At 53.5% G+C, this 130,813-nt stretch overlaps 3 protein-coding genes across 4 annotated transcripts; 2 read left to right on the forward strand and 1 right to left on the reverse strand.

Moving 5' to 3' along the window:
• Positions 1-22,684: 22,684 nt before the first annotated feature.
• WHRN (whirlin) lies at positions 22,685-78,207 on the forward strand. Its single transcript, XM_054284023.1, has 13 exons — positions 22,685-23,314; positions 38,957-39,172; positions 51,240-51,365; positions 59,498-59,700; positions 60,947-60,983; positions 62,428-62,640; positions 63,632-63,838; positions 66,493-66,525; positions 70,499-70,570; positions 71,581-72,154; positions 75,053-75,231; positions 75,858-75,980; positions 77,543-78,207. Exons 1-13 carry the CDS (start codon positions 22,715-22,717, stop codon positions 77,723-77,725), a joined length of 2,766 nt encoding a protein of 921 aa, XP_054139998.1. The 5' UTR covers positions 22,685-22,714; the 3' UTR covers positions 77,726-78,207.
• A 745-nt stretch (positions 78,208-78,952) lies between these two features.
• Positions 78,953-93,644, forward strand: AKNA (AT-hook transcription factor). The gene is made up of 24 exons (XM_054284507.1): positions 78,953-79,012; positions 85,124-85,382; positions 85,491-85,644; positions 85,699-86,422; positions 86,815-86,889; positions 87,347-87,518; positions 87,832-87,968; positions 88,448-88,507; positions 88,596-88,696; positions 88,815-88,885; positions 88,967-88,989; positions 89,071-89,198; positions 89,285-89,458; positions 89,636-89,837; positions 89,930-90,036; positions 90,421-90,635; positions 90,795-90,981; positions 91,201-91,374; positions 91,569-91,672; positions 91,812-91,961; positions 92,043-92,144; positions 92,621-92,731; positions 92,962-93,112; positions 93,368-93,644. Exons 2-24 carry the CDS (start codon positions 85,220-85,222, stop codon positions 93,642-93,644), a joined length of 3,762 nt encoding a protein of 1,253 aa, XP_054140482.1. The 5' UTR covers positions 78,953-79,012; positions 85,124-85,219.
• A 2,238-nt stretch (positions 93,645-95,882) lies between these two features.
• Positions 95,883-120,600, reverse strand: STXBP1 (syntaxin binding protein 1). Of its 2 annotated transcripts, XM_054284024.1 has the most exons (20): positions 120,445-120,600; positions 109,440-109,489; positions 109,209-109,290; positions 108,460-108,536; positions 107,581-107,659; positions 107,400-107,503; positions 106,239-106,387; positions 105,306-105,390; positions 105,028-105,158; positions 104,039-104,146; positions 103,863-103,923; positions 103,182-103,247; positions 102,970-103,050; positions 102,739-102,877; positions 102,480-102,589; positions 102,268-102,369; positions 100,833-100,918; positions 99,561-99,715; positions 98,629-98,752; positions 97,514-97,602 (listed from the first exon to the last, which is right to left on the reverse strand). In XM_054284024.1, the coding sequence occupies exons 1-19, from the start codon at positions 120,479-120,481 to the stop codon at positions 98,643-98,645; spliced, it is 1,812 nt and encodes a 603-aa protein (XP_054139999.1). In that variant the 5' UTR covers positions 120,482-120,600; the 3' UTR covers positions 97,514-97,602; positions 98,629-98,642. The 2 variants fall into 2 exon arrangements, with proteins under 2 accessions (XP_054140000.1, XP_054139999.1); XM_054284025.1 differs by lacking the exon at positions 98,629-98,752 and having other exon boundaries at positions 95,883-97,602; positions 120,445-120,598.
• Between the last annotated feature and the right edge of the window lie 10,213 nt (positions 120,601-130,813).

Here is a 130,813-nt window from a genome sequence, read left to right on the forward strand (position 1 = left end):
TGTCTGCTCTTTCAAAGAGGTTTTGTGTTTGCCCCTGGGAACTGAGCTGATCTCTCTCTTCTGAGGTTTAAGTCATTCACAGAAATGCACTGAGGTGATGCAGCTGCTGGATGTTGATAAAACATCATTGGTTGATTATTAAAATATGGTCGGTGAATGATTATTAACCAGCATTCATATTTTGGATGAATTTTTCATTTATGAAAAGAGTATTAAAATCAAAGTACAGCATCACAGTAGAATTTACATAGAAAAATCAATTAAACCCTGAAATGCACAAATTGGTGCCACTTATCTGTACCTGACCTGTGCCAAGAATTTGGCCCAAATATCCCAAAATGAGAAAGAAAGCTCCATTTATCATCCGGAGCTGCTCTGTGATCAAGGACGATTTAAAGCCTGGAGTAACCCGATTGCAGTGATGGAATTACACCAGAATGGACTTACATTGATATTGTAAGGATTGATTTTTTTAAAAGCAGTTTAAGAAGCCATATTTCTGTGTCAGCCCCTGTTCTCCTCCTTCAGGATAAGAGAGCTGCTTTGGGGTGATGCTTGGCTGTGCCAGTGCCTTACATCACCCACCAGGCTCAGTTTCACATAAATCAGGATATTTTGTAAGAGCCAGCGTGGGAGCTCTGTTTATATGTTTTCTGTTGGGATGAAGTGTCAGCAGAGCTTATTAATTCCTTGTCCACCAAAGGAAATCTCCATTCCTGTTTCCCTGACATCTCCTGGCCTCCATCCTTAATCAGAGGTCAGGTGGCCTTTGCAAAGGACGTGGCTGGGAAGATAAATGGCCACGAGACTGAGTGTTCCCCATGGGGCATCTGTGTCCAATCCACTGGGATTCCTCCATCAGGGAACATCCTGGGAGGGCCCTCATGAACCCTGGTCTGGACCAGGATTTTTGGATGTGACAGCAAAGCAAAGCAGCTCCTGAAGGAACTACAGCAATAAACAGCATCTCCTGTTGTCACTGACATATTTTATTAAAATCCTTTCGCCGGGATTTTTCTCCTGAGAAGCTGAGAAGTCTCAGAAAAGAAATGTAAACAATAATTATCTGATTGCTGTGGAATGTGATTTGGAGGTTGCTTACCAACAGGTGCATCTTTGATTGGTTCCATGTGAATTGTTTTTAATTAATGACCAATCCCAGTCCAGCTGTGTCAGATTCTCTGGTCAGTCATGGGTTTTTATTATTATTCTTTGTTTTAGCCTTCTGATGACTCCTTTTCCGTTCTTTATATAGTTTTTGTATATAATTTCTTTTAATATAATATATGTCATAAAATAATAAATCAGCCTTCTGAAACATGGAGTCAAGATTCTCATCTCTTCCCTTGTCCTGGGGACCCTCAAACACCACCACATCCTGTAATGGGCAGCACCAAAGTTTTGCCTGCTCAAGGCAACTTCCAGTTCTTCACTAGAGCATTATCCCCACTCCACAAGGAAGAAATACACAGAAAATCTTGGTTTTTCCCCACCATAAAAGATCTTTTGGCTTCTCAGTTCCACTTTCTCTGCCCCAAATCCCTGAGAAATGTCATTGTGCACCGTGGTGCAGTCACACTGACTCGCAGTGATGGATGAGACAATCCCTGTGTACGGAGATTGTTTGGTGCTCGCAGCTCTTTGAGTAAATGACACAGCACAGCACAAGCTTCATTATCAATATTGCCTGGAAATATCAAAAACATTGCAGGCCGCAGTTTAATTTGGATGCTTATCATAAGCTCGGGAGAAATGGAAATGTGTGACAATAACAAAACACTGCAGCAGTGATGCCAAGCAGCCTCGAGCAGCTGATGAATTTCTAGGCCACGAGGGATGGAGCTGCGGGTGCTGGGGGATCCTTCTCCAGCACTTGTTCAAACAAAAGTGATGCCTGGAAGTGACAGTGTCTGGAGCTCCAGCAAATATCCCTGCAGCCTCTGGGGCCTGAGGAGATGTAGAACAAGAGTTGCTGGTGTCATGGGACTGTTCACATCACTCAGCTGCAGGGCTCCTGCCTGCTAAATGAAGCAGATTTTTCTCCATAAAGGCAGTGGAGCGATAGAGTCTTCACTGCACAAGTTCAACCAAATGCTTGGAATTACCCCAGGAAGGTGAACTTCCCTCTCTCCCAGCTCAGAAAGTTTGGAGACTGAAGCCAGACAACAAATAGCTCCTCCAGGAAGGCTTTTCAGAGGTACATAAGCACCTAGGCATGCAGATAGCTACCTAGTGGAACTAATTTGTTTACAACATTCACGGAAAAATCTTAATAACCAATGTCTATATTTAGCCTTAATGCCTTCGAAAATCCAAGCTCTACATCCCTGTGCTCACTGTCCCCATCCACTGCTGCAGGACTATGGGAAAAAACCAAAAATAAACCCACAGCCAGCACGACCTGGTTCTGATTTTTTCAAAACCAACCCAAAAGCTGCTGCCCAGTTTGGACTCTTAATTACCCAGCTCATTGCAAAATCAAGTCCACTCAGTTTACCTGAATTACCCCCTGCTTCTCCCACTGCTCTCCCCTCCCCAGATCAAACCCCTGCTCCATCCTGCTTGATTTCCATTGTGATTTGCCAGACAGCTCTCAGCTGCAGGGAAAAATAAAATCAATCTATTTTTCCACTCCCTCATCCAGCAGCTTCACGCTCTGCCCAGCATCGAGCCTCACGCTGCCAGGATGAGCTCCCCAGCAAGTGGCCACCACCAAAGCAGCCCAGGGCCATTTGGTCACTGAATTTCAGAGCTGCTGGAGCAGGGGCTGCAATGATCTGCCTGACTGTGCCACGGGCTCAGGAACAGAGTTTGGGCTCTGTGTAATGGGATTGCACTTCAGTGGTTTCAGGATATTAATAGCGGGATTAACCTGAAACAGCTGCAGTAAAAAATTGATTATCAAGAACAATAAATCATCTCACACATGCAAGTAGCCTGGGGGTTTTTTGCATTGCAAAGCCATGAGTTTCTCTACAGGACTGTAAATCCCCAAGAACAGAGCAATACCTAGGAAAAAATCCAAGCAAAATATGATTATACTATTTTGGGAATGCAGAAGGCAAAGGAGGAGAAGACTGCTGGATTTTACAGCTCTAAGATACAGACAAAAGTAATGTGACTTCTTTTTCTGCCCCTCCCCACCTCTACCTGCTGACCAGTTCTTTCCAGAAGACTTTGGGAATGACTTTGCAGGGCCTGGAGCCAGGACAAGATGTGGCTGCTCTGGGCATGAAGGACATGGGAAGGAGTGTGGTACTTCAGCATCCAGCAGCTGAGTGATGGCCTGCTCCCCCTGCATCCCAGAGCCCTGAGCTCCCTGGATTTGCTCCTGCAGTTTTCCATACACAACCCCTGGAATGCAGAAGGACCACTGCCAAAGGCTCAGCCCACAGGAACAAGGATCCAACAAAGCTGCAATGTTTGAAGGACATTGAAGTACCAGATACCCAAATCCACCCCAAAATCCACAGCTGGAACGTGAACTGTCATTTCCATGCAGGCACAAGTGAATAACTCCTGCACGTGGGCTGAGTCATCAGCTCCCAGCTCCTGATCCAGACAGGAAACATTGAGTGAGCCCCAGGAAGGGCCCTGCTCACACCAAGGAGCTGAATTATTCCTTGCATTGGGGCAGAATCCTTGTATATACACACACAGAATATTCCTTTCCTCCTCTCCCCCTCATTTAGAGAGCACATGGAATTCAGGGCTGACACTCAGGATGGATTGCACTGAGCTGAAAGAGACACCAGATACACATTTATTTGCAAAAAACCCAAACTTCCCTGTTTAAATCCCTTGGCCATGACTGATGGTTGGTATTTAAACAAGAACATCGCATTTTCTGAAGCACTTTATCCACTTTAATTAAAAACTTGTATTTCTAGAGCAGGACAGGTGTGCTGTACACCAGCAGGAAGCTACAGTCCCCACTTTGGGTTGCAGGTGGCTTTTTGCAGTAACCAGCACATAATCACTGCTAAACTGGAATAAGCACCATCGATTGCTGTCTCTAATAGAGGATATGGTTTTAAAGAGCTCACAACACCAGGCTGCTCAAGCTTATTGTATTTATTGATCCAGACTGTGAGGACTGTAATCACGTGTGAAGCACCAGGTTATTCATCAGCTGTTGGCTATTCAAAAGGAGCACCCAAAACTGTTCAAATGGCATCAAAGAAGAGCAAACGCTGCTGTGGGAGGGCTTTGTCACCATCCCGTGACTGCAGAGGGCAGTGGTGGGGATGCTCCAGGCAGAGCTGGCTCCTGACCTCTCCTGGGCAAAAGGCAGAGCAGGAAAAGCCAATCCCCACACCTCCCACAAAACATCTCACCCCCAGGAGCAAGAGGGGAGGCAGCCCCTGGCTTCAGGTGCCTGCACATCAAAACAAAAATAGCAGCCAGCAAGTTGGGCAGCCTCTCATCTAAATCAGAGGTCAGGATTTTATTCTTCAAAGCTGAACCTGGCTGCTGGCAAACAGCTCATTTTCATGCCCTTTTTAATTTGCCTCTTTTCATCCAGTGACTGCTGCTGCCCAGGCTCTGGAACTGGAATGTGACAACACAACTGATCAATGATCACTCCTCACCCTTTTTTTTTTTTGCCATATCACATGGCATACACCACCCCACAGCCTGGGCACAGCATCACAGCTCCTCAGGGCATGAGATCCCTGCTGGGAGCAGCAGAAAGGAGTTGTTGTTCCAGAGAGGGTGACAGGGATCAGAGGGCAGCATCCTCACTGTCTTGGTTTGAACAGACAGGTGTCTGCTAAGGAAGGCAGGACCCTCCCTTGAAATGGAAAATGTAAACCCCTCCCTCTGAATTATCATCATTTTGAAATTAAGGGGCTGTCAGGTAAAGATATGGGAGCAGGAATAACAGTTATTTACTAGGAAAATTAAAAATACAAATGCAATAGTACAAAAAAAAAGAAAACAAACCACTGCCAGAGTGAGAATAGGAGCTGCCCCCCTGTGTGCCAGGGTGGTGTCCCAGCCCCATCCCATGGGGGCTCAGCCCTCCTGCAGTGCCAGCTGTGGCTCTGCTGCAGCAGGGATCCTGCACAAGGGGGGAGTTTTCCTCTGCAGCTCCAGGGCTGCTGCAGATGGGCCTGGGCTCCCTCTGGCCGTGCAGGGCAGCAGAAAGCTGCTCCTCTGGCAATGCAGGGGGCAAAGGCTGCTGTGCTGTGCCAGGCTCAGATTGGATCCAGGCAGGAATGCTTGGCTCCTGCCCTGGGCACAGCATCTCCCCATGGGATGCTGGAATGGGATCAGCCCTGCAGGGACACTCAGTGGCCATGGAGAGCAGAGATCTCCTGGAGGGAGGGTTGGCTGTGGGAGAGAGAAAGAAACAACTGCCCCATGGCCAGCAGAGAACTGCCCCAGCTCTGACAGATGGGGATAGAACACACAGCCCCATTTCCCACCTGAGGCATTCACCAAGTAGAGCACAGCACCTGTGTGAGAAGGAGAAGAGCTCTAGGTTGGTCAGGAATCATTTCCAGACATCCAGAACTCTCATTTCCAGATAGGTCTCCAGGAAACCAGTCAGCAACCCAAGGCACAAACCCACATATGACACAGCACAGCCTGAGCCAAGGGCTGAGCTGAAATTCATCTCCTGAGCCCTCCAGGGAGAGCCAGGAGTGACACGCTGGGTGGGGCTGCCCAGGGCAACCAGAGCCAGATGGAACACATGGATGGAGATCCTTCAGAACTCCTAAATTACCCTGGCCAAAGGGTAGGATGTGCAGATGAGGTGTGTTCCCTGGCTGTGGTACTGTCCTCCCTGTGTTCCTTGCAGTCAGTAGTGTCAGTGGCTGCTGCCATCTCTTCTTTCTCCAGATCACCTCTGTTCTCTTCATCTCTGTGTTCCCCGACCTCACTCAAACTTTCCCACCACAGCCTCATGACAGATGCTTTTCCCAAGGAGCACTTACATGATTTAATGCCTTTCTGGTGCCCAATCAAACATTCCACTTAAAGAAGTCCTAAATTAGCCTTGAGTGTTCCTTGTCAGATCATTAGCCACGTTGGCTTTCATGCTATTTTCCACTTAAATCTGGGCTTTAAGCGTTTTCTCTCTCCAAGCTGTTCTAAAGAATCCCGTGCTATTTATCAAATAAAAGGTCTCAGTTGCTGTTCTGGTGTCACAACACCCCAGTGTTGGGGATTTTTGCAGTGTCCTGATGTGACACTTAGACTTGAGCTCCTGTCTGCTCTGTGTTGCTGTTTATAGCAACAGCAAGCACTCAGCCTATTAAAATTTGGGGTTTTCTGTGCCTTCAGGAGAAGGAGGTGACCAGAGTCTGGTGCTTGGGGAATGAGGATCTTTGGGTAGCAGGTTGATATTTAAATGTGCATCACTACAGACAGTCCTGGTTTTGGAGGTTGTGCTCCAAATCAGGGAAATTATTTGGTTCTTAGAAAGCCAAAGGAAGATCAGTGGTGTTGCCAAAAAAAAAAAAGTCTTTTACAATTTGCTGCAGGCTGCATAGTCACCCATGAGAGAACAAGCCTTGCTTTTTCTAGCATTTCTTGTTAAAATCCCTTCCAAGTCCCCTGCCTAAAGGGTAATTCAGAATTCCCAAGGTTAACAATGCTAGCAGCCTCCTGGCCTATGGCTCTGCATTTTTATACACATCCCAAATGCATCTCATTTACCACTTAAATGCTCTGGGTTGTACCAGGGGGAGAAAAGCTTCCAAGATCAAACACTGAGCAGTGTCTCCTAATAAACTCTGCTAAAATGCTGTGGAACAGGGCTCATCCTGCAGGGAGAGCAGCTCAGGAGCTTCAGCCTCAGCCCCAGCACTGACCACTCACAGACACAAATTAATTCCAACAATAATTAATGTGCCAACACTCAGCAAATGTCCTGTCACCAGAAACTTGTTTGAAACTAAAAATCTCCATTTTCTTGGGAAGGAAAGGCTCATTCTGAGCCAGCAAAGCTGTGAGCAGTGCAAGGAGACAGAAGGAGGGGTGGGAAGCTGAGGTGGCATTGGGGACTCTACACTTTGTTGTCCCCAATAGCCCAGAGGGAGCTGCAGATGGGACTCACCCAGCCTGAGGTTCCTCTGCAGCTCTGAGAGCCTCTCTGTGCTATGGGAGCAAAGGGAAAAAGGGGGAAAAAAAGGGGAAAAGGGAAAAAGGGGAAAGGGGAAAAAGAACCATTTCCATCAAGCAGTAGAGCAGGGGTCACCCAGCTGCATCTTCCCCCATAAAAATCCTGCAAAGGAACACAAGAAGGAACTTGGATAAGGAAAAATTGAAACCCTGGGAGTGTTTATTGGTAGCAGGAGAAAGGGGACTGGAGGCTGTGAGAGGGGAAGGCTCCTGGCAGAGCTCAGGGAGGAGAATTTGGCTGCACCAGCCTTGGGTTGTGTGGATTGGAAGAGCTGGAGGTTTGCAGGGAGCAATAATAGAGTAATAACTTCACAAAGCAGTGGGGAAACGCTGGGATCTGCGACAGGCACACTGCTGGGAGGTCAGGGATGAGAGGTTGACACAGCCCCTGTGGGCTGGGGTGTGAACACAGATCCTGCTGGAGCCCCAAAACAGCAGCCTGGCTGCCTTCCCAGCCCACCCTGCTTGTGTCCAGGGAGGAGGAGGAGGGTGGCAGGAGCTGTCTGTCTCTCCTGCCTGGCAGCTGGCAGCTCTCCTCCTCCTTTATCATCCTGCCCTGCTCATTGCCAAGGTTTTATGCAAAGCAGAAAAGCCTCATTAAGTGATGCTGAGAGCACTCCCCTCTTGGTGTTAGATGTGACACCCATCTAAGTGAGCAAAATGTTCTGGCTGGGTTAATGCTTTGTGCAGGTACAAAATGACTGGGGAAGGTGCAGAGTGGGATGAAATTCGGCCTGGGGAGGAAGGAGAACTGACTGAGCTTGCAAAGTGTGTCAGTCTCAAAGCTGGGAAACAAGCCCAGACATCCTCATTGTAAGTCTGATATTCAGCTGCACATGCCAAATGCCTTCTGACTTCCCTGACAGAGCTCCAGGGAGCAAATCCAGAAGGACAGTGACATCTCCTCTGGTTTAGCAGCGTTTTCTGCAGTGCATGGACAAGCAGAGCTTGGTCTCATGCTCTAAGCCCCATCCATGCAGCCTTTGGAGGGATTCCTTGGGGTCTGGTCCTCAGGGGTTCAGGAAGCATTTTGGACTATGCCCTCTGACACAGGGTGGGATTGTTTGGGCTGCCCTGTGCAGGGCCGGGAGTTAGGCTTTGATGATCTTTGTGGGTCCCTTCCAGCTCAGGATACCCTAAGATTTTCAATCAGGCAGCTCTGATGCAGCCAAAGGTGCTGCTGCAATTTCTACTGGGTGAGTTTGTCCTCATGGCTGGAACTCCCTCTGTCCATCACTTTCAGGAGCATCTGACCCAAAAAGTGTCAGCTCAGAGCAAATCCCTGTGGCAGATGTTGTGCTGTGTTCAGAGATAGGGTGGGTGTAGGAGCATCGGGGGGTGGGACGGTGGGGATGGACAGAGACGAGAGATCTCTGGAGCCAGGTCTGGAACTTGGGGTTTATTGCAAAGGGCCTGGGTGCAGGGCCCTGCTGGGAGCTGCCAAACACAGCTCAGAGCAGGCTGAGAGAAGAAAGGGGGAGAGAGGATGAGAGGGTGAGAGAGTAAAAGAGTAGGAGAGCGAGGTTCCCACTACAATACAGTAAATCTTCTTCTGTGTTGAATATTCTGATTCTCACTAACCAATCTAGTACAAGATACAAAACCTATAGCATTTACATACAGCCTATAAAAATCATTACATTACCATCCTGTGTTACATTTTAAACCCTAAAAACTCCTCTTTGGGCCCCTTCTGCCAAGCTGTAGGGTCTGCTCTGACCCTTGGGCCTGTCTGCAAGCAGAGGGTGTTGTTCCATCAAAAGGGGATCACCTTCAGCCGGCCACACCATTGTTTTCCAGTTGTTCAGTAACTGAGGGATCTCAAAGCTTGCTTTCATTTCAATCTCACTTATAGTTTCCATATTCTCAAAATCTTTTGCCAGGCAATCATATTTATAAGGCTTTCCTGTTTCATCTTCCCCAACAGGTGGGAACTGGAGCACCCCCAGCCATGAGCTGGGTACTCAGAGAGCCTGAATAGATTGGGGTACCTCTGGAAGGGATCCAAGAGACCAGGGTGCCACAGGGCTTTGATTTGATTGTTTTTCTCTGGAAAGGGCTGTGCTGATGGTGTGGAGGGAGCAGAGGGCTGGGACAGTACCTGTGCACCTCCAGGGAGTCCTCCCTACCTGGGCAGGTGCAGGGAGCACCAGCACCTTGCACTGCTGGCAGCCCCTGTGGCGGGGGGAATGGCAAATTCTGACTCTTATGGATAATAGGAAATGTGATACTGAGATGGAGAATCCCAAATTAGAGCACTCTGGGCATTGCCAGTGGTGCTTTTGGGGTTGCTGGGATAGCAGGGGTGGTAACACCTGTGCACAAAGAGCTCTGGGTTCTGCTGCTGAAAGGCAGGAACTTAGAGCTGCTGGGGGAAGATTCTCCTCAACTGGTGCCTGAGTGAATCCCAAACACCTCAGAGCACCTGCTGCCCCCAAAATGGGGCAGACAAGGATTTTATCTCCCTTGTTTTGGTAATTCCTTAATTATGGAGGTCTCCAAAGGTTACAGAGGTGGTACCTGTGCTGTTGAGTCTTGCACTGGGAGCAAGAGTTCATTTGCTTCTCCTCTGCTTAAGCCATGTAAAAATTGTCTCCATCTGTCTGCTGGAAAGCAGAGTAGAGGATGTGTAATTGCAGAATTTGTCAGATAAACCAGTGTTTAAAGTATCCCTCCTCCCTGCATCCCATTCCATCTCCCCTCCCTGTCTCTTGTCTCATTCAGGATATTATTAACTCTCTCTCTCTGCAGCCATGGCTCTGCTCACAGCACAGCATTAAACCAAGCAGAGCAACAGCTGCTTGAGATGCAGCAAAATTCATCTCTGCTCTCTTAGCTGGAGGCCTTGGCCCACACCAGGGAGAAGGTAAGAAGCAATTCATCCAGGAAAGCTGGGAAATTCAATCTGTTGTAGCAGGGAGGGAGGTTTAGGCCCCATGAGGACCCTTCTGCTCCCACAGTCCCTGCTGGCATTGCTGCTTTCCAGCAGGGACACAGTGACAGGGAGATGTTGATTTGGAGTCTTCATTCAGCTGCCCAGGTGAGCAGCTACTCAAACCCTACTCTGAATTCAGTTATCTTAATATGGTTTAGGTTGAATGAAGATATTTTTATTCCAGGCTAAATGAGGTGTTTTTAATGTCAGCTACTAAATTATCTCATGTAATCTGCTCACTGCCTCCTGCTGAAGCAATGAGTGTCTGTGCTTGGGAGAGGCAGAGTAATTTCCCTGCAAATGTCTTCAGAGCAGCACGACTGTGACCTTACACTCTGAGACATGTGACAGAGGTGCTGTGGAGCTGCCAGGAGCAGAAATCCCTTCCCCAGCCCAGGGGGGATCCAAGAGGAGGCAAAATAGCTCAGGAGAGGGCTGAGATTTGTTGCTGGTTCCACCTCTGTAGAGAAATCTTTTCCTCACTCACCATTTAGATTTTATTTATTTATTTATTTATTTATTTATTTATTTACCAGCTTTTTTTAATGGGAATCTCGTTGACAGTACTTAGGGGCAGAAAGTGGATGATGGGGTAGGCAGCTCTAGCTCAGGATGTACAATCACAGACTGGTTTGGGTTGGAAGGGACCTTAAAACCATCTTGTTCCACCTCCTAGAGACCAGCTTGCTCCAAGGCCCATCCATCCAGCCTAGATCTGGGTTCAGGCTGGTAATTCAGGAATTGACTGATGGCAACAGGAGGAAGGATGTGCTGCACCACAGCAGCCTGAGGCTCAGCCCCTCTTCTCCACTTCCCAGCTGGCAGCTCTTCCCTCTTCTCCAACAGCAATTCCCTGACTCATTCCATGTGTGTGTGGATGTGTGTGGAGCAGTGGTTCCTGCAAACCCTTCATCTGCCAAAACCATGGCCACTTATTTTGTGTCTTCAGCTATAGCTGTGCTGAGAAGGCCCCAACGAAGGAGGAAAGATGAGGAGGACTCCATTGATATCAGAAAGGTAATTAATTACTTTATTATATATATTATTCTATACATCTAAAACCTGAATCAAGCACTCAGCCCTGCACACACTGCACAGAATCTCACCCAACAGTCCTGACACACACTTGGCCCTGACAGGCCAAGGAAACAAAACATCCTCACTTTGGATAAACAATCTCCATATTGCATTCTACTTTTGCACAAACACAGGCACAGCAAATGATAAGAATTGTGTTTTCTTTCTCTGAGGTTCAGAGAATGTGAAACCCAGAAATATTTTTGGGAAGAATTGTGCCTTGATTTTCTCTGGCAAGAGAAATGTGGCTACATTCAGCACCTTCCCTAACCTTTCAGGGAGTGTGTGAGATCAGGGCCTGGGCTCTGGTGTCTCTGTGCCACCCCTGTGTAGCAGACATCTTTTCATGAAAATCCTTTCCTTAGGATTTTTTCTCCTGAGAAGCTGAGGGGCCTCAGGAACAAAATGTAAACATTGATTATCTGCTGCTGTAGAATGCAACAGGTGCATCTGTGATTGGTCTCATGTGGTTGTTTCTAATTAATGGCCAGTCACAGTCAGCTGGTTTGGACAGAGTCTGAGCCACAAACCTTTGTTATCATTCTTTCTTTTTCTATTCTTAGCCAGCCTTCTGAGATGAACCTTTCTGTCTATTCTTTTAGTATAGTTTTAATATAATATATATCATAAAATAATAAATCAAACCTTCTGAAACATGGAGTCAGATCCTTGTCTCTTCCCTCATCCTCAGACCCCTGTGAACACCATCACACCCCTGTGGCAGAGCTGGAGTGTCCCCAGGTGCCCAAGTGACCACTGTGCAGTGCTCAGGGTGGATCTGTGGATTATCACGTCACAGCCCTGCAGTGGCTTTGCTGCCTCAGAGTTAAGTCCCTGAGGGACAGAGCCCTTCTTCCTCCCTCCAGGAGGGAGGTTGTGCTTCCAGAGAGAGAAACCTGCCTGCAAACATGCTGGGCATGTTTACCCTCTGGAAGTGGCTCTGGAAGCAGCTCGGGCTGAGCCAAGCAGGGAACTCCAGCACCTGGAGAGAGATTCTGAGTGGGGTTATACAAAGGGTGTTTAACATTCACAGCAGTGCTGGCTGCAGGGTGAGCTGCTCCTCCTGCATGGCTGGGAGCTCAGGGAGGGCCACAAAGGCAGCTCCTGGGGAAGGAATAACATCATTCCCTACAGTAATCCCTTCCCCAGTCCAGGGGGGATCCAAGAGGAGGCAAAATAGCTCAGGAGAGGGCTGGGACTTGTTGCTGGTTCTGCCTCTGTAGAGAAATCATTTCCTCACTCACCATTTAGATTTTATTTATTTACCAGCTTTTTTTTTAATGGGAATCTCGTTGATGGTACTTAGGGGCAGAAAGTGGATGGTGGGGTGGGCAGCTCTAGCTCAGGTTGTACAATCACAGACTTGGAAGGGACCTTAAAAACCATCTCATTCCACCCCCTAGCTCCTCCTGCATGGCTGGGAGCTCAGGGAGGGCCACAAAGGCAGCTCCTGGGGAAGGAATAACATCATTCCGTACAGTAATCCGGCTGGCTTTACCTTCTGCATCCAAAGTGGTGAGATCAGGTGCCATCTAGTGTAAACCCTTCCTCTTAAAGCACATCTGACTCCATCCACTTCTTTCGTTATTTCTTCCTTTCACTGCTTTCATAAGCAAGCTCTGAAACCCTCAGCTGCTGGAACAAAAGCAATTCAGCCTTTTCCCAGGAGATTCTGCAGCAAAAAGCTCACCAAGTCCTCCTGGTGCTGTCTGCAGTGCTGAAGGGAAGGCAGGAGGGAGATCTACAGCAACACAAATTCCACAGCCCTGGGGAAACCAAGCTGGGATGGGATGGGATACAGGGTTCAGTCTGTGCTGGAGGACGGAAAAGCTGCTCTGTGTCCCTGGACAGGTCTCCTCCTTCTGTGGCATCTACAAAATGGTTCTGGAAATGGTTTGCTGCAGAGAAGAGTGAATGGGCCTGATGTTCCCTCCCCCTGGACAGGGTGTGTTTGTGACCATTTCCATGTGCCCTGCCCTGGGTTTCAAGGCATGAGAGCAGATTCCACAGTCCTCCCACCCCTGCTGCTCTCTGTGCTGACTGTTCCTGCGTATTCGCTGATCAGGGTCCCTGTGGAAGGAGTTCCAGCCCTTCCAACTCCCCCAACCCCACCAGCAGGTCACTGGGCACCGAGGGCAGGAGGCTGAAACCCCCCTTGGAGAGCTGCTATAAATCCAGCACAGATCAGTGCAGGATGTGTCTGTAAATATTTATTCTTTTCACTCCTGCCAGTTGACTCAAGAACCATCGACTTTTCATGCTGCCAAGGTGTTTTGTGTTAACTGGAGTGTGCCTGCTCATCCAGGGATGCACCTCCTCGTGCAATGGTGACTGGAAAATACTCAGTGTAACCCCAGTCTGAGGTGTAAAATCATGGCGAGAATTAGGGCAGCATGAACTGATGCCTTGAATGTTCCCACCAGGGGATTCCTCTTTCCCAAGGACCCGGGTTAGTTTAAACAAACAAACAAACCAACAAACGAACAAACAAACCAACAAACAAAACAAAAAAAAAAGGAAAACCTGTTCTTGATATTAAAATCTATTCTGAATGCCTTGAGTTCTCCTAAAGTGACAAATGGCCAAGAGAAAACAGATCAAACAACCCTCTCAGAGATGTCATCACACCCAGGAGGCAGGGGCTCAGCCCGGCTGTGAGAGCTTTGCTCGGAGCAAATCCCGGGATCTGGAGCTCCAGGGCACGGCAGTCCTGCCTCGGGGGAGGAGAATGAATATTTCAAAATGTAATCAGAGTCATTGGGGAAATGTGACAGGATTTAAACGATGACATAACACGCTTGTCTTGTCTTTGCTGCCGGTGCTAATGAGCAGGAATTGAGAGCATTAGCGATCCATCCAGGGGCATTAGCGCCTGTGGGGCACGGATCGCAGCCCTAATTAGTCTCATCCGCGGCTGCCAGCGCAGCCACTTTGCCTGCCCGCTGCTCTGCAGTTACTCAGGCTTTACCACAAAACTGCCCATCACCTACACCTGGTTGGAGCTGGGTTTTATCACCTTTGTCTCCCTAAGAGACGCCAGAGTGCTTTTTCCTGCCTTCTGGCAAGACTCAGAACTGTGATGACATCTCTGAGAGGGTTTTTTGATCTGTTTTCTCTTGGCCATTTGACACTTTAGGAGAACTTAAAGGCATCCAGAACAGATTTTCCTTTTTTTTTTTTTGTTTGTTTGTTTATTAAAACTAATATTTGTTCTCCCAAAAGCCTCATCTCTGCAAGAAAACCAACAAACAAATAAATAAACAAACAAATAAAAACCTGCCGAAAAAGGACACAGGATTTAAGTTTGTCCTGCCTATTTTTCCTATCTCTCCAAGCTCCCAATTCCTCACTGTGAGAATTTCAGTGGAACCTCACAGATCCCTATCAGGAGGTCTAGGCTGGGCACAGTGTGATGGGTGCAGGGAGGGAATGGTGCCAACCTCTTGGGCAGGAGATTGGGCCTCTGGCATCTCCCTGGTAGTAGGAAATGAATTTTGAAGAATCAAATGGCCGATATGATGGATTAGATGTCTTTGCCCCACTACATTTAATCGATGGCAGCGGGTATTTATGGCATTATATACTACAAATCTATAATGATTAGTACCTCATTAACTTTTTCTTTTCATTGTCTTCCTGCAGGGTTGTAATAAGGGAGCCCAGAGCTCTGCATCCCTCTCCAGCCTGGCAGGGATGGGTTTGCAGCCTGGAGGAGATGAGAGCAAAGCGTTGCAAGAGTGTGGCCCTGCAGCCCCATTATCCTCTGAGTGAGTGGAGGAATCTCGGTGTAAATCATCCCCACCAGAAGAGATGCTCATTGTTCCAGGCCTCCAGGATCTCAGTCCTGTGTTCCTGTGGCAATGGCTGAATAGGGAGCAAACCTCCCAGCAGTGGGAGTGGGGATTGAGGATGAGTTTCCCGGTGCTCTGGCAGCATTCCAGGGCTGTCACAGCAGGAGTGAGCTGCTCCCTGGGGAATTTTTGGTGTTGCACTTTCCCTGGGGCACAGATGGATGCACAGGGAAAGGAACAGTCTCAGTGAGGATCTGTAAGGAGCACCCCCTTTCTGCCCTGGTGTCTGTCCCCCCAAATCTGTGCAATCAGACCTTGCAGCTGAGTTCTCCTGCTGGCAGGGCTGAGTTGTGCTCCTGATGCAAACTGCAGGGATAGTTTGTACCACTGCAGTCACTTCCACCACTGCAGAAATGCTTGGGAAGCTGGCCCATAAATCCTGCCAGACTGACAGGCTTCCACAACCAGACTGATAAATGTATTTGAATTAGGTAAACGTTTTCAAATGAGATAAATACCTTCCAATTAGATTAGCTCTGTGTGAGTTTGGCAATTCCCAGTGTGAGTGAAGCCCCTGATTTTCCCACCTGCTGGGAGGCTGAACTTGTGCAAATGAGCTCTGCAGTGCTCAGGTCTGATGTGAAATTTTTGGATGTATTAACAGAGCTCTTAAGAAAGGGACTGTACTTCTCCCAAATTCATTTGGCACTCCCCAGCCAGCCTCTGACATGAGAAGGATGTGGAGCTGCTGAAGTGAGTCCAGAGAGGACTGTGAAGGTGCTCTGGAGATGGAGAGAGCTGGAGTCACTCAGCCTGGACAAGAGAAAGCTCCAGGGAGAGCTCAGAGCCCCTGCCAGGGCCTGAAGGGGCTCCAGGAGAGCTGGAGAGGGACTGGGGACAAGGGATGGAGGGACAGGACACAGGGAATGGTTCCCAGTGCCAGAGGGCAGGGCTGGATGGGATATTGGGAATTGGGAATTGTTCCCTGTGAGGGTGGGCAGGCCCTGGCACAGGGTGCCCAGAGCAGCTGTGGCTGCCCCTGGATCCCTGGCAGTGCCCAAGACCAGGCTGGACAGGGCTGGGAGCACCTGGGACAGTGGGAGGTGTCCCAAGATGATCTTTAAGGTCAACCCAAACCATTCCATGGTTCTATCAGTGAAGCATCCCTGCCTGAGTGTGAGTGCTGCACTCCAAGAGCAGCCAAGGCCTCCAGCAGGGTGAAGTCCCTGCCTCAAGGGTGGAGACTGGGCTGGGCAGTGATGGACCCAGCAGGAGGAGAATTCAGGGTTGGAGGCATCAACTTTCACCTTGTGACCCCCTGAGCACAAAATCAACCCCAAATCATGCAGGAAGGCCCCACTGAGGACAAAGAGTCTGTGCTCCCCCTCCATGCTGCAACTTCCCAGCCAGTCCTCTGCCATCAGCTCATCTGTGGGAATGTTGGACTTGTCTGACAATTCCTACAGAGTGAATAAACCCAGTCCCGTGCAGAAAATTATTCACAGCTCCAGGGCTGCCTCCTTATGCAGATGCTCCCCATGGCAGGGCTCCCTGTGGTGAAGTTAGAGATGAGAATTTGACTCCATGTTTCTCAGAAGGCTGATATATATTATATTATATTATATTATATTATATTATATTATATTATATTATATTATACTATATTATTATATCATATCATATCGCTACACTAAAACTATACTGAAGAAAGAAAAAGGATAGAGACAGAAGATTAGAAAAGAATGACTAATAAAACCCCATGACTGATCAGAGTCCTGACACAACTGGACTGGGATTGGTCATTAATTAAAACAATTCACATGCTGGGTAAACAATTCTCCAAATCACATTTCAAAGCAGCAAAACAGGGAGAAGCTGAAGCTTCCCAGGAGAAGAAATCCTGGTGAAGGGATTTTTCATTAAATATCACAGTGACAGCTCCCCAGTCCTAAAATGGCCTCAGGATGGTGGAATCACAGATTGGGTTGGTTTGGAAGGGACCTTAAAGCTCCTCCAGCTTCAAGGGCAGGGGCACCTGCCACCAACCAGGGTCACTAAACTGCCCTGTCCCACCCAAGGACAGGCAGCCCTCAGGAACAGCCTTAAACCCCAAACTGGACAGCCCAGGTGCCCAAAGCAGAGTGGCACTGACCCGATCCTGTGCCAGTGGCAGCTCTGCCTGTCCCTGACACCCAGGCCCACGTCGTGACTGAGCCATGATTTGTGCTGGGCATTAAAAGGAAAAAAAAGCAGCTGATGACGCAAGTGGCTTTTTCTTTCAGGCATTTCAAGCAGGACTGGAGAGTGCATAAGTGCAAGAAATTGCTGGAGAGGGGAGGAGGATTGCAGCTCTTAAATCATCTGCCTCTGCCATGCAGGGTTACACTCACTGGTGTTGGCACTGTGGAGAGATCACTGCAGGCAAATCAGGGGGGAGCTTCTGTTCCTTGAACAGGCTTTTTCATCAGAAAATGGAGCAAATGTAGCTTTGTTTGAATGTGAATTGCTTTGACTTAGGGTTTTACTAAGTATTACAGCATTCCTTGAAATGAAAATATGGCTGGGGATACAGGTGAGACTATTGCTGTCTGTTTGATTTGATTCAGTTTTTAATCCACACTATCTAAATGACTGATAAACTCTAACCCTGTGCTGTCCACCCCATGGAAACATTAGGGTTTGGTGCTAAAATTCTCATCTTTGATGTTCTCTTGCACAGTGGAAACCACCAAATTCCCACTCAAATGAAGCTGTTTGGGGCTGGCTTTGCATAGGTACAGTCTGTGTGGCATTGAGCTTTAGGAGATTTGTAGATATGCAGATACAGAAGGATTTAAGGAGTATCAGGGTTTCCTACCCCCTCTGCCTGCTTGGACCCAGCTGGGATGTGTCAAACTGAACTTGGGCTGATGAAGCACAGCAACCTCCATTCATTGGGAGCACCCCTGTTGTGAGTGGTTTATGCTCATAATGCAGAGCTCAAAAAATCTCCCTTGAAATGATGATTTCTCGCAGCTCCTACAGCTTTCCTTCAAATCCAACTTCTGCCTGTTCTATCTGGAGCTGAGATGGAGCTGAGCCTGCTCCCTGCACCATGGGGAACTTGTGAGCCTGCACTGGGCTGGATTCAGCTTTGCTGCAGGAGGAATGAACGGTGCTGGAAGCCAAGGCACCCAGGAATTCTGCTGGAAAACCCTCTGGATGCTTCTCCCTCTGCACTGGGAGCACTCAGCTGCAGCTCTCAGCTGATTCCTGCACATGTCCAAGCTGTGCAAAGCAGCCTGGCCAGGGACAGAGGATTGGGAGCCAATCTGCTAAACAGGGATTTAGCCAAGAGGCAGCCCCGAGTGCCAGCCCTCTCCTAATACTCTCTTAAGCAGCACAGGCAGCTGCTGCTTCCTCCCTGGCCCTCCTCACAGTTCACCTCAGTCCTCCAACTGCAGCAAGGCATTTCCAAGCAGAATTAGGTTTTGTTGGCTTCTTGCTACAGTGCCTTTTAATTAGGAGCACAGCTGCTCTGGAAACACGGAGCTCACTTTTCAAAGAGTGACTCTGGAAAGTGATTACAGCGGATTAAAGCGGAAAGGTTAGGCAATTTATTCAGGTGGCACTTAGCAAACGCGTCGGATTATTTGGTGCTGCAAGGATGATTTAAAAACTCACAAGAATAACATCTTTTTGGGCTCCTGCTGGCCTTGAGGGACTCTGCTGGCAAGGCAGGTGGTGGAGGTGAAAGCTGGGAGTGAGCAGTGCCCGGCTGCTCTGGAGCTCTCCATTGTGCTGAGGTCCCTTTGCTGGTGTCTGTCGGGTCCCTGCAGTTATCAAAGGCTCAGTTCAGCCAGGAGCTCTCCCAGGAATTACTGTGGACTCTCAGTGTCCATGATTCTTGCCTCCAGAGGATGTTTGTAGGTGATGCTGTCTGTACCTGGCATTGATCCTCTGCCCTGAGCACTTGCTGCCAGCTCCCCCCTGGCAGAGCGCCCTTTCCAAATCATCACAGAGTCACTGAGGTTGGAAAAGACCTCCAAGATCATCAAGTCCAACCTTTGACGGATCCCCATTTCGTTACCAGCCCAGAGCACTGGGAGCCACATCCAGGCCTTCCTTGGACACCTCTAGGGATGGGGCTTCACCATCAAAGGTTTGGGTTAGGAGGTCCATAAAGATCACCCTGTCCTACCAACCTGCCAGGAGCTGGGACACCTTCCACCATCCCTGGTTCCTCCAAGCCCTGTCCAAGCTGATCTTAAACACTTGCAGGGATAGGACAGCCACAGCCAGGGCCTCCCCACCTTCAAAGGGAACAATTTCTTCCCAGGCAGTCCTGAAGGAGCACTTTGATGTGGTGAGACTCTGCCCCTTGGAACCCTGCACAGGAATTGCACACTGATGGGGGCATTCATTCAGCAGCATCAGATCGGCTGAGGAAGGTTGGGGAGGTTTTGCTCAGGTGTGGAAACACTCCAGAGCCCAAGACCTGCATGAACCCTCTGGCTCTGCATTTGGGAATGATTCTGCTTCTGGAAAGCTGCTCTTGTGCTGCTCCCTCTCAACTGCCTGGCTCTAGTGTTCACAGCAGTGGAAAGGATAAACCCCCAGAAATCCATCAAAGTCACTTCAAAGCTCAGGCTCCATAAGAACACCTCAATTCTTTTCTCTCCAAAGGGAAAGCAGTGGGTGCCCCTGTCTGGAGTGTATGGAAATGATCCAACTTGCCAATGTGTGAACAATCTAAACATAAAACTTCTTTGAGGAGAAAATAAACCAGGGGTGGTCACATCCAAAGGGAGGGCTCAGAGTTGTCCTGTGGCAGCAGCAAGTGGATGGGGCACCCCAAGGATGAGCAGTGGCTGCTGCCAGGGCTGTAGTGACAGCAAGAAAACAGAATTATTCCCAAATAGCTGCTCTGTCACCCTGATTTTTTAAGATTTTCTAAGCCTTCTGATGTTTACATTCTTGTAACAAACTTTCTCACACACTTTCTGCAAATAACTCATTGTTTTGCATTCTTTTATGGAAGAGGAAAAATTTGATGGACTGTTGGTTTGTCCAGTGTCATTGGAGAGGTGGCACTGTCACCCTCCAATGCACTGTCACTTTTGGAAATCTATAAATGTTGGAGTCAGAAAATAAACTTCCCTTTTTCCACCTTGAGAACAGCAGTGTGTACTGGTGTTGTTTTGAGTGCTATAGTGACAACTGCTCTGTGTTTCTGCTGAGTAGCACTGGATTGGAGTAGTGCCGGTATAGCCATGATATTTTCTGAAAAATCCCTTTGCTAAGGATTTTTTCTCCTGAGAAGCTGAGAAGCCTCAGGAACAAAATGTAAACAATGGTTATCTGCTGCTGTGGAATGCAACAGGTGCATCTGGGATTGGTCTCATGTGGTTGTTTCTAATTAATGGCCAATCACACTCAGCTGGCTCAGACTCTCTGGTCAGTTGCAAGATTTATTACCATTCAATTTCTTTATATTCCTTGTTAGCCTTCTGATGAAATCCTTTCTTCTATTCTTTTAGTATAGTTTTAATGTAATATATATCATAAAATAATAAATCAAGCCTTCTGAAACATGGAGTCAGATCCTCATCTCTTCCCTCATCCTCAGACCCCTGTGAACACCATCACAGGCTGGCACTGGGAAAGTGACTTTGTGACGTTCTGGAGTAGAGGTCAAAAGCTCAGGGAGCGAGTGGCACCACAGGGCAGCCCTGGCCATGGAACAACCCTGGTGCCTCTGCTGTGGGCACTGCCAGGCTCTGCTGCAGAGGGAAGGGATGGATGTGCTGCTCCAGGCTGGAGCAGGGGCAGCTCTCACTGCTCCTGCTCGTGTTCACACATTGGGAGCCTTCGTGTAGGATTAAAAGAGGCTGGAGGAGCTCAGCCACTGCTCTGGTGGGAGCAGCAGTGCTTTAAATAGAGTCTGAGCGGGACTCAGCACTCCCATCGTGTCTGGGTGCAATTCAAAGACTTGCAGTACCTTGGTTGCCCTTCTCTCACTTTGTTTGGCTGATGTAGGCGTATTTTTGTTTTTACTCGCTTCTCTGTCCTATATTGTCCCTTTTCTTTCCAGTAATGTTGACTGCTCCATCTGCTTATTTATCAGCCCCAGTTTGAACACGAATTTCAATTAGCAATCTGCTTTGTTTAGTTTTGTTTTAAACAAGGCATTGAGAGCTCCAACAAAGCTTTAATACATAAAGCTACTTGTAATGCAGCTGTTTAAGCTCTTCCATCATATCCATGAACAAAATGAGTTCTACTGCTATCAAGATTCATCTGATGAATTAGGTTTAATCCTCCTCTACTGTAGCAGATGGAAGGCACTTCAACAAAGACAGAAAGATTTCAAATGACTGAGATGGAAAATGGTCTTTGCTCAGGTGTTCCAGAGCCATAAAAGAAACTCAAACCTCACATAGTAAGAAATAATTCATCCAGCAAGCAGAAAAGCAGTCCCTGGATTTCTGCACTCATTCCTCCTGATCCTGATGCTTCTCTTTTGGGTCTGAGGTCACAAGTTATGGGTGTTGAGGCAGGGCTACCTGTGCAGGAGCATCCTAGATGGGAATGTGATTCTCTGGATCCCACCTATGCAGGTTTGCAATACCGTGTGCCTGAGGCCCTGCCAGCTTCTTAAGCATCAGATCTGGACCACCAAGATCCCTCACAGGAAGGGCTTCTCTGTCCTGGTTGTGTTTGCTAAATGAGGAATTATTTGCTGGGAGTTTGAGGTGGAATCCAAACCAAACATAACAGAGTGGTTTGGGTTGGAAGGGACCTTACAGATCATCCCATTCCATCCCACCCTTGCCATGGCAGGGACACCTTCCACTATTCCAGGTGGCTCCCAGCCCTGCCCAGCCTGGCCTTGGGCACTGCCAGGGATCCAGGGGCAGCCACAGCTGCTCTGGGCACCCTGTGCCAGGGCCTGCCCACCCTCACTCAATTCTTAAGAACAATTTCTTTTTAAGATCCAATCTAAATTTCTCCTTTTAAAAAACTGCTCCCCCAATCATAGATTCCTTCAACACCCTGTCAGTAGCAAATGTGTCTGAATTCCGTTTAGGTGTGATTAAAACAAAGCCTGTGCTGAGCTGAACGGGTGCATTCCCAGCACCACAACTCAGCAGTTACCGTGCCCAGCACTCCGAGGTAACAACAATCCCACACCTGGCACGCCGGGCAATGGAAAAACATCCCCGCGGCTCAGGTAACGGCTCCGTGCGCCGGGCCAGCCTGTTCTCGGCTGTAAACCGATCCCTGCCCGGTGTCCTCTGCCGCGTGTCCTCCACCCCGAGCGCGCTCGCCATGCTAGGATGGAGGGAAGCTGCGGGAGCTCCGGGATGGACGCGATCCATCCCGGGAGGGCTGAGGACGGGTGCCAGGACTTTCACAGCTCCCACCTGCGCTGAGCCGCGGGCAGGGCAGAGCAGAGCTCGGCGCGTTGATGAGCGCTGATGAGCGAGCGCGATAATTGCGGGTCCCGCGGGGGCGGGCGCTGGGGCGGGGCGGGGCGGGGCGGGGGGGGTCCGGTCCCGCCGCCGGGGCCGCTCTGTATAACCGGTCTCCCGGCAACGGCGGCCGCGTCACTTCCTGGGGAGCCGCGGGCGAGCGCACGGACAGGTGGAGCGGCGGGGCCGGCCGGTGTCGGTGCTGCCCGGGGGGTGCGCTGCCGCCCCGCCCGGTTCTGCTGCTGCCCGCTTCGGGTGCGCTCCTGCCCGGCGCGCCCCGCTCCGGCCGCTCCATCCCCCGGTGTGCTTTTGGTGCCGCGGCGATGAGCGCGGAGCTGGACGGCGTGTCCGTGCACTCCTCCTCCTCCTCGTCGGGCTCGCTGGGCTCGGCGCCGGGGCCGGCTCCGCGGCCGCTCTCGGCGAACGTGCGGCGGCTGCACCAGGCGCTCACGGCGCTGCTGAGCGAGGCGGAGCGGGAGCGCTTCATCCTCTGCCTCAACGCCTACCACGGCCGCCGCAACGTCTGCGACCTGGTGCGCTCCCTGCGCGCCCTCCTCGACGGGCCCCGCCGGCGGCAGCTGCTGCCGCTGCTGCGCCTCGTCCTGCCGCGCTCCGACCAGCTCCTCTTCGATCAGTACACGGCCGAGGGGCCGTACCTGCCGCCGCCCGGCCGCCCCCCGCCGCCCCCCGCCCCGCCGCCGGTGCTCCCGGGCGAGCTGCGCCAGGTGACGCTGCGCCGGAGCAAAGCCCACGAGGGTCTGGGCTTCAGCATCCGCGGCGGCGCCGAGCACGGCGTGGGCATCTATGTGTCGCTGGTGGAACCCGGCTCTCTGGCCGAGCGGGAGGGGCTGCGAGTCGGCGATCAGATCCTAGGGGTCAACGGCAAGTCCCTGGACAGGGTGACCCACGCCGAGGCGGTCAAGGTAAGGCGGATCGCAGCGGGTCCGGTGGTGTTTTCTCTCCATCCCGTCTTGTCCCGAGCTCCGCTGCGCGTCCCGTCCCGCTCTGCCTCTCCGGTGCCTGTCGGTGTCCCCCCGCTCGTCCCTTCCCTCCCTGGGTCTTATCCCCGTCCATCCGCATACCTCCCCGGCTCCATCCCCATCAGCCGGTGTGTCCGGAGCCCCCGGTGCCGCTCCCCGGGACGCGGCGCTCGGAACCCGCAGCCCTCGGCGGAGCGGAGCCGCTCCGGGTTTGCATCGCGCCGGCGACATCGTGCGGGGCCAGCCGCGCTCGGAAAGTTTGCGGTGGCGATAGCGGTGTCACCCACGGCAGGGATCGGGCACGGCAGGCTCGTCCTGCGCTTTTGTCGCGCCCCTGAAATGCAGCGGTGCCTGCTCGTGGCTCGCCTGCAGCCTGGGATGCTCGGGGAAGCTGGAAATCTGCGTGAGACGGGTTTTAAGGGACGTAGTCCAGCCGCTCTAGCGGGTTTCTGCTCGCAATGATGGGGAAACTGAGGCACGGAGAAGCAGAACAGACCCCCCCGCCCAAAGACTTCTCGAGGCAGGAGCAGATCCCTGATTCCCCTTTGAATGTTCCAGGGGGAGAAGGAGAATGGTTACACAACTGAACTGAGGGCTCCCGCTCTCCCAGCACGGCTCCACATGTCCCGGAGACCTGTTGTAGCCCGTAACAGCATGGGGGATATCGATAAAAGCTTTAATGTGGGGGGAGAACGCCATAAACTGGGATTTTCGCCTGAAACGCGGGGTTCTGAGGCAAATCCAGGTCTGAGTGTCCCAAACCGTTCCCAGAGCTGAGCTCGTGGCTGGTGGGCTCCGCTCGGAATGTTCCCGACGCACAAACCTATCGAGCTGCAGAATCGACTTTTAGAGCTGCAATTTGTAGGCAGCGTATGGAGAGCTGGGATCTGGCGTGACAAGGCTGTTCTCCAGCTGTTTGTGCTTTAATTTTTCCATAATAAGCTAAAGTGGTTCTGTTGGGAGCCTGTTCCATGTGGAGCCTTCCTCTGACAGCACATTAATCTTGCTCAGCTTTGAACACTTCTTCCCTGCCGACCTGTGTGTTCCCTACCCCGGCTTTAAATCAGTGCCCTGGGCAAGGGCACGACTTCCAGGCTGGAAATGACTCCCTGGTAATCCTGACAGCGCAGGAAAGGTTTGTAGGAATTACTTTCCTCTTGTTCCTAATGATAGAACAACAGCAGGGTGAGGTTTCAGCTGTTAGTCTGCAATTTTGTGGCTTGGAGATTGCAACCCCCATGTATTTTGGTTATGGCATTGGGATGGAGAGGAACCAGGTGTCAGGAATGCTCTGCTCCATGACTTCATCTCCAATTCATCCCACTCTGCTGGGTAATTCACATCACTTTCTGTTTGTTCTCTAATATAATGTAATTGATGCCTTTTAGACATTATTAATTTTGAGTGAAACTAAGTGCTTCCTGCACAGAAATAATTCCTGGAGGACGTGGCTTGCCAAGAGCTATATTTTGTTAATATGATCCTGATAGGAAAAAGCAGCTCAGAAATTGTCTCCGTGTGAACTGAACTTCTTTCAACAACAAATTCATCACTTTCCCTGTGCTGACACGTTCCTGAGCTCCTGGGTTCTTTCCACATCTGGGAAGGGTTTTTATGACCCACATCTAGGTGGTGGAAACATTTTGCTTGGGAAGAGTGGCAGAGTGATTTACAGTACAGCTCTAATAAATCCTTGGGCGACTCTAAAATTAACCAAGTGTTAATTTGCCCTCAGACGCTGCATTTGGGAAGGGGGAAATGAGGAGATCGCCTTCAGCGATGCTCAAGGGCAGCATTTGAAGGTTGTGGGTACAAATGGGTAGGTACAAATTAGAAGGTTTGAGGTACTCAGCCCGATGTTTTGGGTGTCATGCAGAGTGGCAGAGCTGCAGGGACAAGAGGTGGTGATGAGTGGATTTGTTTTGTGCTCTGCTTCCCCTTGAAACCTGGGATCTGGGGTTCAGGTGGGTGCACTGACAGCTCTGCAAAGGCTCTCCTCAGGCAGAGCCAACCTCGCTGTGTCCTGGCTCTCGGTCTGCCCTGCAGTGGGGCAGTGTTGGATGGCCAAAATCAGCTCCACTGCTCAGAGCTTGGTACTCACAACCCCAGGATTGGGGATTTGACCCCTTTCTTGGCTGTCCACTTAAGAGTTGGACTCGGTGATCCTTGTGATGCCTTCCAACTCAGAGTATTCTGTGACAAACCAGAGCTGGCTTGGTCCTGGCATTCATGCACACGCTGCAACGGAGACAGAGAAAGCTGAGGAGAGAGACTTGGTTACCACAAGCCCCTGGCTGTGTGGCTGATCTCTCAGACACTCTGCGCTCCAGAGGAGGGGCTGTGTGAGCTCCCTGGGGCAGACCGTGTCTGATCGGAGCTCAGCTTGGTCCCTGCGATGCTCCAGCTCCTCTTTCCCCCTGTCCTGCAGCCAGCAGCTGTCTGGGCAGGGAGCCCTGCTGTCCATCACAGGCACGGCGTGCTGGGCTGACAGGAGTTGTCAGAGCTCATTCTTGGGCCCGGGGCAGGCTCGGGAAGGCTCCGGGCTGAGCGTGACAAACTCCACGAGCCGCGGATGCTCGGGGTGCCCGGCTGGGACTGTGCCAGCTGCTCGGGCAGAGCAGGGAATAAATGCAATGTCTGCATTCGTTTGTGCAGCCTCGGATGAGCCTTCCCACGGCAGCCACTTTTGTATACAATAAACTGCATTTTGGAGAGCCCCTGGAGTCCCGCATCCCTCATTCAGGCTCTTAGAGCTGTCGAGGCGGTCACAACCCAAAGCAGAGCCCACAAGCACTCTCAGATGGCAACTCTTTATTATCGAACATGGCTGACCTTTTATACAGTTTCTAATTGTTTATACTTCTTCTACCTTAACTATTGGCCACAATAAATCAACATAACACCATTGGTGAAAAGTTGCAGTGACTTCAACTAACTTTCTAAAAATACTTTGTCCTGTGGCAGCATTCACAGGGGTCCCAGGAAGAGGGAAGAGGTGAGGATCTGGCTTCATGTTTCAGAAGGCTTGATTCATTATTTTATGATATATATTTCATTAAAAAGATACTAAAAGAATAGAAGAAAGGATTTCATCAGAAGGCTAGCTAAGAATAGAAAAAGAATACAATGATAACAAAGGCTTGTGTCTTGGACAGAGAGTCCGAACTAGCTGACTGTGATTGGCCATTAATTAGAAACAACCACATGAGACCAATCACAGATGCACCTGTTGCATTCCACAGCAGCAGATAATCATTGTTTACATTTTGTTCCTGAGGCCTCTGAGCTTCTCAGGAGGAAAAATCCTAAGGAAAGGATTTTTCATAAAACATGTCTGCAACATCACCCAGCTGCAAAGTTCTCTTCTTATCTTTCTTCAATTCTTCACTTCTCTTGGACTCCTTGGTCACAGCCTTGGAGTGAGCTCCTTATCAGCTTCTTCTTGCTTCTCAGCTCCTTCTCCCTCCTTTAGCTAACATGCCTGCTGTTAGCCCCTTCCACAGGGTAGCAGCAATTTCTGTTCACTCCTGGAATTTTCAGGCATCGCTCAGTGATGCACCCGAAGTGAATCGAGATGAGAGCGGCCACAACACCTGGCTAAGTGACCCGTGTGATGTCCCAGCCCAGAACTCACTGCTGGCCTGTCACCACTGACTGCTGTTTGCAGATGTTTCCAGGGTCAGTGAGATAAAAAGTGGCATTCTGCCTTCAACCACAAGATTACCTCAGCACTCAAATCAATTCCCTTAATGACCAGCTCCTTAACCTTTACGTGAGCACGGGAGTTTTATGCCTTGTCTGCTCTGAGCTCGGCTGTGCCATCCAAATCCAAATTAAATGACTCCATTACAATTACAGCTCCATCATTGCAGCATTCATGAGTGCACTTTAGCAAAAGATCACCAGCATTTGAATTATGGGGTAAGTGGAGAAGTTATTGTTGTCTGCCATTTTTTTAGAGCTGGCTTGGTTTTTATCAGCCTTGCTCTTTAGGATATTATGTCTACACACTATATATATATTTATTTTACTATTTATGGTGTATATGCTGCTGTATTTGAGCATATACTGCTATATTTTAGCAGTACTGCTGAAAGTTTGTATTGATAAGCTGTCATATTTTATCCAGAGAACTTGATAAAATCAAGGTGTTTGTGGCTTTAGACCATCAAAATTTTACCCAGGGAGGTGTTTCCTCAGTGCTCTGGGGTTGGCATTAAATTCTCACTCTTTTCTCTCCCACCCTTTACATTTCTTGCTTTGCTGTAGGTTTTTTATGTCCTTTGAATAAAAAGACATTTAGAGAGGGAGGGGACAAGACGAAGTGGAAAAATTCCTGATTTAGGATTTGGCTTAATGAGCTACACCAGCCCCAAAGAGCTGCACTGGTCCCACCACTGGCCCAGCTATTCCTGGCAGATGTGGATCAGCTTGAGCAAAATCCCCAAAACTTCACTAATTTGGATGTGCTGGGCTGGGGGAGTTTGGTTCTTTGGTGTTGGTGTAAATCTGTGATGACTTTGCCAAAGTCACTGGGCTGGAATTGAGTTTATTCTGGAGGAACTGGAGTAGTTCAAGTGCCCTGGCTTGGGTTTTTTATTTGTGAGAGAGGCTGGAGGGACTGGGGAAGGCTTGGGATGAGGCTGACAAGGCACAGGGCTCTGGGATGTGGCAGTGCCAGCCTGTCCTGGTCCCTGTGAGGGAAGGGGATTGCATCAGGGGGTACCACCCCACACCCCAGCCTGGCATAGGGGGGATCTCATCCCCAGCCTCCACCATCTCTGCTCCAGCACAGCTCTTCACTCCCTCCATCCCTTCCATCTCCTGCTCTGATGGAAGTGCCAAGTGGGCATTTAAAAATAATTAAGAGATTAAAATTCCTTCTATGTCCCATTACTGGCAAACAAGGTGATCTCTTCAGAATTTTCAGTATTTCATAAGAAAGGACCCCAGTGTGGGATTGCCGAAAGACCTCTGAGAAATGACAGCAGAGATGTGCAGCCCCGAGCCTCAAACATATTTAGAGCCATTTTTCTTTCCAGCCAGCTTCCAATGAAGCAAATTTCATGCTGCTGTTTCTTGTGATGCCAAATTAATTGATCACCATGATCTGACACTGCTGATTTAATCACCCCAGCACTGGGGGCACAGCTCAGAGCAGTGAGTGCAGCTTGGTTTGGTTGGGTTTGACCCTTCCAAGTGCTTGGAGCTGTGGCTGATCAGCCAGAGCAGGGCTGGGATGGCTGAGGGGTGCAGGCAATGCATTGATCCCTGATTCTGTGAAGATTTCAGCCCTGTTCCTTTGATTCTGTGAAGATTTCAGCCTTTGATCCCTGATTCTGTGAAGATTTCAGCCCTGTTCCTTTGATTCTGTGAAGATTTCAGCCTTTGATCCCTGATTCTGTGAGGATTTCAGCCCTGTTCCTTTAACTGCTGCGTGCTTATCGAGGCTCTGTGTTTTTAGAAGGCACTAAAGAAAGAGGTTTGAAACTTCTCCCTTTCCCCAGGGATCTGGGGGAACTGGAGTATGGAAAAGGAGGATGTGACTAGCATCCACCCCAATAATTAGAGTGGTAATCCCTTCCTGCATCTGCTTAGAAACAAAAAACCCCAAAAAAGCACTCACAGCTTGAAAGGCAGGTGCTGTATGATGCCAGGAGCTCCTGCTGTGCCCTTCTGTCCTGCAAACACTTTCCATATCAGCTCCTGTGCTCAGCTGGACTCAGAGGGAGAGGGTGGGAAGTGTACAGGCACCAGGATTTCCCTCTGGGAAAAAGGAGGAGGGAAAATGGTCACTCTGGAGCTTGGAGGCATCTGCATTTAAAATGACTTTTAAAGCTCCTTGAGGGGGAGGGCTGATGGCAGTGGAAGGAAGGGCTGCTCTGGTTCCAGGGCAGATCTGGAGCTGTGGTTTGAGCCCTGGAGCTCACCTGGAGCTCCAGATGAATTCCTGGTGTGACTTGGGCTGGGGTGAAGCTGCACACCCAGCCAGGGCTGTGGGAACGTGGGTTTGGCTGCTCCACCTGGCTGAGGAGTTGGTTGTATTTACTGCTCTGCCCCTGGTTTCCCTCAGTGGACAAGTTCCTTAGTCATCTGTTTCCCTTCATTTCACCAGCAAATCACAATCAGCCCTAATGAAATCAAATGATTTTATAGTGATGCAAAAGATTGGAATGAGGGCCTTAATCTCTCCTCTCCTCATAATGCAGGGATGATAGGACTTGGCACCAGCACTGGCTTGTTCATCAGGGTTAGCATTGTCAGGGCATCCTGGAGTTCTTGCAGCATCTCTGTTATGTAGTGGGCTCCTTGTAAATAAACAGTTTTGGCTCAGCAGAGAAATTGATAACATAACCTGGAGGATAAAAGCTTATTTCCTTCTAGTGGCCGTTGGAAGAAAACAAAAGCGTCAGAACCGGTGAATTAAAATATCCTTTACCCACCTCCCCTGTCCTCAGGGATGAGGATGGATTTTCTTGACACTTTCCTCAATGCCATGGAGAATTATTCAGCTCTAAATATCCTCACTTAGAGTGACAAAGCACCTGCTGTGTGATTTACCTTGGGTTCTTTGGACTGCATGCTCCGAGTTCTCCCTGCCAGGAGCACCAGGTGCTAGGTGAGGACAGGTGAAGCTGAGCCCTGGAGGAGCTCTGGTCCTGCAGGTGCCCCAGGGATTGCCTTGGAGCCCCTGGGGCTGGGAGAGGCTGGAGGGGGCTCTGCTCTGTGCAGGCTGTGCCTGGATGCCCTCAGTGCTTCATGCAGTGTTGGGGAAGATGAAACAGGAAAGCCTTAGAAATATGATTGCCTGGCAAAAGATTTTGAGAATATGGAAACTATAAGCGAGATTGAAATGAAAGCAAGCTTGAGATACCTCAGTTACTGAACAACTGGAAAACAATGGTGTGGCCAGCTGAAGGTGATCCCCTTTTGATGGAACAACACCCTCTGCTTGCAGACAGGCCCAAGGGTCAGAGCGACCCTACAGCTTGGCAGAAGGGGCCCAAAGAGGAGATTTTAGGGTTTAAAATGTAACACAGGATGGTAATGTAATGATTCTTATAGGCTGTATGGAAATGCTGTAGGTTTTGTATCCTGTACTAGATTGGTTAGTGAGAATTAGAATATTCAACACAGAAGAAGATTTATTGTATTAGAACGGGAACCTCACTCTTACCCCTTTTACTCTCTCATCCTCTCTCCCCCTCTCTTCTCTCATTCCTGCTCTGAGCTGTGTTTGGCCGCTCCCAGCAGGGCCCTGCACCCAGGCCCTTTGCAATAAACCCCAAGTTCCAGACCTGGCTCCAGAGATCTCTCATCTCCGTCCGTCCCCACCGTCCTACCCTCGATGCTCCTACAATCCAGCATCTTCCTCACTTCCCCACATTGATTCTTCCAAAGTTTTCCACCCAGCCATTAACCCTGTTTAGACAGTATGGCCTTGTCTGATGGCAGTGTCATTTTTAGCCAATATGGTGCCTCACATCACTCCTTCCAGGAGTGGAGCAGAGAGAGGAGACCCGAGGAAGCAGGAGGCAGTGCTTCAATCTGCATCTCCCTTATGCCTTCCCCCTGCCCTGAAAGCACCCAAACAGCTTTGGGTTTGCTTTGTTTCCACAATTATGTGGAACTTTCTGCTGTTTTTAGAACCGTCCTGGGCTTGCCTGAGGGCTGCACTGGGCAGGGAGCAGCATGGAGGGGTGGGAGGTTGCAGAGTGGGGATGGGGATCTGTCAGCCCTTGGAGGGCTTGGGGAGAAGGTGCTGGAGCTTAGATTTCACTTGACCTTTGCCGTGAAAGGGACATGGGCTTCCCGATGCCTTGGGGCTAAATGTGTGCAATCACCATAATTATACATCGATTTGCATTGATTTGCATAAGTGCCTCTACTTGAAAGCCCAACTGCTGTCCTTTGCCTTGGGAGAGGGGTAGAGGTTGGACTGTGCCTCCTGCAGCTCCTGTTTGTCCTCCTGCAGGGAGGCTGTGTCACCCCTTTGGCATCCCCGGTGTCATCCCTGTGTCACCCCTGTGTCCCCTGGACCCTGGCACCGTTGCTGTCCCTCTATCTGTGCTTCCCTCAGCCTCCTCCTGTGTCCTGCTCTCCTCTCCTGCCTCTGGGTCACCTTCTCCTCATTCCACTTCTCCCTGTTCCTCCCAGCTCAGAGCATCCCAGGCTCTCTGTTCCTCTGCTCACATCCAGCTCCCTGTGCTTTGTCAGGCAACACAGGGCTGGGATAGACTTAAAATCATGGAATCCCAGACTGGTTTGGGTTGGAGGGACCTTAAAGCTCATCCAGATCCATGGGCAAACACACTTTCCACTATCCCAGGTGCTCCAAGCCCTGCCCAGCCTGGCCTTGGGCATTCCAGGGATCCAGGGGCAGCCACAGCTGCTCTGGGCAGCTTGTTCCAAAACCTCTCTCTGCACTCTGGGGAAGGGACAGTCTCTCCTTGCTTCACCTGGCAAATTTGGCCTTACCCAGGTGTGCAGGGGGAGCTGCAATAGCCTTTTATCCATCCTGCCTGCAGCTGATCCCTGGAGCAAACATTTTGGGAGCCGAAAATCCTGTGCTCACTGTCCTGTCTCAGCAGAGGAGCCTTTTAGGTGATGTGGCTCAATCATATAAAAGCTCCTGCTCCCCTCCCCAGCAGCCACAGGGAGCTGCTTCATTCCCCGTGACAGCAGCATTGTTTTGCCCAGTCCATCTGATCCCACAAGCTTAAAAACCCTCCCTGAGTGCAGCAGGAACGCCCTGGAATGGAGCAGGAAACAGCGGCTGCACAAACTTCTGCCGTCTCTCCTGCACGGAGCCGGAACGCGCTGTAAAAGCTCCCCCTGCCTCCCTCCTGTGGAACTGATGCCTTGTGCAGGCTGCCCTAGAACAGAGAATGGACAGAGCTAAAGAATAAAGCAGGGATTTATTCAAAGGCCTCCATGGATCCACCTTGGGCAGCACCAGAGCCCAGCCAGGGCTGCACCCAAGGTGAACCAAAATGGTCCCCAAATGCACGACCAGGCACAGGGTCTGTCACTGGGATCAGTTCTGCTCCATTTGCACCTTGCAGTTCATTGTCCCATTCCAGCTTTAGCCCAGGCAGTCCCACCCTGCTTGTTTTTCTCTCTCCAGCCCACGGTGTTTGTGCTCTTGGGCTGAGATTTGGGTCATTTGTCCTTGGTGCCCAGCTGGAGCAGGAATTGTTTTGTCTCCCTGCTCTGTGCACAGAGCTCACCATGCCCTGATATGAACCCAGACCCACACTAAAGCAGCACAGAATGTGAAAAATAGAAAAGCTAAACCTGAGGCATCAGTATCTCAGCATTTCTTTCCTTTTGCAGCTTTATTTCTAAACCTGTGCCTTACTTTTTGGGGTGTCATGCTGTCAAATTCCTGGTAATAACCTCCACACTGACCTTTGGAGCTCACCAGCAGAGCAGTGCCCATTATCCCATAGCCATTATTCCATAGCTGTGGTATTTTCAGGGTCCCCCATGGCAGGAAGGAAATTATGAATCTGACTCCATGTTCTTAGAAGGCTAATTTATTATGTTATTATATTATATTAAAGTATGCTATACTAAAACTATACTAAAGAATAGAGAAAGGAAACAGACAGAAAGCTTAACAAGATACTAATGAAAAACTCATGACTCTCCAGAGCTCTGACACAGCCTGACTATGAATGGTCATTAAGTTAAAACAATTCACATGTTGGATAAACAACCTCCAAACCACATTCCAAAGCAGCAAAACACAGGAGAAACAATCAGATAATCAGATAATTAGGTTTTCATTTTTCTCTGAGGCTTCTCAGCTTCCCAGGAGAAGAAATCCTGGCAAAGGGATTTTTCCAGAAAATATGACAGTGTCACATAGCCATTCTTTCGTGCCCATTATCCCATAGCCATTATCTCATGCCAAACCATTTCCAGGAGGCTGTTCCTGCTGGAGGAAAAGCAGCTGGAGGCTGTGCTGAGGGGGAGGATGGCTCATGGTTAATGCTCCCAGCATCCAACTGGGATCTTCCCACTCCAGGCTGCTCCTTTACTGGGGAAGGTGAAGGGAGGGGGCTGTCCCTGCCCCAGGCTGCCAGGAGCATCCTGGTGATTCATTGCTGTTCCTTTCTGGCAGCTGTGCTCCTTTTGGGGGGATTTTTGGAGGTGTTTTTACCTCTCAGGGCTGTTGGGAAGTGGGGAATAAGAGGGGAAATGGTGGAGATGGGAGTGGAAAGCGCTCATTGATATGAGACCTGCAGGGTCTGGAGCCAACTCTATAAAACCTCTTGATATAAAACCACCTGAAGGGTGGCAGCTGCCCCTCTGGATCCCAAAAAAGAACATGATGTACTGGGAGCTGTTTGGGGTTTATGGGGTTTTTTGAAGGTAATTGTGGCCCACATGAGATGTGTGTTTCCTATTTTGATCGGTTTAAATGATCTCCTTCCCTGTCAGAGGGCTTGATAATTAAATGGAGTGTTGTTAGGGGATCACTAGCCTCGTGCAATCAATCTGCCCCTCTCTCTGGCACTTGCTGCTTCTGCTGACATTTCTGGGCAGTCGGTGACTGTTTCCCTGCTGAAGGTTTTGGCATTAATTCCCAGATTCACATCAGTGATTTCTGTAAGCTGGGCTGCTGGCAGGTGAGCTTGCACACTGTGCTGCCAGCCCTAAACCTCCCACCCCGTGGTCCTTAAACACATCAGAGATGGGGCAAAACCACATCTTATCTGAGGCTGCAAATCCCTGCAGTGGCTTGAGAAAGGAGATGGAGATGCAGCCTGCACTGTCTGATTCTGCACAGAGCATTGAGGAGGTGGAATTTCTTAAATCTTATTGTTATTTCTTATTTCTTATCACCTTCTGGGTGAGGTTCAGTGTGCTCCTCATGTCCCAAAAACCTCACAGGATGTGGCTCTGGGGGTGTCTCTGCAGTCAGTGCACACAGGACAATTTGTGTGTCTGGGAGGAAAAAGTTTTCCCTTGTAGAATTCCCCCCCAGAGCCTGTCCCTTGTGATGTCCCCCTGGGCTCGGCACTGCTGGGGCCACCTCAAATCCTCTGTCCTGTTCTGGGCCCTTCAGAGGAAGAACTGGAGCAATTCCAGGGAAGAGAACGGAGCTGGGGAAGGGGCTGGAGCCCCAGGAGAGGCTGAGGGAGCTGGGAAGGGGCTCAGCCTGGAGCAAAGGAGGCTCAGGGGGGCCCTTGTGGCTCTGCACAGCTCCTGACAGGAGGGGACAGCCAGGGAACAGGGACAGGAGCAGAGGGAACGGCCTCAGGAGAGGCTCAGGTTGGACATCAGCAGGAATTTCCCCATGGAAAACGTTGTTAAACATCAAATGGGGCTGCCCAGGGAGCTTTGGAGTGCCCATCCCTGGAGGTGTTCAGGGAAGGACTGGACATGGCACAGGGATCCCCTTCCCTCCCTTCCCCAGAGAATCCATCCTGGCAGGGAGGAGGAGGAGCAGAGGAAACCTTGGGATTTGCACCATACAGGAGAGACTGGGGCACAAGAGCAGGGACTGGGCACGGGATAGGGGACTGAGCACAGGAGGAGGGCACAGGAAAAGGGACAGGGCATAGGAGAAAGCACAAGGCACAGGAGAAAGGATCAGGCACAGGAGAAAGGACGGAGCACAGGAGGAGCATCAGGCACAGGAGAAGGGACCAGGCCCAGGCTGGTTCCACCCTGGAGTGTCACAGCTGCCCCAGGGACAGGGCAAGGCTGGCTGCTGAAGCCTGGCAGAGCCATTTAGCCCGAGCCAAATGTCACCCCCTGGCAGGGCAGGCACAGCAGCAGAGCTGCTCTCTGGGGGCACAGGGAAATTAGCAGGGATGAGAGGCCAGAGATTTACACAGGGATTGTTATGTCCCCCTGCAGCTGCCTTGACAGGGCCACCAGGAGCAGGGATCTGGGCTCTGGGAGATGTTTTATGCATGAAGGTGACAGCAGAGAGCCCGAGGGGAGGGGAGCAGCTGCACAGAGCCAGGGCTCCATCCAAGGGGGGGCACGGAGTGAACAGAGCTGGGAGAGCCAGCAGGACACTGCTGGTGACAGTGTCTGCCAGAGAGGCAGCGCTGCAGCAGGCTGGGGACACTCTGCAGAGTCCTTTGTACACTTACTGCGGTCCTCCCCTCAGTAAATGTATAAAGGGATCCCTTGTCCTGGTAGCTCTGTGTAGGTGAGAAGGGTCCCTGCCACCCCCAGCTCACTGATTTCTGTGGAGTTCAGCCCACCTTGAGCCTGGCTTTGGCTCAGGAAGCTGCTCTGTGCCCTGAAGCTTGGCACAGCCATGGTGCCCATGGGAGAGGGGAACCCTGGAATGGGCAGAGGGCTCAGGACCTGCTCCAACATCCCAGAGAGACCTGGGCAGGATGGAGCATGGGGAGCAGCCCAGCTGGGCTCTGAGTGCCCAGGGAAGGAGGAGAACCCTGCAGGGATGTGTTTGAGGGCCTGGGGAGCTGCAGGAGCAGGGGCTGGGGGGCAGTGTCGCAGACATATTTTCATTAAAAATCCTTTCTTAGGATTTTTCTTCCTGAGAAGCTGAGAGGCCTCAGGAACAAAATGTAAACATTGATTATCTGCTGCTGTGGAATGCAACAGGTGCATCTGGGATTGGTCTCATGTGGCTGTTTCTAATTAATGGCCAATCACAGTCAGCTGGCTCAGACTCTCTGTCTGAGACACAAACCTTTATTATTCATTCCATTCTATTCTTAGCTTAGCCAGCCTTCTGAGATGAAACTTTTCTTTCTATTATTTTTAGTATAGTTCTAATGTAATATATATCATAAAATAATAAATCAAGCCTTCTGTAACATGGAGTCAACATTCTCATCTCTTCCCTCACCTGAAAACCCCTGTGAACACCGTCACAGAGCAGCCAGGGGGTTGAATGCTCTGTGGGTCCCCACTGGTTTGGCAGTCCTTGTGGCACACGGTGACCTTGGAGCATGTGACAGGTCTGCAGCCAGGTTTGCTGTGTGGGATGGAGATGCTGAGCTGGGCTCTGAGCTGGATTCTCTGTGCTCTGGCAGGGAGGAGCAGCAGTGCTGCCAGCTCAGGGCTGGGATGCAGCCAGCCCACTAATCCTGACTATTTACCCTTTCCTGAGGAGCTGCTGCTTTTAGTCCTTCCCAGGCACAAGCTTTGCTCAGCAGCTTCTCTGCTCTGTGGGGACAGCAGAGCTTGCAGGGCAGCTCATCAAAATGATCTATAAATGGGAAAAAAACCCCAAACACCTCATTTCTGAGAGCAGATCTGCAGTGCTGGTGTCCCTGAGGCCTCTGGAGGGATCAGCACTTACAGCTGTCCCCAGGGAGAACTCCTCTGTGCTAATTGAAGTTTCTGTGTCAGCTCCTCGCAGTGGAAGCTGGAGGGGCAGAGCAGCTAATCACCTCCCGTGGCCCCCAAGGCCATCTCTGTGCACGCTGGTTTAAGTGTGAGGATGTACTGAGTAATTATTCCTTCATTAATTGACTGCTTGTGCTGGGGCAGGCAGCTGGTAACTCAGTGGCTGAAATTCTGGGAGTGCTGTCCATGTTCCCTGCAGGCACCAGGAGATTTTCCAGGCTGGAGCTGTGGGGGCAGAGCTGGGGCTGAGCTGAGCCTTTGCCCATCCTGGTTTTGTCTGCTGCCAGCACAATCACTGAGAAGGCTCCAGGGAGACCTTGGAGCACTTTGCAGTGTCTAACGGGGCTCCTGCATTAGGGGAAGGTGAAGTGAGGGGGCTGGAGAGGACTTGGGACAAGGGTGAGTGCTGCTGTGCCCCAGCACTGCCCCCTGTCCTGCTCTGACTCCTCGCCAGAGCTGTTACATGATAGAGACTACGTACCATAAAGGAAAGATGAAATAATAATGAAAAATAAGCTATAAACAGCAAAGATCAGCCCTTGTACCTTTTGCATCATGGTCTAGCAAGAAAAACCAAGCAAAATGAATTTAAGTTTGCCATCCCAAAACCCAAGCGAGCTACTTACGAGCAGCTATTATTGAGTGAACCTGTCTCTGTGGCAAAAGAGTCCCAGGTTCAGCCCATCCTGGCCGTGGCTCTGCCCACCTCACCTCCCCTCCCCACTCTGCTCTTTCCTGGCTGATGGAAAAGCTTTTCTCCGTGTTTTCTCAGCAGCAGCTTTGCCTTCACTGTGTTACAGTGAGGAAAGAACAAAAAAAATCCCAGCTTTTTATGCAGGAGAAACATCCTGATGAAGGGATTTTTTAGAAGATATTATGGTGACACATTAACCCTTGTCCTTGGCTTGACACAGCTGGACTGGGATTGGTCATTCATTAAAAACAATTCACATGGAACCAAAGAACTTCTATTTATTAGGATATATTTTTTAGAAGATATCATAGTGACACATGTCCCAGACATTAATAACTGGGATTGGTCATTAATTAAAAACAATTCACATGGAATCAATCAAAGATGCATCTGTTGGGAAGCAACCAGACCACAATCCAAGCAATCAAATAATTATTGTTTACATTTCTTTTCTGAGGCTTCTCAGCTTAAAAATCCTGGGGAAGGGATTTGTCAGAAAATATGATGGTGACGCATTAACCCCTTGTCCTTGGCTTGACAAAGCTGGACTGGGATTGGCCATTAATTAAAAACAATTCACATGGAACCAATCAAAGATGCACCTGTTGGTAAGCAACCTCCAGACCACCATTCCAGAAACCCCAAAATCTACTTTTCCACCCCGTGATAACTTCACTATTATTCTACCTAAACTGTTGCAAGCAATCAAATAATTATTGTTTACATTTCTTTTCTGAGGCTTCTCAGGAGAGAAATCCTGGGGAAGGGATTTTTTTGAAGATATCATGGTGACACATTAACCCCTTGTCCTTGGCTTGACACAGCTGGACTGGGATTGGTCATTAATTAAAAACAATTCACATGAACCAGTCAAACATTCACCTGTTGGTAAGCAAACTCCAGACCACAATCCAAGCAATCAAATAATAATAAAATAATAACCTCCAGACCACAATCCAAGCAATCAGATAATTATTGTTTACATTTGTTTTCTGAGGCTTCTCAGGAGAAACATCCTGGTGAAGGGATTTTTTAGAAAATATCATGATGACACATTAACCCCTTGTCCTTGGCTTGACACAGCTGGACTGGGATTGGTCATTAATTAAGAACAATTCACATGGAACCAATCAAAGATGCACCTGTTGGTAAGCAACCAGACCACAATCCAAGCAATCAAATAATAATAAAATAATAACCTCCAGACCACAATCCAAGCAATCAAATAATTATTGTTTACATTTCTTTTCTGAGGCTTCTCAGGAGAGAAGTCCTGGGGAAAGGGTTTGTCAAAAATATCATAGTGACACTTTAGCTCCTTGTCCTTGGCTTGACACAGCTGGACTGGGATTGGCCATTGATTAAAAACAATTCACATGAAACCAAAGATGCACCTGTTGGCAAGCAACCTCCAGACCACAATCCAAGCAATCAGATAATTATTGTTTACATTTTCTCTTCTGAGGAGAGAAGTCCTGGGGAAGGGATTTGTCAGAAAACATGATGGTGACACACTGACGCGTTGTCCTTGGCTTGCCTTGCAGGTGCTGAAGGGCTGCAAGAAGCTGAACCTGTCGGTGCACTCGGTGGGGCGCATCCCCGGGGGCTATGTCACCAACCACATCTACACGTGGGTGGACCCGCAGGGCCGCAGCGTGTCGCCCCCCTCGGGGCTGCCCCACCACCAGCACAGCTCCCTGCGCAGGGACAGCGAGAAGAGGAGCCACCTGCAGCTGCTGCAGGAGGGGGATGAGAAGAAGGTGAGCAAAGGGGGGTCACACACAGCCCTGGGGGGCTCCTCCCATGCAGGTGCCAGCTCTCTTTGTCCCCCTGTATTGTAAATCAAAGGTGACTCTGGTGAAGGGGTCTCGGGATCTTTTCAGTTCTCTGTGACCCTGAGATTGTTAAAAGTCTCTTTTCCCAGTCTGGCACTTGAAGAATGAGTTGGAACTCTTCAGTTCTCCATCTCAAGGTTGTTTATTGTTCCTTATCTATAAAACTCTTTCTCCTGACCTGCCCAGGTCCATCCAGCAGGACAGTTCCAGGCACTCTGCCTGCCCCCAGGGCAGTGTCATGTCTTTATACTAAAAACTACGTGTACAATGTTTACAATCACTTTCCAATACCGATCACCTATGTTAGACAGTGAGCTTCTATTCTAAACCAATCCAAAAGTGCCACCATCACAGCAGGAGATGGAGGCCAAGAAGAAGAAGGAGAAAGGCTGGACACACCCAGTTCCCTCCATCTTGCCTCCTGAACCCCCATACCAGAAACCCCAAAATCTACTTTTCCATTCTGTGATAACTTCACTAATATTCTCCTTAAACTGTTGTGGCTTGCTGATCTTCATACAAGGTTGCTAATTTGCTCCACGGGTCATAATCAAACCCACAGGTGTTTTGGGCTCTGTGCCAGGGTCTCTGAGCCCCCTGGCAGGGGTCTGGGCTGCTCAGGACAGCCAGAGGGATGTCCTGGGTTCCCACAAAGGGGAGAGAGAATGATGCATCTGACTCCATGGATATCAGAAGGCTAATTAATCGCTTTATTATACTGTACTATGTACATTGTATCTAAACTGAATCTGCCCTGCACTCACTCTTGCTCACAGCTGGTCACCCTGCTCTCATCATCTCTGATTCTCTCCTCACTGTCCCGTGACAGTCCCACACACACCTGGCCCTGACAGGCCAAGGGAACCAAACATCCTCACTGTGGGTAAACAATCTCCATATTGCATTCTACTTTAGCACAACACAGGCACTGAAAGCGAGATAAGAATTGTGTTTTCCTTCTTCTCTCCTTGTCTCACAGCTTCTTTCTGTTCAGAGTCATGTGAATACCACACCCCTGGGGTTGTCACCTGTGTCATTCTGCACTGGGCTGGCTCTCCTGTGTCACAGAATCACAGAATAATGAGGTTGGAAGAGACCTCCAGGATCATCGAGTCCAACCTATGCCCTAACACCTCAACCAGACTATAGGACCAAGAGCCATGGCCAGTCATTTTTAAACACATCTGTGATGATGTTCACAGGGGTTCTTGGATGAGGGAAGAGACGAGCATCTGACTCCATGTTTCAGAAGGCTGATTTATTATTTTAGCGTATATATTACATTAAAACTATACTAAAAGAATAGAAGAAAGGATTTCATCAGAAGGCTAGCTAAGAATAGAAAAAGAATACAATGATAACAAAGGCTTGTGTCTTGGACAGAGAGTCCGAACTAGCTGACTGTGATTGGCCATTAATTAGAAACAACCACATGAGACCAATCCCAGATGCACCTGTTGCATTCCACAGCAGCAGATAACCATTGTTTACATTTTGTTCCTGAGGTCTCTCAGCTTCTCAGGAGGAAAAATCCTAAGGAAAGGATTTTTCATAAAAGATGTCTGTGACAGGGAATGGCTTCTGTAGTGACACCAGGGCAGTGTGGCCAGTGCTGAGCTCTGACAGAAGGAAACCATCAGCACATGGAATTTCCAGCCCTGCTCCCTGGCTGGGAGCTGCCCTCCTTTAGCAGCCCTTGGTGTAAGGGAAGCCAGCACAGGCTGCAATATTTGATCTCAGGGATTTGATGTCCCCTCTCCCTCACACTTCCCAGGGCCAGCCAGGCCTGCAGAGCTGTCACTGCAGAGTCACAGTGCTCAGGTGCCCATGGAGGGAGGGACAGACGGAGGGACAGGGAACCACATCCTATAAGCAGTATGTGCTGTTTCCACCGCATGGAATATGTTTCCAATAATGTTCCCTCATTGCCCTCCATGGAATATCAGGAGTCAGCACTGCCTTCCCAGAGACACAGAATTGCTTGAAGCCTTGGTTATTTCCATCCTTTTATCCTGATATCACTCTCTCTGTGCCCAAAATGTCCTCAGCTCCTGCAAAGGTCTGTGAGCTTCCCATCTCAGCCAGAGGGAGAGAAATATCTAATCCAGGGTGAGGCAGTTTGCTGATGAAATATTCATGTGGGCCACAAGGGAGAAGGGCCTATTATTTTTATTTTAAGGAGAGGAGGAAAGCAGGCTCTGCTGGCTCTGTCCCCACCCCTGCCACCCAGTGTCACCTTGGCAGAGCAGCAGCAGCTCTGGGCAGCTCTGGGGAGTTGTTTCTGTGCACATCCCTCCTTCAGTCCTGGCTGGCTGTGGGTGTGAAAGGCTCAGACACCTGGAGCTGAGGGTCCCCTGCCTGTGGGGTACCAGTTGTGGTTTCTCTGAGGCAGGATTGAAAGCACTTGAGACAGGAATTCATGTTGGGACTCAGGTGTTTATTATTTCTTATCAGTAAAACAGTGTCACTGCTGTGAGTTTGCAATAGTGCAGAGCTCTGGGATCTAGAGATCCTTGTTTTCCATGGCTATGCTGTGTGGGACAGGTGCTGGATTACATAAATTTAGCACTTTCCTGTTGTAATTGGTGAATTCATGTCTCATCAGAGTCCTGTGCCCACAAGGGGAGTCACCAGTGGTCAGGAAGTGTGAAAGGAAGGGTTTGCAATAGTGAAATGCTGCTGGAGCCAGGCCAGACAGAGCAGCAGGTGACACGCCCAGCCCACCCCAGGATGTGACAAAGCTGGGACCTGCTTCCCATGCTCACCCTCTGCTCCAGAGCACTTGGATTTTTATTGTCTGCCCAGGCTTAGAGTCCTCTGGATTTGTCACAGCAGCAGCAAGAGCCATTTGTGCTGTGAATTGTCATTGATGGACTTGTGGGATTGACAGCTTATTTCATTAAAAGCACTTTGGAAAGCCTCAGACAGTGAAAACTCAGAGGTGCTGCTGAGCTGGAGGAAGATGAAGTGTGCAGAGCACTCTGGCAGTGCTGGGAGTTCTCTGAGAAGCACCATTCCATCAGCTGAATTGGTGCCTTAATGTGCTTATTGCCAGGGGAGCTGCTTATTCCTGCAAGCTTTTGGTGCAGCAGAAGAAAGAAAACATAATAAAGGGAGTGAGAACATCTCCTCAGCTTCAGGCACTTCTGGAGCCAAAAGTAGCAGTAATTATTATTAAAAAAAAATAAAATACCAGTGCTAATAATGCGTGGTTTGAATGTTTGAGACACTGCTGGTGCCTAGTTGAGCATGAAGGATAAGAGATGCAGGAGAGGGAAGGAAGGATTTCTCTCTATTAGTCTGTAATGATATTTGCAGTGGGAATGAGCCAGCTCCCCATGTCTCTCACTGTTTGCTTGCTCTGACCTTGCTGGGGTTTGGTTTTGTTTACAGCTTGAGGGATATCCAGGCTGGTGGGGGGGCTGGTTGATTTGTGTGAGACTGGAATGTGGGATGGGAGCTGTGACAGTGTTCACAGGGGTCCCAGGATGAGGGAAGAGATGAGGATCTGACTCCATGTTTCAGAAGGCTTGATTTATTATTTTATGATATATATTACATTAAAACTATGCTAAAAAAAATAGAAGAAAAGGTTTCATCAGAAGGCTAGCTAAGAATAGAAAAAGAAAGAATGATAACAGAGGTTTGTGGCTCAGACTCTGTCCAAACCAGCTGACTGTGATTGGCCATTAATTAGAAACAACCACATGAGACCAATCACAGATGCACCTGTTGCATTCCACAGCAGCAGATAACCATTGTTTACATTTTGTTCCTGAGGCCTCCCAGCTTCTCAGGAGGAAAAATCCTAAGGAAAGGATTTTTCATAAAAGATGTCTGCAACAGAGAGCCACTGGTGCAGAGTGTCCTGGGAATTAAAGGCAGGAAATAGTTTGGGTTGGAAAGTGCCTTTCAATCCCATCTAATCCAGCCCCTGCAGTGAGAAGGGGCATCTTCAGCTTCATCAGATTGTCCTGAGCTACATCCAGCCTGCCCTTCCATGTTTCCAGGAGTCTTCCTCTGCCTCAGGCATTCTGTAGCACTGTCCCAGCAGATTTACCAAAAAATGTCCTTTGTGTCACACCCCAGCCCAGCCTGAGGGCAACACTTCCACCTCTTGATTATTTCAGGCACTTGTGATGCCTTGTGCAGTCCGCCCTAGAGCAGAGACTGGACAGAGCTAAAGAATAAAGCAGGGATTTATTCACAGGCCTCTATGGATCCACCTTGGGCAGCACAAGAGCCCAGCCAGGGCTGCACCCAAGATGAACCAAAATGGTCCCAAAATGCACGGCCGGGCACAGGGTCTGTCACTGTGATCAGTTCTGCTCCATTTGCACCTTGCAGTTCATTGTCCCATTCCAGCTTTAGCCCAGGCAGTCCCACCCTGCTTGTTTTTCTCTCTCCAGCCCACGGTGTTTGTGCTCTTGGGCTGAGATTTGGATCATTTGTCCTTGGTGCCCAGCTGGAGCAGGAATTGTTTTGTCTCCCTGCTCTGTGCACAGAGCTCACCATTCCCTGATGTGAAGCCCAGACCCACCCACTAAAGCAGCACAGAATGTGAAAAATAGAAAAGCTGAAAGCTGAGGCATCACTTTAAGCAGAAGCAGCACCCAAATTTGATGTTGGTGTTTACCAAGCCCTGCCCAGTGGGGAGGCAGTGCTGGGCTTGGCAGGAGATGGAGCTGGGATGGGCACAGGACCTGGTTTGGTCCCTGCCCCTGTGCTCTGGGTCATCCCCAGCCCTGGGAGCTGCTCCCTGTCCCCAGGGCTGGACATTGGGTGACAGCCCAAGTCCTGCTGTGGCCTTAGGGTGTTGTCATTATAGTGCAGGAGTTCTATTGTCTTTACATTGCAAGAGTTCCATATTGCTAAGAGTTTTGTACCTCCTTGATGTTTCTTGTAAGCATTTCCTCTGGGCATGGCCTCTTCCTCATCCTCACAGCAGCCAACTGACTCCAGTTCCCCTCAACCAACCAATCCACTCTTTTATAACACTCTTCTTATTGGCTACAGCTGTGGCCTGTTAACATCAGGCCTGCTCCTAATCCTTAATAATTGGCTCAGCTGCAACTCTTAAGGGGGTAAGATTGCTTTCTATACTTCCTTTATTTACTTATGGTCTATCCCCCTACACTAGGGACGTGCCCTGGGCACAGGGTGATACTGGCACAGCTCTGGTGGCCCTGGCACCCCTGAGTGCCCCCAGGACTCAGTTGAAGGCTGTGAGGCAGCCCTGCCTCCCCACCCTCACTGTGTACAGGATGTCCAGACACAAACTGTGGGGTTTCCTTGGGAAGCAGGAGGATGATGAGCCCTGCCAGCCTCCCCAGGCGTTGTTTGTGTTGTGTGGCAGCAGCAATGGCCTGGAAATTGCTGCCAGCATGGCTGGAACCTCCTCAGCCACCCAGCTGCGTGTCAGCCCTACTGGGCCAGGCTGATTCCTGTCTGAAAGGCCTTTTTCTAATGGCAAATTGGAATCTGTCAACAGGTAATTCCATAAAGCCAGACAGCAGCAATCCTGTGCAGAATCAGCTCAGAGCAAGTCCCTCACTGATGATGGCATTTTTATTTTTTTTCCCCCCCTTCATTTCCTGCTACAGGAGATGGCAGATGTTTCAGCCTTGAAACAGAAATTAAAAATGTGACCTTGGACTTCCTAATGGTTCTGTGTGATGCACACAGGAGGTGCCTGGGGCTGTGGATGGCACAGGGAAGGAGGTGGGCACTGGGCAGTGATGTGCTGTGCAATGCCTGGCAGAGGGTGGGGATGGCCTTGCCTTAGTGTCACTGTGCCTCCAGGACCTAAAGGGGCTCCAGGAGAGCTGGAGAGGGACTGGGGACAAGGGATGGAATGACAGGGCACAGGGAATGGCTTTAAGCTGAAGAATGAGAGAATTAGATGGGATATTGGGGAGAAATCCTTCCCTGTGAGGGTGTGAGCCCCTGGCACAGGGTGCCCAGAGCAGCTGTGGCTGCCCCTGGATCCCTGGCAGTGCCCAAGGCCAGGCTGGGCAGGGCTGGGAGCAGCCTGGGACAGTGGGAGGTGTCCCTGCCATGGCAGGGGTGGCACTGGATGGGATTTAAGGTCCCTTCCAACTCAAACCATTATTTTATCTGGGATGTCCTCAGTTTCCCCCACAGAACAGCTGCCTGTGTTTGCTGCCTGGTTTAGGATGGTATCAGCACAGCCTGGATTTAGGAGCTCAGGGGGATTCCAGCTCTCCCTGAGGGAGCTTCAGCCAGGGGGTTGAGTGGAAGCATAAAGTGGAAATGGCCAAGATGCCCTCTCTGGGCCAAGCCTTGGCACTGGAGTGTTAATGACACAGGTGCCAGCCCTGGGGAAGAGCCTGAGCAGAGGGGCTTGGCCCAGAGAGTGCTGTGTTGAGATTCCCAGAGGGATCCTGGATCACCACTGGGAACAACTGGGAACATCAGCCTGGTCTCAGGTTGAGCTCCCTCCTTGGGCACAGCTGGGCTCATGCTTCAGTGTTATGACCGTGTTCACAGGGGTTCTTGGATGAGGGAAGAGATGAGGATCTGACTCCATGTTTTGAAGGGTGATTTATTATTTTATGACATATGTTACATTAAAACTATACTAAAAGAATAGAAGAAAAGGTTTCATCAGAAGACTAGCCAAGCTAAGAATAGGAAAGAATGATAACAAAGGTTTGTGTCTGAGCCAGCTGACTGTGATTGGCCATTAATTCCAAACATCCACACAAGACCAATCACAGATGCACCTGTTGCATTCCACAGCAGCAGATAACCATTGTTTACATTTTGTTCCTGAGGCCTTTCAGCTTCTCAGGAGGAAAAATCCTAAGGAAAGGATTTTTCATAAAAGATGTCTGTGACAGTGTCACCCCAGAGCTGTGTGTGGGCTGTGGGGCCAGGCTGGCAGGAGGGTGACAATGGGACAGCCAGCATGGCAGGGCCACCCTCCTGTCACCACCCCAACTGTGCCATCACTGCACACCCTTGGGAAGGAGAGTGCAAATTGTCCCCTGAGGTCCCCAAGCCCTTGGCAAGGAGTGGCTCAGCCTTTGCTTCATCCTGGCAATCAGCCTGTTCCTGCATTGCTCCTTTGATCCCTTAGGATTTTAGCTTTTATATTTTCCATACATTTGTAGCCCTGCAGTTCTTTAGTATATAACTCCAAACTCCACACCCAGTGTGAGCTGCTGCTTCCCCATTTTGGGCAGACACAACAATTCCTCTCCAGGCCTGACAATCAAGGACACCTCACTGCCTCAGGCCCCAGAGATGGACACAAAAGTGAGTTTTGCGGGAGCAAATTTGGGGTAAATGACTTCATTAGCTGAAGCTGTAATTGGCAGATTAACCCCCAATATGCAAATAGCCCAAAATTATAAAAGTGTGAAACCTGTGACCCATCATCCATTTTGGGTGTAGGCCCTGGGGGATTTGTCTCCCCTAAATGTACCTGAAGGCTCTTCAATAAATAGAAATGCTTTTTATTGCCTTAATTCTGTCTGGCCTCTGGTTTTAGGTAGCCCCAAAGGCCTCACCTTCCCTCCCCAGGCTGAGCCCAGCACTCTCTCCCTTCCCCAGCCATTCCCAGAATCTGCAGTGAGTCCCTGAGCTGGCTGCTCCCTGCTCTGCCACGCTGTTCCTGGCAGCTCCTGCTGCAGCTATTAGCTGATTAAGAGATGCAATTAAGCCCTGAGCAGCCCAACTTTCTGGGCTGCCAGCAGGTTTGCACACACAGCTCAGGTTTGCTGGTTTTTGTGGCTCCAGGATTTCTGTATCCATGCCTTCTCTGCCTCTGGAAGGGCAGGTTTACTCACACAGCTCGAGTTTGCTGATTTTGTGGCTCTAGGATTTCTGTTTCCATGCCCTTCCCTGCCTCTAGAAGCACAGGTTTGCACACACAGCTTGGGTTTGTTGCTTTTTGTGGCTCCAGGATTTCTGTTTCTTTCCCTTCCCTGTCTCTGGAAGCCCAGGTTTGCTCACACAGCTCAGGTTTGCTGGTTTTTGTGGCTCCAGGATTTCTGTATCCGTGCCCTTCCTGCTTTTAGAGGCCCAGGCTTGCACACTCAGCTCAGGTTTGCTGGTTTTTGTGGATCCAGGGTTTCTGTATCTGTGCCTTTCCCACCTCTGGAAGCACAGGTTTGCACACACAGCTTGGGTTTTCTGGTTTTGGTGGCTCCAGGATTTCTGTATCCATGCCTTCCCTGCCTCTGGAAGCACAGGTTTGCACACACAGCTCAGGTTTGCTGGTTTTTGTGCTCCAGGATTTCTGTTTGTGGCTCCAGGATTTCTGTATCCATGCCTTCTCTGTCTCTGTAAGCACAGGTTTGCACACACAACTCAGGTTTTCTGGTTTTGGTGGCTCCAAGATTTCTGCTTCCTTGCCTTTCCTGCTTCTGGAAGTGCAGATTTGCACACACAACTCAGCTTTTCTGGTTTTTGTGGCACAGGTTTGCACACACAGCTTGGGTTTGCTGGTTTTGGTGGCTCCAGGATTTCTGTATCCATGCCTTCCCTGCCTCTGGAAGCACAGGTTTGCTCAGTGCAGGGCAAACCATGCTCTGACACCCTTTGGAGGTGTTTATGTGGATTGGTGGGATCCCCTCTCAGTCCCACAGGCTCCTCATCAGAAAGTCCCTTTCACCTGATGCCTTCAGATTTTCACCTTTATATTTTTCAAGCCCTGTTCTGCATTAGTGTATGATTCTAAACTCCATATAAAGTGTTAATTAATTGTCTCCACATTTTGGCCAGAGCAAACAGAGCAGCTCACATGGCAGCGCCTGAGGAGCAGAGGCACAGGGGGTATCTCTTACTCCATCTGATGCTCTCCCTAGGTGGGGGAGCAGCTTCTCAGCTTACCAGGATAGTGTTGAAGGGAAATGGAAATGTCAGCCTGCAGAGCTGCCCCTCCTGGAGCTACCCCCAGCGCACAGAAATGACATTCAGGGACTTACAGAGGGAATTTTGCCATTCCCAGTCTATTTTGGTGTGATCTGGGATTCCAGGCATCTTGCTGCATTTCCCTAACTTGTATTTTTTTCCCAAACTGGGGGATTTTTTGGGAGGCACAGTCACAGTGGGGTGAAAAACTTACAGCAGGGAAATCCTAAATTTCCCTATAACAGCACTTCAGAAAAGTTGAATCTTTTCCTTATTTTCAAAAACACTCAGCCAAGTGTTCTGTGGTCCAGAGCAAGGTTTCCCTGTGAGGAGAAAACCAAAATTGCCCTTGGATGTGACAGGCAGCTGCTCCTTTGGGTGGGTTCAGTGCCCAGCTCATCTCCCCAGCCTGGAGCATGAAGGTCTCTGTAATTCCTTTATAATATTTCCATGCTGAAATTGTTTCCAGCACTTTCTGTCCTTTAAAGCAGCGAAAAAAAACCCAGGGAACATCAGGTTTTTCAGAGAAGGATGCTGGTACAGGTAGTTGATGTTTTACAATTCTAATTCCAGCTTTGCATCCATTTCTCTAAATCCAGAATTTGGAGCCTTAGGTGGATTTATGTCCTGCTGCTGATTTCTGTGTTTCTGTCACCGAGACAGAAAATGGGTTTTCAATATCAGCCACTCTAAGGTTGGCCTGAATTCCCTCTGTGATGCTGTGTCCTCTAGAAAGATGGATTAATTACTGACTTGAAGCTGGGAATTATTTTTCCATCCAGGTAAATGTTCAAGATTTGGTTTGACTGCAGTAAAAGGGTTTAAATATAAAAGCCCTTCACAAACAGCTTGTTCCTGGCTGTTTCTATCAGTGTGAAACACATTTTGGCTTTTCTCATTTGTTTTTATTCCTGCTGTCTGCTTTTATCCAGAAGTGACTCAAAACTTGGGAGCAGAGCAAAAAAATAACCCTGGAGTTATTCATTTTAAAAGTGTCGTGCAGAGAGTGAACAAAGGCCAATTTAAATGGAGAGTCCTCGAGGGGGCTGAGTGCAGGATTGCTCTGCCCTTCGAATCCCCACCTGAACACCCAGATCTTGTCAGGCCCTGTGAGGAGGAGAGGGTGGATGAAGGCAGATGGAAGTTGGGTTTGTAAATGAGCATTTATTGGGAAGAACATCTGCCCAGGTGCTGCTGGCAGGTTGTGGGATGTATGAAATGGCTGCTGCAGGATGTGCTGGATCTATGGAAGGGTTGCTAATTGGAGATAATCAGGCACATGATTATCCCAGTGGGGTTTGTCCTGTGGGGAGAGCCTGGAATGGCCCTGCACAGTCAGCTCTGCCCAGGGAATGGCAAAGGGCTGGAGCTGGGACATTCCAGGCTGGGTGGAGGGGAATTGTGGCATTCACATTCTCTGAAAAAATCCCTTCACCCAGGGTTCTTCTCCTGGGAAGCTGAGAAGCCTCAGAGAAAAGGAAAACAATTCTTATCTCATTTGCTTCTCCTGTCTTGTGCTCATGTGGAATGTGTTTGGAGATTGTTTACCCACAGGTGATTGTTCCATTGGATTCTGCTGGAAGCTGTTTTCACTCTTTGGCCAATCAGGGCCAAGCTGTGTCAGGGCTCTGGAGAGTCAGGAGTTTTCATTATTATCTTTTTAGCATTCTGTAAGTATCCTTTCTGATTCTTTAGTACAGTATAGTATTCTTTAATATAATATAGTATTACAAAGTAATAAATTAGCCTTGTGAGAGCATGGAGTCAGGTCATCATTCCTGCCTTCATTGGGACATTCCCTGCAAATCCAATAGGGGATCATGGCTCTGTTTGCTGAGGCAGCAATGCCAGAGGGGGAATTCACAGCCAGTGCTGTCTGGCACCATCCCACTGCTGCTCCTGGGGTTTTGGGGGTTGTTCTCAGGTCTCTGCCCCAGGGGTTCACCTGTGTCACCATCTGCTAGGGCAAGTGAGGTTGTGATGGTTCCTTTCCAGATCCCAAAAGTGCAAAAGACAAACAGCAGGGGACTGTCAGTTTAATCACAACAAATGCACCTTTATTGAGAGCCAACAGCAAATGTGATAGAGGGACCAGAAAAGGAAATAAATGATAGAAAGGAAAAGAAGGGGAGGGGAATATAGCCACCAATGAGACAGAATCCTCATGGTCCAGCCACAGATTCACTGTCCTCCATGGGGGTTCACCAAAGTCCTCTCAACAGTTCCAGTTTATAGAGTCTCAATCCAAAGGAGTGGCATCTGGCCAAAAGGTGGGGAAGATTCATGGGCCATTGTGCTGAGACCCCTCGGTCTGTGGGGCAGGTGTGAGTGTGCAAGGCCAAGCCACCATTTATCTGAACCTGTGGGGCAGTGTGAGTGTGCAAGGACAAACCACCATTGATCAGAACATGTGGGGCACATGTGAGTGTGCAAGGACAAGCCACCATTTATCAGAACATGTGGGGCACGTGTGAGTGTGCAAGGACAAACCACCATTTATCAGAACATGTGGGGCAGGTGTGAGTGTGCAAGGACAAGCCACCATTTATCAGAACATGTGGGGCACGTGTGAGTGTGCAAGGACAAGCCACCATTTATCAGAACCTGTTCGAAGCAGTGTTCTGTGAAGGCACAGCGAGCACACCTGCAAACAATCCCATAACATCCAGAAATCATCCACCTCAGCCAGGCCAGGGCTCCTGTTGGGGTCTTCAGGGTCCTTGTGATGATCGTGAGGCAAATGAAGGAAACTCCAGACAACCTGTAAGAGAGAGTGGAAAACTGCTGTGGACCAGCTGATTTGCTGGCCTTTAATAAATACTTTTATTGTCTTCATCTGCTCTAGCTTCTGTTCTAGGTAGCCATTCCAACATATCACCTAGGTAGCCAACCTACCTGAGTTGGGTGGGAAGAGTTTCCATTAAAGATCCTGGCTGACAGTCCACCCCACGTGCTGCCCCTGATGTAGCTGAAGCCCTCAGCCCCCAGAGCTTTTCCCCCTGGTTCCCAGTGCCTCCTCAGTCCCACAGGAGCTGCTGTCCAGCCCAGCTCTGTGGCTGTGTCCCACCCCTGCTCTGGACACCACATCAATGTCTGTCCCTGTTCCCTGCAGGTGAACCTGGTCCTGAACGAAGGGAAATCCCTGGGCCTCATGATCCGAGGAGGGGCAGAATATTCCCTGGGCATCTACATCACGGGTGTGGACAAGGGCTCCGAGGCAGAGAGCACTGGCTTGAAGGTGAGAGTGATCCCAGACAGGGTGGCAGGTGACCAGGAACGTGTCCAGGTGAGGTTGGGATGTCTCCAGAGAGGGAGACCCCACCTCATCCCAGGGCAGCTGTTCCAGGGCTCTGCCACCCCCAGGGAAAGAATTTCTTCCTCATGTTGATGTGGAACTTGTTGTGGTTTAATTTATTGCTCCTCATCCTGTCGTTGAAAAGCTGTCACAGACATCTTTTTATGAAAATCCTTTCCTTAGGATTTTTCCTCCTGAGAGGCTGAGAGGCCTTAGGAACAAATGCAAACAATGATTATCTGCTGCTGTGGAATGCAACAGGTGCATCTGGGATTGGTCTCATGTGATTGTTTCTAATTAATGGCCAATCACAGCCAGCTGGCTCAGACAGAAAGAGCCACAAGCCTTTGTTATTCATTCCTTTCTATTCTTGGCTTAGCTAGCCTTCTGAGATGAAACCTTTTCTTCTACTCTTTTAGTATAGTTTTAATGTAATATATATCATAAAATAATAAATCAGCCTTCTGAAACATGGAGTCAGATCCTCATCTCTTCCCTCAACATAAGACCCCTGTGAACACGGTCACAAAAAGCCTCTGGCAGCATCCTCTGACACCCCTTGGAGGTGTTTATATGGATTGGTGGGGTCCCCTCTCAGTCCTCTCTTCATCAGAAAGTCCCTCTCACCTGATGCCTTCAGATTTTACCCTTTATATTTTTCAAGCCCTGTTCTGCATTAGTTTATAACTCTAAACTCCATATGAAGTGTTGATTAATTGTCTCCACATTTTGCTCAGACACAACAATTCCTCCAGGCCTGAAGCTCAACGACACCTCACTGCCTCAGGCCCCAAAAATACAAATAAAAGTGTTTTCCTTGGTGGTTTTTCTGTTCCCTGAGTTTGCTGCACAGGGAAATCTCTGCTTTTATCCCTTTTGCATCCCTTGGCAATGAGGAGATGTCTCAGGGACAGTCCCAAGAGCAGAATTCCTGTCTGAATCCCTCCATGCCTGCTTGGAATTCCAGCAAATAAAACCACACTCAGCACCCAGAGCAGTTCCCTGCCCTGTCCGCCAGGTCCTGCCACTGCTGTTTGCACACCTGAGCCTCTGCTGGTTATTCTGGAGATCCTCCCTCACTGCTCTGCTCTCCAGGCAGTGATTTGTGTGTCCAGCAGGCTCGTGCTGTGCTGGATGCCAGCCTTGGTGTGATTTCAGATGCTCACAGCTGCTTCCCCCCCTGATTTGTGTATGCTACAGGCTGTAAATTCAGTGCTGCCTGGGGGTTTGGAGGTAAAAAAGGCCTTTTATGTCCTGCTGTTAGACATGGTTGGGTATAGATTGCTGCTCCAGGTGGTGGTGGAAGGGATGTGATGCCACAAGGAAGCAAGAACTGTTGGCTAAATGTGATTTCCAGGTAATTTGTTGCTCTCTGAAATGGAAATATTGTGGGATTGCTCAATGTGGGCTCAACACAGCCTGGCTGGGTGGATGGGAAGGTTCCTGCTGGCTTCCCTGGAGTGGATCCTTCTGAGGGCTCTGCTGCTTTCACGGAGTTTGTTACCAGAATTGAGCTGATTCTGAGGTGATTAGATGAGAGAAAAGGCAGAAATCCTTCCCTGGGAGGGTGGGCAGGCCCTGGATCCCTGGCAGTGCCCAAGGCCAGGCTGGACAGGGCTGGGAGCACCCTGGGACAGTGGAAGGTGTCCCTCCCATGGCAAGAATGGCACTGGATGGGCTTTGAGGTCCTTTTTAACCCAAACAAATCTGTAATTTTGTCAGACATTTCATTTTTTCCTCTTTGTATCTATGGCACCAAATCAGAATTTCAGACTTTTTAAATAATAACAAAAATAAATAATTAATGTTTTACATCCCCTTAACTTTTGATGGAAGGACAAACAAAAGCTACTGAAAGGCACGCAAAACCAAGGAAGTTTCTCTGAGGCCCAGAAACTTTTCCCAGCTCCAGGAACAAGGACCAAGACCCTGAGATGAGGGTCCCAGAGGAGCTGGTGCTGGTTCAGGTGCTGCTGTCCTGCTCCCTCAGCAGGCAGAACTGCAGCCAAACCCAGGCTGGAGCTCTGCACTCAGTCAATAACTCAATATTCATGGCCTTGCCCTTGGCCTTCTTGATGTTTATTCATTCATGAAACTTCTGACAGTGTGTTCTTGGGGCATGGTTGAAAATCTGCTGCCTCCAAGGAAGTTCTGAGAGTGGAAAAGTGGGGGTTAGAGGAGGAGGGGGGTGAGTCAGCCTTGTTTGCTTTCAGCCTCTGTCCTTCCTGCCTCCTTCCTGCTCTCCCCAGAGGTGCCTGGCACGAGCTGAGCTCCTGATGCTGTTCCTGGCCCTGCTGGCCCTCATTTCTTCCTTGCTCATTTTTCCTGCTGCTGTGTTTTGTCAGGATTTGGGTTCTTTTTTGTCCTTAAGCCATTTTTGTTTGCTCTCCTTGACCTTTAGATCAGAAATAGCAGATTCCAGGGAGCTGGCTCTGAGCAAACAGCTCAGTATTGAGTTCCCAGAACGACGGCTGGGGGGAAAATCATGATCCGTATTTATCCAGATATGAGAGGAGAGGGAAAGGGAGACTCTAAATAGGAAGAGTTGAATGATTTTACCTCAGCACTGGCTGTCATAGAACAAAGAGTAATTGAGGCTGAAGATCTCCAAGATCTCCAAGAACGGTTGGAGATCTGTTCCTCCAGCACTGCAAGGCCAGCACTGCCCCATGTCCCACATCCACATGGCTTTTAAATCCTTTAAGGGATGGGGACTTTGGAGTCCTTTCAACCCTTTTGGTGAAGATTTTTGGTGAAATATCCACACTGAGCCCCCCTGGCCCAGCCTGAGGCCATTCCCTCTCCTCCTCTCCCTGTTCCCTGGCTGTCCCCTCCTGTCAGGAGCTGTGCAGAGCCACAAGGGCCCCCCTGAGCCTCCTTTGCTCCAGGCTGAGCCCCTTCCCAGCTCCCTCAGCCTCTCCTGGGGCTCCAGCCCCTTCCCCAGCTCCATTCCCTTCCCTGGACACATTTGGTGTCATTTGCAAACTCATCCCGAAGCCACCCCTTGAAAGCTGCAGTGAGCTTTGGAGTCTGCACACAGACAAATGTCCTGGAAAAAGAGAAGATGGAATAAAACCCTTGTGGCTCCCTCAGAGTTTGGGCATGAGCTGCAAGGTGACAAAATCACTCAGGAGGTTGTGGTTGTGGTACCCAAGATGTGACATTTCTCCTGGTCTTTCCAGTGGTGTCACCTTGATGGGGTCAGAAATCTCCTCTCCTGTGAGGCCACCAAAAACCTCCCCCCATGAGTGCCACAACTATTGGAAAAGCAAGCAACCCCCCTGGCAGGGAGGAATGATGCATCTGACTCCATGGATATCAGAAGGCTAATTAATTTCTTTATTATATTATATAATTCTATACTTCATTACACTACATCTAAATTGAAACTGCACAAGCACTCAACTGCACCAAATGTTGTGACTGTCTTCTGACAGTCCTGATACACACATATGGATGCAATTGATGACCTCAGACAATACATTCCACATGAGCTCAACAAGAGGAGCAGCAATTGAGATAAGAATTGTTTTGTCTTTCTCTGCGATTCCTCGTTACGATTCCCAGAAAATATCCTTGGAAGTTGTGCCTTGCTTTTCTCTGTGAAGTGAAATGCAGCCACACACAAGCACTGCCACCCTGGAGAGCCCCTTCCCTCCCTGGGCTCTCACATCCCCTCTTTGGGCTGCAGTGTTTGGGGAACGGACCCATTTTCAGCCAGCCATGGCCTCCCATTCCCTGTCCTGTGTTGGATTTGCAGGAAGATGCCCCAGTGAAGGCAGGAATGATGCATCTGACTCCATGTTCTCACAAGGCTAATCTATTACTTTATAATACAATATTATATTAAAGAATGCTGTACTATACTAAAGAGTACAGAAAGGATACTTACAGAATGCTAAAAAGATAATAATGAAAACTCGTGACTCTTTCCAGAGTCCTGACACAGCTTGGCCCTGATTGGCCAAAGAGTGAAAACAACTCCCAGCAGAATGCAATGGAACAATCACCCGTGGGTAAACAATCTCCAAACACATTCCACATGAGCACAACACAGGAGAAGCAAATGAGATAAGAATTGTTTTCCTTTTCTCTGAGGCATCTCAGCTTCCCAGGAGAGAAACCCTGGGTGAAGGGATTTTTTCAGAGAATGTGAATGCCACAGGTCAGTCCTGGACCCTTCCCACATGGATCATCTGCCCTGAGCCAATTCCCTCCTGGAGAAGCTGAGCACTCCCTTATTTACTGGGAGCCTTCACTTGGTCGATTCCAAATTGATCCATACATTTTCCTGCCCGTATCTTTAATTTCTTAAGGGCTTTTGGTAATTATTTGTGCTGCAGAGAGGTTCCTTCTACTTTAGTGCTATCTCCAGTGTCATTTAGCCTCTCTGCTGGCACTTCAGTGGCATTAAACAGGACTGGTGCCAGTGTCAACCCATTTGGCATCATCCCCTTGGCCCTGTTATTCCCAGCTCAGTTTGGTGTCTTTTAACCTTAACTCACATTTAAAATCTCTTGCCTATTTTTCTGTCTGTGTGATTGAGTTTCTCCCAGAGCAAATTCTGATTATTTTAAAGAGAATTCTTCCGAGCAAACTCATTATTTTTAAGAGAATTCTTCAGAGCAAACTCTGATTATTTTAAAGAGAATTTTTCAGAGCAAATTCTGATTATTTCTGCTGCTCAGAACCCTTGTCTGAAGCCCATCACGTTTCTCTTGACTGCACCTCCCCTTCCCCGCTGTCTCCAGAAGGAGAAGGAGCCAGGGCTGTCATCAAGGTGTAATTTCCAAACTTTCTTTTTCTCATGATCTGTCACCTTTTGCGTGTCGTGTTCAGCCCCTGCATTTCAGGCTACAATTTTCCCTGGGAAATGAGAGTAATCCACATTTTCAGAGGTGTTCAAGCATTCAGCACATCCTGGGTATCCACCCACCATTAGCTGAGCACAACTGAAAAGTAGTTCCTGAAATATCCAGGGCAATAATTTTCCTGTGTTTTATTATAACTTTTTTTTGTGTGTGTGTGTGTCTTATTATTATTTCTTTTATTCTGTGCCAGTTTGGAGCTGTGAATACAGCAAATAATTTCTCAGGGTCAGCTTTTGTTTTAGTCGATGGTTCATTTGCTTCTCTGCACATTTTTTGTTACTTTCCTATTTTCCTTGACTTTGGGGGAAAAATATAATTATCTATGTTAATTAGCAAAAAATCCAGGGCCCCTCTGGTCTCCCTGATGCTACAAGAGCGTGCCAGGCTCCTCTTGGTTCACTCTTAAAAAGAGAAATTAAAGATTATTAAACCCGTGTAACTGTCCTGAACCAAAAAAACAATGAAAATTTAATCTCTGCTATGGAAAACCATTAAAGATTCATAATTGCAATAAAACTGCCTAATCAAATTTGGATTTTTATTGTTTTGATGCTGCAGTGAACTCTGTGCTCCTTGTTTGAGCAGCAAAATCCACTCCAGGGGATCCCTGATGGATCAGAAAGTCCTGGGAGATATTTGTGCATCTGGGTTGGAGGTTTCTCTTGGCATTTCGGCCCCTGGCATAATTCCCAGTTACTGAGAATTTCAGATTTCTGTGCTGCCAGGCACTGACCCCCAAGAGAACACTGCATTGACCTGAGGCCATGGAGAAGCTTCCAAAAATGGAATGATAGGACTGGGATTGTGGGTGAGGAGTTTGAACAAAAGTTTGTGATATCACAGGGTGGAAAACTCAGAGTTTAAGGGTTTAGAATATAGTAATATATATAAAGCAAGATGGAGATTTTAGGGCCAAGGCTGATCCTTCTTCTTCACCTTCTTCTTCACATTCTCCTTCTCCTCCTTCTCTTCCACCTTCTTCTCCATGGGTTTGGGTGGTTTTGTGTAATTGGATTAAAAAGTCCATATTGCAGGCCACGAGTGGGTGGTTATTGGGTTAAAAGTAAAAATAATTTAGGTGTCATTTCTTAATTGGATAGTTTATCCTTAAAAGGCCTTGTAGAGAGAGAGAGATGGCTCTATTTTTAGTGTGTTAGAGGGAAGTGCTGTAGAACTCATGGTTTGTGAGACTGTAACAGAGATAAGAACTAATAAACATCTGAGTCTGAACAAGAAATATCATCTTGTGATTTAATCCTGACCCTGGCAGAAAAGAAGCAAAGAATCCACAGGTAGCCAGCAATTTTCTGACAGTGGATTTAAAGCTGACAGAGCTCAAAGGGAAACTGAGGTATTTGTGGAGCCCCATGGTTGGGGTCATTTATGTCATTTACCTTCCCCTGGATCCCTCCCTTCACACTCCTGGGATGTTTTAGGTCACTTCCAACACAAACCATTGAACTTTATGGTGAATAATGAGGCAAATCCACTCAGGGTCCTTGGATGGAGCTGAACATGGAGCTGAGCTCTGCTGCATCTGGACTCAGTGATCCTAAAGGCCTTTTTCAACCCAAATGACTCCATGATGCTCCTGCTCCTTTTTCCTCTCAGCACCACTGTGAGCATCCTCCCTGAGCCTCCTGAAGGGCGAACAGGAGCCCTTCCCTGACTTCTCATTATTGCCAGCCTTATTTTGTACAGCTCCATCCAGCCCCCCACATGATCTCCTCTCTAAATTTAACAGCCCTAATCTCTTCCATCTGTCCTTTCACAGGCACCTTCATCTGCCACTGAGCATTTGTTTCACTTCTCTGCAACTTTTCTCTCCCTGTATCTCCTTGGTGGCCAGGCAAGGAGAAAATCCCTGCTGTGTTTTGGTAGAGCTGAGCTGAGGCCTGTGGTTAAAGCAAAGATAGGAAAGGGCAGCTTCAAAAATGGGGTTTATCAGGAGTAGGGTGAATTGTGATACAGGAGTGAGGAGGAGCAGCCTTGGATGCTCTGGGAGCACAGAGGAAGAGGACCTGGGAGGAAGGGTGAAACACCAGATGGGTGCTGTGTCTCAAACAAGGCCAGGCTGTCAGGGAAGCTCCTGGTTCCAGCAAAGGCCTTGCCCACAGAATGAAATCTCTTAGGGGAGGAAACAGCAGAGGAGAGATGGAATGCAGCTGTGCCAGATGTGCAGTTTGCAGGGTGCTGGAGGCTGTGGTGAGCCCCTCCCTGCTGCATGCAGAGATCTGAGGGCTGGAGCCTCCACAGATGGTTCCTGACATCCCAGAGCAGCAGCAGCAGGAACTGGGCTGGAAGCCTTGATGTTCTTTGGGGTTGGTCTGGGTGGTGGAGGAGACTGGGCAGATCAGTCTGAGCTGGGATCCTCAACAGGCCCCTCCAAACTCACTGGCTTCCAGCTTGAGGGATGATCTATGGTATTTTCGGGGTCTCCCAGATGAAGGGAGGAAATGATGAATCTGACTCCATGTTCTCAGAAGGCTAATTTATTATTTTATGTTCTATATTATATTAAAGAATGCTATACTAAAACTATACTAAAGAATGGAGGAAGGATACAGACAGGAGGTTTGACAAGATACTAATGGAAAACTCCTGACTCTCTCCAGAGCCCTGACACAGCTTGGCCCTGATTGGCCAAAGAGTGAAAACAACTCCCAGCAGAACCCAATGGAACAATCGCCTGTGGGTAAACAATCTCCAAACACATTCCACATGAGCACAACACAGGAGAAGCAAATGAGATAAGAATTGTTTTCCTTTTCTCTGAGGCTTTTCAGCTTCCCAGGAGAGAAACCCTGGGTGAAAGGATTTTTCCAGAGAATATGAACTTTTTCCAGAGTCCTACCGTGATTGGTCATTAAGTCAAAACAATTCACATGTTGGATAAACAATCTCCAACCACATTCCAAAGCAGCAAAACACAGGAGAAGCAAATGAGATAAGAATTGTTTTCCTTTTTCTCTGAGGCTTCTCAGCTTCCCAGGAGAGAAATCCTGGGCAAAGAGGATTTTTCAGAAAATATGACGGTGACAGTGATCTCCATCCAGCAGCATTGTCCCTGGTCCCCCCAACTGCTGCATCCCACTTTGGAGCTGGCTTAGACTGGGCAGCACCTCCCTGCTGGGAGAGGAAAGTGTTATTCCCAACAGGAAAGCTCCAGGAACACGCTAGGCTCAGTCCATCCTTGTTCCACAGGTGGGAGACCAGATCCTGGAGGTGAACGGCCGGAGCTTCCTGAGCATCCCCCATGACGAGGCCGTGAAGCTGCTCAAGTCCTCGCGGCACCTGATGATGACGGTGAAGGACATCGGGCGCCTGCCCCACGCCCGCACCACTGTGGATGAGACCCGCTGGATCAGCAGCTCCCAGCTCGGGGAGACCCTGCTTAGCTCTGCAGGGTAAGGGCCTGGGGGGCTGGCTTGGTTTGAACAGACAGGTGTCTGCTAAGGAGGGCAGGAACATCCCCTGAAATGGAAAATGTAGACCCCCTCTCTGTGAATTGTTATAATTTTGAAACTAAGATGCTCTCAGGCAGAGACATGGGAAAAGGAATAATAGTTCTTGACTAGGAAAACTAAAAAATACAAATGTAATAGCACAAACAACAACAAAAAATCACAGCTAGAGTCAGAACATGTCTTGTCCCCCTGTGTGCCAGGGTGGTGTCCCAGCCCCATCCCATGGGGGCTCAGCCCTCCTGCAGTGCCAGCTGTGGCTCTGCTGCAGCAGGGATCCTGCACAAGGGGGGAGTTTTCCTCTGCAGCTCCAGGGCTGCTGCAGATGGGCCTGGGCTCCCTCTGGCCATGCAGGGCAGCAGAAAGCTGCTCCTCTGGCAATGCAGGGGGCAAAGGCTGCTGTGCCGTGCCAGGCTCAGATTGGATCCAGGCAGGAATGCTTGGCTCCTCCCCTGGGCGCAGCATCTCCCCATGGGATGCTGGAATGGGATCAGCCCTGCAGGGACACTCAGTGGCCATGGAGAGCAGAGATCTCCTGGAGGGAGGGTTGGCTGTGGGAGAGAGAAAGAAACAACTGCCCCATGGACAGCAGAGAACTGCCCCAGCTCTGACAGATGGGGATAGAACACACAGCCCCATTTCTAACCCAAGATGGGCTGTTTGGAGGAGGTCTGTCAGCTCAGAGCCCCTGGGAGGGTGGGGACCCCCAGTCTGTCCATGGAGCTCCCCATTCTGGGGTCTGGCTCCTGCATCAGGGAAGCATCTCTGGCCTGTAGGGTGGAGCAGGTGTGGACAAGGTTGTGCTGTCTGATGTCACCATTGAGTCAGGAACAGGAATGTAGGTGACACAACTCTATGCATTTTCAGAAGGCATAAAAGCTCCTTTATTACAAAACTTCACATTTTTATAGGCAACATCATTCACCCAGAACCTAACTGGTTCTAATAACACCTGTCACCCCATTGGTTAATTAGCAGCAACACCATCTTTCCATAAACATCACGTAGAACACGTTCCACATGTTCACAAACATCAGCTGCACAGACTTAACATAAGAATTGTTTCAATTCTTTTCTCTGAGATTCTCACGGCTTTTCCCAGAACAATGCCTGGGAAAGTTATCTGTTTCACTCTCTGACCAACTTGTGACAGGCACTCAGGGCTAACTGATCATCTCCCTCCTCACAGGGCAGTGGGTGACCATGCCATGGACGTGGCAGCCAGGGTAAGACATTCCTGATCCTTGTGAAATTATCACTGCTATTGTGGTTTATTCCCATGGGAGGGAGGGACCCATGGTCCTGGTTACAGCAGGGATGCTGGTTTGGGATTTTAATGGGCTTTTCTCCTCCCCATGCTGTGTTCTGCTGTGTGACACAGTGGTGTCCCCTCTCCTGTGCCACTTCAAAGCACACCTGGTGCCCTCCAGCCTTCATGGGCAAGGGTAAATGATCACCCATGGACAAGAACCATGGGGACCCCTCCACCCTGCAGAGGTGACCATGACTGGCCTCATGGTGGCTGTCTGTGGGTCCTGGGAGGTGCAGGGGTCTGTCCCAGCCGAGGCAGAGCTGAGCCAGCCCTCTCCAGCTCACCCTGTGCTGTGCCTGCAGCTCTGTGCCAGCATCTCCTCAACACCTCCTTGCAAAGCACATTGCTTTTAAATGGAAATTAAGCAGGGAGGTTTCACAGGTGGCTCTCACTGATAACAGCTTTGCACTCTTTGCTGGCAAAACATGTTCCCCAGCCTCAACTCCTCTCTGTCTCTGGGATAGTCAGGGTCTGGTCTGGTTCCATACCCCTGTGCCAGCTCTGTCTGGGAGGAAACACTGAGGACCTCCCCTCAGAAATCCCTCTCAAAGGGAAAAACTCTTTTATCTGCAGTCAGGCTTGTCTCTCCCTGGGAGTTCTTTGGTTGCCAGGGGCTCTTTCTTTCACTAGGGTCTGCCTCAAGCTGGCAGTGTGGGCAAATGTGCCTTTTCCATGGGATGGGGAGCTGGCCTGTCTCCTGTGGCCCCAGTTCCCCCAGTTCTGGCAGGGAGGAGCAGGAACACAGCCTGGGATTAAATACTGCCTGCTGGGGGACAGGATCTGCACTTGCTGAACAGGGATGGGAAACTCAACTGGTGCTGCATGGACTGAGGGAATCAGAGAATCACAGAATATCCTGAGCTGGGAGGGACTGAAGGGATCCCCCAGCCCAGCCCCTGTTCCTGCCCAGCCCCCCCAGCAGCCCCACCCTGGGCACCCCTGGCAGCGCTGTCCAAAGGCTCCTGGAGCTCTGGCAGCCTCGGGGCCGTGCCCATTCCCTGGGCAGCCTGGGCAGTGCCAGCACCCTCTGGGGGCAGAGCCTTGCCCTGAGCTCCTGCCCTGGTTCAGCTCCAGCCATTCCCTGTCTCAGGGAGCAAAGCTCAGCTCCTCTGATCTTGGCTCTGGACTTACCCAAACAAGAGGTGACACTGAAAGGCTGGTGGGGGGTACCTGGGGGTCCCTTCCTCCTGTCATTCCCAAAATTCTCCTTGCAGTCTGACTCCCAGCTCCTGTGCAGGCAGTGCTGGCAGGGAGGGCTGGTGGCAGAGCCCAGGGCAGGGGCCCTCCTTGGCCCAGCTGGCTCAGCAGAGCTCTGCCCTCCTTCCCCCTGCCCCAAGGCTGTCCCCTGTGCCCTGCAGCCCGTGTTCTACCGGGGGCTGGCCGGCTCACAGGTGACCCTGAGCACCATGGTGAACCAGAGCCGCGTGATGCTGGAGGAGCAGGCCCGGCACCTCCTCAACGAACAGGAGAGGGCCACCATGGGCTACTACCTGGACGAGTACAAGGAGGGCAACATCTCCGTGGATGCTCTGGTCATGGCCCTCTTCGAGCTGCTCAACACACACGCCAAGGTGAGCCTGCATCCCCACAGGGCAGGGATGGCTGCTGGGGGCGCTGGGCTGAGCAGAGTCACTGTCACTGTCACAATGCTGTGGGCATTGTCACCCTGTGGGCCCTGTGCCTCCAGGGTGATCTGCTCAGGGAGAGGGGGAGGGAATGGGAGAGAAATCCACGTATTCATGTGTGGCCAGGGCTGCCCTGTGGTGCCGCTTGGTCCCTGAGCTTTTGAACTCTACTCCAGAATGTCACAAAGTCACTTTCTCAGTGCCAGCCTGTGACCATGTTCACAGGGGTCTGAGGATGAGGGAAGAGACGAGGATCTGACTCCATGTTTCAGAAGGCTTGATTTATTATTCTATAATATATACTATATTAAAACTATACTAAAAGAATAGAAGAAAGGATTTCATCAGAAGGCTAGCTAAGAATAGAAAAAGAAACAATGAATAACAAAGGTTTGTGTCTCAGACAGAGCCCGAGCCAGCTGACTGTGATTTGCCATTAATTAGAAACAACCAACATGGGCCAATCCCAGAGGCACCTGTTGCATTCCACAGCAGCAGATAATCATTGTTTACATTTTGTTCCTGAGGCTTCTCAGCTTCTCAGGAGGAAAAATCCTAAGGAAAGGATTTTTCATAAAATATGTCTGTGACAATCATGGAACGAGCACAGAATTCCACCCTGATCTGGGTTGGAAGGGACTGTAAAAATCACCTTGTTCTACACCTGCCATGAGCAGGAACACCTTCCACTACCTCAGGGTGCTCCAAGCTCAGGCCTTGGGCACTGCCAGGGATCCAGGGGCAGCCACAGCTGCTCTGGGCACCTGTGGGGATGCAGGCTGGTGTTCAGTGGCAGAGGAGCTGCTGGTATCATTTATGACCAAACCTCCTCCATCACCTGCCATTGCCACTGCTGACCGTGGTGGGAGGGAGGCCCCCAGCTCCCCAGGAATGTGACTGTGCCCCAACCTGGCTGTGGCTCTGTGTGCCTGGCCAGTTCTCGCTGCTCTCCGAGGTGAGGGGAGTGATCTCCCCACAAGACCTGGACCGCTTTGACAACCTGGTGCTCAAGAGGGAGATCGAGTCCATGAAGGCCCGGCAGCCCGCGGGGCCCAGCCCTGACTCCTACTCCATGATGTCCTACAGCGACACCGTCTCGTCCTCCAGCAGCCACTTCACTGCCACCACTGTCAGCTCGGCCAGGGTAGGTCCCTCCTGCTTGATCCCTTCCTTCCAGCCCCTCCTCCTGGCAGTGCTACAGCAAGCTGCTCTCCCTGGGCTGTGTGGTACCTGAAACAAGAATGTGTCTGGTGGCTGTACTGCCCGAATACCATCCATTTAGGAGATAATGTTTGGGTTTTTCATGGAAAGGCATAGCGTATAATTTGGATTATCCTACATTTCATGGACTGTCTGATGGGGCAGAGAGTGCTGCAAAGCCATTTCACCCCACAGGGGGCCCTGTCCAGCTTCCCCCATGGGTTCCCAAGGCTGTTATTTTTCTGTGCACTCTGGGTGGTTTGTGGGTGATGCCATGAGGTGCTGGGTGTCTCTGTGCCCCTGACACTGAGGTGCTGCTGTGCCCTGCTTGAGGGCTGCATGTCCCTTTGATGCCTTGTGCAGGCTGCCCTAGAACAGAGGCTGGACAGAGCTAAAGAATAAAGCAGGGATTTATTCAAAGGCCTGCATGGATCCACCTTGGGCAGCACAAGAGCCCAGCCAGGGCTGCACCCAAGATGAACCAAAATGGCCCCAAAATGCACGGCCGGGCACGGGGTCTGTCACTGTGATCAGTTCTGCTCCATTTGCATCTTGCAGTTCATTGTCCCATTCCAGCTTTAGCCCATGCAGTCCCACCCTGCTTGTTTTTCTCTCTCCAGCCCACGGTGTTTGTGCTCTTGGGCTGAGATTTGGATCATTTGTCCTTGGTGCCCAGCTGGAGCAGGAATTGTTTTGTCTCCCTGCTCTGTGCACAGAGCTCACCATCCCCTGATATGAAGCTCAGACTCACTAAAGCAGCACAGAATGTGAGAAAATAGAAAAGCTGAAACCTGAGGCATCACCTTCATCCCAGTGAGGGACAGAGCCTGCCTTGCTGCCAGAAATCCACTGGAGCTGCATCCCCACAGAAATCCCATCCCAGCTGTTCACCAGCTCCTAAATCACCCCTAAGGATGCTGGCTGCCAGCTCCCCATCCCAGTGGGAGCCTCAGTGTCCAGGCAGCTGCATCCCATTGCCACCCACTCTCAGCTCTCAGCAGCAGCAGCAGCACTCCCACGTCTCTGCCAGGCCCCTGTCGCACACACCGTCTAATTAAGTTACTGTAATCACCTCAGACTGTGCAGGCACACAGCCCCCAAATTAATTTCCTCGCCATAAAATGCCTTTCATCATAAATGCATTAGTAACCTTGGAAATTAAACCCTTCATGGAAAGAAGGGGGAACAATGGGCTCTGTGCTCAGCGAGGAAAGCAGCCCACGGTGCTGGGATGGGGCTGGGGAGGGTCCACCCAGCACAGCCCATGGGGGAGAGGGGAGGGGGCTTTCCTGGGGCTCTGCCTGCCTGTGAGAGATCTCAGAGAGTGTCAGAGCATCAGAACTGTGCTTTTGTCCTGTTAAATCCACAAGTGCCCACAGGAAAGCCACCTGCTCAGGTCAGGAGGGATTTCAGTGAGATCCTTTCTGGATCTGCATAAACAAAGTGAGTTTTGCTCTGCTCTCCAAGGAGCTGCTGGGAAAATTCTTCTGAGGGCTGGCACAGGTCTGCCAGGGTTGTGTGCTGAGTGTAACTCCCTGCTCTCATGCTGTGCCCATGCCTGGGGCTGTGCCACGTGCTCCAGGTGTGCCTGGTGCTCCACAATACGTGCCAGACGTGCCTGCCTGGGCCAGTGTGTGTGACCAGTGACCCAGCCCCACCTGGCACACGAGCCCAGAGCTCAGGGAGGGACACCAGTGGGGCACCACTGCTCTAAGAGCTTCCTTCCAGAGCACGTGTCCCCTGTGCCCTCCCTGGCCATGTGGCAGCTGTCCCCAAGGGTGGGAGAGCACACCCTGCTCCAGGAATGGAGATGATCCATCCAGGGGGATGGGAATGCTGCCACTGAGCATGGCTGTGCCCACTCTTGCTGGAACAGCTGCCAAGCAAAGAGCACCAGCTCTGGTGGATGGGTGCTTGAACAGCAGGAGAGATGTGGGCAGGGCTCCCAAAGTGATCCGTCAGCTCCTGCTGCTGTTCCCTCCCCAGCATCCCTGGGAGCAGGAGCTCCCTCCAGCCCTCCCAACTCTCCCTGGCTGCAGCTGGGGCTGGGTTCTGGGATGAGTTCTGGGTGTGGGTTCTGGGGTGTGAGTTCTGGGCTGGGTTCTGGGGTTGGGTTCTGGGCTGGGTTCTGGGGCTGGGTTCTGGGATGAGTTCTGGATGTGGGTTCTGGGGTTGGGTTCTGGGGTGTGAGTTCTGGGCTGGGTTCTGGATGTGGGTTCTGGGGTTGGGTTATGAGGGTGAGTTATGAGGGTGGGTTCTGGGTGAGGGTTCTGGGCTGGGTTCTGGGGCTGGGTTCTGGGGTCGGTTCTGGGTGTGGGCTCTTGGGGTAGGTTCTGGGGCTGGAATCTGGGTGAGGGTTCTGGGGTTGAATTCTGGGGTTGGATGCTGGGTGTGGGTTCCAGACTGGGTTCTTGGGCTGGGTTCTGGGGCTGGATTATGGGATAGGTTCTCAGGCTGGGTTCTGGGGCTGGGTTATGGGGCTGGGTTTGGGGACAGTGCCGTGCCAGGGTTTGCTCAGCTCTCTCCTATGTTCTGCACCCTCCCTGATGGCACATTTTCCCTTTTGTGCTTGTTTCCCTCTGCTCTCCCCTGGCACAGGAGCGGCTCCTGTGGCTCATAGACCTGATGGAGGTAGGGCTGCAGTGCCTGGGGCAGGGGGTGTGGGCAGGGGAGGGATGGATGGGCTGCCAGGGGTGTGGCAGCTCCTGCAGGGCCACCTGTGTCACCCAGCCCTGCTGCTCCTGAGCAGCTCCTTCCCCCAGTCCCTGGTGCTGCAGTGCACACACGGCTCAGCTTGAGCCAGACCCAGCTGGACCTGAGAGCCACAGAAACCTCAGGGATGGGGTTTTGGAGGCAGCAGCAGAGCTGGAGCCTGGCAGAGCCCTCCCTGCTGCTGTGCTGGGTGTGCAGCCTGGCTAATCACCAGCAGAAAATCATGGAATGGTTTGGGCTGAAGGGACCTTTGAACCCATCTAATCCAGCTGCCCTGCAGGGAACAGGGACATCTTCAGCAGGATCAAGGTGCTCAGAGCCAATGTTTGATGGTGCTCAGCCACTGTCTTAGGGTCACCAGCACCTCCTGGGAATCCTGGGCCTCCAGATGAGTCCTGCAGGGCAGAGATCAGCTGCAGCCTGCAGGAATCAGGTGCAGCATGTCTGACCAGAGCAGTGGGAATTCCTGATTGTTCTGGCATTCCCTTTGTGCCTACCTCCTGCCCAACCCTCAGTGTTGGGATGAAGGAATTGATATCCCTGGGGGTTTTGGTTTTCCTCTCCATCACCTCCTAGCAAAGCTGCTGCCAGCCAGAGGTGCCTTCTCCTCCCAGGGCTGCTTCCAGATGTGCTGCCTTGCTCCAGCTGGTTCCAGAGGTGAATCAGCTCCCTGTAATTTCCCACATGGAGCATTCCCACGTGCTGGGAATTCTACTCTCAGAGGATGAGGAGATACATACTAAACTAAACTATACTAAACTAACTATACTAAAAGAATAGAAGAAAGGATTTCCTCAGAAGGCTGGCTAAGAATAGAATAGGAAGGAATGATAACAGAGTAAAACCACATGTGGAGGTCATTTTGCATCCTTAGAGCCCCTAAAATCTGCAGCAGGGGCTCCTCCATCCCCATGGCTGCATTCCAGAGTGGGAGATGGAAGGAAAGCTGGGTTTATCCCCAGGCTGGGATAGTTGTTCAAAGCTGCCACCCTGCAGGGCTCAGGCTGAGGAGCTCAGCAAAGCTCTCGTTAGCAGTAACTGGAAATTAGGGGACAGATTTGGAGCTGAGAGGTTAATTAAAGGTTGGGCTGTGTTCCCCGGGGAGGTGGCAATTTCTCCACTCTTTAATCTGCAAATGAAAAGTGTCTGCCTGTGTGAAAGATGCTCTGCAGCTCCATCTCTCCTGCTGGGCACTCTTTTTGGGATAAGAAGGAGAAACATTTCCCAGCTGCTCTGAGGAGGGGCTGGAAGGGCCTCACCTGGCCCCAGTTACCCTGAGGAACTGGAAAATAGAAGAGGAGGAGGGAGCAGCCTTCTTAACACTCATTTTTCAGGGCAGTGGTTTCTGTGAGTCTTTCAAGGGAAATCCAGGAAGGCACAGCCTTGAAATAACCAATTCCTGAAAGCAAATGTGCTTAAAAATCATCCTGGTTTATGGCCCAGAGCAATCACTGTTTAATTGCCTTTTCCCCCTGAAGGAGTGAGGAAAAGCAAATCTCCTGCAGGCAGAGGTGCCCTGAGGAGGAGCAGCGGCATCAGCGTCCCTGGCTGGGGGGACAGGGCTGGCAGTGGCACTGGGGGCACAGGGACAGGGTCTGGGACAGGCTGGTCCTTGCTGCCAGGCCAGAGCTGGGACAGGGCCTGTGGTGGGCACAGGGCTGGGGGAGATGGCCCTGGCAGGTTTAGGGGGCATCATCAGATTATTCCCATTTTAGTGGTGACACAGCGGGGACAGTTTGGCTGCTGCCAGTTAAATTCCCCAGAGCAGCTGGGGCTGGCCCTGAATCCCTGGCAGTGCTCAAGGCTGTGACGGTGCTCAGAGGGGTCTGAGGATGAGGGAAGAGATGAGGATCTGACTCCATGTTTCAGAAGGCTTGATTTATTATATATATTATATTAAAATATATTATATATTATATAACATATCACCATATAATATATAATATAATAAACAATATATTAATTATTATATATTAATTATTAGTTAATATTTTATATAATATATAATTAAATATATTATATTATTATATATTATTTTAATTTATATATTACATTAAAACTATACTAAAGGAATAGAAGAAAGGATTTCATCAGAAGGCTAGCTAAGCTAAGAATAGAAAAAGAATGATAACAAAGGCTTGTGGCTCGGACTCTCTGTCCAAGCCAGCTGACTGTGATTGGCCATTAATTAGAAACAACCACATGAGACCAATCACAGATACACCTGTTGCATTCCACAGCAGCAGAAAATCAATGTTTACATTTTGTTCCTGAGGTCTTTCAGCTTCTCAGGAGGAAAAAATTCCTAAGGAAAGGATTTTTCATAAAATATGTCTGTGACACACAAGGCCAGGCTGGACAGGGCTTGGAGCAGCCTGGGACAGTGGGAGGTGTCTCTGGAATGTCAGGGGTGGCATTGGATGATCTTTAAAGTCCTTTCCAACCCAAATCCTTCTGTGATTCTCTTTTAAAATCCCCTGCCCTTATGTTGGAGTAATGGAGGATGGAACCAGCCCATTTCCCAAGCCAGGCCTTTACCTGTCAGTCCCTGAACAAGCTGTTTCTTTGTGTTCTCATTCTCCAGGGCTCCTTTAGAAGCCACAGGGATAAAAGCACTTTATTTGCATCAATGTTTTTGCTGCTCCTCTAATGGTCTTAATTGCCTCCTGTGTCTATTTTGGGACTCGAGCATCTCCCAGGCTGTCAGCAGCCTCCAGCAGCTGGGGGAGATGCAGAAGCACCCGAGTTTCAGCTAATCAGCTGTTTACTCTGCAATAAATAGCAGGCACTTAAACACAAACCGTGCCCTGCCCCATCCGAACAGCCCTGCCAGGAGCTGAGCTCAGCCTCCCTGAGCTGCAGATACTGAGGGAGAGGAGGCTGAGGCTGGGTTTGCCACCAGGGATGGTCCCCCCTGGCAGAGGATTCACAGCTCTGCTGTGTCCCCACTCTGCCACCCCTGACTTCACCAGGTTTGGTGCACCCATGGCCTCTCCCTGGGCCCATCCCTACGGACAGATTCCCACAGGGAATCCCGTCTGGATTCCTGGAGCTCCTCAACACTGTGGTGTGGCATTTCCTGGGGGCATTTTTGGGCTCATAGAGCAGTGGCAGCAGCTTCTCTTTGCATCTGAGACCCGTGTTCACAGGGGTCCCAGGATGAGGGAAGAGACGAGCATATGACTCCATGCTTCAGAAGCCTTGATTTATTAGTTTATAACATATATTATATTAAAACTATACTATAAAGAATAGAAGAAAGGATTTCATCAGAAGGTTGGCTAAGAATAGAATAGCAAAGAATGATAACAAAGGTTTGTGGCTGGACTCTCTGTCCAAGCCAGCTGACTGTGATTGGCCATTAATTAGAAACAACCAACATGAGACCAATCCCAGATGCACCTGTTGCATTCCACAGCAGCAGATAATCATTGTTTACATTTTGTTCCTGAGGCCTTTCAGCTTCTCAGGAGGAAAAATCCTAAGGAAAGGATTCTTCATAAAAGATGTCTGTGACACACTGCTCTGGGTTGCAGGGGAGGAGAGTTTTAAATTTCTATTTTCTTTCCTCTGGGGATAAAAAAAACCAAAACAGGTATTGAACCTGCAGCCATCAGGGCTGGTCCCTTCCCTCCTTCCAAATTCAGCAGGAGCAGCTGATTTGGGCCTAGAGGAGCTCACCCCAAGGTGTCAGGTCCACAGCATGCTCTGAGCACATCCCTTAGCTTGGGACAGCCTGTGTCCCAAAAAAGGCATCCTAAAGAGGCAAAACCCCCTGGGTAAGGCTGGCCCTGCATGGGGAAGGGTTTGGAGCATCCCACTGCCCCTCCCTGGCACTGTGCTGTTCTCCTGCTGCTGTGCCATGGCTCTCTGTTCTTGTGTGCCCTCCCAGAACACGTCAGAGCTGGAGGGAGCCGGGGACTGCCACCAGAGCAGCATCAACACCCTGCCAGATGTGTCCCTGGTAAGGCTGCACGCAGCTGGGGGGAGCAGGAGGCAAACTGGGGGTGCTGGGTGGTGCCCCAGTGCAGCAGCTGGGCCAGGGGAGTCACTGGGCACAGCTCCTCAGGTGGGGCAGGACAAGGATTCTGCCAGGCTGGATAGCAGCAGCCTTGTGCAACCAAAGAAAAGTTTGTGGGGGTGGGTGTTCTGTGCTGGATTAGGCCCTTTTCTGACCCAGACATGGGGCAACTGAGAATAAAATAAAATAGATTATATATATATATATTTATATATATTTTTATATATTTTATATTTATTTTTATATGTAAAATAAAATATATTATAAGATATATTTATGTATACCTATTTCTATATATACATTTTTATATATGTGTATATATACATATATATAATATATAATATTTTATGCTTTAGGTATTTTTATATTTTATATTTTATTTATATATTAATATATGTTTCATATATTGTTTTTATAGATTTATATGTATTTATATACTTTATTATTATAAATAAAGTATAAAAGTTTTAAAACTTTCATTCCATTTTCAGTCTCATGAGAAAGGTGAGACAATACAGATGTTATAATCATCAAAATCAGAAGCCAACTATTTCTTAATTACAATAAGCATTTCTTAATTACAATATATTATAAGCCTATCACGTGTTATGCAGCTGTGCTCATTTGTGAGTTGTATTCTCATTGTCAGAGGGTCAGGAAGGTGTTTGTGTGACACTTTCAGAGTCAGGAAGGTGTTTGTGTGACACTTTAAGGGTCAAGAAGGTGTTTGCATGACACTGTTAGGGTCAGGAAGGTGTTTGTGTAACACTTTTAAGGTCAGGAAGGTGTTTGTGTGGCACTATAGGGTCAGGAAGGTGTTTGTGTAGCACCATCAGCTCAGGAAGGTGTTTCTATAACAACCATCTCTTCAGCCATGGTCATTGTGAGGAGGTGAACATGCACTGACTATGAGCCTGGGCATGATGTCCAACAACCTGTGCTTGCTTTGGCAGGATGATCTCTCCTCCTTCCCAGAGGAACCACCCGATTTCAAGCCTCCTCCTCCTCCCTCAGCCCCGCAGACCCTGGAGCCCTGCTCAGCCCAGCCCCGTGTCCCAGCAGGGAAGGACAAGCCCAAGCGCCCCTCGTCCGAGTCCTCCCAGTCCGGCCTTTTCTTCGTGGCCCCCCGCAACCCCTCTCCCCCTCCCAACCCTCCTGAGAAGGATACGCTCAGCGTCACCTCCACGGCCACCGAGGATTCCAACCCCAGCGCCATCTACGCCACCATCTCCCCCCTGTCCCCTCGCAGCCAGCCCAAGGACAGCCCGCTGTCCCTGCTCAGCCAGCACCCCATCGGGCCCTTCCCCAGGGTGCAGTCGCCCAGCAGGCTCAAGAGCCCATCCCCAGAGGGGCCTCAGAGCCCCCCGGCCCCGTCCCCTCCTCCGCCGCCCCCTCACCCCGCGCCCCCTCCCCCGGACAAGGGCAGCCCCTCGGCCGTGGGCAACCAGCATTTCATCATGGTGGAGGTGCACCAGCCCAACAGCGAGCCCGACGTCAACGAAGTGAGGCCCCTGCCCCAGGCCAGAGGTGGGTGGCACCTCCCCAGCTGGGGGAAACCATCCCTGGGGTGCTGGGAGGGAGATAAATGGGGCAGTGTTGGAATAATCACTGTGATGGTGTTTCCACGCCAAGGTGAGGCCCTCCCCAGGGCAGGGACAGCTGCTGGGGGCTGCTGGGCTGAGCAGAGTCACTGTCACTGTCACACTGTGGGCATTGTCACCATGTGGGCCCTGTGCTTCCAGGGTGATCTGCTCTGGGAAAGGGGGAGGGAATGGGAGAGAAATCCACATTATCATGTGTGACCATTGTTGCAGGGGTCTGAGGATGAGGGAAGAGATGAGGATCTGACTCCATGTTTCAGAAGGCTGATTTATTATTTTATGATATATATTACATTAAAACTATACTAAAAGAATAGAAGAAAAGGTTTCATCTCAGAAGGCTAGCTAAGCCAAGAACAGAAAGGAATGAATAACAAAGGTTTGTGGCTCGGACTCTCTGTCCAAGCCAGCTGACTGTGATTGGCCATTAATTAGAAACAACCACATGAGACCAATCACAGATGCACCTGTTGCATTCCACAGCAGCAGATAACCATTGTTTACATTTTGTTCCTGAGGCCTCCCAGCTTCTCAGGAGGAAAAATCCTAAGGAAAGGATTCTTCATAAAAGATGTCTGTGACAAATTACCAATACAGCAGGATGGGACATGCCTGAGCTTGTCAGGCCCTTGGTGCTCAACCAAATAGCAGCACTATGGTGTTTCACCCCACAGACACTTTGGGCTGGCTGGGTGTGTGGTGTTTCACCCCACAGACACTTTGGGCTGGCTGGGTGTGTGGTGTTTCACCCCACAGACACTTCGGGCTGGCTGGGTGTGTGGTGTTTCACCCCACAGACACTTTTGGCTGGCTGGGTGTGTGGTGTTTCACCCCACAGACACTTCGGGCTGGCTGGGTGCTGCAGCTGGGCACATGGAGACAAGTCCAGGCCTGCAGGAGCTCTGGTGGTGCTGGGATGGAGCTTCCCCCCATAACAGGGTCTGCTCCTCAGGTTTTCCCCTGACAGAGAAGCTTTAAGGTGATGGTGAAGGAAAGGAGTCGGTTCTGATGGAGGGTTTGGATCCAGAGCTTTATTCTGGCCCACAGGCCTCTGAATGCAGCACCAGTGGTTGCTCTTCCTTTGAACCCCGGGGAGAGGGGCAGGGAAGGCATAGGGAGCCACCAACCAGGGACAGGAGGGGAGGGACAAAGGACACCTGGATGGCCCAATGCCCCCCAGGGGTAGAGGGCATCCTTTGAATCTGCCAATCACTCAATGCCCTTCTGGAATGCCAGGATTGAAGGGAAGGGGGATCCAGTGATCTCTCGGAGAAGGAGAGGGAAGGGGGACTGAGGAGCTCTCAGGGATGGAGAGGGAAGGGGGATCCAGGTGGGTTCCTGGAGAAGAAGAGGGAAGGGTACCCAGGGCAATCCCGGGAATCCCGAAGCGTTCCCGCCCGCCCCGCGCTGCGGCAGCGACACGAGTGGCAATGTCGCCCTCGTGTGGCACAGCGCCGGCACTGCAGCCGGCCCTTGCCCGCAGGGTGGTGCGGGTGCGTTAATGCAGCGCCGCGGGTGCATTAAATGCAGCTCTGCCGCTGCTCCTGACATTTCCAGTCTCCATCTGTACTTGGTCTTCATCCTTGAAGGGCAGAAAGCTCCTACATGGCAGCACCTCTTCACTTGGCTTGGTCCCTGTCTCCTCCCAGCCCCTGTTGTGGCCTCCAGCAGGATCCCTGAATTCATCACTCAGTCCCTCCATCCCCGTTTGGGATCTGGGCTGGATTCCAGACCAGAGTTTGGGGCCACTTGTCTCTGGATGCTACTTGTGCACAGCTCTGCTCTTCTGACAGGGGGGTACAGTGAGGTTGGGGTTGGTCTCTTCTCCCAAGAAACAGGGACAGTACAAGAGGGAATGGCCTCAAGCTCTGCCAGGGGAGCTGCACGTTGGATATCAGGAAAATCCCTTCACTGAAAGGTGGTCAGGCACTGTAGAGAGGCTGCCCAGGGCAGTGGTGGAGATCCTATCCCTGAAAGAACCTAAAAGCCATGTAGATGTGGCACTTGGGGACATGGCTGTGGAGTGACCTTAGCAGTGCTGCTCTTGTGGCTGGACTTGATGATCTGAGAGTTCTTTTCTCTCGGGTTGCTGTTGATAATTGCTGCCCCAAGATGTGCAGGATCTGCTTCGGCCCGTGCAACGGAAGAATGAGTCTGAACTCTTCAGTCTTGAGGTTGTTTATTAATTCTTATCTATAAAATTTTCTTTCTGCCCAGCCGAGATCTGCTCAGCAGGGCAGCCACAGGCACTCTGTGTTGTCCTTTTATACTACAAACTACATATAACATATTTACACTTAATTCCCAATACCTATCACCTATGTTAGACAGTGCTTCTACTCCTACTCTAAACCAATCCCAAAGTGCCAACAGCACTGCAGAAAATGGAGAAGAGGAAGAAGAAAGGCTGGACACGCCCAAGTTCCTCCATCTTGTCCCCATAACCCCCATACCAAAAATCCTAAAATCTACATTGTCACCCTGTGATCATTTTATTATTACACTGTTTAAACCTGTGTGACTTTCAGATCCTCATACAAAGCTGGTAACTTGCTCCAAGGGTCAAAATCACATCTCCAGGTGTTTTGGGCAGCATGCCAGGGTCTCCAAGCCCCCTGACAGGGTCCTCGGCAGCTCTGGACATCCAAAGGGATGCATGAGTTCCAACACTTTTCCCAACTGAGCAATTCCATGGTTCTGCAGGGCTGTGCTTGGAAACCCTGCTCTGAATCCCAGGGGAGCTGCCCAGCCCTGGGAGCGGGAGCTGCCCTTGCCCCCTGGCCCGGCCCTGGCACTGCCCCGCTAACGCCGCGTCTCTCCCCAGCCTCCACGCTCTCCCAGCTGTCGGACAGCGGGCAGACCCTCAGCGAGGACAGCGGGGTGGACATCGGGGAGGTGGAGACGAGCGGCAAGGACAGGAGCCGGCAGCCAGGCCCCGGCAAGAGCCGCAGCCCCAAGGAGGCCACCAGGAGCGAGGGGGCGGCAGAAGGGGCCTCCAAGCCGGTGAGGGGGGCCTGGGGTGCTGCTCTGTGTGGGAGGGGGCACCACTGCCTTGGCCAGCCCGTTCCACTCCCTCTGCCCACAGGCAGCAGCCACTGGTCCATGCACAGCTGGGGTGTTTCTCCTCTCTGCTGCAGGCAGTCAGTTCTGTGGGGGGCTGAGCTGTGGGGAAAGGGGTCAGGAGTGGCTGAGAGGGGCACTGTGGGGCTGATTCACTCTGTCCTGGATAAATCCCATCCCTGCCAGCTCCAGCCAGCAGCTACCTGGGGCCTGGGGGAATTCCCGGCTGTAAATGGACATCCACAAGCTGCATGAATGAAGTCACCTGTCACCCAAAGGGAAGGTGGCAGCGGGTGTCAGACATAACTCAGAGGGTTTCTGGTGATGGTGAGGCTGAGGGACACGAGCAGGCAGGCAGGCAGAGAGCTGCTCTGCTCCTTCCCAAACCCCTCCAGAGCTGCCCAGAGTTGGGATTTTAGATCAGGAGTCAGAAAGCAGCTGCAGGGCTGTGTCTGTCCCTCTGTGGTGGCAGCAGCTTGTCCCTGCCTGCTGTGGGGCCCTGGCCAAGGGAGCATGGCTGGCACACAGTGTCCAGGCCCCCTTGGCAGTGCTGCCATCTGTCCCCACAGCCAGGGCTCCTGGAGCCCACGTCGTGTCTGATCCGGGTGTCCAAGAGCGCTCCCACCTTGGGCATCGCCATCGAGGGCGGCGCCAACACGCGGCAGCCGCTGCCCCGCATCGTCACTATCCAGGTAGGGCAGCTGGGAGGGGACAGCTCCGTGCACATCCCATCCCAGGAAAAAGAAGTGGAGGTGAGGGAGCAGTGTGCAGGGCCTCAAGGGTCCCTCAGAGATGGAGAGGGAGGAGGGGTCCCAGGGGGTCCCGGGATCGCTTGGAGATGGAGAGAAAAGTAGGATTAAGAGGGGGTCCATCCCATCCCATCCCATCCCATCCCATCCCATCCCATCCCATTCCATCCCATTCCATGGATCCCGTCCCATCCCATCCCTCGCCTCCCTGGGTAGGCTGAGGAAAGCCCTGGAGGTGTGGCCAGTGGGATTTTGGAGGTTTGTCCAGCCCTGCAGCTCCCCAGGCACCGTTCTGCCATGCTGAGGATGGTGTCTGTGTCCCGTGGATGATCCCATCCCAGAACACACCTCCTGTGTGGGAGCCAGCTGTGTGCTCCAGACATCTCTGAGGGGATCAGGGCAGCCCTGAAAGCTTGGCTGCTGTCTCCAGATGTCTGGAAACTGCCAGACAGGGGATTGAGGAGGGGGAATGGTGGATGGGAGCCAGGGGACTGAGCCCTCTGGAGCTGTCTCCCTGTTTACTTGGGGCAAAATTCAAGTTATTTACAGCAAAAAAAAGCAGAGCCGACTCTGCCTTGGTTATTCTTGGCCATCCCAGCTGGCGTCACGCTCCAGGATCAAGCAGGGGGGAAGCCAAATTCATCCCCTCTCTCCAAAAAGTGAAATATTTCACATCCATCACGTCAGATATGAAATACCTCCCAATTTTTTCCCCCTGCTTGATGCAGGGAGTGGTGGGATCTCAGGCTGCTGTTGATAATTGCAGCCCCGAGATGTGCAGGGTGTCTCTGTTTCAGCCTGTGCAACTGAAGAACGAGTCTGGACTCTTCACTTTTTGGTCTTGAGGTTGTTTATTAATTCTTATCTATAAAATTTTATTTCTGCCCAGCCGAGATCTGCTCAGCAGGGCAGCCACAGGCACTCTGTGTTGTCCTTTTATACTACAAACTACCTATAACATATTTACACTGAATTCCCAATACCCATCACCTGTGTTAGACAGTGCACTTCTACTCTAAACCAATCCCAAAGTGCCAACATCACTGCAGAAAATGGAGAACAAGAAGAAGAAGAAGAAAGGCTGGGCATGCCCTGATTCCCCCATCTTGTCCCCATAACCCCCATACCAAAAACCCTAAAATCTACATTTTCACCCTGTGATAATTTTATTATTACACCATCCAAACCTGTGTGACTTTCATGTCCTCATACAAAGCTGGTAACTTGCTCCAGGGGTCAAAATCAGATCTCCAGGTGTTCTGGGCTGCGTGCCAGGGTCTCTGAGCCCCCTGACGGGGTCCTCAGCAACTCTGGACACCCAAAGGGATCTGCTGAGTTCCAACAGTGGGAGTGTGGTCTGACCCCTCTGTGTCCTGCAGCGGGGTGGCTCAGCACACAACTGCAGGAAGCTGAAGGTGGGACATATCATTTTTTCCCCCTGAGAAAGGTGGGATGCAGTTTTTCCCCCCTGCTTGATGCTGATCTGACCCCTCTGTGTCCTGCAGCGGGGTGGCTCGGCACACAACTGCGGGAAGCTGAAGGTGGGACACGTCATCCTGGAGGTGAACGGCACGGGGCTGCGGGGCAAGGAGCACCGCGAGGCCGCCCGCATCATCGCCGAGGCCTTCAAGCTGAAGGAGAAGGACTACATCGACTTCTTGGTCACAGAGTTCAACGTGGCCCTTTAGGGGCAGGGTTTTTACAGCGCTGGGATGGGGATGGAGGATGGCAGCGAGGTGGGACAGCGGCGTCCCACGGCCCCGCACGCGCGCACACACAACCCCGGCTTGTCCCCAAATGTCCCCACGCCCTCCGCAGGCTCACTGCCTGCCTAGGGCACATCCCTTCAAGTTTCCATCCCTGACCTCTCTGGGGTAGGGAATGTCGTCTCCCCCTCGGCCAGGCTGGGAGCGGGGCAGGAGGACAGCTCGGTCTGGGTGTCCCCGCTGTCATTTGAGTGCCACACACAGAGCAAGGTGGGCCCGTGGCTCAGGCTGCAGGGAGTTTCGGGGCGTTGCTGCTCCTTTGGGTGGTCCCCAAGGTGCCCGGGTGGGTGGTGCCAGCCACGGGTGGGGATGCAGAGAGAGCAACTGGAGGCCTTGTAAATCGCTGGCAATGTTGTTGTATTTATATATACAGAGCTTGTGCTTTTAATTTTTCAATAAATCTATCAGGGTAGAAAAAAGGCTGCGCTTGGGGGGTGCTTTGGGGCTGGTATGAGGGGGTAGGAAGGGGAAGGGATGATAGGATATTTTCCTTGTTATCCTGGGAGCTTCCCAGGGCTGGCAGGGTGGGTGGGTTGCAGTGGTGGTGGTGGTGAGGGGATGCTCTATGTCAGCCCCATCTCATCCTCGACCCATCCAGTCCTTATTCCCATCCTATCCCATGCCCAGTCCTATCCCCATTTCATTCCATCCCATCTCATTATTTCCCATCTCAATCTCTCCTCATTCCCACCCCATTCCTTTTCCATTCTTATCTCAATCCCTGCCAAGGATCTCTGGGATTGGCCATCCCATGGACCCCTTCCCTTCCCTTCCCTTCCCTTCCCTTCCCTTCCCTTCCCTTCCCTTCCCTTCCCTTCCCATCCAATCCCAATCCCAATCCCGGGAATGGGCAGCGCCCCGCCAGGGGGTGCCCGCGCTGCATAAATTATGCCAATGAGGTTCCCTCAACAGCGGCTCTGATTGGTCGCCAGCGGCGGGATATGCAAATAAAAGAGGGGCGGGGTTTATGCTGACGACCTCTCGCTCGGCGCGCGGATTGGCGGAGTGCGGCGGGTATGCTAATAGGGGAGGCCACGCCCCCTAGCGCCGCGGGCCGCGCTTTTGTCCGGCGGGGCCGGGCCGGATCGGGACAAGGGCTGGGACCAGGACCAGGACCGGGATCAGAACCGGGATCGGGATCGGGACCGGGACCGGGACCAGAGCCGCCCAGCCCCGGCCGAGGAGCCGCCGGCCGGGCCCTCCCTACAGGTGGGCAGCGCGGGGTGAGGGCGCCGCTCCAGCGGTGCCCGCGGGCCAGATGTGCCCCAGCTGTGCCCGGGGTGGCCGGGAATGGCTGGGCTGCTCCCTGCAGCCTCTACTGCAGCTGGAAAGAAGGAGATAGCCCCCGGGGCTCCGCTGGAGCCACAACTGGAGGCACAGCTGGAGGCGCAGCCCGCGGGCCCCATCTCGGGGCCGCATCCAGAGCTCCCGGCTCTGCTGAGCCCGGCTTTGCTGAGCCCGGCTCGGCAGGGCTGGCTGAGATCCCTGGGCGGGGCGGGGACACCCCCAGCCCCGGCAGGGTCCCAGCTTGGCCGAGGCCATGGGACACACTGGGAGGATGCGGGACACGGCGGGAGGATGCGGGACACGCCGCTCCTGACCGAGGCGTATCCTCCCCACGCCATCGCAGCCCCCGTGGCCCCGAGGAAACTTGTCAGAACTTTTCTTCTGCCGGTGCCTCCTCCCCGCCGGGGCCGGAGGATTCCGGCAGAGTTTCGTCAGGGGCTGCGGAGGCGGCTCGGAGGCTCGGCCGGGGCTCTCGGAGGCTGCGGGGCCGGGAGCTGCCGCCGGCTCCTCCGGAGAAGTCTCCGGGGCAGGTTCAGCTTCAGTTCCGTGTTTTATTTAAAGGGCAGCCGTGCTCATGGCAGCCGCCGCTGCCCCAGGGTGTCGCGGGTGTCCCGTGCTCGGCCGCAGCCGCTCGGTGCCTTCCGGGCACGGCTGAAATCGCTTCTTAAAGTTCAAGGGCAGGCGGGGAGCGCGGCAGGGCAGGCGCTGCCCGTAAGGGCTGGGAGAGATGCGGATGAAAAAGCTCCAGGGAGAGCTCAGGGCTACTCCCAGTGCTTAAAGGGGTTCCAAGAGAGCTGGAGAGGACAAGGGATGGAGGGACGGGACGCAGGGAATGGCTTCAAACTGACAAAGAGAAGGGCTGGGTGGGATATAGGGGATAAATTCTTTGCTGTGGGAGGTTGAGGCCATGGCTCAGGGAAGCTGGAGCTGGTTCAGCCCAGCACAATCTCCCGGCCGTGTCCCCGCTGCCTCTCTGCCCTGTGCTAAGAAGGGATCTCCGTGGCACCGGCTGTGGTGGGGACAGCGGCAGCGCTCTCCAGACGGGGATTAAGGCTGTCTGTCCTCCAGATCGGGAATTACGGCCATCCGCCCCCGGCCCTGCGGGGATGCAGCCCTGGGGTGCACCCGGCGTGTCCCCAGCCAGGACAGGAGGGTCCCTGTGCCAGGGAGGAGGGAGGAAAGAAGAGTTCTCTGTCTTGTTATGGGGCTTTGCTTCGGTGCAAGTGATGGAAAAATGACATTTCCGTGGTGTTTTGGTGCCTCTCCCTATGGGGGTTCCTCCAGCCTCTGGAACTGGGGTGACACGTGGGCTGTGCAGTGATGGTGACAGGCGTGTGCTGTCAGAGGACCAGGGAGGTTTGTCAGGCTCTTCCTCGCTGTGATGGTCCCTCCCTCGTTCTAGTAGGAAATAATGCAAACTGAGAGCGCAGCATTTCCGCTTCTCTGCCCTCTTTCATGGCTATTAAAACGGGGCTCTGTGGGCTTTAAAAAAGGGTTTATACACCAGGAATTTCTCCCTCCTGGAGCGCAGACATGCCTTGCCAAGTTTCAGCCCGAGGCCGTTCTGGCCTCCTTCAAACCTCTGTAAAAGAGATGCAAAACATCCATCCCTTGTCTGGGACGGGGGTTAAGCTCCCCCTGCATCCCAGATGGGCGCAGATGTGCAGGAGGGGCTTTAACCCATCCCAGGCAAAGGATTTTGGGATACAGAGCAGGAGGGTAATTCCACATCACTCAGAGAATGTGGGGATGGAGCTGCGGGGTTTAGAGCCCCCCCATCCCCCCTGCTCTGCCCGGGGCTGACAGGGCAGTGAAGGCAGAGTGACAGCAGCCCTGTCCCCCCCTCGCTGTCACCGAGCGAGCCCTGGGGCGGAGGATGCTCCTGTCTCCTCTGCTGTCAGCCCTGATAAACCCAGGAGCCACGATGGCTCCGTGCTGGCCTGGGTGGCTGCGGCTTCCCTGCGCACGGGAATGAGCTGGGCGGGATCAGCCTCGCACCTCGGTCATTGCCTGGGGCAGGGATGGGATGGGATGGGATGGGATGGGATGGGATGGGATGGGATCAGGGCAGGGAGTGGGACAGGGATGAGATCCATGGGATGGGATGGGATGGGATGGGATGGGATGGGATGGGGCAGGGAATGGGGCAGGGATGGGATGGGATGGGATGGGATGGGATGGGATGGGATCAGGGCAGGGAGTGGGACAGGGATGAGATCCATGGGATGGGATGGGATGGGATGGGATGGGATGGGATGGGATGGGGCAGGGAATGGGGCAGGGATGGGATCAGGGCAGGGAGTGGGACAGAAATGGGATTGGGGCAGGGATGGGATGGGGGCAGGGAGTGGGAAGGGATGGGACGGGGCCGGGATGGGATCAGGGATGGGATCCAGGCAGAGAATGGGACAGGGATGGGATGGGATGGGACAGGGATAAGATTGGGACAGGGATGGGATGGGATGGGATGGGATGGGATGGGACAGGGATAAGATTGGGACAGGGATGGGATGGGATGGGATGGGATGGGATGGGACAGGGATAGGATTGGGACAGGATAGGATCAGGGATGGGATCCAGGCAGGGAGTGGGACAGGGATGGGATTGGGGCAGGCATGGGATTGGGGCAGGGAGTGGAACAGGGATGGGATGGGGCAGGGATAGGATTGGGACAGGGATGGGATCAGGGATGGGATCCATGCAGGGAATGGGACAGGGATGCGATGGGGCAGGGAGTGGGACAGGGATGGGATTGCTGCCCGCAGAAAGGATCAGGGGTTTGGAAGGACAGACAGAGACCCGGCAGCATCCCCCCCCCCATCTGAGCCCCTCTGCCCTGAGCCACAATTTGGGACAGCCCTGGCTGGGATTTGTAGGGCAGGAGAGGATTTGAGGGGCTGGGGCAGAGCAGAGTTCAGGGTGTTTAGCTGAGGCTTTTAATTTTCCTTTTAGTTTTTTTTTTTCCCAGTTGCCTGTTGCAAAAATCCTGGCTTTCAAAGAGGAAAATTAAAATATATGTATATATTTCTGCACACATTTGGGATTGTTTCTGTTTGATTTGTGGCTGCTGAGCACGAAGCCACATCATTTTTCAAGCTTTTCTGTGCTCCCATAACAGGGAGAAAATCACTTAGAGGGGGGAAAAGAATCCGAAATTTGTTGCTCTTGCCACCATGACCATCAGCAGAGGGATTTTCTGGGAAAGCAATAACTGTGGCTGGGTTTGGACTGCTGTGGGCTGTGCATGTGGGAATCGCTGCTCAGAAATGGGATGACAACATTTGGATTAGGCATGGCCTCCTTCAAGAGATGCAAAATCCCCATTAAAGAGGTTAAAGAAACACCAGAAATGGGTTGGGAATGTTTTAAATCCCTTTATCCCAAGAGAACAGGACCCCCAGGTGATGGGGGTTTTTTTGAGTTAGGTTTTATGTGCTCTTAGAGAATTTATTACACTTGAGATAGCTTTGTTACTTTAATGGTATAAAATTAGTAGGATGGTTTTTGAGGTAGTGCTGGAAACAGAAAAAGTTTTAATAAAAAGCAAAATAATAAAGCTCTTATAGAGAAAAACTGAGTTAGGAGTAAGAGGGTTTTGGTTTTGGTAAAACACTCCACAAAAGTGATTTTTTTCCTTTGTTCTCTTCTTTTTTTTTAGTGAATTACTTAGGTGGGACTTTTTGGCCTTTGTCTAATTGGGCAGCTCCAGGTTTGAGGTGAAGTCCTAAAGGTCTTGTGAGGTGTCTTTTTACCCAGTTGGGGAGAGAAACTTTTGGGCTTTTTGCCTTTTTAAGGAGGCAAAGAGTAATTTGATCACTCCGTCAATAGAAAACACATTCCTATACCCAGGCTACTTTCACCCAGCACTCTCCTGTGGGAACCCTGAGTGTGGTTTTTGGGGTTCCTCATGGCTCTGGGATCCTGCAGGGCTCCAGGTGGGATGGGAGGCACTCAGTGGGGATCTCTGGGATGTGTGTAAGGAAACATCCCAGCCCAGGGAGGAGCTAAAGCCAAAATCCCAATTTGGTTTCAGTACCTCAGGGTCTGAAGTATCCCATCTCCCCCGGTGGCAGGAGAAGCTGTGGAGCATCTCCAGGTGTGGAGAATGGAGTTATCCACTCAGTGTGGGGGGAGAACCTCATGCAAAGCCCCCAGGAGGTTTGCAGGACCCTAAGGGATGCTTTGGGGTTTGCTCCTGCTCGAAATGCCCCAAGGATGCAGGCAGGGCTGGGAGCAAGGCTGGTGCAAGGATAATACCCTTGGTGGCAGGCAGGGCTGGAAAATAACCTCAAACCCCACAAACACCCAAAGAATTTGCAGAACTGAGGCTTGGGAGGGGATCAGAGGACTTTTCCCAGAGCATGTGGGTGCTGTGGGTAGGTTTAGTCCTCATCACCCCCATCCCTGAGCCAGCAGCACCCCAAAATCACCACAGCACCCTCTGGCTAAGAGCAGCCACCCCAGGGATCATGCTGTGGTTTCATTAGCTTGTCAAGCTGTCCTCTGCGTGCCACTAATTACACATTAACGAGCTGGCTTAATTGGCTGCCTGTGAGTGTGCCAAGACAGGCCACAGTGGCTGGGTGCAGCCCCAGCATCCCTGGGAGTGTGAGCAGCATCCCAGGATGGGGCCAGCTGCACTCTCCCTTTGGAAATCTGGGGGAATTTCCAACGATGGCTGAATTTTGGGGCTTTAAAGCTCAATTTTAGGTCTCCTGGAAGATCCTTGTGCTGATGTTTTATGGACCAGCTGCTGATGGTCCCAGGGATCTCCCTCCCCTCTCTTCCTACAGCATTTTGCTCTGAACTGGATTAAAAATAAAGGTTTTGATTAAAAATGCTGAGGGAGGAGGGTTCAGCCCCCACTGCGCAGGGCCGGATGGGGTTAAAACTTTGTGGCCACCTGCAAACTTGCAGGAAACATCATTTCCTCCTTCTGCAAAAGCTGGGCTGCCCCACAGGCACAGGAAGGTTTCAGGGGGCCAGGTTTTCATGGGGTCACGGTGATATGGGGATGTCCTGAGGCTGCTGGTACAGAGTGAGTGTCCCTGCATGGGGCTGGAGGTGCCTGGTTTGACCCCCCAGGCCAAAATTTGGGTTTATGGGGCTCCAGTCCAGCAGAGGGGTTGGAAACCCCGTGGCCTTTCTTGCCACACTCCACATTTGGGGTTTTGGCATCCGGCTGCTGGCGGAAACCCCATGTGGGGTGAGGGGAGAGCTCATGCTTTGGAATCATGAGGGGAATTTGTGTCTCTGCTGTGACCCCACATCCCGAGGGCTCTTTGGGGTGCTCCTGCTGGTGGTCCCCAGGGTGTGGCTGCCCAGCTGGGGTGACATCCACAGGGTGCCAGCATGGGCTGGGTGTTCCTAGGGAGGGGGACAAACCTTTTGAGGTGGCTCTGAGGGGCTCCTTCCCCACGAGGACCTCAGTGCTGGCAGAGATGTGGCAGCTCCAGCTTCGGGGTGGGATGCACAGTGGGGGGGTCTGATCCGAGGGTGTCCGATGTCCCCCCGTCATCGAGGGTTTCTCTTGTCCTCAGGATTTGGGGGACAGGGAAGACCCTCCCAACGTGGGGGACAAACCTTTTGGGGTGGCCCTGAGGGGCTCCTTCCCCACGAGGACCTCAGTGCTGGCAGAGATGTGGCAGCTCCAGCTTCGGGGTGGGATGCACAGTGGGAGGGTCTGATCCGAGGGTGTCCGATGTCCCCCCGTCATCGAGAGTTGTTCCTGTCCCTGGGATTTGGGGGACAGGGAAGACCCTCCCAACGTGGGGGACAAACCTTTTTGGGGGTGACTCTGAGGGGCTCCTTCCCCACAAGGACCTCAGTGCTGGCAGAGATACAGCAGCTCCAGCTTCAGAGTGGGATGCACAGTGGGGGGATCTGATCCGAGTTGTCCCCCCCTCCTGTCATTTATAAGGAGCCCCCCCCGAGGGTTGCTCTTGTCCTGGGATTTGGGGGACAGGGAAGACACCTCAAACAGAGCCCACCATGTCCCGCTGAGCATCCCCCCCTCTCCCCCGGCCCCCCCAGGACGCGGCGGCGATGCTGTGACCTACATTCGCGACAAGGAGGTCCCCAGCCCGCCGCCACCGCCGCCGGGCCATGAAGCGACACAAGTGAGGGGCCATGGCCAGCCCGGCACCATGGCTGCGCTGGACGCAAACAGAGCTGACGCGCTGGCACGGCAAGGAGCAGGAGGAGGAGGAGGAGGAGGAAGACGACTTTGAAAGGCGGATGGACGAGGATGGGGTCATCGGCCTGGGGGAGGGCGCCAGGAGCCCCCCGTGGGGTGAGTCCTGCCCACAAGGGGTGGTCCCGAATGTCGCCGGAGCCGCTGGAGCGGGGGACGCGGGCCGGGTGTGGGTGGTGACAGCCCCGCCGTGCCGCTGTTTTGCAGGTGGCAGCGAGGGGCTGCAGGAGGGGTCCCCGGCACAGGAGGGGCGATGGCAGCCGCGGCAGGAGCCGGCCGAGGAGGAGGAGGAGCGGGGCAGCTCCGGGGGGGACGAGGGGCCCTGGGGGGCGGAGAGCGATGGGGACCCCTACCCCGAGCTGTCCTCGGGGGGCTGCTGGGGCTCGGGCTCCAGCGGCAGCCCCGAGGCCATGAGGGACCGCCGGGCTCTGTGCCAGCCGCGGGGCTGCAGCACGGACGGCGGGGACACCTCAGGGCTCTCGGACACCAGCCCTGGCCCCGGCACCCCGTCCCGCCAGCTCCGGGGCTGGGGCACGGCCGCGGACACCCTCGGGGGGCACAGGCAGGAGTGGAGCCCCAGACGGAGCCTCCCCCTGCAGCTCTCCCCCGATGGCCCCGAGCGTGTCCCCGAGCCCCAGAGAGCTGGCACAGGGATGGCACCTGCTGGCGTGTCACCCACCGGCCAGCCCCACGGCACCGGGAATGCCCCGGCACCCCAAGGGCACTGCAGATCCCGAGTGCCCAAGAAAGCAGCGCCCGCCGCGGTGCCCCCCAAGGCCGCCCGGCAGTCGCGGTCCCTGAGCCCCCGGAGGCGAACGGGTGCCAAGGGGACAAAGGATCCCTCGGGAACGGGCACCGAGGGCACCCAGTACGGCCGAGGGCGCCTCAACCACCCCCTGCCCGACCTGTCCAAGGTGGAGGCGCGGGTGAAGTTCGACCAGAGCTACCGCCCGCCCCGGGGCCGGGTGCTGCCCGCCCGCCCCCGCGGCCCCGTCGGCTTCAAATCCCCGGCCGAGATCGTCCGGGAGGTGCTGCTGAGCAGCGGGGAGGGGGCGTCCCCGCAGCCCCCCAGCACGGCCGGGCTGCCGCAGGAGTTCAGGTCCCCCAGACAAGCTACGGCGCTGGTGCAGCAGCTCCAGGTAATGCCCGGCTCCCCCCGTACAGCCACACTGGGAGGGTCTGCAGGGTGGGGGGACATGGGGGTGTCACTGCCTCTGGGACCCTCATGGGGTGTGGTGCTGGTCACGCCTTCCTCGTCCTGCATGGAGCTGGCGAGGAGGGAAGGAGCAGGGATGTGGGCAGTGCTCAGCCTGGGGACAGGATGCTCTCGTCCCCTCGGGATGGCGGTCACCCCCACGGAGCTTGTGACCCTCAGGATGTTTGTCCCCCTGGGAGGAGAGGGGGCAGAGAAACGGGGGTCACATCTGCACAGAGGGGTCGGATGTTTGGGAGAGGGATTTTCTGCACCCCACCCATGGGACTCCCCACCCCGTGCCGGGTGCTGTCCCCCACTGGTGTCCCCTCCCCGCAGGACGACTACCACAAGCTGCTGACCAAGTACGCCGAGGCTGAGAACACCATCGACCAGCTGCGCCTGGGCGCCAGGGTGGGTGGGGGCTCAGGATGCCTGGGGGCTTCCCCTCTTTGTTCCCCATCCCCTGAGGTTGAGTTGTGCCTTCCTCTTCCTCCTCCCGGGGAGCTGCGGTTGAGCGATCCCAGCCCAGGGAGGGGGGTTGAGGCCACGGCAGAGCCCACAGCAGCCCGGGGAGCTCCGTGCCCATCTTGCCTGGCGGGGTCCCCTCTGTGCCAGGCGGTGGCAGAGCTGGATTGTCCCCGGAATGGCGGGGAACGTCTCTGAGATGGCAGGAAGTGTGTCCCCGTGTCACCTCTGCCACGGCGTGGGTGGGGAAACTGAGGCAGGGCTGTGCCAACCGCCCCCCTCACGCGTGTCCCCACCTTCACCGCACCCACTGCCATGCCCATGGGGCGCTTCGGGGTGCCCCGGGGCACGGTGGGTGGGTCGGGGTGCAGGCTGACTGCCCAAACCCGCTCTCCCTGCCCAGGTGAGCCTGTTCTCCGACCCGCCGCAGCCCAGCCGCAGCCTCGCCGTGGGCACCGTGAGCACGGGGAGCCGAGTGATGACCCTGAGCATCCCGCAGGCACGGACAGCAGCTCTGGGCATGGCCACAGCCCCAGCCACAGCCCCAGCCACAGCGCCAGCCTCGCCTGCTACAGGTGTGTTCATCTGTATCCCACAGCCCCACACTTCACAGGTGTGTTGATCCACATCCCACAGCCCCACACCTCACAGCTGTGTTGATCCACATCCCACAGCCCCACACCTTGCAGGGGTGTTGATCCATATCAACATCCCACAGCCCCACACCTCGCAGGTGTGTTGATCCGTGTCCCCTGCCCCACTCACTGCCTTCCCACTCCAGTTCTGGGAGGATTGTCCCCCACAGCCCCTTCCCCACTCCGGTGTCACCACTGCTGCGGTGTCACTTGTCCTCGTGTTTTCTCACAGCTGCAGCCCCGGGACTGTCAGAGCGGGGGGGTTCACCGCAGCCTCGGTCCCCTCCTCCACCCGGGGGGTGCTGCTCCACCTGCCCCGGGCCCTGCTGCTGCCCTGGCCCGCGGCTCACCCGGGCCCTGGCGGGGCAGAGCCGCCGGCTGCAGGCACAGGTGAGGACTGGGGGGCTGCTGGGGGGCTGGGAGAGGTGCAGGAACAGGGAGCTGTAGAGGGGGATACTAGGGAGGCTGCATGGAGAGGGGGATACTAGGGAGGCTGCATGGAGAGGGGGATACTAGGGAGGCTGCATGGAGAAGGGCTTTTGGGGAGTGCTGGTGGGGGCTGTGGGGCAGCAGGGAGGGGATTTGGGGGGAGTTCTGGGGGGGGACTATGGAGATAGGCTGGGGAGGCGCTGCTGGGGGCAGCTGCGGAGGGGGTCTGGATGGGAGGGGTTGGGAGAAATGCTGTGGGGAAGAGGGAGTGTTGTGGGGTGCTGGGAAGGGAAGGGAAAGGAAGAAGGAAGGAAGGAGAGAGAGGGGGCTGCAGTGGGGAATTGCACTGAAGCACCCCTGGAGATGTTTCATATGGGGGGTCTAGGGGGTGCGGGGGGGGGCACAGCAGGGCCAGGCTCAGCCTGTCCAACCCCGGCCAGGTGGAATCCTTCGAAAGCTGGGTGCATGCAGGGACCCCCACGCCCTCAGAACAGCTCCAGGTGCGTCAGCCCCTTCCCAGACAGCCTGGGGGCACGGGGGGTGCCCAGGGCCCATTGGACAGGCTCGGACCGCGCTCTTGTGCCGCAGAGGATGAGGATGCTGAAGGACGCGCAGGATGCGCTGGAGCGGGAATACCTGCGGGGCCGGCAGCAGCTCCCGGCGGCTGCGAGAGGGTTTGATCCTGACCGGTACGGGATCCCCTGCCACCCCCTCCCCGGAATGTCCCCGGGGGTCTCTGTCCCCCCAGAGCCCCCGGAGAGTCCTCGGTGGTTGTGGCACCCCGCACTGATGGCTGGTGTCTTGCAGGGCAGTGGAGGGGGAGATTTACCGCCTGGGGCTGCGCCTGGAGGGGCTGAGGGAGCGGCTGGAGCCGGGGGGCAGGCGGCAGTCCCTCCCTCAGCCCCTCCCGCAGCCCCCCCTGCAGCCCCACTGTCCCCAAGCCCCATCCCCACCACCAGCTGACCATTCCCCACGCCCCGAGGTGAGCTGGGGGTGCAAAGGTTCCCCACCCCTCTGCATTTATGGGGGTTGCCCCCCTCACCCCCTTGTGCTGTGCCCACAGAGCCCTGCGCTGGTGGAGGATCCCCGGGGGACAGCAGGGGACAGCGAGGGGGTGGCAGGGGGGCTGCCCTGGCCCCTCTGGCACAAGCAGCGCCAAGTGGAGGAGGATTTTGGCGACCTGCTGGAGCAGTGAGTGCCCTCACAGTGGGGCAGCGGGGACACAGGCACAGGGCATGTCCCCAAAGCCACCCGCTCCTGCCCATGTGTCCCCCCAGGTACAAGCACTTCAAGTCCTTGCCGGAGTCGCTGAGCCTGGAGCAGCTGAGCCTGGCGGGGAGCCAGTTCCAGGAGGAGGTGGATGCACCCACGGCAGGGGATGGTGGCCCCAGCAAGGTCCCCTGCAGGACACAGTCACTCGAGGAGGAGCCCAGCCTCGAGCCCTTGGCCTTGTAAGTGCTATGTGGGGCAGGGGTGAGCAGGAGGTTTGACATCAGGTCTCCAGTTTTATTTACCTTAGGGTTAACAGCCTCCATGGCACAGCTGGACAAGGACATTTCCCCACAGGACATTTCCCTGTGCCTGGGGTTGCTCGGCCCCATCATTCCCTCTCCATCCCCTCCCCACAGGCACCTCCCACAGAGAAGAGCTGCGACCCTTCCCCCCAGAGGACCCGCAAACCTGGAGGAGACACTGGGCCACCCCTCCCCTGCCCCTGCTGAGGAGCCACCAGCCTCTGCCAAGCCCCCCCTGGGGGTCCCTGGGCCACCACGGGTGTCCCTGTCCCTCGGTGGGACAGGCAGTGGTGCCACCCAGCCCGGGCCCCGCAAGGTGAGTCCCTGGGGCTGTGGATCCCCACCTGAGAGCCCCCCCAGAGCCCCCTGGGCTGCTGGGCACTGACTGCTGTCTCTGTCCCTCGGCAGGAGCAGCGCATTGTGTCCCCAGAGACCGACAGCGGCTTCGTGGGTTCGGAGGCCAGCAGGGTGTCACCCCCTGTGCACACCCCCGAGCACCATCCCCCCGGCCCAGGGTACGGCCCTGCCTGTGGGATTTGAGGGATTTGAGGAGCAGGGATGGCGGGAGAGGCACTGAAGGTGTGGGGAGCAGGGTTGGAGATGTGCAGATGATCTCTCAGTTCCTTCCAACCCAAGCTGCTATCCTGCAATTCAATGGTTCTGTCAGCTTTGCTGAGAATCATCTTATGGAATCAGTTTCCTGATACCTGAGCTAGCAACACTTTCTTCAGCTCGCACTGCAGGAAGCGTACTCTTTCTCACAGAGAGTGTGTTGCCGTGATGATGCTCTCGGGGTATAAAGAGAAGATAGTTTAAAAAGAGTAGCTCTTTTTTAAAAGACAAGCTCCCGTGGCCAGGGGGAGCCCTGGGGCTGCCTGTATGATCCATCCCTTCCGCAGGGCTCCGGGCTCGCTGGGACCCTCCGTCCCCATCCCCAGCAGCCTCCGCACCCCACGGGAGAGAGAGACCACCCCGCTCCCCTCCGAGACAGCACTGATGGGCATCTACCCCCCGAGGGGCACAGGGGGGCCCCCCAGCAGCCCCTCTGAGAGCAGCTCCCCCCCTCGCTGGGCTGAGGGCAGCGAGGTGGGACCCGACCCCGACGGTGATGGCAGTGAGTACACGGGACCTGGTGAGGGAGAGAGATCTGGGGGGCTCTGGCTCTGTGGCTCTGGTTTTTGGTGTTCCCAGACCTCCTTGTGGTGCTGGAGTCACCCTCCTTGGAGGGAGGTGTGTCCCAGTCTCTGCTCACTGTGCTGCCCTTGCTCCCCAGCTCACACGGACTCGGAGGTGGGAGCCAGGAGCTGTGCCAGCGCCGGTGCCCGCCCCCCAGCCATGGCCAGGAGCCCAACCAGCCCCCTGCCCTCCCCCCAAACCCCATCCCCCACCCTCCTGTCCCCCGACCTGCCGTCCCTGGACCCGGCTCACTGTGACCTGCTGGGCTCCCGTCTGGAGCGCGAGTGAGTGGCTGTGTCCCCAGACCCCCTGGGTGACACCGGGACCCCCCAAAGGCACCCACTGGGCACTGGACCCCAGCCCAGGCTTGGTTTGGGGAGGGTCCCAGCTGCTGGGTGCCGGTGGTGGGGATGGGGGCTCTGGAGGGGTGTGCTGATGCTCACCAGCACTGTTGGGGTCCCTGCTGGCTGCACCCCCTGACTGGGCCGTGTGTCCTGGGGCAGCCAGGCCATCCGGGCGCTGCAGGACGAGGTGTGGCGGCTGCGGCGGAGGCTGGAGGAGAGCCTGTGCCACTCCCGCAGCTACCCCGAGGGAAAAGCCACTCCCCGTGTCACCCCGGCCAGGAGGCAGCCGCTGGCCAGCGCACCATCGGCCCCGCAGGACGCGGCACCCTCGGGGTAGGTGGCAGGGGGGACCTGGGGGGTGCGGGGCAGCGTGGGGACACCCCCAGCCTCAGCCTGCCCCTATCCCCATCGAGGGGTTTGGCTTGAGGGGACTGCCAGCCTGGTGGGTGGAGGTGGTGACACTGGAGGTGGTGACAGTGGTGGTGGTGATAGTGGAGGCGGTGACAGCATTTCTGTCCCCTGTGCAGGCAGCCGAGCCCCCCGGTGCGGGGCAGGGCGGCCCCCGGGGTCACACCCATGCCGAGGGGGAGGTCGGCATCGCTGCCACGGGACAAGCCCGAGCTGGACCTCGGTAAGGGTGGTGGGGACAGAGGGGACACGCTCCTCCCTGCTGCCACTTGCCCTCCCCAGGATGTTGTGGGGCTGCAGGACTGTTGGGTCCCGGTGGTCCCACGGATCCCACCGTGCTCAGCCCAGGGTGGGTCCTGCAGGTCTGGAGCTGGGTCCCGGCGGATGCCACCCCCCTTCCCTGTCCTCTGCCACAGCCTCCGAGTCAGAGCCCGGGCCCCGGGCACCCCCCGCCCTGCGGAAGCACCTTGGGAAGCCCCCGGGGCCGGTGACATTCCTGGGACAGCACGCAGGTGGGTGCTGGTGGTGGTGGGGCTGAAGGTGGCCGTCCCCACCCTGGGGACCCTGGCCATGCTCACGCTGGGGTTTGGCAGGGACACGGTACCAGGCGGGGACACCACGTGCCACCCCAGCACCCCGAGAAGAGCCGGGCACCTCGGGGTGTCCCCGATGTCACAGGGGCAGGATGGCATCAGGTGAGTGGCCCACAGCCCCTTCCCTTCCCTACCACCCCTAACAGCTGCTAATGACCTTCATTAATTACCTGGAGAGGCTTAGGGAGGGGACAAACCCATTCCTCATGGCCTGAGGCTCTCCCCACTGTCCCTTGTCCAGACCCCACTGTCCCCCAGGGCGATGCCCTGACCTCGTGGGGGTCCTGCAGGGGTCAAGCCCCCCCTTGGCATCTATTTGTCTGTGCCTGTGTGGGCAGAAATACCTGGGATTCCCTGGGATTGCTGGGATTCCCTGGGCTTCCAGGTGTCACTGGCAGCACTGTCACCTGTCCCCAGCCCTGTCCCAGGTGCCAGTGCAGAGCCCACCTTTGCAGACTCCCCTTTCCCTCCAGGGAAAGCCCCCTCCCCATCTCATCAGCCCCCCCAAACCACTCAGCTCTTCCCAGCCATCCCTGCCTGGCAGTGCAGGGGACATTGCTGATGTCCTCCCTCCACAGCTGCATCTGGGGGAGGTGACACCCCCCGGCAGCCCCAGCACAGCACCCCCAGGAGAACGTCCTGCCCCACCTGCCGGGCACCTGCGGGCACCAGGGACACAGCCACACACGGTGGGTGACAAGGGTGACACGTCCTGGCACAGCTCTCACTGCTTGGGGGCTGGCTGGTGGGACAAGGAACAGCCTCAGCTCCCTGACGATGCCAGGGGACTGTGCCCACCCAGTGTGGCACAGGGGGTGATGGCACCGGGGCCGCCACTCAATGCACACCCCTGGGGACACTGAACCCTCATGGGGACACCAAACCCCCATGGGGACATCTAACCCCCTTCCTCCCTCAGCAGAGCATGGCCCTGGTGGCTCCTGTCCCCCAGGTCCCCACGCTGGAGCCGAGAAGCTGGAGCAACCTGGAATTTGGTACTTGGCAGCACCCCCTGCTGCCACCGTCTGCCTGGCACCCGTCCCCCTCGTGCCTTATGTGCCCTCCATGCTGTAAGGATGCCCAGGGCTGGGAGGGGGCTCATGGGGGTCAGCATCCCCAGGGGTGGAGGGAGAACCCAGAAGGGGCTGTCCCCACCCTAGGGATCCACTCTGGGGTGGCACTGCCACCAGCTCCTCTGGGGACAAGCCGTGTTCAGGGGGTGGTGCTGTGGGGTGGGCATGGAGGAGATGGGGAAGAGGGATGGAGAGAAGGTGGGATGGTGGCACAGCCCCCATCACTGAGCCCGTGTCCCTTCTTCTTCCCAGCTACTGCTCCCCAGCAGTTCCTACCTCAGCCCCAGCCATGGCCGGGGTCCCCCTCTCTGTCCACGCGGGTGCCCGGCGGGCAGAGTGTCCTCCCCGGCCCCAGGGCCACCAGCGCTGCCTGAGCCTGGAGCTGGAGGAGCTGGAGGAGCTGAACTGGTGCCTGGGCCGGGCTGTGGAGGCTGCCCAGAGCGCCAGGCTGAGCTCCAGCCGCCTCAGCCGGGCCCTGGCCGCAGAGCTGGGCCGGCCGCGGGGCCTGCGCGGCTCCTGCCTCTTCTGAGGGCCCTGCTGGCACCTCCAGGGCCTCTGTGACACCAGGAGAGGAGGATGGACCCCTCAGTGTCCCAGCACTGCGTGCTCCCTGCCAAACCTGGGGACAGAGGTGCCTCCAGACCTTCTGTGCCACAGGAGAGGAGAATGGGGCCCTCAATGTCCCAGCATGGCATGCCCCCTGTGAGACCTGGGGCCTGAGGTGCCTCCAGAGACTCCGTGCCACCAGGAGGGGAGGATGGGCCCCTCACCGTGTCCCTACACTGCATTCCCCCTGACAAACCTGGGACCAGCAGGGCTGGAGGTGCCTCCAGACCCTCTGTGCCACCAAAAGAGGAGGATGGACCCCTCATTGTCCCTGCACTGCATGCCCTCTGCCAAACCTGAGGCCAGAGGTGCCTCCAGGCCCTCCATGCCAACAGGAGAGGAGGATGGGCCCTTCATTGTCCCAGCATGGCATGCCCCCTGTGAGACCTGGGGCCTGAGGTGCCTCCAGACCCTCTGTGCCACCAGGAGAGGAGGATGGGCCCCTCATTTTCCCTCACTGTGTGTCCCCTGCCAAACCTGGGGCAGCAGGGCCGGAGGTACCTCAGAGGTTCCTGCCCTGGCTCCCATCCCTCTTCTGCCCTCCCTGCAGTCCCTGCATGGCCTGTCCGTCTGTCTGTCCATCTCCAGGACCCCCCAGGCTGCAGGAGTGGGGGGAAGGCATAGGCAGAAGTCTCCAGCATTCCTCAGCACCATCTCCTGGGAGCAGCAGGGTGTTCCCCCAGGGCCATGTCCACCCCACCCTGAGCACTTCTGGGGGCGCTCTGACCTCGTGTGGGTCGAGCCCCCTTGGCAGCTGTGTTTACCTCTGTGCCTGTGTGGGCAGAATTCCCTGGCATCCCCTGGCATTCCCTATTCCACCCTTTCCAGGCCTCCTCAGGGGGCTCTGCCCTGTGCCCTCTGCCCTTGGACTTGAACCCAGCAGGATCCTCCCTGGGGAAATTTATTTTTTTGTTGGTTTTTAAGTGAATTTTTTAGCTAAATCACTCTTTGGAGTGTTGATTGATGATCTATAATGTGTGTGTGTGATATATGTGTATCTATAAATGGATATATCTAGATATAGGCATATCTATATTTGGTTTTATGTCTATAGAGAGACAGATATAAATAGATCTGTGTATGTCCAGATCTGTATCTGATTCTATAGATATATCTTTCTACAGATACATATATATATATAAATATTCTGGTTTGCATTTCCAGCACAAACCTTAGGGCATTCTTGGGGTTTTTTTATGGTCATCCTTGGATGTGGCCACCCACAGCATCATCCAGACGGAAAATAAAATGAAGGATTTGAGGTTTCCCCCTGGGATCCTCAGGGAAGCTGGGCTGGTGGAGGAAAAATCACCTGAGACCAAAGCAGGTGTGGGGCTGTGGAGCCCCTGTTCCTCCCAGCTGGGTTTCTAAGGAGTTAATTCCTATTTTTTAGGGAAAAGGATGTGGTTGGGGCAGCTTTTCCAGGGATGGGTCCATCCAAACCCCCTCCTCCACCCCTCAGCCTGTGTTCATCTGTAGGACCTACCTGAAGTGCCAGTGTCAAATGTATTTATTTTTCTTTTATTTGTTGTACAAATTCCCACATTTGGAGGGAGGGATCAGTGAAGGACTCGGGTCTGGAGCCTTCCAAGCTCCCTCTGAGCCTGATCCTGACATGAGCCCAGAGAGGTTGAAAATAGGGCTGTACCTTCCTCCTTTTCTGGGCCAAGAGGGGTGGGTTTGGGGGATTTTAAAGAGGCTTGGGGGGTTTTAAAGAGGTTGGGGGACTTAAAAAGAGGTTTGAGGGATTTTAAAGAGGTTTGGGGGATTTAAAAGAGGTTTTATTGTCTCTGGTTGCCTCTGCTGGAAGCTGTGACTCCCCCAGCCCAGGCAGGGCGTGATAGGAAGATGTGGAAAGTGTGGTTAATTATTCCAAATGCAGTAGCCAGGACCAAATGTTCTTTTTTTTCCCCTTATCCCCTATTTTTTTAACGCCCAGCAGAGCCACTGGGATGGTATTTTGTACGAAGAAATCACCTATTTTTGAAGGAAATAAATGCAGTTGGATGACTCGTGTGCTTATTTTCCTTCCCAAAGCCACTCCTAGAGGGAGGTTTGGTATCACCACACCAGGAGCCCTCCCTTGGGGTTAGAAGGAATATTTTCCCATGCCTTTTCCCTGTTTTTCTGGCCCTGAGGGAGCAGCAGAGCACAGCCCCAGTTGCACTAGGGATGGAGATCGCTTTTATTTAGTCACTCGAGTGCTTTAGTACAGAAGAACAGATATACAGAGATGATACATGTTTGTGCTTCAACACTTTCAAACATTTAGATTCCAGTAATTTCAAGGTAAACAAGTTCCAAGACAGACTAGATTATTTTTTTTTAAAGTTTTCCTTTTTGATAAATTATTTTTTATATAAATAACTGTAACAGAAAAAATAATAATAATAATAATAATGTCCAACATACAAGATCCTGAAGCATTTGCATTGCTAAACCAAAGAGGAACAGAAACGGGCTGGGAGACCAAAGGGGAACCAACAAATATCAGTGCAATGATACAGCCTTTGCCCTAAAAATATATATTTAACTTTATGGGCAAGGAGCAGACGGGAAAGGAAGGGAAAAGGGGGGGGGCTAACCACCAACGAGGCAAGAAAGAGCAATTTTAGGGTAGGAAAAGGGGGCTCACAGCCTTCAGGGGGAAGAGAACAAAACCATAGACCCCAAAATATTGCAGTGCATCTAAAGGCAAGGGAACAGGGGGGCAATCCAGGGGCGTCAAATAAAAACCCAACTAAAATCAGAGGTTTGGGGAAATCACTATACACCAAGCTCGTAAGAACGTCACAAGACACAGTCATTAATATACACAGAGTCCAGAGGGTTTGGGGGGGGCCTTGGGAGTTTGGGGGGCCCCAGAGGGATTTTGGGGAGGACCCAGAGGAGTTTTAGGGAGGGCCCAGAGGGGTTTTGGGGGTCTCAGGGTGACGGCACGCTCAGAAACGCTTCACCACGGGACAACACGAGCGGAGCTGGGCACGGGCCCCGAGCTCCCATGGGAAGGGATGGATGGAGAGAGGTATCCATGGAGAGATAGCTCAGATATATATATATATATAAAATAGCTTTTTATTTTATATATATATATATTTTTGAAGGAATTCCCAGAGAGGGAGGCAGGGCTGCAGCAGGGCTGTGCAAGCAGACGGGCCCCAGCTCCAAGTTTTGACCAGTTTGGTCCCTTTTCACATGGGAATTACCACGCTGTGAAGAGTCCTGGCTGCACTCCCACACCACCTCCCTCCCAAAGTCCCACCCAGATGTTGCTGTGCACATCTGGCAGGAGCACCCACCGCCCCAAAAGCCATGGGACAGATGGTGGTGCCAGCCTGGTGCCCACCTGAGCAGCGGTTGGAGCGGAGTGGGGTGTCCGTCCATCTGTCCTCCCATCCACACAAGACCCCAATGAAGAGCATTCCCCCAAAAAAAAGTGTTTTTCTGTCATTTTCCCCACCATATTCACTAGCAATGGGCAGATGGTTACTCAGCAATGAGCTCCTGGGCGCTTCCCACAGCTGCAGCTACAAATATATAGATTTTTTTTTTTTCCTTTTTCTCTTAAACACAATGCATCCGTTTTCTTAATATATATATATATATATATTATTTTTTTTTTTGGCTGTTATCCCCTCCCTGTGGATAAAATGAGATGGGGGAGGCGCTGGGAGGGGAGAGGAGGGGATCAACACAAGAACAAGAGAGAAGCTGGGGCCCACAGGGTGCAGGGTGGCACCCGGGGCCGGGCGCCCGGCGGGGACGTGGGTCGGCATCGAGTGGTGACAGCGTTTCCTTTTAACTGCTGCTCTCTTCCTCTGTTTTATTGAGTTTCTTCAGCGTGTCCAGCAGTTTCTGTGGGGTGAGGATGTGCGTGGACCCTGTAGGAGCAGAGGAGAAGGGGTGCAAGGGGATCAGTGATGGTTTGGGAGCCCAGCCCGTCCCCGCTGTCCCGGGTCCCCCTTACCTGGCGGCGCCGGCCCCGCGCCGCTGGAAATGCTTGCGAGGAAATGCAGTCTATGGGGAGGGGGTGTGGGCTCTGGGGGCATGGAGAACGGGAAAAGGACCAGGAGGAGGGATGGAGGTGAGGGATGGAGCTGGCGGGATGAGGCAGGGGCCAGGAGGAGCCGGTGCAGGGGGGCTGTGGCACTGGGGTCACTGCAGGAGGCACTGCTGGGTGCAGGGGTGGAGTGCAGGGAACAGCCGGCATGGAGAGACCTTCCCCAGGCCCCCCAAGCTGCACGGAGCATCCTGGGGACACAGAGGTGGCCGGGAGGGTGGGATGGGACAAGGAAAACAAGGAAAACCCCCCTTGTTTGGGGGTCCCCCAGCACGGTGCCAGTGGAGGTCCCACCGTGCTGCCCACTCTGGCACCGCAGGGAGCAGCACACAGGGCATGCTGGGGTGGCACTCACTGGTGAAACCAGCAGGAGCTGAACCCCAGAGCAGGGTTTGGGGGTCTGCAACGCCACGAGGCTCCTGCCTATCCAACAGCAAACCTGAGCTGAGCAGGACTCCAGCCCCAGGGCACCCCAGAGCTGGGGGGTCCCAGCAGTGCCCAGCCCAGGGTGAGTGCTGGGGTCTGCACTGCTGCCCCTCTCCCCCAGCCCCACTCCAGCCGCTCCCAGAGCAGAATCTGGGAGCTCTGTCCCCTCCTCCGTGGGGCAGGCAGGACCCTGACCCCTCCCGCCCTGGTGCGGGGGAGCTCATGGCATGAAGGAGCTGGCCAGGGGACATGGCTGAGGGGTGATGGATGCTCTTCCACCTGGTCGGAGGAACCGCAAGCATTTTCTGATCAGAGAACCCAACAGACCCCACACCAAAAATGAAAAAAAAGAGGAATGGAAGAATCAAAGAAAACCCTTCGGGGAGGAAGAGTTTCTTTTTCATTAGTAAGCTGCCTTTACTTGGTTTCTTTGGCTCACTCCATTGCTGGAGCCTGATCCTCAAATGATACCCTAGTGGAGTCCCTGAAGTCGGGGTGCCTCAGGTCCATGAGAAATTTGGTGGGAGTGAGAATGTGAGTAGAACCTGCAGGAGAACAGAGCGGGGCTGACGGCTGCGCCGAGGCTCCCCCACCACCACCACCAGCTGCCTCCGGGGGGAGGAAGAGGAGGAAGGAGGCAGGCGGAGCCCGGAGCTCGGAGGCGCATGCAGGGGGTGGACCCTGGAGAGAGGCGGCATGAGATGGTGACAGGCAGGATGGAGCTGGCATGGGTGTCCGGTGACAGGGACACAGCCGGGGCAGCAGGAGGGGATGGAGGCTGCGATGCTGCTCCCGAGGAGCAGGAGAGATGCTGGGGACAGGCTCCACCAGGCAGCAGATCAGATGGTAAAGGACACCTGCCTGTGCCCTATAGGGTGTGGATCCAAGCTGTGCTTCCCTGAGGAGTTTTAGAGACCTAAGAGCTCCTTGCTGGTAGAGCATCCACTGTGTCCTGTGTGCCTGACCCACAGCTCCCCTGGGAGCAGAAATGGGAGCTGACCCTGTTGCATGACCCTGGAAAACCTTGGTCCTGTTTGCACCCCTCTTCATTTTGCACTTTTCCTCCTGTAATGCCCCCAAAACCGAGGAGCAATCCAAGCTGCCAAACCTCCCCTCTCACCCAGCCCTGCTCAGACAACACCAGCCAGGAGTCGTGAAAAAATGGAAGCAAAAATGAGGATGTTTGAGTGACACAACCCCGATGGGGAAGGAGGGCACACACAGGGGGTGACCAGAGATGTCCGGAGAAAACCCTTCGGCAGAGCTGCAGCTCCCGCAGGCTCTGGAGCTGGGGACTGGGGATGGAGTGGGATGAGCAGCCAGCAGGAGGGGCCAGCCCGGGCCAGCACTCACCTATTAGCACCTCCCACTTGCCGCTGGCTTGTGTCACCTCGTAGGCGCAGCGCATCTCGTTCATGCTCACCCCACCCAGGATGAAGATGATGAGGCGGGGCCCGCTCCGGTACTCGCCGGGGGCCTTGTTCTTGTGCCAGTGGCCATAGCGGGCACTGAGGAGAGGAAGAGGAGGGTGAAGGACGGGCACCGCATCTCAGTTAAATCATACACACATTGCTGTCACAGCAGGGCGAGTCCAGTGATCCAGCCACGAGTGCTGCTTGCTGTTACAGGGAGGGAAACTGAGGCATGTTGTGTCCAAGGGAAAATGAGGAATGTGATTCCTAAAGGGAAACTGAGGCGTGGGATTCCTAAAGGGAAACTGAGGCACGGGATGTCTGGAGGGAAACTGAGGCATGGGATTCCTAAAGGGAAACTGAAGCATGTTGTGTCTGAAGGGAAAATGAGGAATGGGATTCCTACAGGAAAACTGAGGCATGGGATGCCTGGAGGGAAACTGAGGCACCAGGTGTCCCAAGGGAAAACAAGGAATGGGATTCCTACAGGGGAACAGAAGCATGGGATGTCTGCAGGGAAACTGAAGTATGTTATGTCTGAAGGGAAAATGAGGAATGGGATTCCTACAGGGAAGCTGAGGCATGGGATTCCTACAAAGGAACGGAAGCACAGGATATCTGGAGGGAAACTGAGGCACAGGATACCATGGGGGAAATAGAGGCATGGGCTGCATGAAGGGAAGGTGAGGCAAAGGGAAACTGAGGCATGGGATTCCTAAAAGGAAACTGAGGAATGGGATGCCTCAAGGGACACTGAGGAATGGATACTCCAAGGGAAACTGAGGAATGGGATACCCCAAGGGAAACTGAGGAATGGGATGCCTGAAGGGAAGTGAAGGCACAGGATTCCCAAAGGGAAACAGAGACACGGGATATCTGTAGGGAAACTGGAGCACGGGATGACTAAAGAAAAATGGAGATACAGAGTGCCTGAAGGGAAACTGAGGCACAGGGTGCCTGAAGGAAACTGAGACAAGGGATTCCTAAAGGGACACAGAGGCACAGACTGCCTGAGGGGAAACAGACCCGGAGTGCCTCAAAGGAATGGAGACATGAAAGGCCTGAGGGGAAACTGAGGCAGGATGCCCTCTGAGCAGCTCCCAAAGCTTCTGCTGGCTGCAACCCCTGGGGCTGTGTGGGATGGACGGTGACAGTGACCAGGTGGGCACAGACAGTGACCAGGTGGGCACAGAGAGGGCAGAGGGGCACCCACCTGACGGCAGTGGTGCTGAAGGAGGCGGAGGAGCGGGTGGAGATGTACGGGTAGTGCTTGGTGTCCAGCTTGTCATCAATGGCATCCTGGGGACAGACAGACACAGGCCTGGGGTCAGCGAGGAGCCAGGCACAGCCAAAGGCACTACAGCCCCTCTGCAGGGCTGTGCCCAGGCTTCCCTTCTTGAGAAGCTCAGGAGCAGGTGCTGAACTGGAGGCTCCAGCCATAGGATACCCCTCCAGCACGAGGCACCCTCAGTGCCACCCAGGGTCAGTGTCACCCAGGGTCAGTGCCACCCAGGGTCAGTGCCACCTGGGACACCTTGCTGAGGTGCTGCTGCCCTGGGCACGCCTATCTGTCCTCGGGGTGAGGCTGAGGGGTGTCGTGGGGGTGAAGCCACCCTGTGGCGGGGTGGTGTGACAAAGGAAAACATGAGCTCTGTGCTTTTGGGACCCAAGGGAGCTGTGGCTCTGCTGGTCTAAGTGCAGAGGCAGCACTGAACTGCCCAGGGCTATCCCAGTGCACAGCTCCTGAGGACACATCTGTACAGAGCCATGCCTGTCCCCTGGCTCTGCCAGGACATGGGCAAGGCTTTGACAAGGTCACCCAACCTCGGTGGCCACGGTGGCACACACACAGCCACCCACGTTGTTATTGCATTTGTAATCCAAGGATGCTGGCAAGCCTGGTTTGGGCCATGGAGACTGAGGGGAGACCTCAGTGCAGTGTGAAACTTCCTCAGGAGGGAAAGGGAAGGGGCAGGCACTGATCTCTGCGCTCTGGGACAGGGACAGCAGCCAGGGCACGGCTGGGGCTGGGCCAGGGCAGCTCAGGCTGGAGCTCAGGGCAAGGCTCTGCCCCCAGAGGGTGCTGGCACTGCCCAGGCTGCCCAGGGAATGGGCACGGCCCCGAGGCTGCCAGAGCTCCAGGAGCCTTTGGGCAGCGCTGCCAGGGGTGCCCAGGGTGGGGCTGCTGGAGGGGCTGGGCAGGGACAGGGGCTGGGCTGGGGGATCCCTTCAGTCCCTCCCAGCTCAGGATATTCTGTGATTCTCTGATTCCCTCAGTCCATGCAGCACCAGCTGAGTTTCCCATCCCTGTTCAGCAAGTGCAGATCCTGTCCCCCACAGGCAGTGATTTAACCCCAGGCTGTGTTCCTGTTCCTCCCTGCCAGAACTGAGACCATAGGGTGGGATTGTTGGGGGTCTGTGCAGGGACAGGAGCTGGATTTGATGTACCTTGGTATCCCTTCCAACTGCGATTCTGAGCACCCTACCTCCCAAAATATCCCAACTGTGCTGCACCCCCAGGCAGGAGCAGCCTGGAGGACACACGTTCAGGATCTGGGCTGGGAGCACCCAGCTCTGTGCTGGTCCCTTCCTGGGTGGCTCTGTGACCCCCTGCCCTGCCCCCAGGCCTGTCCTGGCTGCTGGCTCACCTCCATGATGTCCTTGATCACCGGGGTCCACCGGGACAGCTGGTAGGTCTGCTCGCTGATGCGCTCCTTGCGTTCCGGCTTGCTCCGGCGGCGCAGCGTGGACTGGGCACGGAGCACAGGGACAACCTGAGCCCCAGCAGCACCAGGGACAGCCCCAGGCCACCCCAGGGGGACAGAGCACAGGGGCAGGGCCAGGGGAGGAGCACACTCACGTCTGTGATGATGGGCACCCCGAGGTGGGCCATGTTGGTGATGATCTCGCTGTCCTCTGCCGGGATCTGAGCGTGCTGGATCAGCTTGTTCAGGTTCTCCTCGGTGATTCCTGGCAATGCAACAGGGGGTGTTCTCCTCAGGAGTGTCTCAGAGGGGACACAGTTCCTCTGCTGCCACCTCAGGACACTCAGCCTGGTCAGGGAGGCAGAGCTGGACTGTCCTGGCCAGACCTGGCTGTGCCTGCCCACACATCCTCACCGTTCTTCAGGAAGATGTAGAGCAGGATGATGCGGATCTTGTCATAGGTGCTGACATTGCCATCCAGCAGGATGGGGACAATGGCCCTCATGGGATCCTTGATCTTCTCACCTTCAGCATCGGTGCCCATGGCCAGGTCCTGCAGGAACACGTGCTCAGCACCACTCCATGCTGGGAGGGTGGAGCTGTACCTTCCATGGTTCCACGGCAGTGTGGGGAGGTGTTTGGTACCTGCTCAACTCGGCACAGCTTGTCCACAGTGCCCTGGTAGTGCTTCATGCAGTCCTCAGCCAGGTGCAGGTGGGTGGAGTACTGGGGACACAAGAGTGGTCACCCCTGCAGGGCTGGCAGCAGCTCAGGGTCCCTGTGCCACACCCATGGCCAGGGGACAGCTGCCACTCCTGCTCCCTCAGTCACTGAACACACACTGTCCCCCCACTTACCTTGCTGAGCTCCTTCTGGTACTGTGGCATCTTCTTCAGCATCTGGGACAGGTCCCTCATGGTGGTCTGTGAGGGAAGGGGACATGGTCACTCACCCTCAGGGACCTGGGGGCCACCAGCAGGGAGGGGGTGACCCTGCTAAGGACTTCTGTCCCCATGTGAGCCCCCCGTGGGGGTTTGGTGACACCCGATGTGTCACTGCCAGCTCTCCTCCCCTGAAGCTGAGGCAGGAGGGGTGTGCAGCTCTGCAAACTGGGCTGTGGTGGGGAGAAACCCCCTGAGGATCTTCTGGGAGTCTCATGTGCCTGGCTGGGGCTCAGATGGTCCTTTCAGCTCCTGGCCACCTTTACAGCCCTCACTGCCACCAGGGTCCCCTCACTGCCACCAACTCAGGGAATGGGGACAGAGCAGCTGATAAGGGAGGTGCACGAATCCTGTGCTAGGGGCAAACTGATCCTTGGGTGCAGAGCTCTCCCACAGCACCCCATTTCCCAGCAAACTGATTCCTGATGCAGAGCACCCTACAGCACCCCATTTCCCAGCCCCAGCTGTAGGGCTGGCACCCCACAGCCATCTCCCCCCACCAGGAACCAGACCACCCTTTTTCCTTGGCACAGCGTCCCCAGCACGTGCCAGCCCGTGGCTGAGCCTGTCCCCAGCTGGGTGGCTGCATCAGGTCACCTTGTCACCCGTGTTCATCCTCTTGCTAGAAGAAAACTCCTTCAGGGACCGGGTCACCTCCCTGCAGAGAGCAGGAGGGCAGAGATGTGAGTGGGGAGGGTCCCTCACAGAGGGCTGGGTGACAATGCCAGCCCAGTGTCCCCCCCAGGCAGCAAGCCAGCCCCAGGGCCACTCACTGGGACACCTCGGCGATGTGTTTGTGGCGCAGGGTGACCCACAGGTCGTCATCCTCGTCCAGCAGAACCTCCTTGATCCGGGCCTCACCAATGCCACTGGTCTCGTACCTGGGGTGAGGACAGGGGTGTCACACAGGGGACAGGGCTGAGGGCACACACAGCCCCCTCACTGCTGGGGAGTGGGGGGACACGAGGGCTCTTCTTGGCCATGGCAGCAAAGTGATTTCAACTGGGATTGACTTCTTCCCCTCTTGGACCCTCCCTCAACTCCTAAATGTTGGGAAGGGGCTGAGGGCTGAAGGGTGGGAAAGCCTTTTAGGCCTGTCCTGCCCACCAGGGCTGCCAGAGTGCAGCACTGGTGTCCCCAGTGGAGGACTTGCAGAGGATGGCAATGGATGCAGAACCCACTGGAGGGAAAATCCAATGGATGCAGGACCCAGTGGATGCAGGACCCAATGGATGGGGAACCCAATAGATGGGGAACCCAATGGATGCAGGACCCAGTGGATGGAGAATCTGATGGCTGGAGGACCCAACAGGTGAGGAACCCAATGGATGCAGAATGCAATGGATGCAGGACCTAGTGGATGGAGAATGCAATGGATGGAGAATCCAATGAATGGAGGACCCAGTGGATGAGGAACCCAGTGGATGGAGAACTCAACGGATGAGGAACCCAAGGGACGAGGAACTCAATGGATGGAGAATCCAACGGATGCAGGATCCAGTGGATGAGGAACCCAAAGGATGGAGAACTCAACGGATGGAGAATCGAATGGATAGAGGATGGCAACAGATGGAGAACCCAGGAGATGGAGAATCCAATGGATGGAGAACCCAATAGATGGAGAACACAATGGATGGAGGACCCAAGGGATGCAGGACCCAGTGGATGCAGGACCCAGTGGATGCAGGGATGCTGAGCCCCCAGCTGCTGCTCTGGCACTGCCCTCAGGGGTGTCACAGGGGCGGGGGTGCCCTGCACTCACTTGTAGACGTCGTTCTCGATGGGCAGCAGGTCGTAGCTCATGGCCTGGAAGGTGAGCTCGTGCAGCACCGGCGACGCGGGGTCAAAGCCACGGTCCAGGATGAGCAGCTGGGAGCGAGCCTTGTCCGGACCCTGCGGGCACAGCAGAGCTGTCAGCACCGCCCTGGGGGCTCCCTCAGCCCCACAGCTGCTCTGGGGTCCCCCCACAGGGCAGGGATTGATGGGACTGCAGGAGGGGAGCATCACCCCAGCACCCTCCCCGCTGCCAGCAGCGCTCACCTCACCCATGGTGGGGTCATCAGCCTTGTAGGCATCCAGCTTGTCCTGGATGAGCTGTGCCAGCATGGCATTGTCCTTGTAATCCCTGGGGAGGCAGGGGACAGGTCAGCCCCACAGGGCACAGCTTGGGGAGGAGATGTTGGGTGCCCCGTGCAACATCCTTGGCTCATGGGAGAGCAGGGACCCCAGCAGGTTTTGTTGTGCACTCCCACCTCAAGTGGCCTTGATGCCACTTAAGATTTCAGAGTCCCAACCCCCCCAGCTCCCCAGATCAAGTCTGAGCCTGTTTACACTGAGCATGGCTGTCTGTCTGTCTGTGCCACCCCATGCTCTGACCAGCACTGGGCACAGCAGCCCCATCCCTGCCCTGCATGCCCACACTGATCCCATCCATGCCCCTGGGTGCCCACACTCATCCCATCCCTGCCCTGGGTGCCCACACTGATCCCATCCCTGCCCTGGGTGCCCACACTGATCCCATCCCTGCCCTGCATGCCCACACTGATCCCATCCATGCCCCTGGGTGCCCACACTCATCCCATCCATGCCCCTGGGTGCCCACACTCATCCCATCCCTGCCCTGGGTGCCCACACTGATCCCATCCCTGCCCTGGGTGCCCACACCTGCCCCATTCATGGCCCTGGACGCCCACCCTGGGCCCATCCCTGCCCCTAGATGCCCACACTGATCCATGCCCCCGGATGCCCACATTGGCCCCATCCATGCCCCTGGATGCCCATGCTGATCCCATCCATATCCCTGGATGCCCATCCTGGCCCCATCCCTGCCCCTAGATGCCCACACAGATCCATGTCCCTGGATGCCCACATTGGCCCCATCCATGCCCCTGGATGCCCACACTGATCCCATCCATGGCCCCTGGATGCCCATCCTGGCCCCATCCCTGCCCCTGGGTGCCCAGCTGGCCTCACCCGCGGTACCGCACGGCTGGGTACTCCTTCAGGGTGGCACAGAGCGTGGCAATCTGCTCTGCCAGGCGCTCCAGGATCGGGTTCTTCATCTGGGCCTTGTGTGGGCTGTAAAAGCTCTGGAAGGAGTCAGCTGAATCCAGAGAATAAACCTGGGGGTGCAGAGGCAGGGAGGTCAGAGGGGAGGGATGTCTGCAGGAGAGCTGGGTTTGGAAACCAGACTCATGGCCAGATAGACACAACTGAGCCTGGGACCAGGCAGCTGGAGCTCAGAGATGCTCAGGGCATCCCTCAGAATTCCCAGCTCCAGCTCCATGGGAGGATCCCTGTCCATGTGTCCCTCCCAATTGAGCAGAGGAGACAGAAGATCCCTCCCAGACAGGGAAACAGAGATCTGGGGCCAAGCAGAATCACTGCTCCCCAGCTGTGCCCCAGTAAAAACCATGTGAAGATGCCAAGAGCTCACTCCCAAAGAATGCTGAGCATTGAAGGGTTAATGGCACCCAGCAGGTCTGGCCCCTGGTCCCTTTGTCCCCAGCAGGGGCAGATGGCCCAGTGTCACAGACATCTTTTCATGAAAATCCTTTCCTTAGGATTTTTTCCACCTGAGAAGCTGAGAAGCCTCAGGAACAAAATGCAAACAATGATTATCTGCTGCTGTGGAATGCAACAGGTGCCTCTGTGATTGGCTCATGTGGTTGTTTCTAATTAATGGCCAATCACAGTCAGCTGGCTCAGACAGAGAGTCCGAGCCACAAGCCTTTGTTATTGTTCTTTTTTTTTCTATTCTTAGCTAGCCTTCTGATGAAATCCTTTCTTCTATTCTTTTAGTATAGTTTTAATGTAATATATATAATAAAATAATAAATCGGCCTTCTGAAACATGGAGTCAGATCCTTATCTCTTCCCTCATTCTCAGACCCCTGTGAACACCATCACAGCCCAGGGCCAGCTCCCTGGTGCCCCTGGCTGGTGGCAGAGCTGGCCAGCACAGCTGCGGGCATGGGGCCAAGGCACAGCACCCACTAAATCCCCCTGGGATCAGCCTGGGAAGGCATCTGAGGAGACAGGGAGGGAGCAAGGAGCCAGCTGGGGGTTACACAAACCCTGTGGGCTGCACAGGGACCTGGAGCCCCCCCCGGCTGTCCCCCAGCCCAGGCTCACCTGGGACTCGGAGGGGAGGAAGGCAATGTTGATCTCAGTCAGGGTTTTGATGACCTTGGCAGCACGGGATTTCACCAGCTCGTTGAACAGGGCGTCAGGACAGGCTGTGAGGGGAGGAGGAGGGTGCTCAGCATCTCTCCATGCTCAGCCCTCACCCCTCCCCACCCCTCTGGGTACTCACAGTCAGTGAAGAAGACGTGGGCAGCTCTGTACTTGGAGGTGGGGGGATCCTTGAAGTCATTGATGAGGGAGTGGATGGACTGGAAGAGAGAGGGAGCAGCTGGGCTGGGCAGGATGGCTCTGTGAGCCTCCCTCCAGCTCAGGGCAGGCTCTGCACCTCCATCCCATCACCCTGCTGGCACCACTGTGTCAAAACTCAGTGCATCCCTCCGGGTGTCCAGAGCTGCCAAGCACCCTGCCAGGGGGCTCAGAGACCCTGGCACGCAGCCCAGAACACCTGGGGATTTGATTTTGACCCCTGGAGCAAGTTACCAGCTTTGTATGAGGACATGAAAGTCACACAGGTTTGAATGGTGTAATAATAAAATGATCACAGGGTGAAAATGTAGATTTTAGGATTTTTGGTATGGGGGTTATGGGGACAAGATGGAGGAATCTGGGCACGTCCAGCCTTTCTTCTTCTTCGTGTTCTCCATTTTCTGCAGTGCTGTTGGCACTTTGGGATTGGTTCAGAGTAGAAGTACACTGTCTAACACAGATGATAGGTATTGGGAATTAAGTGTAAATATGTTATATGTAGTTTGTAGTATAAAAGGACAACACAGAGTGCCTGTGGCTGCCCTGCTGAGCAGACCTCGGCTGGGCAAAAAGAAAATTTTATAGATAAGAATTAATAAACAACCTCAAGACTAAAAAGTGAAGAGTCCAGACTCGTTCTTCAGCCATGTGGGGTGAGGCAGAGACATCCTGCACATCTCGGGGCTGCAATTATCAACAGCAACCCAAGACCACTGGAGCCAGGATGCTCCCCATGGGCACAGCTGCCCGTGCCAGACCTCACCCTCACCCTCACCCTGTCCCTGTGCCCTCAGGCACTCACCTTCTCGGAGGGGGTGATGAGGTACACGGCCTCCAGGCTGGGCAGCGGCTCCCGGCGCTTGTTGATGTCTTCCACAACTTGGGGGAGAACAGGGATCAGGGATCAGGGCAGGGGGGCTGTGGGCAGGGCACTCAGCCATGCAGGGCTGCTGGACACCCCATGGTGCCTGGATATCCCACAGCCTTTGGATTCCCCATGGCAGCCCCTCCACAGCCAAAACACCCCCAGCCACCCACCCCTGCCCATCCATCCCAGCCCTGCTGGAGCTGTGGCTGTGGGCACCTGGTCACATCCCAGGGGATCTGTCCATGCTCCTGTTCCCTTGGTTTACCCTCACACCACCCTTCCCCTGAGCTCTGCTGTCCCAGACAAAACCCCACCATCCCCAGCACCTCCCAGATCCAGGCTGGCATTTCCTTCTCCTTCCCAGGTGTTGCAGGGAGCTATTTCATTATCAGGCTGATAAAAACCAACACCTGGTCCCCCCCTCAAACTGAAGGGCTGCCAGGATACAAGGTGTTCTGGCTGCTCCAGCCCCAGCAGGCAAGGAGGCATCTGTGCAACTCCAGCCTGGCACCAGGAGCCATCCATGGGAGGCAGAGTGGCTCCATCCCAAGTGATATAGGGCTGGGTGGGGGCTGTGCCAACCTCCCTGTGCCAGCCTGGAGATGCCTTTGTGGGTGTCCTGGTGTGCACAGAGAGATTTGGCCCTTCCCACAGGGAATGTGGAGGCAGGAGGGGGAACTCACTGGTGATGCCCTCTGTCATGATGTCGGTCATCTTGCAGCAGGACGAGAGCATGCGCATGCTCAGCTGGTCCACCACCAGCACCTGGGGACAGGAGAGCACCCTGAGCACCCTGTGAGCACCCCATGAACACCCTGTGAGCACCCCGTGAGCTGGGGGCACAGCAGGACTCTCCCCACCCTGCCCCTACCCCGCTTCCTCCCCTCCTGGCCCTCCCTGGGTTCAGTGCTCACCTTCCATTCCCCCTTCTTCTTCACCTTCCGGATCACATCGTGCATAATCTCTGCAAGAAAGGGGATGTGGGCAATGGTGAGACCCCAGGGGCTGCACTGGGGCACCAAACCCCCACCCCTGTGCAGGGTCACCCTGTGCCACTCACACTGTGCCTTAAATGGGGATGGAGGAGGGGATGGGGGTGGTTTTGGGGTGCCCAGGGAGGGGTGGTCAACCCCCAGCCCTGTTTTCTCTCGTGCTTGGCACTCACAGACAGACCCCAGTGTCCCTCCTACAGCACCCCAGGGCCTGCTGGCAGCACAGGGGCTGCACTGGGAGCACCAAACCCCCACCCCTGTGCAGGGTCACACTGTGCCAGTCACACTCTGCCTTTTCTCTCATGCTTGGCACTCACAGACAGACCCCAGGCTGGCTGCGGGGTCCCTCTTGGGAGCCCCACGAGGTTCAGCCCTAATCCAAAGTGCTGGGAAAACAACAGCAGCTTAAGAGCTCCTTTTAGAAACAAGAATCAAGCGGCCTGAGCCTGTTCCTTGTAATCCCTCACAATCCCATTTCACCTCCCGTGGCTGCTGGGCTTATGCAACCAGGCAGGACAGCAGCACCCCAGGAGCACCCACCCCAAATTCCCCTGCTCCTGCTCAGCCCCCTGGGACAGTTCAGGGACATGAGCAGGTGGCAGTGGGACAACCTTTGGGGTTGGGTGGCAGGAAGGGGGGTTCAAGCCTTGCCCTGCTGCCAATGCTGCCCAAACATCAGTTTTGGGGGACAGAGGTGCCCCCCAAACCCTGCAGGTCCCCTCTGACCCTGGTGTGTGAACCTCTGTCCCTCACAGAGCTAAACCTGAGGAGAGGAGTCAGTGCCAACTCCTCACACAGCATTTCCCCTGGATTTCAGGATTTCATCCCTGCAGGGTCTGCTCTGAGCCCCTGGTGCCAGGGACAGGGATGGAAATGCCCAATAAAAAGCCAGTTAAGGAACATCTCTGAGCTAGAAACCAGAGGTGTGAGGGTGTCAGCCTGCCAGCCTCAGCCCTGGGAGCCTCCCCTGTGGGTCAGCCCAAGGGTGCTGCTTCCCTGGGTAAAGCCCAGCAGGGTCCAGAGCTGGCACTGGTGCCAACAGGGGTAACACAGGAGCCTCTGAGTGCTGCTGGCTGGCTGGCTGTCTGTCCTGCTGCAAAACCTGGAACAAACAGCCATTCCTACCACTGCACATCCAGCACCTTTCCTGCCCAAAGGTGCCCTTAATACATAAATAAATAAATCTGCCTGCAGGGAGCCCCAGGGGACACTGGCCTTGCCCTTGGTCACATCCTTTGGCCTCCTCATGAGGAAAGGAGGTGCAGGGCAGCTCTGGGCTGGGAGAGGGGATGGAGGGCACCTGGGTACCTGAACTGGGCAGGCAAAGCTGCTGCCTGTGCCCCTGGGTGCTGCCCACCTGCACTCACCAGCTGCAGCAGGGATGGTCCTGTGTGGGCAGGAGCTGGCACTGAGGGCTGCCCGTGCAGCCCAGTGCTGCTCCCTGTGACAGCAGGGCACAGCTGGCAAGGAGCTGTGCCAGCTCATCCCTGCCCCTCCTGCCATTGCTCACTTGGCTCCTGCCCCAGAGCGAGGATCCAGCAACAACAGGGCAGCACTGAGGCTCCATCTTCATCCCATCCCAGCAGCTTCATCCTCATCCCATTGGCTTCATCATCACCCATCCCATTTGCTTCATCCTCATCCCATTCCATCAGCTCCATCCTCATCTCATCAGCTCCATCTTCATCCCATCCCATCCGCTCCACCATCATCCCATCAGCTCCATCCTCATCCCATCCCACAGGCTCCATCAGCTCCATCATCATCCTCATCCCACAGGCTCAATCATCATTCCATCAGCTCCATCATCATCCCATCCCATCAGCTCCATCCTCATCCCATCCCACAGGCTCCATCATCATTTCATCTCATCCCAAAGGCTTCATCTTCATTCCACCCCACAGGCTCCATCCTTATCCCACCCAATGAACTCCACCCTCATCCCATCCCATCAGCTCCAACATCATTCCATCCCATTGGCTTCATCCTCATGCCATCCCATCAGCTCCATCATCATCCCATCCCACAGGCTCCATCCTCATCCCACAGGCTCCATCCTCATTCCCTCCCATCAGATCCATCCTCATCCCAACAGCTCCATCATAATCCCATTCCATCAGCTCCATCATCCCATCCAATCCCACAGGCTCCATCCTCACCCCATCAGCTCCATCATCACCCCATCTTACAGGCCCTATCCTCATCCCATCAGCTCCATCACCCCACCCCAAAGGCTCCATCATCCCATCCCATCCCACAGGCTCCATCTCCATGATCCCATCCCACTCCACAGCTCCATCCCAGTACAGCCCAGGGGCCCTGCTGGAGCACCATGGAAGGGCTCAGCAGAAAGCAGCAGCCAGGGAGAATTCCTGTCCCTCCCTGCAATGCAAATCCAGCTGGGGAAGGAAGGAAGGACAGGGAAGGAAGGACAGAAGGAGGCTGGGAGGAGCATCCTGTGGCCCAGGGGATGGTGTTCCCATGAGGGAAGAGAGCCCAAGGACAGGAGATCCCAAAAAAGGCTCCCAAAGTGCTGCCTCAGCTCCCCCAGCACGTCCTGGCTGCAGGGACATTGTGGCTCTGTGGAACACCCTGTCCCTCCTGTGGGAACACCCTGTCCCTCCTGACAGGGCTCGGCTGGATGGATGCAGGATGTCTGAGGGGGGAGCATCTGCCTGGCTGCACAAAGTGCTGTCACATCCCCAGCCCCACCCTGGACCCAGGATGGGCCTCAGAGCAGGAGCTGGGCATCTCAAAGGGCAATTTCTCTGAGCTTGGTAGGTTTAGGGTGTCAGACCCTAAATCCCTGGTCCCTGGGCACACTCATTCCCTACACTGATGTCCTCTCCTGCCCTGACCATGGGTCAGATCTGACTCCAAATTTTGGCTCTTCTGAGTCCAGACAGGGTCAGGAAAGAGGCAGATCCACAGAGCATCCTCCAAAGAGCTCCAGGGTCCTGCCAAAGGGCACAAAGTCCAGCAAAAGCTGGAGGCTGGTGTCACATTTAGGGAGATGTGACCATGAACTTCCCCTCCTGGTGTCCCTGCAGCAGCCACTGAACTCCAGCTCAGGCAAGAGTGCTCTGCACTCCCAGGGGAATTGGGAGATCCTGAGGCCCCAAGGTCCTCAAGCCATGCCCAGTCCCCTCCCAGAAGTGCTGCTCTCTCACTCCACATCAGCAGTTCAGATGTTGCTGTCCATGTCCTCAAACATCTGGCCAGAAAGGGTTTTAGGATCTAACATCATTTGGTGATGCTCACAGCCAAGTTTTTCATCTTGGAGATAAAACCAGGTTTCAGGAGGGAAAAAAATCCACATGAGCATCTCATCCAGTGCCTCACACACTTGGCTTGTCTGGACCTACCACGTCACATCTGCTTCCTTCAGGCTGAAAGAATTTTAATGATAATTTCTCCCAAGATCAGCAAATACAGACAGCTCTGGATCCTCCTCCAGCACCAAAGATCAGCTCCATCATCCCATCAGCTCCATCATCCCATGCCATCAGCTCCATCCCACTCCACAACCTCCATCCCAGTAAAGCACAGGGGTCAGGACACTTCTGCTGTGAATGGAGAACCCCTGGAGCAGTATGGCCCTAAAGTGCCACCAGGCAGGGGTCATGGACACCCAGGGTCATTCTCAGGGTGACACACAGCATGGCTGTGCCCCCTGCAGCATTCCCCAGCAGGTGACACGCTGGCCTAGTAGGACTTGAGCCCATCCATCCCTCCAAGAGGCTTATCCCATGTTATTATACCCTGGCCTTGCCCCAGCCCTGCCCTGGACATGGAAACTGAGCTAGCCCCACGTGTCCCACTGGAGCTGGGCAGGGAGGGAGCAACCCTGCCACGCCAACAAAGCTGCGTCCCCAAGAGATGGACCCATCTGGGGTTCTCCAGAAGATGGATCCATTCTGGGGTTCCCCAAGAGATGGACTCATTTTGGGATGCCCAAAGAGACAGACCCATTTTATGATGCTCCAAGAAATGGAATTATTTAGGGTTCCCCAAGAATTGGATCCTTTTTATGATGCCCCAAAAGATGGACCCATTTTGGGGTTCCCCAAGGCACGAACCCTTTTGATGATGCCCCAAGAAATGAAACCATTTCATGATGCCCCAAGAGATGGATCCATTTTGTGATTCCCCAAAAGATAGATCCATTTTGGGGTTCCCCAAGAGATGGACCTTTTTATGACGCCCCAAGAGATGGACTTATTTTGGTATGCCCATGAAAACAATTACCAACTTTGTGTGAGGAGTTACTAGCCACAAGGGTTTGAGCGGAATGATAGTTAATTTATCACAGGGTGAAAAAGCAAAATTTTAGAGTTTTAGAATGGAAGTTCAAGAAGCAAGATGGAAGAATTTAGGTGTGTCCTGTCCTTCTTCTCCCTCTTCTTGTCCTCCATCTTCTGCTAAGATGGTGACACTTTTTGATTGGTTTAGAGTAAAGACAAGCTGTCTAACGTAGGTGATAGGTATTGGAAAATTATTGTAAATAAAGCACAGGTAGTTCTTAATATAAAAAGCTAACACCACCCCAAGGGCAGGGACTGTGCCACAACCCGACCTGCTGGATCTCAGCAGGTCAGAGAAAGAATATAATAGATAAGCAAAAATAAACAACCTTAAAAAGCAAAACCAACAAATCTCAACTTCTTATTCAGTCACAAAACTAAAACAAATCAACTTTCTATTACCTTGAAAATCACTTCAACCACAGGAACCCAAGAGGGATCCCAAATCCCCGGGCAGCTCTGGAGAGCTGGATCATGGAAACCCATGACTCCATGGGATCAGGGTGAGGTTTGCTGGAGTGCCACTTCTCCCAAAAAGCTGTCAGGCTGCATCTCCAGACGGACACGTTTGGCTTTGGGTTGGCCTGGCAACTGCATTTGTGCAGCTTCATTAACTCATTGCTCAAGCCAGTGTGAACGCTGCACTGATCCAAGCACGGAGTGGAGCACGTCCCCAGCTCCAACAGCCCCAGCTGGGCCCTGCAGGTGCCTCCCCAAATAAAACAGGCACAGGGAGCTCAGGGTGGCAGGAACGGCCCCACACGGCCACCAGCACATGGAATCACTGAGAGGAGACAAAGCCCAGCTGATGTCCTGGGTGCAGCATGGCTAAGAACCACCCAGGGATGACCTGAGTCTGGCCATTGCTCTGCCCAAAACCCAAACAAGCCTCAAACACCTCCCCTTCAGCAGCCCAGGTCCTGAACACCCATTTTCCCCACTGGATTATGCCTGGAAGCCCTCAGCCTTCCTGGAGGACACAGTTCTCACCCAGGAACGCAGGGATTAGTCCCAACCATGTGTTTAACTCCTCCTTTTCTTGTCTGCACTGCTCTCATCAAGTGTGCCCACATTCAACCCTGCTGGGCAAAGCCCTGGGAGAGCTGCACAGCCCAGGGAGGAGGAGGAGGATGGAGACCTGGAGCTCTTGAACTCTGTAAAAGTTGAGTAACACAGCCAGAAGTGAAAAAGGGAAATGAATTGCATGATCCCACCCATGAGCCCTCTGAGTGCCCTGCAGAAACAGAGGAAAATCCACGAGGTTTCCACTGCAGGACCAAGCACAGGGCGATGGTTGGGGTGTCCTGTAGGGCCAGAGATGAACTGTGCTGATCCTTGTGGGTCCTTTACAGCTCAGGATGTTCTGTGGCAACTCCAGACAATTTCCTTGGGCCTGCACAAGGATCTGAGAGCTGAGCAGAGTTTCCCAGTCTGGGTACAATCAATGACCCAGAGCCCTTCAGGTCCCTGCTGAAGGCACCACCCTTCACCAGCACGTGTCCTCTTGCTCCAGATGTTTCCATCCCCAGCAGATGTTGTCACTGGCTGTGGTGCTTCAGTGCCCAGAGGTGTCACAGTGTCCCTGAGGGGAGGTGACTCCACATTCCTCTGTGTGGCCACGACTTTCTGAGCTCCTTCTTCTCTCTGCCTTGAGCCAAAACGGAGGAAAACACCAACAAATTGTGGTTGGAATCCAGGCTGGGCTGGTCTCCTGTCCCTCAGGGACAGCAGGACAGGCTGGAGGGCAGCTGGCATGTGGCTGAGTGGTCCTTGCTGCTCCCTGACCCATCTGATGGGCTCCACAAAAGCCCCTCCAGCACAGGTGTGAGCACATCCCCAATGTTCTCTCCCATCCTGGGCGATGAGGGAGCCCACAGATTGCAGCACCTTCAGCCCTGCTCTATTTTTGCACTCTCCAGAGCCAAGCTCCCTCCCCGCACTGTGAGTTGGAGGGAGCAGCATCTGCTCCTCAGCGTGAGACCAAGAGCCTTGTGATGGTGATGATTCTCCTCTGCAAAGTGTTGATTCTGTGGGAAGGAGGCAGGAATCTCTCCTGGGCCGCTTTCTCCAAGAGGTGCAGAGCAATCAGACACAGACCTCACTTCTTTTTTCCTTTCTAAAAGGAAAGAGTCGAAATCCTCTCCATTGGTGGCTTTTTTAACCTTCCTGCACATGGTGGGCGGGTGCAGTCCTGCCAAACTCAGGTTTGTCACTCTTGGTCACCTTCCATGGGCACATATGGGCAGGAGTTTCTCAGCTCCTGGCGCACACTGTGCTCTGGAGACTGAAATTGTTCTGCAATGCCTGACATGGTGAATGCTGAATTTTACAAGGATTTTTTTCAAGCTTTTCCAACTTCGAGCCAACACCAGAGGTGAGACAGAGCCTGGTGACAGAGCTGCAGCCCCACTGTGCCCATTCCTGTACCCACACACCAGGCTGGCACTCTGGAATGCAGGAATTGGGAGGATGGGGTGCTCAGGGAACCACTGGACTCAGGCTCTGCTCCCACCCATGATGAGGACAGGGTGCAGAGACCCCCTGCTCCTCACCCACCCACCCACCCTCTGAGGCCACAGCTGTGCCCTGTGCAGGCAAGAGGATTCCATGGGCACCCTCCAATGATCCCTGTGCCCTTTGCTGCCTCCTCTTCCTCTCTGCCTGGCACAGCCCTTGCCAGGCCTGGCACGGGCAGCATACCACCCTTGCCCTGTGGGCACTGAGACAGGCTCAGAACATCCTCCACGAGCAGCATCTGACCCTCCATGGCTCCCTGTGCCCAGCAGGGGCTGCAAGGTGCCCCAAACAGCCAGGCTGGGTCAGGCACCAGGCTGTGGCCCAGGCTGGCAGCAGCCCCAGCCCTGCCCTTGCAGGTGCAGCACAACCCAAGCCTGATCCCTGAGTCACCCCCAGGCAGGGCTGGACCCTGGAGAGGCCCAGCTGGGGACACGCAGTGACACTGGGCAGTGTCCAGGCTGGATGTGCCCGTGGGCACGGCCCTGGCAGGAGACACAGGGCAGCTCTGGGGGAGGCTGGGCAGGTGAGGCTGCCCCGTGGGAGGATCACCTGGTGCCCTGGGGGAAAGGTGTTTTCCTGCTGCCTCTGCAAAGTGCTTCCTTATCCCAGGGCTCCTCCTGCCCACGACAGCCAAAGGAGCCTTTGGGGAGGCTGAAGGGCTGCAGGGGTTTGGATCCACCATGGAATCACATCCAGCTGCGTGTCCTGGTGTCCTGTGCCAGCCCAGAGCGGTGGCAGGTGCTGCACAGGTGTCACCCCTGCAGCAGGGCCCGTCTCTTCTGGCTGCTGACACTTCAGTGAAGTAAAACCATCCTCCTCCTCCTCACTGCAGGCTGCTGCAGGACAGCCACCACTGGGCTGGGCAGGGGAACTGGCCCTGAGAAGATGCAAGGGGCACAGGAGATTTGGAGAGATGTGCATCAGTGAGAGAGATGAAGATCTGGGGATGATGTCCCTGCAGTTGAGGGGCAGGTGAATATTTGGGGGTGTCTGAGCAGTTCGGGGTCAGATGAAGATTTGGGGATGATGTCCCTGCAATGGGAGGGTCAGGTGAACATCTGAGGACAATGTCTGAGTAGTTGGGGGTCACTGAAGATTTGGGGAAGATGTCCATGCAGTCTGGGGTCAGGTGAAGATATGGGGATGATGTCCCTGCAATGGGAAGGTCAGGTGAAGATTTGGGGATGTCTGAGCAGTTGGGGGATCAGCAAACATCTGGGGATGATGTCCCTGCAGTTGGGGGTCAGTGAAGATTTGGGGATGATGTCCCTGCAGTTGAGGGGCAGGTGAATATTTGGGGGTGTCTGAGCAGTTGGGGGGATCAGTGAACATTTGGGGATGATGTCCCTGCAATGGGAAGGTCAGGTGAACATTTGGGGATGATGTCACTGCAAAGGGAGGGTCAAGTGAAAATTTGGGGATGATGTTTGTACAGTTGGGGGTCAGTGAAGATTTGGGCATAATGTCCCTGCAATGGGAGGGTCAGTGAAGATTTGGGGAAGTCTGAGCAGTTGAGGGTCAGATGCAGATTTGAGAATGGGTGTCCTCAGAGCTGCCACTCTCAGGTGAGTTTTTCCCAACCAGCTGCAGGGCAGAGGGGCCAGCTCTCCCTGGGAGGGGACAGCGACACAGCAGGAGGAGCTGCTCCTCAGGCACCACCTCTGGGGACAAGCACACTCAGCTCCAGGGCTGTGCAGACAACAGCCAGTGCAGGAGGACGCAGTCACCATGGCTGGACACCTCGGGCAGGTGCAGGGACACCCCCAGCACACACCCCACAGCTCTGGGGGTCACAATCTGCTTCTGCCCTTCTCCTCCTGCAGCCCTGGGCCACCTCTCCCCCTGGGCGCCACCTCCAACCTCATCAGAGGCCTCCAAGCCCTGTCCTGTTATGGCACCAGCTGGTCAGAGGAATAATCCGGGTCTGGAGGGAAGCCAGGGCAGAATGCAGCTCGGGAGGGGGGGCTGGCGGAGCGAGCCATGGCAACGCGGCAGCATCCTCCCTATCCCTCCCTCCCTCCATCCATCCATCCATCCATCCATCCATCCATCCCTTCCTGCTGGAAAAGCAGCCCACAGGACATGTCCTGCCTCAGGGTCAGCCCCAGGCTTGAGGAGCAAAGAGACTGTTTGCTCCTCAAGAGCAAACATCTCCTGCAGGAAATCCTCCGGGGAGTGCCAGGCTGGCGCAGCCCAGGAACCCTCGTGCAGTGCCCATGGACAGAGCTCTGGGGACCCTGCTCAACTCTGGGGGAGCATCTCAGCATCCAGCCCCCAAGGCAGGCTGATGCACCGAGCCCACAGCTCCCCCAGGGGGGCTGAGGAGCACCCAGATCGCCGTGGGGACCCCGGGGTGCCCCCCCGGTGCCACCCTCGCTGCTCTGCAGCATTTCTGATGCACAAGCGCGGCTCCCCCCTCGCAGCCACCCACGCGTCCCCAGCCCGGCTGCCCGGCTCCCCACCACCATTGCCAGCCGGGAATGATGTTTGCAGGGAGAGAACGGAGCGGTTTGTCACTAAACCCTGAAGGGGAGGATTAAGTCAGATTTCCCTGATGCTGCCTGGAACCTCTCTCTGTGTGTGTGTCTGTGTGGCTGTGCTGTCGCCCAGCGCAGATAATGAATGGTAATAGGGGACACGCAGTGGCGCTGGTCTCTGTCCCCTCTCGGGCCCTGCCAGGGGTCTGACCCCCCCTCTGCCATTCCCCCGGGCTGGGGACAGCCCTGTCCCCTCCTGATACAGCCCAGCAAAGCCCCCTCCCCACGGCTGCTCCTGCAGCACAGCCCCACCGGGACACTGCCCAGCCTCTCCCGTCCATTTTGGGCTCGCAGCCCCATCCCCGCGGGCAGGTGACACCGGCAGGTGACACCGGGGGGGTGGCAGGGCCACACACCGCCGGGGATCCCCCTCGTGTCCCCCCCGGCCATCGCCACCCAGCCGATCACACCACGCCGGCCCGGCCGCGCCATCCGCAGCGCCCGCGGGAGGGCGGGGGAACGGCCACGGGCACGGCCGGCAGAAACGCCAAAAACACCCCCAAAAACAGCGAAAAACCCCAAAAAAACACCCGGATCTGGCCGCGGCCGGCCACGGTGCCACGGAAATAAACCCTGCGAGAGGCGGGGAGGAGGAGGAGGAGGAAGGCTCATGGCTGCGGGGGGAAGTTCCCACCGGTTCCTGCTCTTTCATTTTCTCTTTTTTTTTTTTTTTTTTTTTTTCTCTATAATGCGGAGTTTTTTCGCTTTAATTTCGCCCCGGGCAAAGGAGCGCCCCTCCTTGCTGCTCCAGCCTCGGGTGTTTTTGGAGAACAAGCTGCCCCCCTTCGTTTCCCCCCGGGGAAATATCGCCTTGCACAGCCGGGAAGGAGGAAGCGGAGCCGGGGCCGATGGGGCCGGGCCCCCCCCGCGGCTCCCGGCGAGATTCCGGCCGGGAACGGAGCGGGACCCCCGGGCAAGGGATGCCCGGGGAGGGGGGACACACACAGGGGCACCCCCAGGGTGCGACAGCAAAGGCACACCCGCGAAAATAATAATAATAATGATAGGAATAATAAAAATAATATTAATAATAATGCAACACAGCCCAGCGTTTGAGCGGGATTTGCTGCAGACAAAGCGGGAGGGCCCGGCCTGGCGCTGCGCTGGGGGAGGGTTTGGGGGGGTCTGCACCCCTCTGTGTCCCCCCTAGGCCCTTTGGGGGATTGGGGACCATGGGGGGATAAATCCGAGGGGGGATAAACCCGAGGGGGGTCCGAACGTGTCCGGCTTCCTTGTCCGTCCCCCCCCCCCCCGCTTCTCCACCGCCGCCCCGTCACCAATCCCCCCCCCTCCCCCAGCACTGCAGAAAAACCCCAAACACCCGCAAAAATTCCACAAACACAGCCCGGAAGGTGACAGCACCCCCGGCCCCCCCAGCCCACGACGCCCGCGTGTCCCCACGGGGGTGTCCCGTATGTCCCCCCCCCATCCCCGAGGGTCCGTATTGCGCATCCGCAGCATCCCCCCCACCCCACCGCACCCCACCCCGGCCGGGGCAGCCCCCCCGCCCCCGCCGCTTCCCCGCGCTGCCCCCCAGCCCCAACCCCGCGTGGGGGGCGCGGATCTTACTCTCTCCCACCACAGCCTTGAGTCCGATGGGGGCCATGGCTCGGTGCCGGGGGGGCTCGGGGGGCACCCAGGGGCGCGCACGGCCGGGCGAGGCTGCGGGTGGCGGCGCGGGGATGCGGAGGGCGAAGGGAGGAGGAGGAGGAGGAGGAGGATGGTGGTGATGGGGGGGGGTCGGGGGGCCGCGGGGGGGGCGGTGCGGCGCGCTCAGCTGACCGGGGCGGGGCTTGGGAGCTGCGTCATCAGCCACGCCCCGGACACGCCCTGCCAGGGCCACGCCCCGCGCCGCAGCGCAGCGCCCTCCGGCAGCGCCCCCTGGCAGGCAGGAACGGGTACTGCAGAGGTGGAACCTGTGCGAGGACAGGGGGACACGGACGGACAGGGGGAGAGACACAGGGGGACACACACGGACACGGGGATGAGAATGGACAGGGGGACACACACTAACAGGGGGACACACACGGACATGGGGATGAGAATGGACAGGGGGACACACACTAACGGGGGACACACAAGAACAGGGGACACACATGGACAGGGGGACAGACACAGGGGGACACACACGGACACGGGGATGAGAATGGACAGGGGGACACGAATGGACAGGAGGACACACATAGACAGGGGTACGCGGACGGACAGGGGGATACAGACGGACACCGGGTCACGAACGGACACAGGGACACACATGGACCGGGGGACACACACTAACAGGGGGATAGACACAGGGGACACAGACGGACAGGGAGACACAGACGAAGAGAGGACACACACACGGACAGGGGGACATACACGGACAGAGGGATACAAATGGACACGGGGACACGGACAGACAGGGGGACATACATGGACAGGGAGACACTAACGGATATGGGGGGACACACACGGAAAGGGGCACACTAACGGTCAGGGGGACATGAATGGACCCTCCACAACCACATGGACAGCAAGACACAAACGGACAAGGGGACACGAACGGACCCTCCACAACCAGAGCCACCCATGCAAACACACACAGAACCCCCTGTAACAGGAATCACCCACAGTCACACACCTGGCACACCGCCACAACCAGAATTAACACAGACACAGCCCCAGCATCCCCACATCCAAAAGCACCACAGCATCCCCCACACACCCCCAGCATCCCCCCAGATACACACCTGGTGTCTCCCCGCCCCCGGCATCCCCCTGCACCCCACACCCCACCTTTCTGCACCCCAGGGCTCAGCGGTGCCACCAAAGTGTGCCCAAGCCAAGCACTGCCCCCAACCCACAGTGGGGCTGGAGGGAACGGCCCCTCACACCCCTGGGGCTGCACTGGGGAGGGGTCCAAGGGGTCAGTCAGGTTTATTCCCAGTAAAATCAAATCAGTTTTATCTCCCAATAAAATCTCATCACACACACAGAGAGGATCGGTCACCCCTCCAGGCTGGGCACGGCAGGGCTGTAAATCTGGGGGCAAAGGCTGTGTGTTCACCCTGCGCCCAGCACGGCAGGGTGAGCTTTCCTCCAGGCTGGCTGCCAGGGCTGCCAGGCTCTGTGTGTGACACCCAGGCTGTGCCCAGGGGATTCGGGGGCTTCTGTGCTTCCCCTCCTGAGTGTGAAGGGGAGAAAGGAGGAGGGGAATGGCTCGGTGCTAGCACAGAGCTGGAGCAATGGCAGCGATGCAGAGCAGGCTGTGCCTGCAGGTGTGTGCATCATTTACATGTCTGAGTGTGGCCACAGAGAGGTTCACGCTGCCACTCACTGCCTGGGGACATGGGACAGCAAAGGAGCACCCAGAGGGACAGCAGAGTTGTTGGGGAAGATGAAACAGGAAAGCCTTATAAGTATGATTGCCTGGTAAAAGACTTATAGAAACTATAAGCGAGATTGAAATGAAAGCAAGCTTTGAGATCCCTCAGTTACTGAACAACTGGAAAACAATGGTGTGGTCAGCTGAAGGTGATCCCCTTTTGATGGAACAACACCCTCTGCTTGCAGACAGGCCCAAGGGGCAGAGCAGACCCTACAGCTTGGCAGAAGGGGCCCAAAGAGGAGTTTTTAGGGTTTAAAATGTAACACAGTATGGTAATGTAATGATTCTTATAGGCTGTATGTAAATGCTATAGGATTTGTATCTTGTACTAGATTGGTTAGAGAGAATCAGAATATTCAACACAGAAGATTTATTGTATTGTAACGGGAACCTCGCTCTCTTACCCCTTTTACTCCCTTATTCTCTCTCTCTCTCTCTCATCCTCTGTACCTCTCTCTTTACTTCTCTCATTCCTGCTCTGAGCTGTGTTTGGCAGCTCCCAGCAGGGCCCTGCCCCCAGGCCCTTTGCAATAAACCCCAAGTTCCAGACCTGGCTGCAGAGATCTCTCGTCTCCATCCAACCCCACTGTCCCACCCCGTGATGCTCCTACACACAGCGACAACAGCCTGGCTCCATCCAGCCCCAGGTCAGGCAGCCCCCAGCCCCAATCCTTCACTCCAACACCTGCTCTCCTCCACACTTCCTTAAAAATAATCCCAAGCTGAGTTTGTCAGAGCCTGCACTCGGTGCCAAGGCAGGCTATAAATACCAGAGGCTATTTAAGAGTGAGGTATTTATACTGCTGCTCCATCTCCCTGCCAGGCTGCCCAGGGAGGCAGCAGCACTGCAGGAAAAGCCCCAGGGAGAGCTGGACCCTGCCATACAGGGTCCCCAGGGTGTGTCCCCTTGCCTTTGGGTGTTGTGAGGGTCCCCAGGATGAGGTGAGAGATGAGAATCTGACTCCAGGTTCTCAGAAGGCTGATTTATCATATTAAGATATTATATTATAATATAGTAATATCTAATATTATGTATTATATAATATTATGTATTATATAATATTATGTATTATATAATATTATATATTTATTATAATAATTATCTAATATTATATAATATTATAATATGTATTATACTATATCATATATATAAAATAACATATATATTATATACTGTAATATATTATACATTATAATATATAATATTTATAAATAATAATAATATATAAAATATATATTATATAAATAAATAATGTATTATAATGTTGTATAATTATATATTATAATATCACGTATTATACTAATATATTCTATAAATATAATAAATAATTTATATATTATATTATATTATATTATATTATATTATATTATATTATGTACTAAAGCTATACTAAAAGTATAGAGAAAGGATACAGACAGAAGGCTGGAAAATAATTAGTAATAAAAACCTGTGACTGACCAGAGTCCTGACACAGCTGGACTGGGATTGGTCATTAATTAAAAACAATTCACATGGAACCAATCAAACATTCACCTGTTGGGAAGCAACCTCCAGACCACAACCCAAGCAATCAGATAATTATTGTTTACATTTCTTTTCTGAGGCTTCTCAGCAGAAAAATCCTGGTGAAAGGATTTTTCAGAAAATATCATGGTGACACTTGGGGACAGTCAGTTCCCTGGCAGCCTGGTGGTTCTCTTGCATCCATCACACCTGGTAGAAAATATAAATAAGGAAAGAGTGTGTGGGAATCTAGGACTTTTGAATAACTGACTCGTGATTAAGCAGAAGCTGTTTGTTGTTTATATTACACACACTTTTATAGATTTTACAAACTACTAATTTTACACTTCTTCACTGGTGTTTTTGTCCTGCTCTCTCATTTTCTGTTTCTATTTCTTAGTATCTGTGATTGGTTATATTTTAGGTGTTTCAGTCTTCTGTTATTTAGTTCTTGTGATCTTGGTATTTGGTTCCTCAGCTTCTTCGTTCTTATTTTAGTACAGTTTATGTTTTAGTAAGTTTGGTGAAATGAGGGAAGGGAAGGGAAGGGAAGGGAAGGGGATTTTCCTCAGCCCCCTTTCCACGCAGAGCTGGGAAGGAGCATCAGAGTGGATGACAGAGGTGGTGGCTGCTCCCCTCACTCCATCCTGTGCTGTTTTGGTCCAAATCATGGAAATTTTTGTCTGGCAACTGGGCCCTGCACCAGTGGCTGTTGGTGTGGGATGGAGCTCTGGTAAGTAACAGGGATCTGGGAGGCCTGATGAGGGACAGGCCTTGGGGTCAGAGCTGGCCCAGGGTGGTTTTCCTGACAGACAAGGGTAAGGATGTCTGTGGTACCAAGGGGAAGTTGATGTCAGAGATGCTTCCCCAGCAGCCTCGGGGCCGCATCCTGATCCCTCCTTCCTGGTCCTCTCCTAAGGAGTCCAGGCCAGGAGGCCTCACTCTGGGCTTTTTCACGCCCAAAAATTCAGTTAAAACCTCTTGAGATGCTGGACATGTGTTTAACTGGCAGAAATGGGGGTGTCCCATAATCTTCTGAGTCCTGGGGCTGAAGGGGGAAAGAAACACGGGCAGCTCCTGCTGATCTGCTGACCATCCTCCCTGGGGATTCCCCCAGAATATTTGGGATTTTAGGAACTGTGGGAGGGTGTGAGAGTATCCAGCATTCACTGAGGAGTGCATCCATGGTCTGGGATGTGTGATGGGGAGCACATCCACCCCCCTGAGAGCAGGCAGAGGCAATGCTGAGTGTTTAATGCCTGGTCCTGGGGCTGGGAATGTGTCCCAGGGGAAGGGGCTAGTGGGGACAGTGAGGGCACAGTGTGGTGGCATTCACATTCTCTGAAAAAATCCCTTCACACAGGGTTCTTCTCCTGGGAAGCTGAGAAGCCTCAGAGAAAAGGAAAACAATTCTCATCTCATTTGCTTCTCCTGTGTTGTGCTCATGTGGAATGTGTTTGGAGATTGTTTACCCACAGGTGATTGTTCCATTGCATTCTGCTGGGAGCTGTTTTCACTCTTTGGCCAATCAGGGCCAAGCTGTGTCAGGACTCTGGAAAGAGTAAGGAGTTTTCATCATTATCTTTTTAGCATTCTGTAAGTATCCTTTCTGTATTCTTTAGTATAGTTTAGTATAGTATTCTTTAATATAACATAGTAATATAAAGTAATGAATTATTGATATAATATAATATAATATAATATTATATTATATTATATTATATTATATTATATTATATTTAGGATATATTTATAAATTATAAATATAATTTATAAATATGTTTATAATGTAATAAATAAATTTTAGATGTAATATATAAATATAATTATAAATATATTAACTTTATAAAGTAATAAATTAGCCTTCTGAGAACATGGAGTCAGATGCATCATTCCCATCTTTGTCAAGGCATTCCCAGCCAATCCAATACAGTGTCCCCCTTTGGCTGTGTCCCCATGAGCTGCTTGGGGTGCAGCTGCTCAGGGTTAATCATGCCAGGACCTGGTGTTTGTGCTGGGGCAGTGAGGGCTGGGCAGACCCTGCTGAGGTGCAGGCAGGACCCAGCCTGGTGCTCTGGATTTTTCCTCTTTCCAGCTGTTCAGCATTGCTCAAACATGGGATTTTTCCTTTCCCTGGTGCAAATGGCAGAGCTGTGACCCAGCACCTGCCCGGGGTTTGGGAGCAGGGCAGAAAACCACTCCTCCCAATATCCCACAGCAAGGAGCAGAGCCAGGGCCACACCATGCCATGGCAGCGCCCATGCCCATTCCCTGTGCTCATCCCAGTGCCTAGGCTGTCCTGCCTGTGCCTGTCCCATGTCATGCCAGTGTATGTCCCATACCACATGTCCATGTCAATGCCTGTCCTGTGTCAGTGCCTGTCCTGTGTCTCATGTCCCATGCCACGCCAGTGCCTGTCAGCCTGTCCCATATCCCATGCCAGTGTCTGTCCCATATTCCATATCCCATGCCCCATATCCTGTGTCCCCGTCCCATGTCAGTGCCTGTCCCATGTCCCATGCCATGCCAGTGCCTGTCCCATGTCGTGTGTCCCATGTCCCATGCCATGCCAGTTCCTGTCCTGTGTCCCATATCCCATATCCCATGTTCTCTGTCAGTGCCTATCCCATGCCCCATGCCCCATATCCTGTGTCCCCTGTCCCATGTCAGTGCCTCTCCCGTGTCCCATGCAATGCTAGTTCCTGTCCCATTCCCGTGTCCCATGTCCCATGCTATGCCTGTTCCTATCCTATGTCCCATGTTCTCTGTCAGTGCCCATCCCATGTCCCATGCCCCATATCCTGTGTCCCGTCCCATGTCAGTGCCTGTCCCATGTCCCATGTCCCATGCCATGCCAGTTCCTGTCCCATTCCTGTGTCCCATGTCCCATGCCATGCCAGTTCCTGTCCTATGTCCCATGTCCTCTGTCAGTGCCTGTCCCATGCCCCATGTCCCGTGTCCCATATCCCGTGTCCCCTGTCCCAGGTCCAATGTCCCATGTCCCATGCCATGTCAGTTCCCGTCCCATTCCCATGCCCCTGTCCCATGTCCCGTGCCATACCGGTGCTCGTCCCCGTGCCCACACCCTGTGCTCAGCCCGGTGCCCACGCCGGTGCCCGCGCCCCGTGCCACGCCGGTGCCAATGTCGCCAGTCTGTCGCACCCTTGGCAGGCTGCACAGAGCCGGTCCCGGCTCCCTGCCAACGCCTGGCTGGCGGCCACCAGTTATCCCAGTGCCGACCAGCAGAGGGGAATGCTGATCCGCAGGAGCCTCCCTCCTCCTCCTCCTCCTCTTCCTCCTCCTCCTGCCCCCCGTGCCCTCCGCTCCCCGGGCTGAGCTCCCCCGGCCCCGCCGGCCGCTCCCGGCCCTGGGGCGCTGCTGGGCGCTGGGTGCTCCCCCACCGGGTGTGAGGTGGGGTGACACCCCCGCTGCCTGTCACAGCCCCCCGGCACCCATTTGGAGGGTTTGGGGATCCCCAAGTGCCCCTCAGACAGTGTCACCCCTCTGCTCAGAGCTCCGGCCTGGAGCTGATGGATCCTGCTCAGAGCTCCGTGCCCAGGCTGGAACTGGGATTTGGAGCTGATGGATCCCGCTCAGAGCTCCATGCCCAGGCTGGAGCTGACAGATCCCGCTCAGAGCTCCGTGTTCAGGCTGGAGCTGACGGATCCCGCTCCGAGCTCCGCGCCCAGATTGGAGCCGGGGTTTGGAGCTGACAGATCCCGCCCAGAGCTCCGTGTTCAGGCTGGAGCTGATGGATCCCGCCCAGAGCTCCGTGTTCAGGCTGGAGCTGACGGATCCCGCTCAGAGCTGACGGATGCAGCCCTGATTCAGCAGAAGCGGCTCGGGGCAGGCCTGATTCAGCAGAGTTAATGACGCTGTTATCGGAGCGCAGCGCTGGAGTCAGCATGGGACGGAGGGCGCAGCAGCCCGCGGGCACGGCATCACCTCCGGCGCTGGGCACGGCTGCCCTCGCCTTTATCAGCATTGCAAAGTTTTATTGCCGCAATCACGCTGCTGGTAATTGCACCGAGAGCAGGAGGGCACCTCCACCCCCTTGTCTGCCGCTGCTTCTCCCTCCTGCCCAGCCTGGGCCGGCTCGGACCCCGGAGCACAGCGGGTCCCTTAACAAGGACATGTCCGGGACATCAGAGTGACCCCAGGTGTGTTTCCAACCCCATCCTGTGGATGGGGACCTGAGCCCAGCTCTGAGGGACACCCCGACCTCCCCTCGGCTGCAGCTCCTGCCCTCAAACCCCCCCAGCCTCCACCGCGATCGGGTTTCCCGGTGATCTGGTGAGGTGGAAATAGATCCCTGTGCCAGGGTCACTGAGAGTGGAAGGAAAACTCCACTGATTGCTCCTGGTGTGGCTGAGAGGGAAATGCACATTTGCCGGGCTGGAGATTTATCCCGCAGCGCTCCGCGGCTGCAGGAATTCTGGAGGAGGGGAGAGGTTGGGAACAGCCCGTTCTGGGCTCTCTGCAGGTGCTCAGGTTCTGCACCGTGCTCATGGAAAATCCAACGGGAGCAAGGTGGGATGATCCCCCCCTCACAGGCACCGAATCCAGAGGGACCAGCTGAGGGGCAGGAGGAGGGCAGGGGGATGAGCACACAGCCCCTGCCAGGCTTGGTTTGACTGCTGTGAGAAGAAACAACACCCCACATCATCAACTTTAAAAAAAATGCTTTGTCACAGCCGTGGATTGTGGCATCAGAACCATCCATAAGTCCTGAGAGGGGGAAGGACAGGTGTGGGACACTTTCCTCATCATGATGGACTAATGCACTGAAGACTTTGAAGGCTTTAATAGTGTGGGAACCACCTCAGCTCGCTGCTGCCATCTCCACCACCCCAGGAGCTGCCTGAAATCACGGGAATGTTTATTCTCCTCAGCTGTATTCACAGGGAAATCCTTCATTTCCAAGCTGGGCTAGATAATTCATCAGCTCCAGGCAGATAAGCATTATTTCCATCTCCTCAGTGAGACGTAATTAGCTGCCATGATTAGACTTTATCAGCCTGCAATTCTGCACAACTCAAACACTGCACAGCCTCTGATGGGAGGGACGGCTGTGCCAGGTCCCTCAGAGCCCCAGCATGTGGGACAGGCCCAGGACAGGGTGTGACAAAGCCATTTGGGCATCACCTGTGCTGCTGGCACTGCTGGTTTGTTCTGAATCCAGGGGCTTTACCTGGAGCCTTTGCAGAGGATGTGGGGAAGCAGAGCTGGGAGATGGGAGCTGAGCCTGCAAAGGGGGATGGATTTAAAGACATCCTTGGGAAGGATGGAGCCAGGAGGGGAGGCAGGAGGGCAGTGGGGGGCTGTGTCTGCACCCCTTGTGCTCAGCAGGGTGGGCTCAGAATGTGAGGCTGGGCTCCCAGGAACTGCAGCTGGAGAGGAAGGACAAACCATCCCCATCCTCATCCTCATCCTCCTCAGGCACCCAGCATAGTGGCAGGGATGAAGGAAACCCTGACCAGGAGCATGTTGGGGACAATCCCCCCTGCACATAACTATGTGGGAATAAACCAAAATGAGCTGGAGAGGAAGGACAAACTATTCCCATCTCCATCTTCATCCTCCTCAGGCACCCATCAGGGTGGCCAGGATGGAGGAAATCCTGACCAGGAGCACGTTGGGGACAATCCCCTCTGCACATGACTATGTGGGAATAAACCAAAATGTGCTGGAGAGGAAGGTCAAACTATTCCCATCCCCATCCTCATCCTCATCCCCATCCTCATCCTCCTCAGATACCCATCAGGGTGGCAGGGATGAAGAAAACCCTGACTAGGAGCACACTGGGGACAATGTCCTCTGCATGTGGCCATGTGGGAATAAACCCAAATATGCTGGAGAGGAAGGACAAACCATCCCCATCCCTATTCCCATCCTCATCATCCCTAGACACCCATCAGGGTGGCACAGATGAAGGAAATCCTGACCAGGAGCACATTGGGGACAATCCCCTCTGCATGTGACCACGTGGGAATAAACCAAAATGTGCCAGACAGGAAGGACAAACCATTCCCATCCCCATCCCTGTCCTCCTGGGGCAGCCACTGGGGCAGTGGGGATGAAGGAAACCCTGACCAGGAGCACATTTGAGACAATGTCCTCTGCATGTGGCCATGTGGGAATAAACCAAAATGTGCTGCAGAGGAAGAATAAACCATTCCCATCCCCATTCCCACCCTCATCATCCTCAGACACCCATCAGGGTGGCAGGGATGAAGGAAACCCCAACCAGGAGCACATTGGGGACAATCCCCTCTGCACATCACCCTGTAGGAATAAACCCAATTGTGATCACCTGCTGTGAGTTTTGAGCTCCCGAATGTCTCCAGCCCCAATAAAACCCTTCAAACAACTCCTTTACTTTCCTGGCCCAAGCTTTGGCAGCTGAGCCTGTGCCCAAAGCTCCCTGCTGTGTCACACGTGGCACTGTCTGGTGGTGCCAGGACATGGTGCCCATCCTCGGGTGGTTTTGGGAGCCCCAAAAGCAGCCTGTGTGTCTGTGGGACAGCTCCAGGCTCTGCTGACAGGCTATTTCTGTGTGCCACAACCATTCCCTTCCTGTTTGCAAATCAACAATATCAATGCTGTCTGTTTTTTAACCTCTTCATTCAGGTTTTATTTATTTATTTAAGAAACACACCAGTGGGCAAAAGAGGCAGTGATGACTCAAGTGCTCCTGTGCTTGTGTGGATTAATTTTTCAAAAATAAGGCTTTTTAACCACTGGCTTGGTTTATTTAGCAGGATTCTGTGTGCACTGCCTAAATCATATTCCATGCATTGCTTTTTTGGAAGGGATGAAGCTTGGTTTCTAATAATGAAGTTATTTACATGGATAGATATTCCCATTTATTTTCAATTTGAAGTGGGTGGATGCAATTTCATCGCCTCTTAAATACCATCACCCCACTAAGACAGAATTTCAAATGAATTCCCAGCCAGACTCCTCGGGGATCAGCACTGGGGAAAGTGTTTAAAAGCCTCCAGTGGAACGATTTTCTATTGGAAATGAGATTTTGCTGCAGATAAATTTCCCACGAGAGTCCCTTG

This window comes from Melozone crissalis, unplaced genomic scaffold (assembly GCF_028551555.1).
Source record: "Melozone crissalis strain CALT ecotype California unplaced genomic scaffold, PUWL_Pcris_2 ptg000041l_1, whole genome shotgun sequence".
NCBI classification, from domain to species: Eukaryota; Metazoa; Chordata; class Aves; order Passeriformes; family Passerellidae; genus Melozone; species Melozone crissalis.

Excerpts from the sequence above, each read along its gene's own strand:
- WHRN (XM_054284023.1), top strand. The coding sequence starts at position 22,715 with ATGAGCGCGGAGCTGGACGGCGTGTCCGTGCACTCCTCCTCCTCCTCG. Across the intron at positions 75,232-75,857 it reads CAGAAGGGGCCTCCAAGCCG|CCAGGGCTCCTGGAGCCCAC; the intron begins GTGAGGGGGGCC and ends CTGTCCCCACAG. Across the intron at positions 75,981-77,542 it reads CCCGCATCGTCACTATCCAG|CGGGGTGGCTCGGCACACAA; the intron begins GTAGGGCAGCTG and ends TGTGTCCTGCAG.
- AKNA (XM_054284507.1), top strand. The coding sequence starts at position 85,220 with ATGGCCAGCCCGGCACCATGGCTGCGCTGGACGCAAACAGAGCTGACG. Across the intron at positions 89,459-89,635 it reads AGCCTCGAGCCCTTGGCCTT|GCACCTCCCACAGAGAAGAG; the intron begins GTAAGTGCTATG and ends CCCTCCCCACAG. Across the intron at positions 93,113-93,367 it reads CCTTATGTGCCCTCCATGCT|CTACTGCTCCCCAGCAGTTC; the intron begins GTAAGGATGCCC and ends TCTTCTTCCCAG.
- STXBP1 (XM_054284024.1), bottom strand. The coding sequence starts at position 120,481 with ATGGCCCCCATCGGACTCAAGGCTGTGGTGGGAGAGA. Across the intron at positions 102,878-102,969 it reads AGCTGTGCCGAGTTGAGCAG|GACCTGGCCATGGGCACCGA; the intron begins GTACCAAACACC and ends GTGTTCCTGCAG. Across the intron at positions 102,590-102,738 it reads CTACATCTTCCTGAAGAACG|GAATCACCGAGGAGAACCTG; the intron begins GTGAGGATGTGT and ends TTGCATTGCCAG.